Here is a 142,121-nt window from a genome sequence, read left to right on the forward strand (position 1 = left end):
TGGCTGCAGATGGAGTTATTTTTGTTTGCAGCAAAAGAACAGGGATAATAAACAATCACCACTTGGTTAATTAATGTTACCATGACTTACCTTGCTCTGAACCTTTTCCCCAAGGATGCTGAGCCCTGAAGTCCAATGCACAGGGAATTAAAGTGTAAACATTCACATATTTAATAGTACCATCAAAATAACCATCATCATCACTACATTAAAAACTTCCAAAATGCATTTGCGTATGCTCCTAATATAAATTAAATATAGGAACTAAAAGTAAATAAATTTAACATTAGGTAATGCTATAAATAAAGGTAAATGCGTTTAGTGTACCTTTGAGTCATAAAAATGCCTTAAAAAACAGGATAAGTTTACAGCTCATCACCAATACTCTGGATACCACTGCCATGATTTTTTTTTTTTTTTTTCAAACATTGAGAAGTCTACATTTGACAATTCAGAATGATTTTTTGGCCACTGAACACTTTGATGGAGGAAGAGGTGTGTGGGATGTCCAGGATGAAGTCCAAGTTTTATTTCACAATAAAACTTCTTTGATTCCCAGCGCTGATAACAAGGCTCTTTTTCTTTTCAAAACCTTAATTTTTTAAGTGCTTTTTTTTTTTTTTTTTTGGTTTTTAACTCGTTTAGATTTCCATTTTGCGAAGGCTCATCCTGCTGAAGGAGTCTCTGAGGGAGAGAAAATACAATGATGAGCTCAGATTTTCCATGGTGAAATAAGAAGCCTCAGCAGATGAATGACTCTGAATTGATTTCCAGTATCTCCTAGAGCTGATTACTACAAAAACTAAGTCCACTGGCATTAAAACTCATTGTTTTACCAATGAATTGGGTTTGGGTTTGTATCTGGGATCATCCAACTGCCCAGAAAACTGACAGAAGTACACAGAGAAGCAGCACAAACCATCTGCACAACTGAAACCTTATTTAAATCTGAATTTCAAATACATCCTTAAAGTGGATTTTGCCAGGAATACTTGGAGTTGGACTCAATGATCCTTGTGGGCCCCTTCCAGCTCAGGATATTCTATGATTTTCAGGATATTTTATGTCATACCTGTATTAGGCTGCCTGCACAGGCTGATTTTCACAAGATTAGGTAAGAATTACCACACCAAAGGCACTGGTGGGGAGGGAAGTACTGCTACTCCCACCATCCCAGCCAGGAAAAGCTGCCAGGGAACATCTGGGACACAGTACATGACCTGGGGAGAGCTCAGACCATCCCAATGCTGGGCAGGGAAGGAAGGGCACCTTCCTGCAGCACTCACAGCCACAAACCACCTCAGGTCAGCTCCACAGACATCCAGCCTTGTCCTGCTGCCAGGGAACTCCACAGGGGTGCCCAGGTCACAGATTCCATGGAGGGTTCCTGCAGGGAACCACCCCTGTTCCTGTTCTGGGAGCCACAGCCTGGCTGGAAAGTGGCTGTACCCAAATTCCACCTGCTCATCCACAACCTGCCCAGGGAGGTTTTGGTCTCCCCATCCCTGGAATTTTTCCAGACCAGGTTGGAGCACCCAGCTCTGGTGGAAGGTGTCCCTGCCCATGGCAGGGAGTGGGACTGGACGATGTTTAAAGTCTTTCCAACCCAAACCCTTCTGTGATCCTGTGATCCCCACTGGGGTTTTTACACAAAACCCAGTCTCCAGCTTCCCGGTCTTTCAGCACAGAAGACACCAACAATTTTTCCCCCTGGAGTGTCTGATCCCAGTTTCACTGGGAATAAAGTCCTGCCACACTGAGGGTGGTTTTGCGCCTAAAAAGAATGGGATGCAGGATGGAAACAAATAAAAAAACCAACTGTCACAGCTGAGGAACAAAAGGAACGTTGCAAACACCAGCTACCACAGCTGCTGGGAAGGGAATGTGCTCTCAGGAGGGACAGAAGGGAAAAGGGATGGGCTCAGCCAAAAGAGCCAGGACTGAACACAAACGGATGGCGCAGGATCCTGAGAAGTTCAGACCCCACAGTTTCACACCCTCCTTCTCTGTGCCCCGAGAGGAACCCCAAATATGCACCTGTGGCACGTGACGGGCAGCACTGCCTTGTAGAGCTGCGGGATCTTCCTGTTGATCAGGGGCTGCAGAGCCTCCTTGAGCCGGTGGTAGTTGCGCTCCAGCTCCCGCTGATATTCCTTCTGGTCCGGCCCGATCAGGCTCTTGTTCTTCCTCAGGGCATCCTCACACCTGCAAAACAAAAACCCTGTGAGAGCTGGGCACACAGAAACACCCCCTTGCTCCAGGTTTGTTAATCCAATAGTACAAGAACATCCATGCTGGCCCTCTGGGATCACAGGGAATATCCTTTATCATGTCTTTTGGTAATCAAGGCTCAGCTGAACCACCTGGTGTCCAGGCGCAAGGAGAGGGAGTCACATCTCCAACTTCCAGTTCACTCCCAGAGTGACAACTCCTTTGTTATTGTCATTTACTGTCCAGTTACATTTATCCTCTCTGAAGAGAAATGAAAAGCCCATCTCCACAGAGCCGCTTCCAGTCCCAGTGGATTTAAAGATGGATGGAATCAGGAGAGATTAAGAAATAGCAGCCTGGGATGTTCGTCAGGAACTCTTCTGCTTGCAAAGATGCAATTTAAATAAAGGGTATGAAAACAACTGTATCAGCAAAGCCATTTATTTCATAGGGGAAAACTATGCTGCCACTGGATCTATTTGCTTACAACATTTTAATTTCAATTGTTTTGGTGTTTTTTTAATTTCTTGGTGCTCGTAAAAGATGCTGGACTGAGCCTGCAGTTTGCATGACTCCAGGAAAATAGAGCAGCCAGCACATTTCTCTGGGGAATTGTGCCAGCACCTCTCCACTCTGCTTGGAGAAATTCACTTCAGAAGGAAATTTCATCTCCTGGACAGTCCAGCAGATCCTCCTGACCCTGCCAGGCTGGGAGTTCACTGTGCCAGCATTGCCTGTTGTGATTCCTGGGACACTTCACAACTGAGCTGGAAGCACCAATTCCTTCCTGATAAACAGCAAAGCCCCTGCAGCCACGGAGCAGCAGCACCAACAGGGAAGGGCTGGGCAGGTGAGGAATGAGCTGCACATGGAACCTGGGCAGGTGGGGGACACCAGGACAGCCCAGTGTCACTGCACGTGCCCCTGCCTGGGGTGGCAGCTGGGAGGCGCCTTGGGGACCCTTTCCATACCTTTTTGTGAAGTCCTTGAAACAGAGCCGGAGTTTGTTGTGGTGTCTGAAGAGCTTTGGGTCGTTGGGGATTTCAGACAAGAAAACTTGTGCAACTTCTAACGGTCCCTTTAGGAGAAGAAGGGGCAAAGTGAGTTTCTGGAAACTGTCTGTCATATCCAATCGCTGGAGAAAGTTCAGCCACATAGAAAACATCCACAAAACACATTTCCTTACAAAAAACATCCTGAAGAGCTGCAGCTGGGAAATCTGATGTAAATCACCAACCTCAGTGACAACTGAGTCTCTTTCAGGCCTTGCTTTGTTTTATTTAAAACTCTGCTTTTGGAAAACAGTGTGAGAAACTGCAGATTCTCCATTTGTTTGCCTTTATAAGGACTCCTGACAACGTTTGCTCAACTCACTTCTACGGCAAAGTTTAAACAATGCAGATGGAAGCCAGGGAGTGTTTGCCAGCACTGCAAACTTAACCCAGCACTCAGAACTCCAGCTGATTTTTTTCCAGCTTGTGCACTGCGCTTTACTCAGGCTCCTTCAGCTTTTCCTCAGTTTTTCTCCACTGCTTTCCATTTTGTTGGAAACCCACAGCAGGACACAATCCTGCAGAGCCTGGCTAACAAAGGGAAAGCAATGAAACCTGGAGGGAAGAGGAGCAGGCAGAAATAATTGCAAGTGCCAGGAAGGAGCAGTAACTGAGGGAGGGAGGTTTCTTCCCAGCCACTTTTCACATTTTCAGGACTCATACAGCAAAATCACTGAGAACAGCTGGCCTGGACCTACCAGTGACCTTAAACATCCCACAGACTCAACAGGGAAAAAATTCCAAGGGAATTAAGAAACAGGGCCTGAGGCTGTGCGCTCCCAGGGAGTCCAGCTGGGACAGTGATCCTCACCTGATTCACTGTGGTACCTACTGATCCCTGCAGCACCATCTGCAGCATCTTGGGGTCTGCAGGGTCTTGGTGGGTGGCAAAAGCCAATTCCTGTGTTTTCTTCTGCATGTCCTCGATGGCGACTTCAATGGGGGTCAAAATGATCTAAGCAAGAAGCCGGAACAAGATTTTTATTATGGCTGAGCTTGGCAACCTGGCACAGATCTTCAGGAACACCCAGGTGCCAGTGGGGTGGCACCACAAAGAGGTGGAGGACACCAACAGGACTGACAGGACTTCAGAAATGCATCATCTTCGTTCAGTGGCATCAAGAAAAGGTTTGATTTTTAAAAGTGTTTCTGGGCACTCCAGAGCTATCTGAGATTTTTCTGAGTGGCACACGTGTCCCTTGGGTCACTGCAGGGTTCCAGCACTGCCAGACCCTGAGCACCGTTCACAGTGTCCCAGTGACCACATCCGACCTTGCCCACCCTTGGGAAATGAACACAACCTCCATTATCACAGAATCATGGAATGGTTGGGTTGGAAGGGACGTTAAAGCTCCCCCCATTCCACCCTCATCACAGGCAGGACACCTTCCCTAGACCAGGCTGCTCCAAGCCCAATCCAACCCAGCCTGCAGAGCTCTCCAAGAACCCTGCATGTACCAGGTCTGGAGGTGGTGGGGCAGATGCATCCTTAGATCAGTCTGGGCTTAGTTTGGGTTGAACAGGAACAGCGGGAAGTTCCTAGGAACTCCTAAGCTCCTAGGGCACACTTGAACTGGAGCTGAAGGAGCCTCCTGCACCGTGCAGCGCTGGGCACTGCTCCCCCCCAGGCTCTGGCCTCACCTCCTCTTTGTGGATGACGTTGATCCTGGTTTTGATGTAGGGGAAGGCGTGGGAGGTGGTGAGGATGGTCTTGCGCTTGAACTGCTCGTGCAGGTCGCCGTGGGCGCGGCCGTCCAGCGTGAAGGGCGTGCAGTACATGAAGCGCCGCAGGTTGTAGTTCTTGTCGAAGTAGGTGATCCTGTCCTTCATCTCGTACGTGTCGAAGTAGGGCTCCACGTACGTGATCTGGATGTAGGCCTGCAGGGACAGCAGGGAAGGTGCTCCTCAGCTGCACCGTCCCCGCTGGATCTGTGTCCTCCCAACGCCACCACTGGACAAACCAGCGAGGGCTGGGGTTTGCCTTTAAGGACCCCACTGACACTGGAGGGAGCGCGGTGCTGGGAACGCTCACTTTGTGGGCTGGGTAAAGCACAGCTCGCTGTCCTTCCCCTTGCCTGCCCTTCACATCATGGAATGCTTTGGGTTGAGAAGGGACCTTAAAGCCCATCCAGTCCACCCCCACCACGGGCAGGGACACCTTCCACTATCCCAGGTTGCTCCAACCTGGCCTGGGACACTTCCAGGGATGGGGCAGCCACAGCTTCTTTGGGCAACCTGTGCCAGGGCCTCGCCACCTCACAATGAAGAATTTCTTGCCAATACCCAATCTAAACCCTTCCCTGCCCCGAGCCACAGTCCTGTTTCCCAGGCCTGCTCCTGCTCTTCCTACTACACATAAAGCACGTGGCACAAGGGTGACAAAATGCTGGAGCTGCACAAAAGCCAGGGAATGGCACAGCCCCTCCTTCCTTGCACCCAGCAGAGAAAGGCCAACACAGCCCAGGCCTCTGTCCTTCAACCTCCTCCCTTCCCACCCACCACTACCAGGGCAGGGAAGGGAGTGGCCAATTCTCCATCCCTGTGCTGGATCTTCCCAAACTCTCCTCCCAAGCAGCCACAAGATGCTCAGCACATGGATTTTGTTGCCCACGTGGTGAAATTCAAGGGAGATTTTGTCCCACTACATTTTCACCCATTCAGGACTTGTTCTACACCTGCACTTGTGCCATTACCTTGTTGGGATCAAGTTTACATTTGTCCACAGGGTTGGAGTCCTTGATCACTTCCAGAACATCTTCCCCAAACCGTTCTCCATAAAATCCCTACAATCAAGAAGAAAGCAACTGAAAGCAAACATCAAATGCAGCCCTGATGGGGGCTGGGGGACAAAGGCACATTCAGGGGAGGTGAAGCTCCACATGCCTTTCACAGAATGTGATCTGCTGAACCCAGGAGAATTCTAACAGTCACATTCCAGGGGCAACGGGAGAAAACAAGTCCTGGAAAGCAGGAGAGCTTTCCAACAGTGCCTGGTTCTGAACAAGGCATTTGGGTTTGTTTTGTGTCTGTGAGCAACTAAAATGGGTCAGTTTGGCATCGACTGGTGCTGGAAATGATAGAACTTTGTAATCATTTTAGTTAATGGTTTTAATTAACTTTGAAATGAATTGGTTTAAGCATAACATACATATATATATTAATTATAAATAGTGTGTTATTCTTAAATTACTCTTAGCCAGCATTTTGCAAAGATGTCATAACCTACTTCTGTGGGAGCACAGCCTGGGAAAATTAATGAAGCTTTAAGTTTTCATAAACTAACTCTGCTATGCTTCAATGAACAAGCCTGGGAGAGAGAGGGATTGTTGAGGTTGGACATCTGGAATGTAGAATTTATGGACCACAAGGACATTTTGGAGAAACCAGAAGATAAAGAAGAGACTAACACAGACTCAGCTTATGCCTTGGAAAGACCCTACTGGATGAAGAAGATACTGGAAACACCACAAATTCTCAAGAAGAACCTCTCCCTGATCAGGGAATTCCTCTCCTCCCGCAAGGTGGCACCAGCAGGAGGACAGGAGATACTAGCCCCAGTTCTGGGACACCCAAACTGCTTTTCCAAGGGGCTGCTCCTGTGAAACAACTGATGGAAACCAGTTAAACTTCCAATTAAACCCTCTCACCTCCAGCCGATGGGAGATTTCAGCTAACTTGGTTATTGCAGGCTCCTTGTAAACAAACTCTTGTTCATCCAGGTCTCCAAACTTAGTTCCATAAAAACCAACTCGGAAGTAGGTGCCAAACATCCTCTTTCCATCCTAGGGATGGAGAAACAAGAGGTTATTTCAGGGTGGGGACATGCACACCCCCAAGCACAGCTGCAGGCAGGCTCCTGAATTTATGCAAAATGAAAAGAAATTAAAAAACAAGGGAAAAAAATCAGAAAGAAAGAAGAGAAAGAAAAAAAACACACCTGGAACTCAGCATGGATGCATTTAGCAGCAAACACCACAACGGAATTATAAACTAACATGGAATTACATGGATCAGTTACGACCATTAGCCCAACCCTGCAATGACTTCTCCCAACCCAGGAGGAGCCTGGAGGTGCCATCATGGAATTATGGAAAGGTTTGGGTTGGGAGGGACCTTAAAGCCCATCCAGTGCCACCCCTGCCATGGGCAGGGACACCTTCCACTGTCCCAGGCTGCTCCCAGCCCCAATGTCCAGCCTGGCCTTGGGCACTGCCAGGGATCCAGGGGCAGCCCCAGCTGCTCTGGGAACCTGAGACTCACCACCCTCACAGGGAAGAATTCCTTCCCAATATCCCATCTAAATCTATTCTCTTTCAGTTTAAGAAGCATCAGATGTCTCTGAGAGGCAGCCAAAGGTAAATCCCTGTTGGGATCATTATTTGAGGCTCTCCAAAGCCTGTGCAGAGACCCTGCAGGGGGGGTCAGACACCCCTGGAATCACCCAGCATCGATTCCCCCCAAATCCACCCTCCAGGAATTGCAGGGTTGGGCCCAAGTCAATGACCAGTTCACTCACACACACACACAAGTGCTTTTTAACCAGCATTTCAGCTGGGAGGTGTTACACTCTCTAGGAACTGTCTAGGAGAGAGGGCCAAAGTCACTCCTGGTGAAAGCAGATGCAATCCTGTGCCATGTACCTGCTTCCAGGGGAGCCAGTGGTGAATTTGGCCCCGAAACGCAACAAAAGTAGAGAAACAAGAAAGATTTTTTGCTGGAAAGGCAACGGAGAAAATCTGATTAAGAGAGAGAAAGAGAGAGAAGAAAAATGCTTTAAAAATTAAACACACCTTGCTTTTGTTAAAGAACTCACGCTGCATGCACAAACCAGGGATGCCTTTCAGCAAGAAACTCCAAAATGTTCACCTTTACTCTCGTGACAAAGTGGGATGCAGTTTAGGACACTCAGTGTCCCTGAGCTGGGTTAGATTTTGGCTTCAAACAGCCCTTACAGGTGTCCTGGCTGCCAGGTTTTATTTTAGTATTTTGCTATGGCAAAACTGATCTCTTGTGGTGATGGTGAACACGATCTATGGAAGGCAAAGAGGATAAATAAGCCAAACTAAAATTAAAAAAAACCCTTCAGGCAAACTCCAGACTGAAAAAAGCACAGGCATGGCCAGCCACTGCCTTGGCCTGGCTGGAGGAAATTCTGGAGCATCCCACTGGATGTGCCTGAGGTCCAAAAACTTCCACTTCACAGCTGAGCTCTGCCCTCCTGAAGGCACCTGGGGTGAGTAGCAGCCCTCATCCCAAAAAAGCAACACTTGGCTGTGTCCAGGCTCCCCGGCCCCTGCTCTAGCCTGTCCCTCTGGGAATCCTCTTCCAGAGAGGGGCTCTTCTCCAGCCCCACTGCCAGGGGTTTCATCTCAGCACAGGATCCCAGGAGCCCCTCCCAGGGTGGGAACTCCAGCTGCAGAGCTATTGCTGTTTTACTGGATGTGGCCATTTCCCTGGATTCCCTGTCTTTGCCCAGTGCCCCTCCCTCTGGATCCATGCAGGATTGAGCTACTGAACCCTTTTTCCTCATCACTACCTTTTCAAAGCCACAAGCCTGGATAACATCACCCACACTAAAATCCCTCAATGTCCAGCATTTCCAGCTTCCATCTCACTGTCACAGGCCAAAGGCTCTGACTCCAGGGCTCCTTTCTCAAAGTCCTTCCCAAGGCAGCACCTGGTGGAAGGTGGGGTTGGAACCTGATGCTCTTTAAGATCCTTTCCAACCCAAACCATTCCATGACTCCCTGTCTGCCTGGGGGGAACTGCCACATGGATCAGCTCCCCAGACCCAGCACAAGGTTTGGGCATGCTCCATGGGGAAGTCTGTGGGATCCTGCCCCAACCCTGGCACAGGGTGGTGGAGGACACACTGATTTCTAATTAATGAGCTTTTTCCTTCTTCCTTGGCCAGGGGTTTTCAGGGTGTGAAGCATCTGCAGAACCAGATCTTGAGTTTTTGCCATGGACACCTGCCCAGGCAGCTCCTTGTTACAGGCAGGGTAGAAATAACAGGGGAGGAAGAGGATGCTGCCTGTTGATCAGGATAAATCACTAAGGAGTTCTGCTGGCATTTACTAAATCCATAAAATAATAGTTTTGGGGCATTGGGGAGCCCCAGGAGTGGCAGAGCTGCAGGGAAGCCCTGTGAGATTCCCTGTCCCTGTGTGAGGGCAGCTCCCAGCTCATTCCCATGCAGACCCTGGCTTTCCCTGGTAAATCCAGATGCTGAACCCCAGTTAAAGGGACCCCAGGGAGAAGAGCCAGCAGTGAGGAGCACTGTCAGCCCCTGATGTGACTCATGCTGGGAATCTGTGCCTGGAAGCAAGGGAATGGAAGCAAATCCATTTGGGAGAAACACCTCCAGAGCACTCCATGCCTCCCAGGGACACTCAGGAGCCGCCAGTTCCCTGGGATGAGCAGAGCTCAGCTCCATGCCTGGCATTAGGGATAGGGGATGGCTCCATACTGGGATCTCTGAAACTCAGCCAACACCAAACCACTTCCCAACCACAGCAGTGGAAACTGAACAAGTAACTTAATGCTCCATGGTCTTGTTTCTGGCAAGAGCTAAAAATGCAGGTATGAGGGAGGAATTATTAAAAGCATCGTATCTCCTATTATTTTATCAAAAATAATAGGACTTTGGGAGGAGAAGAGAATGAAGGTGAACACTGAATAGCCATCACACAACTGGCAGAGCAGGTAACAGCCACCATGACTTATGAAGGTTCATGATTTGTTATTATGCATGGTAAATACCTTTCCAAATTGCTGGGAATAAAGTTTTGGGGTTATTTCTTGCACGCACACAAAAAGCTTTGCCAACAAGATTTGGGGAAAAAAAAAAATAAATCAGATGCAAGAGGGATCATCTGCTTCCTTCACCAAGACAGCAGCAGCTGCCTGAAGGGTGTAGGAATAAAAGCAACACCTTCCAAATGCAGAATCCAACCATCTTTACCAAACTCAGCACTGTTGTTTTCCTGCTCAATTTTAACCCAAGGTCCTTTACAGTGCTGCCAACTACTACAAGTCTTCCAATATTGATTTTTTCTGGGAAAGGATCAGCTCCTGGAGTCCTGTTATTCACTGGCAACCTCCCCCTGCACAGCTTAAAAAGCATTTTTAAATACTGATGGTGCAGCATGAAAAGATTTTTTTCTTAACTTTCCTAACTGGAAAGCAAACCAACAGAATGAATTTAATATTTATTCCATGAATAAACACACAAAGCCTTTCACTTGGTGTGTTTAAGGAGAGCTCAGGAATGCTTTGGTGTCAGACTCAGGACACTGCAATGCTTGTAGTTGGCAACACCACACTTCTTGTGCCATGAGGGGGGTGTTGCTGTTGGCATAGCTCTTTGTTAAAATGAAATTGGGGGTTCCACAGTGTAAAACAAACAAAAAAAACAAAAAGGGGAGGTGGGGGGAAAAGGGGCAGAGAAAGGGAAAAAAAATTCCACAAGTAGGAACTTACCACAACAGACAATAGTAAGAGTGGGGAGGAGGGTCAGCAACCAGGGCGATAGAGGAGAAAACAGAAAGTATTTAATTAGGGAAATTCCATAAAACAAACAAGCAGCAAATTGGCAGCAAATAAATTTTAAAATTAAAAAAAAAAGGGTGAGCATCCATTAAAATATTTCAAATAAGGGAGAAAAAAAGGGCAAAACATGCAACAAACCTGAAAGCTACAAAGCACAAAGGTCAGAAAAAGTGTGGCAATGAAGGAGCACGATGACAGACGAGAGCTGAACCCACGGTGTCTTTTACCATGCAGTAAAACATGACCAAGTGGTGTTAGAATCATAACCAATGGCAGGAGTCTCTCCAGGGGTCGATTTAGGGGCAGAATAATAAAATAGATGCTCACAGGCCTTGTTGGCTTGAACACATTTACATCATTTCCACACCTAGGACAGGTTCTCTGCTGTGCTGCTGTGTCTGCCTGGACCTTCCGTGGGGACAAGGGGACGAGTTCCAGGGCCAGCCCTGAAGTGTCAGGGTTTATTTTAAGCTGCTCCATTTCCTTTTTTTGCTAGGCTGGAATTAAAACTGACATGCAGACATCACCAGCCCAAATTATGTCCCACAACACCAAAGGTGTTTGGTTGCAGCCTCAGTTCAGTCAGTGTGTGGTAGAAACCTGGAGGGAGGTGGCCCAAAATGAGCTGCCTGATCCACAGAAAGCAGAGAGAAACTGGAAAGATGAAGCCTAAACAAATAACATCATATTCACAGAGCTTTTTAGTGCTTTCTGAGACTTCTCCATGTTCATGCACCCACTGTGCCAACTGGACTAGGGCTGGAGTCAAACTGGCCCTGCAGATTAATCAATTGCTTTGTCCATTTTTAACCCAAAAGCGTGGTTCTCGTGGTGTGTGTTACAGAACTGTGAGCAGACAGCCTCCTCAAAAACCCAGGCAGAAAAACTGGCCCCAGTTAACACAACTGAGCCCTTTTCCTGCCAGATAAACCCCTACATAAATTGACTGAGAACAGAAGGAAGCAGTTTCTCCTCTGAGATCAAAGGTGCACCTGCAGCAAACCAGGTTTGTGTTTGGTACCTCTGAGCATTGGTGCTTAAATCGACCCCTGTGGGTGGGGTGAAAATATGGTATGGAGGGATGATTTTCTGTGTCAATGCTGATGGAAAGAAATATAAACAAATTGTAAAAACAAACTAGTGATGATACAGTGGCTCATTCACCAAAGAACCTCATTAGTGGAACACGTCAGCATCCATGCACTACCTACAGCTGCTTATGAAGAAATTCCTACTACAACCATGGTTTATTGGTATTTCTTTGGTTAATGAATTGTTTTAAACAGCAGACAGCAACAGAAATACCCACAACTAGCACATGTGGGCAAGCGTTGGCGTGAGTCATCTGGAAACTCAATTAGTGTTCTTTGCTAACTAAGATGGAGTTACCTACCTCCCAGCCAGTACTCTGTGTGATAAAAAGTAAAAAGGGCATGTCACAGAAACCAAAAAAAGAGTTTCAAAGGTCAAAACATGACCAGCAATAACCCTGCAATGGTTTCAATGGTTCTAAGTCATCATGCATCCAAAGCAGCCTCCTCTGGCCCAGCACAGCCAGGCTCTCACCAGCCCTTAGAAGCTGGTGGCTTTTGCACCATCCACGTTTGGAAAGCTTCCTTCAATTATTTAACCACCACATGAACAAACAAATAAACCCCCCCAGCATTTCTGGATGTTACCTACCAGGCTAAAGGCAAGGTACAGTGGGTTTTCCCAGCATGCAAAACACAGTTTAAAAGAACATCTGAAAGGATAAACTGGAATTTTTAACTCTTGGGCAGTTGTGAAGTTACAACAAAACTTGGTATGTGATGTTCTCTCGTGTTACATTCCAGAGGGATAAAACCTCCTGTTAACGATCCCTGTATTTACTGTGGATCATCATTTGACAATTCTCCTGGAATCATTTTCCTTGCACTGAGCATTTGAAGTCCCTTCACAATTCACCCTGCAGCTGAAAATTCAAGCCATTACCTGGTGAACAATCTTGCTGAATGCTTCCTGCAGTTTACCATGAATTGTAGACAACTTCTTGGCATCTCTGTTGGCTTCATGAATAGGAATAAGGACTTTGTAAACCTCATTAACTGCTTCATACATGCCAGCCTACAAAAATAAGGCCCATCAGATTGCTCCATCAATTCAACAGCCAGAATTACACACACAGCATTTAAATGATCAAACTGCAAAATGAAAAGGTGGCTGAGACACCACTGTGGGGCAGTCACATCTTTTCTTAAAATGTACCCAGAGATAAATGGAATAAAATCCTCAGTTACCCCTGAGACCAAGAGCCTGCTGTGTTATACCTTGCTATTAGTCATTAGGATCATTAACACAACCAGTCCTGGGATATTTTGGATGGATACAGGCACATATGCACAACAAGCTAAACAGGATCCTAACCAAATCTATGGGAATTAAATATGGAAAAGATTAAGTGCACAGCACAGCTTTTTCTGTGCAGGACATCTCCAGCCTGTGTGACTTCTGCATCCACTTCTGGCACTCCAGGAGAGATGGACTTTGGAAAATCCTTAGGATCTCTCTCACGGAGTGGGTCCAGCCCACTGTGGGCAGTGACTGTATAGAGTGGCTTAGCAGGAATTCCAGGCTTTTGTCCTGGAATTATTGCTGCTTGCACTTAAGCCCACTGAATGACACTTCATACTGTGTAGTGGGAATTAATTCACTTCTTTTCCTTGGCCTCTGATGGATGCACTGGTGGCAGTGCATCCACCCTGGTCACACAAAGCTCTCATCCCACTCTTTTTGAAGAGAGGGAAAACCACCATGGTCTTTTTTCCCCACTGTGAACTCCCAAACGTGCAGTGAGGAGGTGAAAGCCACTGGGAACACACCAAGGCCTCTTGCTCCCAGATCTCACCCTTGGCACAGTTTACTCCAGAGGCCTTAATTAGAACTCCAAGTTAAATTAAACATTTACAATACAACTACACACTCAGAGAAAAAAACATTTTCCTTCCTACTGCCCAGCAGTGTGAGGTTGCTGGAGAAGGGAGGTAAAGAAATTAAAGTCTTCTACCATGGAGAAAGATGCTGCAGCCTGTTCCAGCAATCCCACCAGACCAGCTTCTGTAAAATACTTCCCAGAACAGATTCCTTCTTCGTCTGGGGACACAACATCATCAGAAACTGCTGACTCTTCCAAAACATTGGAAGATATGTTCTGAGGAGATAGAATAGATTAAAATACACTTACTCAATTTAAACAACACTCAACACTTTCAGTACTTTGAAAGCCAGCTGATTTGCAGTCAAATCCTGGAACTTCTACCAAGGCAGCCTTCTATTTTCATGAAGTATATATATATATAAAATACAGCTTTCTATTTTTGTAGAGTATATATGTAAAATATAGCTTTCTATTTCTGTTTTTCTATTTCTATTTCTATTTTTGTAGAGCATATAAATAAAATACACATTTCTGTTCTCACAGAGCAGCATTTCATTCATACAACAGAGTGAGCACGGTTTCAGGATGTAAGCACAGGGACACCCAGCACATGGAGACACTTTGTACCTCAGCAGCAAACCCCAAAAATCCCTTGGAGAGGATAATCCCCACCTGAAATGTAACACAGCCCACAGGGAGGTATTTCCTGTCCTCCAGCATGCTCAGGTACTCGGCCACCAGGGCTGCAGAGTGCACCAGGCACTGGGCGGACTCGGCGTGGTTGCTCCTCTCAGAGTGCTTCCCTGCCATGTTCTGCAGCCACGTCAGCCGCAGGTCGGGGGAATTCTGGTAGCCCTTGGCAATCCTGAAGGAAGAGAAACCCTCTGTGACTTCATTCCCTTTCCTTCTGAACCAGCACAGCCCTTCAGCATGGTTTTTTCACACCACATTTGGTCCCCTCTGCTTAAACACCAACCCCCCTCGGTGCTGTCTCTTCCTGAGACAAGAAGCTCTACAGATGGGAAGTCACCCTAAATCACAGATTTTTGAGCCAGTTAGTGGTGGGGGAGCAGTGGGGGATGCTGAAGCTCTTGACCAAAGCCCATGTCTCACCTGAGACTGGTAGCAATCCAAAGGTGTGGGACAGTCAGAGCACACCTGGCTGGCTCCCTACGACAAAACCTCTGCTGACTTCTAAGAAGCCTTTCAGAGCCATTTGTGCAGAAATTTGGCACTTGGGAGCTTAACATGGCTCTGGAATATCTTTTGCATAGGGAGACCATTGAATGTACCACCAGAACGCCTTTTGGGCAAGCAGGTGCTGGAAGATCCCCAAGTTTTCCCTGAAGCAAGCAAGGAGAGTTCTCTCTACTCAGGTGCAGGAGGAGATTTCCAGGGATGGCCGGGGAATGAAACTACTTTTATCCAAGGTAAGCTGCCTAGATGCCAAACAAAACCTATTAACACCACATTCAAACACAACAGATAGGCACATACAGGTCTGTGAGCAGTGAGACCCAAAACTGCTCCAAAATCAAGTCCTTCAAGTGCCCAAATGTGCAGCATCTGAGCCCAAATCTAAACAGCCAGTAGCTGTGCTGTTTTCAGGTGACACGGGGTCATGGCAAGCAGTTTAAAACAGGAATAAGTTCAAAGTAAAATAATTGCTAATGAAAAACAAGCAATCAAAGCTCACAGCAACACAAGACCTCCAGGAGTGCAGGAGGCACCAAGCCTTGCTGAAGCAAATGGAACACTGACATCTCCTCTGCCTACAGTGCCAACTCTACCTGTACATCAAGTCAATCAGCATTTCTGGATCTTCCTGGTGCTCCTTCATTTTAACTGTGTCTGACAGGATCATATGGAGGTTGAACACTAAATCCTGGACCTGTGAAAAACAAGCTGTTGTGAAGAACTGGTAATGGGAATTGAGCTACACATTGGTATGTGAGGAACGTGGTCACTGAATCTTTGAGTGTTTGTATCTTGTCAGAAGTAATCAATTTTTTTTGATGTGACTAGAAGATTAAAAAAACCAAAAAACAAACTCTTTTCAAGGAATGCATGCAAATTCCAGTTCTAGATGGAGGTTTAGGCACAGCCTGTTAATGAACCACATATTACTTGTCTTGTGGTTTATGTCTTTTACCTGGTCAGGAAATGTTGTCTCCCTAAGTTCCAGATCTTCTTCAGCATATGTCAGAATAGTCTTAAGGGAACGTCGCAGAAATTCTTCATTGAAGTTCTGGGATGTCCCCACCAGGGATGAGAGGGACATGGTCACCTGCATCTTCACTCTGGCAAAGTTCTGCAACAGAGATGTTGTTATGGTATTTCAGCAGCCTGGAGACAGTGCAGTATCAGTGCTTTGGTCATGGCACCCTCCTCCTGACCTGACAGAAAAAAGAAAACTGAAGTTTTGCTAGAAAGGCTGTCTCAGAGCAGTGATTAGAATAAACCTGGTGCTGCCAAACTTCATAACCTGATGATTATTTAGTTCCAGGTAAAGGTTCTCCTGCAAATACGTTAGTGTTGTCTCCTTCCACATGGTCTCCTCTCACACACCCTGGACAGGATGATGCTCTCATGATACAGCCTTGATCCCAGACAGCTGCTTTTGGTTTGGTCAAGCCTAAAAACTGGATTCCCGTTATCTTTGGTGCTGTCAATCCCCCCACAGTCCCTGGGCCCAGAACCAAGGTGTCTCCCAGTTCTGTGAGGGACAGTACCCAAAGCCAGCAGCCCTCAACCCCATTATCTGCAACAACCCAGTGAAGAGCAGCAGGACTCACATTCCCAATCTCGAAGTTCTGCCTCATGAGGAGGTACAGGGATGCACTGGCGTGTGACCTGATGGTGCTGATGCTGCTGCTGCAGTGCCTCAGGAGCCTCAGGCACAGGTCTGCACATTGCTCTGTCTCCTCCTCAAACAGCAGCTCAGGGAACTGGAAAACAGCACAGGAGGAAATCAGTGCTTGGACAGGCAGGAATGAACACTCGGACAAACAGGCAGCAGTGGGGGTACACTGGAATGAGAGGGAGCCCAATCTCTCTGTTTGGGAGGAGTGATGTTCCTGTGAATCATTCTACAGTGAGGCAAAACTGGCAGCACTGGAAGGCAACACATTTTACCTCCCCCCACAACTTGCTCCTACATCTACACCCTCACACTGATTTACATCACTCCCAAAAACTCAAGCTTAAAACTTAGAGCTTCTCCCAGCACACCTACAGAAACTGGGAAACAAATCCATTTGAAGTGAGATTTGTCCAGCTTAAACCCCACCTGTACCTTGTGCTCTCCACTGACCAGGTGCCTCTTCCCACTCAGCACCAGCCAGCAGGAACCCACACCCCACCCCAGGTTTTGAGAGCTGCCCTTTTTGGTGCAGCTAACCCCAAAATGCAGAAATGCAGGTACTGCCCATGAAAACCCAGCCAGGCTACACTGCCTGAAAATTGATACTGCCCAAAATAACAACAGCTTAGGGAGGGGAGCCCATACAAAAGAATAAACAGTGCCTTCCTCCCTCAGGGTGGATTTCAGCCCCCACAGGGGATTCACCTTTGAGACCAAAGCTCTCTGTGTGGCAAAGCAGTGCTGGAGGTAAAGGGCACTTTGGTTGCAGGCCATGCTGTGCAGCAGCACTTTGAGCACCCCGCCGAGGATGCTCTCCTTGGACTCCGTCACAGACACGGTCTGCAAAGGGAAACCAAGATTCCATGAGAAAAATGAACCTCCTGTGTGTGTGGGAGAGAGCAAACAGCTCTGACCCCCTTTGCACAGGGGAATTACCCACTCAGCTGGGCCTGCGAAACAGCCCCATTCTGAGCCAACCCCCAGGTGAGCTACACCTGATTCGTGGATAAAGCAGGTGGAATGGGGATTCTCTGTTCCCAGTGAGGCTCTGACCTTTGGGGACATTGTTCTACTAGAGGACAAGCCCATAGCTGGGCTCTAGCTGGGTTGTTCAGGCACAAAGTACAATCCTTGTGATTCCTGGGTCTCTCTGCAGCTCAGAAGTGGATTTGGGAAGTATGCCCCTGCCTGCTCCCAGCCCATGCCCAGGAAATCAGGGGACAAAGTGAGCTGAGCACAGACCCAAGAGGCTGAGCTGGAACCCAATGATCTGAGGCAGGTTTGGGAACCCCCCTTCCTGCTGCAGCTGAACAGCTCTCTCAGCACTCAGGCAGCGAGGAGCAGCAGGGAGGTTTTGTTTAACAAAGTGCTGCCTGGCCAGGTGACTGTAATGCCATTACATCTCCATTTTCTTATCAACCTCACCTGTACAACTATCTCTAGAGTATCCAAAATGATCAGGTTGGCTTCTGTTGCAAGATTCCCATCGATGAGAGCCTCATGTTCTATCTCTGCCCTTGACCTAATCAGAGAAAACAAAGCAGTAAAATTACTTCCTGATTAAGAAACAGACCTCTGTATTTTCCAGTCAAAAATGTTCTCTCACTAGCAGGAAACTCCCAGTTACTGTTCGTATATTTATCACTGGACAACACTACAAGGGTATTTCAATGCACCCACTGAGAAGACAGGAAGGAAAACTCAGTTTTTTACAAGTACAGACTTACAGAGGCTTCACGTTCATCATGCTAGGAGAGTTCACACTGCTCTCTGACGCTTCATTACTCTCCCAGGAACACAGCAACAGTTTAGACCCCAAGTCCCACTCCAAAGTGGCTCAGCAGCATCATTAGGCATGCGACAGCACAACCAGGAACAGGACATGTGGCTTTATGCTGCAGGCTGTGGACACACGGTGGTGCTACACGAGCTGGGAACCTGCACTCACGCTGGGAGCAGCCCAGTGCAGCCTGCCAGGGTGCAACCTTCTCTCTCCAAGCTACACTGCATTTAATCCTCAAAGCATAACTTCCTCTCTGAGGACAAGGTCTCGGTTTTGCTGTTCCATGCCAGGCACTCGCTTTCCTGGAAAACTTTGCAAAGTCCAGACACCCACTCACACCTGTGGCTCCAGGAATTCAGCAGAAGCCAGCCCTTTCCAGTGGCACCAGCTGCACTGGGCAGAGATCCAGTGCTGTACTGAAAGAGCCCAACCCTGGCCTGCCCTGCCACAGGTGCCATCTCTGACAGACTCGTACCAGGCCAAATCCCAGCAGAAGGGTGACCAAAATCCCAGAAAAATACACAGAAAGAGAGAGGAACTATTTGGTTCTTGGAGCTGTATTGCAGCAGCCCTTCCTGCCACACTTCACATCCTCTGGGAGCTGGGTCACACACCCAACATCTCCAGGATAGGAAGTTTTGGGACCTGGCCCCACATAAAATAATTCCATCTGCATAAAATGACAGCAGCTGCAAGCTGTGCACAGTTCTTGGGGTGAAAAGTCTTGTTTATGGGGTTTCAAAGGGCCAAGCTCTACCTACACACACAGGACACAGCAGACCCAGTCACAGCAAGCAGGGGTTAGAAAGCAGCTCTGGAGAGTTTTATCTAAGCAGCTCATTTTGTGAGATGAGACACCATCCTTTGACCATCAAGGAATTCCACAGCTGTTAAATGTGTCCGTGAGGTCCTTCAGGGAAGGGGAGGGCTCAGACCCAGTGCTGGCAGTGAACTGATGAGTCCTTCAGGCCAAATTTTAAACTGACATGACTCTGGAATTTGTATCTACACCATTTCATCAGCAGGTTGAAATCCCCTGGTCTTTCCCAATGACTCAACAGGACTGGAGCCTTGGACAAAAAGCCACTACTTGTCATAAGGAGAAATTACATTTTTGTGTGGGGCAAAGCAACTAAAAGCTGTGAAGAATTGCTTTCTACTCCAGGGAGAGTCAGTGTCTGCAAGAGTAAAATTTGGCCTGATCTCCATCTGGGCTCTGAGGATCCCATTCCTCAGTTTCTTCAGAGCTTCACTTGGGCTGAGATTGCTTTCCTAGGATAAGGAACAATTCTTTTGCTGGGAGGACGGAGACTGCAGGTTGCAATTTGAGAAGACAGAAAACGTGCACAGCAAAGCTCAAACACAACTCCTGAGCCCTCCAGATTAAACCACACCAAGAGAGGGAATTTTCAAGGAAATGGGTGTAATAAGCCAAAAGAGCTCATTCCAGTCAGTTGCACACACACACTGAGAAGTTCTGCCAAGCATCACAAACAACGCTGTGATGATTGAGTCTGCAGATGTACAAAATGGCAATTTATAAGAACTGCACACCAATGCTACAGTACCTGGCTGGTTTGTGGCTTCTAAAAGCACAGCACATGTGGAAAAACAATCAAAGTGATGGATTAGGACAGGAAAGGAAAGCGAGCTTTGTGAACTCCAGAATGCTCTTATGGAATAAAGGAAATATGACATGAGATATATATGCTATCTGTGGAAACTGTTAATGGATCTTCCCTCTAAATTACGGCTTAGGGCAGGGTTTTAAGAAAGGAATGGATTGCATAAATCTCTTTAAATCTCATTTGAAAGTCTAAGGAAGCAAGGGACAGTGGAAAGGCAAAGAGTTGGGAGGGCAGTGTCGGAGTAAAAGCTCTTTGCTTTTTTTTCTCCACAATGCCAGCCCTGTCCAACCCAGTGGCACAAGGGCTGAGTGACTGCTGGCAGTGACCTTCTGTGGGGAGGGGGGCCCTGCTCTCACAGGCCCTGGCCTATGGGTAGAGCAGAAGGATAAGGCAGAGTTACTTGTCAAGCTTCTCTGTGTTCTGCCGCCAGTGAGTCATATCCTTTCTCCACCTCAGATTCTCTTGACTTCCAAAGGCGCTCCCAGAAGGGCTCCTCTCTGCAGGAGAACAGCAAAACAACAGCAGTCAGCTGATGCTCATTTCTGCTGCACGAGCAGCAGCTCCAGATCTGCTCACAAGTGGCAGGTGGCAGCAAAGATGACCTGCTAGAGCCTGAGGCTGTGGCACTCACCCAGGATGTTTACATGGCCCTAATTCTATCCCTGCTGAGTGGCATGAGACACAGAGAGGCAGCTGAGACCCTCACTGGTAAGAGGAGTCCCTTCCTTGGACTGCACCAGAAGCCTGAGTGTGCCAATCCTCATCATTCCAACACTGCTTTCCTCAGCTGGCACCCAGAAATGTTCTAAGAGTGTTCCAAGGCCCCTGTTTCCCACCTCACAATCTTTTGTTCTCATTGCTGGGAGGGCAGGGGAATTTCAAGTAATACAGACAATCTGTCCCCATTAAGAAAAAAATAAATGCTCTCATCTCTCTGAAGTGATTCCTTAATTATGACTCTAAACTACCTATCCATCTTAGCCCACAGTGACAGGCTCGTGTATGGCAGAGCAGGAGACAAAACCACAGATCTGATTCTTGTCCTAACCCCTGGGCCACCCTTTGAATTTGAGTGTTCATAAAAATTACTGGGTTTTACAAACAGTAAAAATCATCAGAAGTGCCTGTTAGCCCAACTACAGTTATTTCACATCTCCTCAAGTCAGCAGAAACATCCAGGCCTTTTCAGAACTATCAAAGCAAGATCAGGCAGCTTGTTTTCCTCTCTGATCCTTAAACAGGACACTCTAGAAGATGCTACACTGGAAAAAATTAAGGCAAGAACATCCCATAAATGTGATCTCACTTAAAAAGGCAGCCAAGTAATAAATAAATTGTCTCAATTTAGGAAAAGTGCAGAGATTTAGCAGACCCAGGGAAAGATGCTGCAAACAGCTTTCCTAGGGGCCTCTTCACCTGTATCCCACACCACAGATGGGTGAAAATAATTGTTAGGGATGGGAGGAGAAGTTTTTGGAAAAAATGGGATGGCACAGAGGACTCCTTTACTTACCCAGCTGTCCTCTACTTCTTCGGACCATTTCCTGCCTTGCCCCTATGCTGCCCAAAATTGCTTCTTCAAGTTTGGCTCTCATGTCTTTCGACTTCTTAAACGTCAGACTGTTCATTCTTTCAAACACTTTCTTGCCCTGCAAGTTCCAAAAAAAACCATGAGGGAAGATTCTTTCAAATTGGGATATTTTCTGAGAATTATCAACTGAAAATATGTTTCCTGTTAAAAACATGCAGCAAGAAAGGAATACAGATTAAGTTGGTAGGCAGATAAATCACTCAGATTCCAGCATTGCTACAGAAAATTCTCTTTTCAAAGTGATACTGCAGCAGCTCCCAGATGAGGGGCAAGCAGCACAAACTGCTTGAGGAGTGGAACAAGGCAGAGACATTCACATGGCTGAGAAGTAAACACGGGAAAAGCCTGGCCTTGGGATTGTGAATACAGGAAATACTTTGGAGAGAGCAGGAAATGCCTTTCTGCAGTCGTGTAAAGGATGGGAGTGTAAAGGTCCACAGCAGGGCCCAGGAGGGACTGCAGGAGGTTTCAGCTTGGCAGTACCTTGTACTCAAAGCAGGACACACAGAGATAGAGCAGGTCCAGCAGGCGGTTGAGCTGCAGCACTGACAGGTCTGTGAACCACTTCTGCAGGACGCTCTCGTCTGCGTTCTTCAGCACCCACAGCAGGCAGATGAGGAGGCTGCGGCTGGACTCTGTTGAGAAGGTGGAGTGCTGCCTGCCACTCTGAAACACAGGTCAGGACAGAGTGCTTCACACCCACACATTCCCATCACCACCATGTATGAGTTTCTTCCCTTGAGATGTCTCTAAAAACCTCCAGCAGCTTAGGAGTTAAGCAGAGGGGCTCCACTCATTATCTCATGCACCTGTCAGTGTCTCACTAAGAGTGCACCTAAATCCCAGCAAAATGGGGTCATGGTCCTGGAGTAAAGGCAAGAGAAGGCAGAAACGGAAGGGTCTGCCTGCTGCCAGAATCAGGATTCCCTCTCTGTGCAGAGAACAGGGAAAATGGCCCTCTGTGTCTTCCACTAGGTGGGATTTAGCTGGGGTAGAATTTGTGCTTAGGGCTTAAAGCTCACAGTGACTATTGCACCTCACAAAGCTTTTATAAGACTGTTTCAGAACAAGGGAATCTTTATCAGGAAAGACAATTCTTCCATTTTCTGAGGTTTGCTGATTTTTATCCGTCCTTGGCATTTTCTCATGCCCCTCTGAGACACACAGCAATGTGCAAACAGTGCTTTGTCCCCCTTGTTGCCCCTCTGCAACACCCAGCTGCAAACTGATGTGGGTCCCCACAGAAGCTGCTGAATATTTGCTGGTTGGCACAGACTGAGGGTCAGAAAAGGGAGAGGGATGGATTTGTACCGAGGAAGGGAGTAGAAAACTGCTGGGCCTGGTGAGCTGGGGGACAGATGTCCCTGCAATGGCCATGGCCACTGTCTGGCTGATCATGCTGCCACCCTCGCTCTCGTAATCGTCCACGGCGACACAGCTCGGCCTCCCCCGCTGGTTGTGACTCTCTGCAGAGAAATACAGGAGTATAGTCAAGCCCCAAGTCCAAGGCTTCGCCCCCCAGACTCCCTCCACAGTGCTGGTCTCACTGAACTGGGAATGCAAACTAAAAATCATCCCACTCGAGGCATCCTACAAAGAACAGGACAATGATTTGAGGGAATGAAAGTAAAGAAAGCAATTCCCAAATGCAACCTACACAACCTCAGTACCTAAAACCCTTCTAATACCAGACCTTTTGTCCCTTTGAATACTCCAAATCCTTTCTCAAAGCTTTATTGTGTCATTAAACTCAAAGGATGTAGAAGATAACTCTAAATTCCAAACTATTCCTGATTGGACTCCCTGCCCTGATTTGAAATAACCTCTGCTGCTCTTTGGGAGACATTGCAAAGAACCCCCGAAGATTAACTGCTGATGGAACACATGACAGGAGGAAGGAGAGGAACTCTGCTTATCCTTTGGAATTAGGAACTCTAGTACAGTATGAGGGGTGACTTTTAAGTAGGTCAGAGACATGAAGGGAAGCTGCCTGTGCATCTACAGCATCCAGTGGGACATAAACTAAAATGCACTGCTGATTTTTCACTTCAGGCCAAGTGGGCAAACACAACTTTTGAGTGTTAGCAGGCATTGAAGGCATATTTTGCAAGCAAAAATAAACATGAAAAAATGTCAAAGTCACAATTCAAAAACAACCTCGTCTGACACCAAAGGCGTTCATAACTCAATTTTAGAACCCAAACACCCAAGTCTGGGGAGCAGATGAGCAGATAGCCAAGGCAGAGAATATCAAATACCTGTGAAGTCATAGAGCTGAGGCACAGTTTCCATGATCACGCCAATCAGAGGTAGATACAGCATTGCCACCCGGGCCTTTACCTGGGGGTCAGCGTACCGCGGGTCCGAGTCGTGGCTGGACAGCAGGTTGTGTACCATGTTGATGACCTTCTTATGCAATCCAAATAAACTGTTAAAAGACAGTTGGGTCACGCACATTAGTTAATATCTTCAAAGCAAACTCTTTTTTGTAACTAAGGGGCTTCAAAAAGGAAAAAAATCCCGTTTTTTATTTTTAACTTCACACGAACTGCCACTGCATGTGTTTTTTTGATCTCCCATGGATTTTACAGATGGCTGGTTTTTCACTGTGCCTTGTAAAAAGGGCAAAAGTATCTTGTGGAACGTACACCCAGTATAATGTGGACACTCATATTTTCCATTACACACCCCCAAAGTCCCAGCTACTGCTGTGCTGAAGCATTGAGCCTACTAAAAACTATTAGAAAAACTTACGGAATATGGAAAACAGGGAGAGAAACTTGACCCAGTGGGTTTAGTAAAACTATTTGTTGCATTCTTTTTTTTGTTTCTATTTAGCACCATTTACAGAGAGACAAACCCTCCTAAGCCAGAACATTGCTTTAATCAAATGATCAGGAAGTTTCTGCTTCAGCTGCCCACCCTACCCCATGCAATTACTGAACTAAAACAGGAGACTACAGACCCATAACTCTGAATAAAAAGTGGCAAAGACATGAAGGGATAGAAGGAAAAATAGCCAAAATGGCCTCTCTCATTATTTAGATGCAAACACTGGCAGAGCCCTTCTATAGGGCACCAGGTGTGACCCTCCTGAAAAACACAAAAACTTCCATGAATCTCTCAAAGACTCTGCTTCTTTCAATCCCCTCAGCCACCACGCAGAGGCAAAACTCTCCCAGAGCAAATAGCAGGTTCTCTCTGCAGCTATTTGCTTCTGAAGGCAAACCAGCCAAGAAGACACTTTACCCCATGCATGAAGCAGCCAAGGAAGCTCAGACATTAGGCAGTAGCAAAACATAAGCTGCAATGTTCAGACCTGAGGTATTAAAACAAGTGCTGAATTTCAGGCAGTATCCACTTTATCTGAAAAGTAGAGGTGAGTTCTGGTTAAAAAAAGAGGCTTTGACTGGATTTTTGGGGGTTTGAAGTGACTAAAAGGCAGCAGTACAGCTTGGGAGGACATTAGCTATTGGAGCTGCACGTCCTCCCTGTGGCTTTTAATCAAGCCATAATGAGATCCTACAATTGCTTGTTTGTGTAATTAGTGAGAGCCTTAACAACTAGGAAGGAAACACTTATTTAAGTGACTGGTTCCTTCAGATTAAGGATAAAGAAAAGTTTTTGTATTATTTTGAAGGAATTATTTTGAAACCTAAATCATGTTTTTAAAAATTCAAGGGAAACTATCCTGCAGGCCATAAAACCGCAGATAGGGAAAACATCCAAGCAACACAGTGTAATTCCAACCTAGGGATCCATGGATTTCTTTGTCACTTTTCCAGAGCTGAGTGGCCACTGTGGTGGATCGATCCATAGTGGAGAGGAGGAAATGCAGCCCCCTGCTCTTCCTGCTTGATAAGGCAGCGAATTGATCTCACCGCCCTCCCACCGTCCCCTTCGTTATCTCAGTCCTGGCCTGGATCTCTGTCAACACCCACCCACACTTCCAAAAAACTGACTCTGGCACTGAACTCTGAGGGCTGAATTCTGATTTTCGCACTTCTGGCCTGCACCATCAGCCAAGATGGGCAGTGTGGGCACTGTGTGTGATGGCCAAAGCACGCTGCAGTGTTTGCAGAGACAACTGTGCAGGGTCCAGCTGCTTGGACCGTCACATTCAGCTGGATCCCTTCCCCTGCATGCTTTGTTTGTCCTGTTTTTCAGGCTGCAGGTGCTCTGCAGGGCTGCACCGTGCCCTGGCACACGGTACCCTGGCACACTGAGGGATGTATCCAACACACACCTCCAGGCACCAGGGAACTGACGCCTTTTCTGTCCAATTCAATCCAAAGAGTTCTTATAAAATGAGCTAAAATTGAACATACCTTGTTACTGGAGCAAAAAGAGCAAGGACAGAACACATTTAAGGCTCTGGATCACCTACCAAGGCCTAAAGCAGGTCTCTAACAATAAGGAACTAGATGAATATCCCTCTCTACTTCTGCTACAGGATAATGAACTGGGAACGATTCTGAGCTTTTTCCATTTTTCCAATATTTTATGGAAGGCAAGTCTGAACTCTCTGCTGGTGATACTGTATGACTGTTAAAAGTCTTCACAGCAAGGGAAGAGCAGAGCTGGACAAACTTGGTTTACTTTATCTGATAGATCTACCAGGGCAAATGCAGAGGGTTTGAGCTTGAGAAGTCAACAAACCTGAAACTGCAAGTTATTCTGGAAAACAATAAAAAAATAAACGTTTTACAGGTATATATCTCCCCCAAATTCAGGAGCTTTGATCAAAATGCATCTCCAGAGCTGAGAAGCTATCAGGAGGCTTTCTCTGGCTAGACAAGGTTTGAGAGAGGAGCTGTCTCCCCAGCAGGCACCCGCAAGCTCCTTTGTGCAGAGATTACCATCCCAGGCCAGGCTTAAGGGCTTGGTAGGCAGGTAGAGCACAGAAAGTTTGTGAAGAACAAGGGCAGATACAGTCAGAGACAGGGCCTGATTTCTAACCAGTGAACAGGATGCTCCTCTGGCACAAAAAGGATTTCTGCAGACAGCACATATGGGTAAAGATTTGCTGCTTTTTCCATTTCAGGCCAAACAAATGGGACTGCAGTGTGTTATGTATATATACAGGAAAATATTCCAGTTTATGGCATCACTTTCTTCTCCAAGAGGAAACAGAATTAATGTTTACCTCCAGAGACCTTTGGCAAAGGGGCAGAATTAGCCATGAATCATCAGCATTTGTCGACTCGGCTGATATTTCTGAGTCCACCTTGAGAAAAATGCCTGTGAGGGAACTGAGGACTGTGGAAGCAATCAATAATTTCCATTGCAACCCATTTTAAAGAGGCAAGGCAGAAAACAGCCCTAAATAACACAAGGAACAGACTGGATGTCAGGACTACAGGAGAAAATTATTTGCTGCACAAGCCAGGCAAGTCACTGACAAACTCTGCATGCTTGACTCTATTTGTCTATTTATGTAACCCACAGAGGCCTCATCAATGCATAATTTACTGTTAAAAAGAATTGGGAGAACCACAGGCAAAATACACTGTAACATTTAAAACCACCAGCAAGAGAGGCTTCCTAAATGCTGGAAACTATTTTCTTGTTACAATTGAGAAAAGCTATTTTCCTTTCAGAGCTCCAGCAGTGCCCCTGGGGCACCTGGGGGCTCCAGCAGGAACCTCCTTCCTTCTTCTCAGCTGGAAAAACAGGACTGAAATCAGGTTTACAGAGTCTGGGATGAGGAAGAAACACAAGGGGCAAGAAGAAAGAAGATTCTTCAACAGCTGTTTTCTTATCATAGCTTCCAAATTTAACTAACTTCTGGCCATGCCAGGACTTTCTTTGCATCCACCATTTGCTTGAAATCACAGAAAACTCTTGAAAAACAAAACTTTGTAAAGATTTACCCTTCTGCATCAGGATCTAGAATGACAGCCAGTTCCGTGAGCACCAGCCCAGCCAGGTAATGCTGCTGGCGGAAAGGCACAGACAACTCAAACATGTTTGCAATCTTCTGGTCTTGGACATTTGTGGAGAACCCAGAACTCTGAAAAAATCAAGTTTCAGAAGCTGCATCATGAAAAGAGACAAAGCTTAGGAAATACATCAGAAGCAGTTTTCAGAATTAAAGACAACCTCACACCTTTTCCCATTTTTTGTTTGGATCTAGGCACATCTACACTTAAATTCCAGCCCAGCTCAGTAACCCTTTCATTAATTCTGTTCGTTGTTACTGTCTTCCCCTGTAAGGAAAGTTAAACCAAATAACCTTTTGAAGTGGATTAGTTAAACTTTTAACTCAAGGATGCTCTTATTCAGGCTGAAGAAGGCTTTAATTTGATTTAGTTTATGTGACTTTGCAACTAATTAATCCACTTGAATGACACACTAATTCAAATTACTCCTTCTGAGCAGGCCAGGACTAAGCTGCAGTGAGCTCAGAAGTCCCTTGTGTTGCCAGAAAAGGGTAAAGTGTTTTCTTTGATGGCTCATTTGTGTTTGTCCAACATAAGGGGGGACCAGGTCCCTAAGGACAGTGTGTGGTCACTACCAGGAGAAGGATATGGCCACTTTTTTTCCAATAATAAAAGATCAAAAGAAATCAGAACCTACATGGCAGGAAAAGCTGACTTCTAGCTAAACTCTTCCAAAAATATTAGCAAGAGGGTCTGAAGGTACAGTGATACAACTGCCTCATAGGACTTAAATCTCAGCACCGAGCTCAACTTGTATTCCCAGAGGATCCTGGTCACAGGATCCTTCTCAGTACCTGGGAGGTGGCTGAAGACACAGATGGTGATGGAGATGCAGGCGGTGTGAGCAAGCTGCAGGGTAAATTCAGGGTGACATAGTGTTCATGGCTGCAAATGATGCGCAGGAAGTCCAGCCTCAGAGACGCCAGGTTGCTTGGATTTGTTAAGGAATACAGCTTTGAAGACACCTGCAAAGTCCAGCCCATTGCATTGCAGTCAGCACCAAAAGAGAGTGTAACTGCAGGGTGAGCCCCCCTGTCCCACCACTGCTCCCCAAACTCACTCCCAAAGCAGGAACTGGAGAGCTTGGTATCATTAAATGGTCACACCCATGTCCACATCACTTCTTTGTGCCAGAGATTAAATTCCTGACGTGCAGGAGCCATACACATCCCAGACATATCTCTCAACACAAGATCCATAAACCAGTCATATTTAAATAATCAAATGAAGAACTGTGGATTTCACATATTGGGGGGGTTGGAACAAGATGATTTTTAAGGTCCTTTCCAACCTAAACCATTCTTTGATTCTGTAATTCCCACATCCTATTGATTTCAGCAGGGAGTTGTGAGTACCACAGTGTGATGCATTAACAGCTCCAAGATACTGTTTTATACAGTATCTTTTATGTATAAAAAATATAATTAATGACACATAATGTATGTAATCTACAGCAGGCAACTTAAAATCTTAAATGCTCTTGCTATTCTTTCGCCCCTTATAGAGAATGTTTCAGACTCTGCAGGGAAAGTGAGTCTAAGCTTAGTCTCACTGATCCCTCGTTATCTCTTCTGTACACAGTGTCAGAATGGATGTTTGTACTCAAACAAAACCTGGTGGTTCAGGGTGATTTCCCTGTCACACTGCAAATGGGGGAAGACATCCTGCATCCCCCAAAGGATGGAAGAGGAGCTCAGTGATCAGTATGATCATCCAGGGTCACTGTGTCCTTGAGAGACCACAACAGTCTGAGCTCCCTCACAGAACCTCCCACTCATTTTTGATTCAATTACTCTGAACGTGGTGAGGAGAGGAAATAATTCTCTCTTCCTGCTGCATGTCCATTCACTCCAGGGAGTGACTCCTAATTCACAGTTAACAGTGTAATCAGAGAGGCGTAAACCCTAAATCACCTCTGAGAATGCCCTGCTCTAAGAAGACCTGAACAGTGGAATTCTGTGTCCATATTTTAACATCTGTCCAGAGAAATTTAACAGTAATAGGCTCTGCCATGGTTCAGTTAAGCCACAATGTTTATCTGCATTTACCTGCTTGTAGCAGGTCTTAATAAGAGCAAAAACAAATCCTCTGTCCATGATGGACAAGAGATCATTGAGGAAAAACGCGAGACTGGTGTTGAGCCGCTCGACCATTTCCGTGTCCTGGAGAGAAGGAAGAGAAAAACAGAAAGCAGATGAAGAACCCTGTGTGTTTTCAAGCAAACAAGAGGCAGGAGGGCTGGTGCCCAAGCTGGGCTCAGTGTAATTGTTTGCCATCACCTTCTGGAAGCGGGAGACTATATCACCAGCGATTGTGCTGACCAGCGCAGTCACGTCATCCATGAAGCGCTCCGGGAAACGATTCTTCCTCGGCGCATCCAGTTTGTCAGCAAAATACAGATGATGCACCATGCTCTTCACCTATGGGGATATAAATTACAGCACAGCCACTTGCAGTTGCTGCTGTTTCTGTTTGAAAGCAGGGGCTGGGAGACATCAGGGAGGTGTTTGGGGTTTGCTCACCATCAGCTCGAAGAAGAACCAAGCCTGCTGCAGGGCCGCCTCGCGCACGCTCCCGCTGCACACAACCCACTGCAGGGCCAGCTCCTCGTGGAAAAGCTGCACAGAGTCAAAGCCAGAGTCAGCCCGAGCCTCCAGAGCAGCTCCCAACACAGCCCCCATGAGAAATGTCAGCACGGTCCATGGCAAGTATGGCAAACAATGAGTTAAGCAAACTAAATAACTGAGGACATGACAGCAGTGGTGGCATCCCATAAAGAAATCCCCAGCTAACAATGAGGGATGAGGTTATGACATGTGATGTGAGAAACATTTCACAGCATCTCGCTCCAGGATTGAATCTCAAGTGTCAAAAGAATTTTCCGCCCACCCCCAAGAAATAATAATTAAAAAAAAAAGTTTGGTGCTCAAATTAGTTTAATTTAAAAAGTCTACCTTTCTGCCTGGTCTGATTTTCGCAGGAAAAAGGAGTAAAAAGTGGACATATAAAGTGATTTGTACAAAGATGTATATTTACTGTGAGAAAGGACTTAAAACAGTAAGAAAGAAACACGGGGCTCAAACAGCTCTTGGATTTCTTTTCTCAGGATGACCAACCCACAGACTGACGGTGGCAGTGGCCACATTTTCATTACACAAAAATTCAGGCATTTTGCCTTTCTGACATAGCATAGGAGGATCTCCTCTCCTCTCCTCTAAGGGAGTTCACTTTCAAGGTGACTCCCATTCCCTTTCTGGAGTCTCTTTGCATTAACTCCTGGATAACTGTGCTCAGCACACTGAGCCATCCAACACATTTTCATTTTGCACACAAAATGTATCATTTACGTGTCTAGACAGTGCTATTCATATTTTTTGAAAGCCAGTAAAAAACTGGCCCCAAACACTACCATTAAATCAGACAAGCTACTCCTGATCATTTAATTCTTCCCAATTCAACTCCAAATACTTCACATTCCCTGCAGCCTGGATATTCAGAGGTGTTAAGCACCAGCAGTTCCTAATGACCTCGGGCGGGGGGGAAAAAAAAAAATCAGACTATAAATAAAAGAATAAATTGCATCATGTTTTCAGAATGACTTGACCTCCCTGCCCCACAATATCAATTGTCTCCACTGAAATCTACCTTTTTGGTTGGTAATCGTCCTGTTAATGTTTGTAAGAAACTTGACGTCTCAGTGTGCGAAGACATACGATTACAACTTCGATCCGTAGCCTACGGAGTGGAGATGAATGAATGATGACAGGACATTAAAGTTTGCCGTGGATGGGTTTTGCAGCTCAAGGACAACGAACGTTTACAAAAATACTCTTCCAACTGTAGGTTTTTACAGCTTTTTAAGCATTCTCAAACTCTTAGCCGTTTACAGATTGGGTCTAAACAAAACGACAGCAATTTTGATTGGTTTTAAGACAAACAGGTTATTTAAAGAACTGCATGTTCTGATGCACAAAGACAATGCTGCAAAGCATGAAACTTTTCCATCGTTGCATTTTATCAACATGCACAGGTAATACTTGAAATTTCAGCCCATACCTCTCAATCTACCAGAGGCCAAGCACAGGGGGATGTACCCACAGCCACGCTGCTGCTGCCACAGGCAAGGAGAAAATCACTCAAGTTCTGCTTCTGATGGAAATAATTTGCCATGAGAGCAAGTGAACTTGGACTAAAGATTTTGGGAAGGCTGATAAACTGGGAAGGAGGAGAAGTTGAGAGGTACGTTCAAGGCAACCATGCAGTGGAGAGCAGCAGGCAATGGGGGCTAAATAAACTCTTTCTGACTGAAGCTGCTGTAAAGTTTTCATACTTTGCAACACAGAACAATACAATTGGCCCTGGCAAATCACTGCCTCCAGCACTCAAATTGACACGTTTTAAGAGAGAATTCCACATGTGGCAATCAATTTGGGTTCACAGTATTCCACTCAAACAAGTCATGAAGGATTACTGGACAATGAGTACTAAATGCTTGATGAAAATGGCAAAATGGTTCACGACATCGAAAGGAATGGCAAACATGAACAAAACTATGAAGCTGTGATTAATGTTCCCACTTAGAAATGTGCTCCACCTGAAGCTGAAACTAGTGTGAGAGAGAGAGAAAAAAAAGAAAACAAAAGCAGTCACAGCATTTACATTTCACAGACCAGCAACCACTGAAATGAAAGGAGGGGACACGTTCACGCGATCGGAGGTTTTTCATGCAGTGTGGTGGGGTGGTGAGGGAAAAGATGAAAATTTATAAAATCAAACTCAAAAGTTTTCAAATAAATAAATAATCATTTAAAAAAAAAAAAAAGAAAAAGAAACCACCAAACTGGAATATGCACTGAAAGGAAGATATTCTACAGGGAAACATCAGGGAAAACAAAGGCAGAAAAACCTCTACCGAAGACACCACCTGTGTTGACTCTGCACTTGGGCTGGGGTTGGATCCCCATGGGGCTGCTTTTGGACCACCAGTGTTTACCCAGGAATTGGAGCGGTCTAAGCCCTGGGCATGTAATAGAAAGCAGTTGGGAAAGGAAAGAAATATTACATGTTGCATGCCATACAGTAGTCAAAGTTCAGTCCTTACAAGCAATCAAAGTGGGTACACTGCAAACACATCATCACTGAGAACTGTTGGGGCAGCCTGAATTCTCAGGTGCCTGTCGAGACATTGACTCCAGAGGATTGTTTTATATCTCATGTACATACAGCACAATAATCCTGTCCACAGCTCTGGTGTGGCCTGTGCTATCTGGAATGCCTGACATTCAAAAACTCTCCTCCTCCTGAAAAATCTCACTTATCCTTTGCTCAGTTTAAACCCATTCCTGCGGAGCCAGGTGAGATTTACACTGTGGTAGAGGAAAATTGGTGCTCAGATGGGAGAATGCTCGCTGAGGTTTCCAGCACTTTCAGGGCAGTCCAGAATTCATAAGCTCTACAACTCTTACAGAAATGCTGACAAACTGAAGAGGCTGCCTGTCAACCCTCACAGGTTTCCTGTCTATGGAATAAAAATCCAGCCCTGCTGGCAGAATAACCCTGTGGACAGGATTTCACATGGACACTCAGGCATTTCCTCTGGGCACTGTGGCAAAGAGAGGAAAGAGCACATACCTTTTCTGGAACCAGCCTGCTTTGCCAAGCAAAATATTTGAAAAATCAGCCTGCTTTTCAAAAGCTTAATCTAGCTTGTACTCCAGATTCTACTGCAATGGATCATTTTGGCAAAATTACTGTGGATCTCTGCTCTCTTCTTCTTGAGACACTCAGAAAGGAGAAATTTAAACTTGTGTAGTCACCCAGGCTGCTCCCAAGTCAGGAGTATTCAGGGGGATGCAGTAGGCTTCCCTGGCTCCCAGGAAGCAGCTCTGACTGAGACAACTCCTTATAAATGCCACACATTGATTTTGACAACCCTCACCTGAGCAAGAGCTTTCATCCTCATTTCTGTGCCAACTTAGGGCTTTTTCCCAATACATAAAGCAAAGGTGCAGCCCATTTCATCCCAGTGATCAGCATCAGCTGCAAAGTCCACCAAGCCCAATCATCTGTTTCTCTCAGCAAACTAAAATCCACCTCAAGGTTGTACCTGGCGTGAGAGCTGTAACCTGGGATTCAAACCATTAATCCACCGAGCTCCTCTAGGCAGAGCTCAGCAGTGCTGTAATTTTGCTTAAGATGTCCAATAAAAAAAAATACTGAACACATAAGGAGAGTGTTTTAATCTCAATTACTTTTTGGCAGGAATAAATCAAAGCCCTGTGCCCTGCTCAGCCCCATAAACATGTTTTATTTTGCTCACAGTGATTTAAAGTCGAAAGGACTTTGCAGAATGCTGAACTAAGCTCGTGTTTTGTAAAATCAGGCGTAATTTTGAAGATGCCTTTATCCCCCTCACATTTCTCTCTCAGGTTTCCTAATCTTGTCACTCTGGTTCTGAGGATAACAACTAAACACATACTGTGTTTGCAGAAGCAAAAGTCATTTTGCAAAAATCTGGAAAGGGAAGGATTCTTTCCTCTTCAGAAAACAAAAGAGTACGAGAGCTTCTCATTGCTTGGCACAGTCCCTCCAAAGTTCACAAAGCTGCTGTTAAATTCTGGTCTGCCCCTGGGGCTCAACCTGCAGCTGGGTCTGTGCAGGAACATAACCCACACCTGTGAAAATCCACTGGCAGAGCAATGAAACTCCACAATGTTTTCTGGGTTTTTCCCAGCACATCTCCAACATTTCAGGATCATCTTAAACATGTCTTTTTAGACATTTCATAGATTTTCTTTAGTAGGGAATAAAACTTACATGGTTTCAATTCACAAATGACAGCTAAACGAGTGACAGACCTAAAACCTCCTCTGCTGTGACAATAAACAGAAATCTTCCAAATCCTGTAAAGGGTTTTCAAAATGAAGTAAGAAGGTGGTAAGGGAGACTTAAAGCACTTGTACCACACCTCTAAATATCTTACATTAGAATAAAAAATAACACAAGACTGGACTTTGAACACTTCCCTCAAACAACAAAACCTCCACTATTTGAGTTGTTTTAAAGCAGAAAACCTCCTGTGATAGGGAGCCTGCATTTCAGATTAGAATCTAGCTGGGAATATTCCTTAAACCATTACTTGGAAAAACAATAGGAATTTTTGCACCCTTTGATTCATGTCAGCATCTCAAGAAGTGTCTCATTTTTGTCTACTGATACTAAGAAGTAAAAATAATTATAATCAACTGAAAGTCTGTATAGCCAGACTGAGGTTAATTCCTGATGCTCAGACTACCCTAAAGGAAACTCTTCCCTCAACAATTATCCATGGAACAGATTTTCCTTTAAAGCCTGGAGTACACCTCTGGAAGAAAATCTCTCTTCATTTTGTATTGTGACATTATTCACCAAGCCAGCACACGTTAAACTTCTGATAGCCTGGGTAAATTCCATATGCACATCAGTGCCTGTGGCATTTCACAAAAGGTCAGGCTTGTTTAATTAGCAAGATACTGAAGTGGTCTTTAAAATATTTTAAGACTTCTAAGTCCAGACTTTGATGTAAGAAATAATCATTTGCCTACCCACAATTCTTCAGCCTCTTATTTGGTCAGCAAATGATGTTGTTATTCATTTAAAATTGGTAACCTCTTCCACAAACTGTGTTTTTCTTGCTCTTATAAAACCCAGCACCAGCCACGTCAAGCCTGTCTGGTCAGGGTGGTGGCTTTGGTAACAATCTTGCTCCTTAAACTTCCACAGGAATTTAACAGCTCCCTGAAAGGGCTCAGGAATTCACCTGTGCTGGAAGAGTGAAAGGTCATGGTGGGAAAGAGTCTCACCTTGGTGAAGTGATCAAAGTTTGAAGAATACAAAAAAAAAAAAAAGAAAAAAAAGAGAGAGAACCCCAAAGCAGCTCAGGCACCCCTCTGAGGGGAGGAAATTACCAACACTGCCTTGTCCTGGCTCATCCCACCTATTTTAGGCGCAAAATGAAGGGCTCAGATTGGGACTGTGGTGGTTCTGTGTACTCAGAAGCCACCAGCAGGAGAAGATGGTTTTACTGATGCCTCAAGAGCCAGAGTATAACCATGCTGGATGCTCTGCATCCACACCGCAATGTCACTTCTTGGTGTGGGAGTCAGCCCCCCTGTGCCTCAGCTGGCCAGACTGTGCCTCTCACCAACCATCCCAAATCCTCTCTGGGCCACACAGGGACCAGGAATATTCCTGCTGTGTGCGAGATACCTGCTCTAGACACAAGCAGTAGAGAAATCTGAGCAGCTGAATGCAGAGGAGAGGAGAGCTTGGGACTGGGAAGGAAGAGTAGGGTCAGAGGGTTCAAGGTTTGGGGAGACACAATAGAGCTGGGCACAGGATTTGGCTGCTGGCCATGCAAAAAGTGAGGGGGAGACAAATCCAGAAGGACTCCTGCCCTCAGCCCCCACTCTTGTGGAACCAGCACTCCAGGATGGCTCCAACAAACCAGAAAGAACCATTTCCAAGAAGTGGCATTCCTGCGGTGCCAACAACAACTGCTGGGAAAGGGCTGAGGAGGGGCTGGGACAGCCCCCAAGCCCTTCCCTGGCATTTAGGAAGGACTGGCCAGGGCTCAGAGGGCTCCCTGGCAGGACACACGTACCTTGGTGCCGATGATGGAGCGCACCTCGTCATCGGGCGACGTGGGGGTGCCGGAGATGTCGGGGTTGCTGTTGCTGAGGCTGCGCGAGCGGTTCAGGTTGAGGCTGGCGGGGCGCACGGCCGACCTGGCCATGGTGGCGTAGTGCACTGACCCCCCCAGGCCGCCGGGACCTGTGGGGACGTCTGGTCAGTCCGGCCATCCCTCACCCAGACCCCCTCAGGACACCCAGGCCTCCCCTGCCTGGTCACTCCGGCCATCATTCACCCAGACCCCGTCAGGACACCCAGGCCTCCCCTGCCTGCTCACTCCGGCCATCCCTCACCCAGATGCCCTCAGGACACCCAGACCCCCTCAGAACACCCTGTCCCCCCCAGGCCTTCCCTGACCACTCAGTCTGGCCATCCCTCACCCAGACCCCCTCAGGACACCCAGACCCCCTCAGGACACTCAGCCCGGCTCTCCAGGATGGGAATAAAAAGCTATTTTGTCCACTGGGAAGCAGGAGGCTCCCTGTGGGTTTGTCTTTAGCTAACAGGATGTTTTCCAGACCTCACACTCACAACCCACCAGCGGTGAGCACAGTTTTAGGTACAAAGTCTTCCCAACACCTCCCAGAGCTTTTTCCCACTCCATGCAAGAACATTCCTTCCAAAGCCTGGTCTTCCATGGCTGTCACTCACACCACCTCTTTCCCATCCCTTGTTCTCAGCAGGGCTGGGATTAATTTGTTTCCCTCCTGTACCCAGACATGTGTTTTCTAGTACTTGACACTCCTGCTTTAAATCTATAGTGTCTATATTTTTTGATATACACATAGAAATAAGAATATGTCATGTTTTTATATATATATTTCTATGCATATATATCTATAGATATACATACATACATAAAATATGTAAAACACTATATAAATAATAAATTTAATTAATTTAGGTTCTATTTCTGGAATCAGCACAACTTTGGTCATCAATTGCAATGGTAAAAAGACGAAGTCTTAGTTTAATTGATGGATAATACCCTTTGGATGTGCATTACATCCAGCCAGTGTTTAAACTTTTGCTGGAACTGGATAAAAGTATAAAAGTTCTTGTGAAGGAGACTGGGAAACATGACAGGCCAAGAGGGCACCACATCTGTCTCACAGAAAAAACCCTAAAACACAGTATTTTGCCATAATCATGGTCCTTCAGCAGTGACACTGTTATTTAAAATCATCAGATAATTAAGTCTCTGACATGACTACCAGTAATTAAAGTCATCTTTTCAGTGGCTACACTGGCAAATTAATAACAGGGCCCTGCAGGGAAGCAGCCACACAGGTGGAGCTCAGGAGCACCTGCCAGCAAGTGGCTTCTGCCTTCTTTTAACAAACCTGAAATAAAAAGAAAACAAAAAGAGCTACCTGGCGATGGTGAGTTGGGATAGGTGTTGGGTAGGCGAAAAACATAATAAATATAGGAAGCAAGAAGGCTGTTCCTGCCATGCTGGTCCTGGTTCCCATCCAAGTTCTTGTGAAGTCTGTTTATGATCGATGCCATCGCTTCAAAAGATGCTTGGCCCAGGTTAACTGAAAGCAAAAAGTGAGGAGTTTGTTTTAGACTGCAGCAGGAGTCCAGGGGAAATCCTAAATATGCTGTTCGTCCACCTCCTCAAGGGTAAATGGTGGAGCCTGTTAGAGCCTAGCATGCATTTCTTACCCCAAAGTGAGCCTGGTGTTTGAACCAGGTCTAACAATCAGCCTGACAGCAGGACAACTGTTCCAGTGATCAGCTGCCACTTTTATTAATAATAAATTTAATGAATTTAGGCTCCATTTCTGGAACCAGCCCAACTTTGGTCATCAACTGCAATGGTAACAAGATCAAGTCTTTGTTTAATTGATGGATAATATCCTTTGAATATTTATCATGCTTTTCTCACTTAATTATTTCCTCTATTTAAGCTTTAGCCAAAATACAAACTGTATTAAAAAGTACAATTTCATTTCGTTTGGAGAAAAAAGCTGTTCTGAAAATGAGCACAAAAATCTACACACAGACTGAGACAGATATTCTAGACAAATTAAAGATGAAGTAAACAGTAGCTAGAGAAGAAAAATTTATTTTAAAAAAAACCCAGTCACTAACGTCCTCAGTGTTCCATCCAAACCACCTGAACCAGTACAGAACACTGAAAGAGTGAAAGAACTTTAAAATATAAAATCAAAATGCAAGTAAATTCTTTCCCAGAAAGATTAAATAAATAAATAAATAAATAAATGCTAGAGCTAAGAAAATATTTTTTACAAGTATTTTTAACACAGTCTTAGATACTTATATTCCACCATATCCAAAGTCAGATTTCCTAAAAAAAAATCAGCATAAAACTACTATTTTAAATACTGAAGATCTAATCCTGACTTAAACTTGAGATTTTTTGGACTGCCAGAGCACAGCCCTTCACAGGGGGCAAAAGGAGGGATTATTCATGCTGACAGCATCAGATCCACAACAGGAACATGCAGCATCTGTACTTTCCTACTTTACCTACTTCCAGATTTTCCAAGGTGACTAATAAGGTTGAAATCTCTACTTTCTGTCAGGATGGAGACACCTTAAAAAGCTGCAGTGCTAAAAACATGCTGAGCATCCAGGAAAATCAGGCTCCTTTCTGGTGCCTCAACTTGGACATCAAATTACCAGTCCTTCTTGGAAGCTTTACATTAAATATTAAATATTGCTCCTGTGTATATCACCCCAGATCTGGATGCCAGCATGTTTTATTTGGGAGACACATGGTATATTAGTGGCACTAAAATAAAGCATAAAAATGCACTTCTTTATTTCTACATAAATATGACAAAATTGGAAGTGTCAAACTTTCAGCTATGTAATTCTCTATAAAACTTAAATAAAATACCTATTTGGCCTGCAATGACAGGAGGTCTTACTACCAGAAGGATCAGTTTGTCAAGCAGGAGATGAAGAAATCGCACTACCGGCTCCAGTTGAGAGGAATTTAAAGCTGAAATGCTGCTCTTCAGTTCATTTTCCAAGTTGTTTTCCATGATTCTCATGTCTCCTATTCGCACAGGGAACATGTGCTCATCCAGAGCATGGACAAGTGCAAAGAACTTGTCAAGGTAAGGGTCCTACAACAAGCAAAAATCCAATAATCAGCAAGAATCTCCAAAATATCTCAATTTTCTGTGGATTTGTGCCTCATGGATGGGTTCTTGCCCTCATTTTTCTGTCTGGCTGCTTAATCTCACAAAATTAGCAGAAATTCAACATCTTTGAGAGATCTGCCCATATATCTGATTCAATTTCATACTAATTCTAGTTTAGAAGTTATCAGGGCAAAACTTGAGACGGTGTATTCTTAGAAAACCAGACAAAAATGCACTAAAAATCACATTACTATTTACAGCACAAATAAAAATACACAAACCCCATCAGCACGACACAGTGGGAATTAATAAAACAAAAGCTGAAACGATTAAACAAAGTGACTGTCATCTTTCTCTTCAGATCAAAGACAGAGGGAAAATACAGGGAGAAACAAAAGAGGAGGAGGGAAAAGGGAAAAACAAGAAAACAAGAACAAGAAAACATCATTTGCCTGGGCTGTGTTAGAGCTGTTGTATCAAACACAACAGTCTGAGGTCTGAAAACACTGGTGGCCATTCACCCTCCTGTGAATAAAGGCCAAGCCACTCATATTTTTAAGCAGAATTTCTCAAATATACTCACGGCACAATGTGGAAAAACAGGTGTGCTGGCTCAGAACTGAAAATGAGATTGTAATTTCACTACAGGGGATTGTTACACCCCTCACAACATCAACTCTGACAGTGTTTCAACTGTCAGAAAATTATTACAGTGACTGCTCTTGACATCTACCTGAGTGTGGAGGGATGACACAGCAACAACTTCCACGTTGAAAACCCCTTTGTGGTTATCCACCCACTTCATCCCGGGAAGAGGAACCTGCAGGTTGAGAGAAGAATGAGAGAGGACGTGGCAGAGAGCAGAGCTAAGGCTCTGCTAATTCCATTTACCATTTGTTTTCAGTTATTTTGGTCAGATCACACACACATACACACACACAAACACTAAAATTCTGTCTAAATTTAACGGTATTTAAGAAATAAATAAATGCACACACACAGATATGTACACATCCATCCTCTCACTTTTTCTCACATATATTCTGGTTTTCAGCATGCAGAACTCAGCTCACCTCTGGAGAAAGCACTGAATAAGCCTGTGGTGGCTTTTCCAATGAGACAGGAAGACAGAACTGACCCGTCTTTAGCCGGCCATTCTGAAGCATTGGGATCCACTGGAATGAGAGGGAAACAATAAAAACACACACTTAAGGCTTTCTTTGAGCATTTGCCAGTTTCTCAAGCTCTCCAATGGGATATGAGCTGACAGGGATGCTAAACAAAGTGCCAGCAAGCATTTGAATGCATCCTGTGCTGAAAAATGTAAGGATGGAAAGGCACTCACAGTGTAGCCGACTGGAGTCTCCAGGGGTGTGTTTTGTTTTTGTTGGCAACTGACGTGGTAGAAAGTAAAAAGCAGGTGGTGGTGGTCTGTCAAAGTGGCTGGAAGCTTAATCTTGATTTCCTCGTGAAAATCAGGTGATCTGTGCAGAGAGCAGAGCCTCAGCTGAGTCACCCACAGTAGTTTGCTACTTTGTGCTTGAGACTGAACCCTGTGAGTTAAAGGATCTGCAGGGAAGGGAGTATATGGACGATCCCAAGGGATTAAAGTTCACTTTCTCATCACCAAGGACTGGAAAAACTTTTCTAATCCACAAAAAATGGGCAGCAGCCCCCTCTTCACACAGGCATTCTGAACCACATGAGCAATAAACTCTGCTCTCAATGTGGACACTGCCACAACCCCGACCTGCAGGACAGGAATCTCCCCTGGAACATCTCTCCTTGGAACAGCTGCAAAGCCATGAAAATGCTCCTGCTGAATTCAGCACTCCTCACCCTGGCTGCAATGGAATTATTTTCAAGACCAAGTAGTTCCAATTTGTAACTAAAGTCTAAAACACTCCAACAAAACAATGGGGCACCTGCTACGGTGAGTTTGGAACATAAACCCTCATGACTACTGACTGGAAGTTGTACTTGGAGCATCTGCTGAGCTGGGCTACGTGCTCAGGATCACACAAGCTGATTTGTACCACAGCAAACAAAGCTGATTTGTACCACAGCAAACAAACAGGGAAACTCTGTCTCCCAGTTATCACAAAACTCTAAGGACAGCATCAACTGGCACTGCTGTCACTGTGAGTGCTGTCCAGACGCTGATTGTTAAATGATTAACACCAGGTGCTGGCAAGTAACTCCACTTCCACACTGTGTTTTACCTGTTGTGATACACCACAGCTGTGTAAGCTTCTTTGGAAAACTCAGGACAGCTGGATTTGCCAAAGATGACCTGCAAAAAGAGAAAAAAACACAGACACCCTCTATAAAACTGTGCCAAGAATTTGTTCCATAACCCTGCAGAGGTATTTACAGCTCCATTTACTGTGCACCTGTAGTTACACCTGCTTGTTCCCTGCACTTTACTCAGTCACTGAGAAGGCACAGTTTTAACAACCCCAGTGACACATGGACACAGACATGGCAGAAGAACTGATGGATGTAACCACTCCTACACAAATCCTCTCTGAGTGAGGTCACTGCTGGCCCTGAACACAAGGCTGTCACCTTTAATTCTTCTGGCATGGAAGCAAAGCTTCTGTTCCCACCACAAGCAGTGTCCACTGCAACCACAGAATCCCAGAATGGGTTGAGTTGAAAGGGACCTTAAATCCCATCCCATTCCACTCCCTGCAAGAGCAGGGACACCTTCCACTATCCCAGGTTGCTCCAAGACCCATCCAACCTGGCCTTGGACACTTCCAGGGATGGAGAATCCACCTTTCTGGGCAACCTCTGCCAGGGCCTCACCACCTTTATATTAAATAATCTCATGTTCAAAATTCCAGCTGCTCCACTGTTACCTTGCAAACTCTACCCAAATACACCCTTTGAGCTGAAGTATAATTTTATATTCCTCTGAACTTGTTATTTTGAAATGCATTTCACTGAGGTTTTAACGCAGGGGTTTCCTGACTGCAAGGAGTGCTCTGCCCTTCCCAAGGAGCACAAAGCACTTCCCTCACCGGCATGGCATTGCTGGGATCCTCTCCATACATGAACTGCACTTTCACTGTGATATTCCTGGCAGATCCCTGGCGGTTGGCAAAGTTAAGGCTCTGTGGATACACATAAAGGAGATTCCTGCAAGAGACAAAGGTGATGAGAGGGGTCACACCTCCATTAATGCTGTTATTTAAACCTCTGTGGAAACACTCAAAGTGAAGGGTTTGGCATTTTCCATTCTCTCCAATGCAGTGCACACCCAGACAAACAATTTGATAATGACCCCTTCTTGCAGACATAAAAAGACATCATTCTTAAACCCTCATCATATTTAGAAACAGCTCCTGTTTAGAAGGGTACTTGAAAAATCCTTCTAAAACTTTCCCAGCGATTCTACAAACTGAGTTCAGGTGGAAAGAAAACATATGAATACAGCAGCTTTATTTACTCCTACTTTACATACTTTATTTCCTCAAAACAGAGCAACTGGTTTCTGTTAAATACCTTCCTTCTTGTGGCCTGTCCTTTGTTTTTTTCTTTTCTTTTCTTTTTAAAATCTCCTGACATCAGGATGACTTCAGGTTAATTTCTCCTCTGAGAATGGATTAAACAAAATGGATATGTGTAGCTTCAGGTAATGACAACGCTCCCAGGTATCTAAAGAACTCTTCAAAGACGGATGTAATAAAGTGCTCATCACATCCACAGGGAAGGTGGCAGGATGTAATGGGAGGAAAATAGGCACAGGAGATTTAGGTTAGGCACAAGAGAAAGGAGAGTTAAAGCAGTAGAACAAATTGTCTTGGATGGTGTGAAATCTCCATTTTCTGGTGGTTTCTGAGGACAGGTGAGGCAGACACCCTCCAGACGGGTTTAAAGACAACCTCAACCTTCGCTGGGCAGGGGGCACATTCTGGAAACCCCTTCCAGCCCCATTTCTCCAAGTCTGTGATTACTTTAACAGCCATGAGATGCAAAATTCTGCAGTATTTTCTGTCCTCTGAGCCCTGCTGGGCCCTTTGCCAACAAGGTGAAAGTTGGATTCCCACTTCATCAGCAGAACTATCCACTACAAACCCCTACTTGTCCTTTGTGCAAGTAATTTAGACCTACACAAAGTCCCTTGATGTTCTTTTAGAGACAAAAAAATTGCAACATCCCCCCCAGACTTTTCCCCTCAACACTCAGTTATTCAAAGGAAATGAACATTGTTTTGCTGCCAAACAAGTGACAATGTATGAATTGTTATCCATCTTTAAAAAACCAGCCTGGAAATCCCCAGTCCATCTCCCACACAGCCCTGCCCACCACACCAGCATCATTCCTCCTTGGACAGCCTGGCTCCTGCAGCTCCCACCAGAGGATCCAGGAGGGATGCTCACATGGAAGCTCAGTGAGAGCTTCAAGTGCTGCCTCCAGCTCCCAGGGATAAAGGAGTGGCACACTGCATTCTGCCCAAACACTGCAGAACCAGCCCTGTAACACCCCTGGCTTGTGAGGCAAGAGGAAAAAGAGGTTCTCTTCCCTCTGGGAACTATTCAGTGGGTCTGAACACAATTTTTAAGTAGTTTCCAACTGTTCCTTGTCCCAGAGAGACAACAGACACCAGATGGGCTCAGAAAAGTGAAGTGAGGAGCACAGCAGGACAACATTTAAGGCATAATAAAGCAGCTGCTGTCGAGTGCTGGCAGCAGGAGGCTGATAACAAAAAGACTCTTTTTTGGATCCTCAGGAGGGCAGTAACTCAAGGAAGGTACCTGGTGCCTTTTAGCTGCCAGGAGATTCCAAAACACCTGCACTGGTGGGACACACTCCTGGAGCAGCAGCTGCAAAGGGGGGGGCTGCCCTTGGCTGCCCGAAATGGAACTGATGTCAATATTTTGGCCAATGAATCCCACCCAAGGACTTGGTTCTGAAGGCAATTCCATTTGCTCCCCCAAATAGTCCCATTTCTAGACACAGCTAACACTGTTCCTAAGGAATTCCCTATGAGCAGCCCAGCTCCAGGGATATTTGGGGCAGCCTTGTGAATCAGGCTCTGCTTTATCCCTGCAGGCAGAGAAATAAGCTTAGCTGGCAAGTGGGAATTTCTTCCCTCTCAAGTCCTTCATGGTGAATTAAGTTTTTGAATCCCATCCCCACTGGTCACTTTGCCAAATCAGCGCTCTCCTACTATTTCAGAGGGGGCCTGGGCCATTTTTGTGACTCTCCTAAATTACTTTGTTCTGCCATGAATACATTTGCTGCTTGATGTTCTTTTTAAAATGAAAATGGATATGAAAATTTACTCTAAAATGTACCTTGCTCATAAAACTTTTATTAAGTATTATTAGCGCTTAAGAGAAGGATTTAAGGTATTTGTGAAGCCAGGCTACAGGAACCCTATATTAAAGGCAGTCTTATGCATAGGACTGATTTATGCTGAGGAAAGGGACAGGTTGTTTCCCTCTCCACTGCTTTTCGAGCCCTCATTAAGGGCATTTCACTGGGAAGCAGCTCTGGTTGCTTATGGGATTTCAGATGCACAGCTCCCACTGTAATAGGGGACAGGGGGCTGTTCCCCCTTGTTCAGGAAGCCTCTCTCCAGAGGGTTTCCTATTACAGGCATCTGCCCTTTGTGGAAAACTTACATAGAAAGAGGGGGGAAAATGCCCAGCTTGCAAATCAGAATGTGACCCCAAATCAGAATGTGACCCTGCTTTACCTTACTGCAGAATCCCAGACTGGTTTGGGTCGGAAGGGATGTTAAAGATCACCTCATTCCACCCCTGCCACGGGCAGGGACACCTTCCACCATCCCAGGTTGCTCCAAGCCCCGTCCAACCTGGCCTTGGACACTTCCAGGAATCCAGGGGCAGCCACAGCTTCTCTGGACAAGCTGTGCCTGGGCCTCCCCACCCACACAGAATTTATTCCCAGAATCTAACCTAATGTAAACCTACTGTCTTTCAGGTTAAAACCATCACCTCTTGTCCTGTCACTCCAGGCCATTGTCACCAGTCCCTCTCCAGCTCTCTTGGAGCCCCTTTAGGCACTGGAAGGGGCTCTGAGCTCTCCCCAGAGCTTTCTCTTCTCCATCCCCAGCTCTCCCAGCCTCCCTTGTACCCTACATAACTAAAAACCTCAGCTCTTCCTGTCTAAACACAGTTACAGGAGCCATGGAAAGGGTCTGATGGCTGAAAAACTGACAGGAACATTATAAATGTATTGATTTCTATCAATAAAAGTTTCAGGCAGGAGCTTTAAACCCAAGGGCTTGTGTTTGGAGCTTTTATTAAAATGCTACGCCAAATATATGCAAAGCTTATCCTATTATCTCAAATACATCTCAAAAGTACTTTTACTTCCATAAAACAAATTGCTAAAGTGCAAAGGCTTCCCAAGCCATGGAAATAATGGCACCAGGCACTCCTCTAAATATTTATGTAATATGATTGGAGCCATTTTGCAAAATCCTTCACCAAGGTATTAAAACATTAAGAGCTGCTCCTAACTCTTAGAGGGAATTTCTAACTCTTATGAAAATTTCCCTTTTCAGTAAAACCCAGAGACCTTTTTCTTTGCTTTATTCCTACTATAAAAATCATTTAAAGCCCATATAATCAGGGTCACCCAGGTGCACAAAAGATCTTCAGGATCATGTTTCCTATATACATCTTTTCCTGACTAGGCTGACAACTCTCAGAGGCAGGATTCCCTTTTAGGGTTTCCAGAGCTCCTGAATTTTATGATTTAATCATGCCAGAAGCTTTTCTCCTCTCTGCTTTCCTGTTTCTCACTTTTCTTCTGGACTCTGGGACTGTTGTGACATCTAGGGGTGTTTTGTAATGAGTTTAGCACTGCCTGACTTCACTGGCCTTGGCATTAATATGGTAGCATGCTTGGCAGCTATTTGTGCTTTATTAGGATTTGCCAGCAGGGCCTTTTGGCTGCTGTTTCCCTTTGGAAAACAAATCTTTTCCATAGGTGGTGTCATGTCTGAGCAGCACCAGCAGCACATGGGACATAAGCAGCAGAAACCTGGTAAAGTGCCTGATGCCCAGTTGCTTGGTCATTGCTATTTCTTGAGTAACTTCCTATAATTTTCTAAAGACTAAGAAGCCAAGAATAAAGATTTTGGGGAGTGATGGGGTTAGGAAGAATTCGAAACAAACCAGAAGGATTTCTTGCATGAAACAGTTAAAACAGAAAATGATTCATAAAACCAAAGTCACTTAAGTTCTGTGAAGTGGACTGAAGAAAGTCTATACACTTGTTTTGGTTTGGTTTTTTTTTTTCATTTTATAACCAGTTCTTCAAGTTTTGCAGCCCAAAATCCCTGTCAGATGCCAGAGAAACAATTTAGAATTTTCTTTGAAGGAATGCCCATTCTGCCCAGAGCTGGGCTTGATCATCTCCCTGCTCCTGCTGTTTTTCCATACTTCGGATACTCCAGTAAGTCTCATCCCAATCATACTGGCACAAAATATTCCCCAGCAATTAATTTGATATCTAAAATACTTTCACAGTATTTAATTGTGAGTGGGGAGGTTACTTGCATATTACCAAGCCTTGAACACACAAAAAGTTCAACATAAGAGGTAACAACTTCATTTTTTAAATGTTTTTTTCCTACGGATGCTTAATTTCATAGGTGCATGTGCACCTGAACAACACAACAAAAAGTCCAGGGGAAGAATTCCTAAGCAGACAAGAATTTAGCAAAAACCTGAACACTCTCCAAAGTACATTATGCAATGCTTGAATTTGATTTCTTGGATTGCTATGAATGAATCCAGAAAGAGAAATACCTTTCACTCACACTGCAATACTACCCAAAAAAAATCCATGTTTCTATGCAGGGGCCCACTGCAGAACTGGGCATTTATTTCAGAGCACTTGCAGCCTTTCTTTATGTAGTGTGAATCTCAAACAGCAAAAAGAATGGTAAGGTGAGAAATGCAAGCGAGGTATTATTTATCTCACCCCCCTCTGGAAAGCAGCTCTTAAAAAATAAGTTTTATATGGTGTAAATTACTGCACAAACCTTAACACAGTAGAATCACATCCAGGCAATCTCTGGACCTAATTCCCTCTTTCTCACTTAATCTGGGCTACATGACAAGTAAATCCACTGCAGCACAATGAGTTACATCAGGAAACAGCCCAAGATGAAAATCAAGTTGTGTGAATCATCTGGGAATATTCTGCCCTTCCACAGCTTATCAAGGAGCTTCACAACCTGAATGTCCAGTGTGAAATCCTTTCCCACTCCTGAGGCAATAAAGGGAACCAAACAACACAAACAAGGAGCAGTTTAAGCCCTTACCAAGATTATGACCCCAAATTAATCTATTAAAAAGATTGGTGTGAAAAACACTGTGTCATCAATAACATTTTACACCAGAAGGTCTGGCAGATGGAAAAGTTCAGAACCCGTTTAATCAGCAACGTGGCCATCTCTCAATTTTATATTCCCAGGTATTAACCTACATTCAGGAGGGGTTACACTCGTTCAAACACACACAGTTTAATGATCAACCCACTGCTCTGCCTCTCCTAAAATGAAGAGGGGTATAAATAGACCAAGTTCTGCAACCCACAAAAGCCACGCAGCAAAAATTATCACTGGGAAAAGTCTCTGCATCCTGAGCAAAGAGAACCAGGAGCAGGAAACATGAAGCTCATTCCAGTTTTACTAATCCTGGCCTCCCTGGCTCTCCCAGCTGGAGCTGACAAGGAGTTTTTCTCTGTTGGTTCTGCCGGATCTCCTGAAACAAAATCAAGATTTGCAATGTTGGATGATGTCCGAATTTTGGCCAATGGACTTCTCCAGCTGGGGCACGGCCTCAAAGACTTTGTCCACAAGACTAAGGGGCAGATGAATGACATCTTTCAGAAACTCTACATTTTTGACAGGTCCTTTTACGAGCTCTCCCTGCAAACCACTGAAATCAAGGAGGAAGAAGAACAGCTCCGGCAAACCACGGCCAGGCTGCAAATCAACAACGAGGAGATAAAGAATCTCTCACAGGAGATGAACCTGAAGATTGAAGGCCTCATACAAAACAAAATCCAGCTGCAGGAGAAAGTGTGGGGACTGGAGGACAAGGTCACCAAACTGGCCATTATCCAGCCTTCGACTGCAACGCAAGAGACAAGAGAAATTTCTTCACTCAAAGTAAGTGACTTGTGAAAGGCCCTGACACACTGAGCCAAAACACACTGCAAAGCCATTATCAGTAATTATGCAACAGAAGCTCATGCTTTCCCTTGCTCCTCACTGGGCTACTAGTGTGCATTTTGAGAAATAAATCACTGTAATAATCTTTAAAAAAAAAAAAAAATCACTGTCTTACTCTGACACGGTGTTAATTTTGCAGCAGAATTCCCCAGCGAAATCAGTGAGAAATAGGGAAATCATAAAGCTCTGTATCATCAGTAATTTTTTGCAAGCCAATTTTAAGAAATTTTGTAATCACAATGATAAAAAAGTTTTGCAATTGGGAAAATGATGAGATTCACAAGCCCATGGGTTTGTACGTCGTCAGCTCATCCCAAATCAATGCAGTGGGAACTGCCTGCTCAGTGCAGAAACAGGGAGCTTAAACCTTTAGAGAGGGGCATTTGCAGCACCTGTAGGACCTCCAAAACCAAAGAACCTTACAAGTCTTAACAAAATTAATATGTTAATCATGCAAGTAGTTAGGTGGGTATAAGGTTTTCTATGGAAAAGGAAATATTAACTGTATCTTGCAGAAGCATAGAAAGGCCAAGCAATTTGTATCAGAAAATACTGGATGTTTGTGTCGAAGCAGAAAGATGAATCCTGATCTCTCAAACCCCAAGCTAATACCCTAAATGCTGGGAATTTTTCCCTTTTTTGATCAGTGCCATATATCCAGTTTGAAGCAAGGGCCAATTCCACAGAACGTAATTGTTCTTGATGTGAAAATGGAAGGGAAATAGCAATTAGAAAGAAGTCTACAAAGCTGCCAGTAGTTTGTCTCAAAAAAATGGGTGTTCACTCCAGAAGCAAAGAAATTTTTCAACTTAGAGGCAAAGCAAGCAGACCTTGATGATCCTTGTGGGTCCCTTCCAGCTAAGGATATTCTAGGATTCTCTGGAAAAGAAAGGGCAATGTTCAATGGTTCGTGCCTCTTAAAACTGGCCCCAGGACAAGAGTTACAGAGGCAGCACCACTGTGAAGGTCTTTTGCTGCTCCTAACCTTCCTCCATCCTTCCCTCCCTGTCCTCAGGCTTTCGTGGAGCAGCAGGACAATGACATCAAGCAGCTCCTCAAAATCGTGGAGGACCAGCACCTGCAGCTGGACAGGCAGCACAACCAGATCATGGAGCTGGAGGACAAGGTACAGGAACAACCTCTGCTTCTCCTTCCATCTCTCCTGACACTGAGGGAGTCGAGGGTCCAACCACCCCTTGGGGTATCCCTTGATCAGTTTGGGGTGGTGAGGAGGGTGGGGACCATTTTGAGGTACCTGTTTGGGGGAGAGGCCGCTGTGCTGCCAGGCAGGAGCTTTAGCCAACAACAGCTTTGAGATCTTGTCCCTCAACACCAGGCTGCTGCATTTTCTGACTGCTAATTTTGGGGTTTTTCTCTTATTACCTATCATATTATTGTTCTTCCATTGGTCTGGAAGTCTCATTGTTTTCTACCTCTTCCTTCATTTCCAACATCTACTCCCAGAGTGGAAGTCTAACATGTGTCACTGTAATACAGTACAACCAACATGCTCATATTTAATTTATTCTGAGAGGAAAATGCATTTCAGCTCCTTAGCTGCTGGCATTATTTGTCCAAGTGATGTCACCTGAGGAAGTAAGTTAAATCTGTTTGCCCATTAAGGTGCACCACACGAGAATGGGTCATTTCCTCCCCTCATGAATCCTACCCTGTCTGAGCAGTGGCAGTGTTGGCATTCTCATACCTAAAATCCACCAGCGTGGAGCTGAAGTTATTTTTATGTGGTAAATTGGGTATTCTACAGGATTACACTCACAAGAAAAATTATTCTCTGCATGACACGGTTCGGCTTGATCCATGAATCTCATCATTCCAGAGCCTTGGGAAATTAACAGTGTAATTACGGCTCTTGCAGCTAAACCACATAGAGCTCCAGAAACTCCTGGAGAATTCCTTCACGGAGGAGTACCAGGAACCAGAGACCATCCCCTCTGCTGTGCACAGGCCCACTGCTGGGACATACAGAGCTGATGGTGAGACCCCATCCCTGAGATGTGACCACAGCACACGCTGCATTCCCAGTACCCTCTGGGAAAGCCTTGGATTGGTTTTTAGGCGTCAAAGAGTAAAAGTAGAAGATTTTTATGTTATACACTGGGCTGTGGGAAGGAGCTAGATTTCCTTCTTTGGCAAAATGTCATTATCTATTTAGCCCCACTCCAGCTGTACTTGTCCCTGGGGTGACACACAGGACCAATGTCCAAAAACGCAGTAATGGGATCCATTCCTCCCGTGTAAATATGCTGTGACCATCCTTTTATTGATGCCTGCTTTGTAGAGCCTGAAGAGAGAACTAATTTACTTCACACTGGCTAATTATAAGATTTAGAAGACCTTTCTTTGAGGTTGAAAGGCATTGGTGAAGTGCAGCAGTGGGAATGGTATTTACTGGGAACTTTAAAAAGGTAGGAAAGCCCATTTGCCAGAGTCTAGTCTTAGGCCTTGGAAACTTTCCAAAATCCTCCAAACTGAAACCCTGCCTAACTTAAACTATGTTTTTTTAAGGCAGTCCAACCTATGTACACCTTGGCAGCTGTACTATTAAGCTCAAAGCAGTCTGCCCATTCTATGACATTTATTGTAAAATAAAATTACCAATATGGTCATTCTCCTTTTTTTTCTTTGGCTCTCAGCTCAGCACACCCCAGGCAGGATTTCTAACAGGCTGTCTGCTCTCCCAGGTGCTGCTGCTGACTGCACTGCTCTCTACCACACCGGGGTGCAGGCCAGTGGGGTCTACACTATTAAGCCCAATGGCTCAGAAGCTTTCAATGTCTACTGTGAAATGAAATTTGGTAAGAGCCGTGCCAACAATAGTCTAATTTTCACAGAAATATCTTCCTCTAAGCCAAACAACTTTGTCTCATCCCAAAGTACACAAAAACTTATGATTTATGTAGCATCCTCTTGACTTCTCTTACTGGCCTGTCTGCCCTGAACTCAGGTTTCCCATACCCTGAAATCTCCTTATCACCACTCTCATTCTTTACTCCCCTCTTGTTTATACTGAGGAAAGGACATTCAATCACGTGACATTAATTATACCCAAACCCAAAGCCCCTTTAGCTGTAGGTAATGAAAATGGTCATTATAAAAGCCATCACAGGGCAACCATGAACAGATTTCCCAAAGAAAAGCAAACAGTAAATACCTTAGTAAAATTTTGTTCTATTAACAGGGGTTGCTTTAGACTTAGCTGTGCCAAACTAACCCAGAGAAGTGAGTGCTGGGGACAGGATTCCCGTGCCATGTTTGGGTGGCTCAGCAGCAAGGCATCATCCAGGCACACAACTGTCACGTCACCCACCCGAGCTCCACCTTGCCAAGGAATCCACGTCTGTTCCTTTTGCCACCAAGACTGCACACAGCTTGGCCAGTTCCCTCATTCCCTGACTTCTCTGCATGCCCCAGAGCTGCTCTGTGCCTGTCCTGCCTGGCTTCCCTGCCCAGCCCCTTTCCCACTGCCTCCGGAGTGCCGGGGAACACGCGGGGCCAGCTCACATGTTTGGATGTGCTAACAGAACTCATGGGGCTGCCCTCTGCAAAAAGCTCCTCTGCTTACGTTTGGTGGAGCTGGTGAAGTGAGGGTGTCATGACCTGGGCTCAGCAGAAAGACCTCCCTGGAGTTCCAGCGTGGACACGGCCCCAGCACCTCATCCCTGCCCCAGAGCTGTGCCAGCAGCCAGGCACTATCAGCAGAGAGTCTGACCCTCTCATCCAATGTCTGGGGCTTTTCATATCTATTCTTTATCAATTTCTCAGTCTCTCAGCCCTCATAAACAAATCAAACCCAGTCAAGGCAGCCTAACAAAACAATTCTGTGAGTGGAATCACCCCGAGTGTGGCTAAGGACACTCGAACAGCCCCAGGTTCTCTCCAGTTGGGCTCATTTCAATTCCCTTCACAAAGATTTTAATTAACTCATTCTGCCTCAAAATGGGAGCACCCCAGAGCACACTCAGGAACAGATAATGAGACCAAGGCCAAGTTGTGACTTATTTCCCCTTTTCACAGGCACATCCTGGACTGTAATCCAGAAGAGAGTGGATGGATCGCTGGATTTCAACCAAACTTGGGATGCCTACACAAATGGTTTTGGTGACCTCAATGGTAAATAGGCCTTTTTTGTGTGTCTCTTGGTAAAAATTGATTTGAGAAGCTGAATCTTCTTATGGAAAGGTGTTCCCATAAGAGCAGACTAAACCTGCAAGTAACAGCTGACTGATTTATTGGAGTACCAGAAAGTACTTCCTAGAACACGTAACTCATAAAATTCTCAAAGACATCCCTTCAAATGTCTATTTAGAAACTGAACCAAGACCAAAATGCTTTAAACACTATTTTATCAAGATTTTACTATTTATAAAAGCACCTCCCAAAGCCTTTCAAACATACACAAAGGCAAAACCTCATGAAGTTGCTGTCACTACTTTCTCTCAGCCTTCCTGCAATCCTGTTTCCCTTAAAACCACCACACCAATTTTTCTTCAAGAGAGCCCAAGGCTGCGTGTGCTCCCCTGAGCAACCACCTCAGGCTTCCCCAGAGCGGCCAATCCCCTCCATGGCTGGATAGGGTGAGGAAACACCCACATTCCCCTGTTAAACATCAACTCCAAAGAATTTGTAGCACCAAGTGCTGCCCAACAGCTTTCTCGTCCAGAACATTTTCCTTGTTTTTCTCATACAATGAGATGAGTCTCCTCTTGTTTAGGAAACATTTTGACTTTCTAGGCATAGCACAGACCTAAACCTCACCATGGTGGGCAGCAACATGGACTTATTCCCACATCTTTTACAATGAAGGGCTGCTGTATCTCAATCTTTCCCTCCTTTTTGGGACAGGAGCTCACAGCTGAGGTAGACTTCCACCTGTAAAGTTTGTCTGATCCTGCTGGATGCTTTACTGGCTCCTTGATTAGTCTCCAACTCCCAAATACTGCACCAAGGTGCAGCCACATGTTTTCAGTGCTGGGTTTTGCAGAGAATCTCACTGCTCTCAGCTATGTCCTATCCAGTGTTCTGCTGCGTCTTCTGAGGTGATAAAATGAACCAGGTTACAGCTCCTAACCTGGAAATCAGGGAGTATTTTCCTCAATCTTCTTGTCTTCTACGGCTTTAAATGCCAGCTGTGTGCGTGGCACTCACATTCAGCCCCGCTTTCTACATGTGGTAATTACCTGCACTGATAATAAGCTACTTAATGAATATATGAAACCAATTAAACTAATTATCAGAAATTCCAGCAAAAGAAAAATTCCCTTTGTACAGGAGGGTGTAGAAGCCCCAGTTCAGTTCTGCAGCTCTTCCCCCACAAAATGCAACAATTGCCATTAGGTTTTATGTATGTCACTCGCTTCATTTGTCACACGCTTCCAATTGCACACCTTTTAAATGTCTCCAGCTCCCTCTCAGAGTTTCACCCGAGGTGGGAAACTTAAAGGGAGAAGCTCCAGTTCATTTAGATCTCTTGCTTTTATTGATCATCAGAGTGTAATTAAACGGAGGTAAACAAAAAGAATGTAGCAGCAGACCTCTGCAAAGATCAACAGTCCCCAAGACTCAAATCACTGATTTAATTAAAGCAATTAATAAAGCCTTTTAAATACTGTATTTTCACACACACTACCTGCAGGTTATCCCTAAAAGCAAATTCAGCATCTCTTCCCTCCAACTTTGCAGAGGAATTCTGGCTGGGCCTGAAGAAGATCTACTCCATCGCCAACCAAGGGAATTACATCCTGCGGATTGAGCTGCAGGACTGGAGGGGGAACAGGCGGCACATCGAGTACACCTTCAGCCTGGGGGGCCCCAGCACCAAATACAGCCTGCAGCTCTCCAGGATGTCCGGGAGCATTCCCAACGCGCTCCCGGAGCACACGGAGCTGCGCTTCTCCACCGCAGACCGCGCCGAGGACACGGCCAGCGACTTCAACTGCCCAGAGAACCACCTAGGTACGCTGGGAATGGGGGCATGGCCACTCCTCTGCTCCACCAATTACAGCATCAGGGAATCACGGGATGGTTTGGGTTGGGAGGGAGCTTAAAGCTCATCCTGTTCCACCCCTGACACCTTCCACTATCCCAGGCTGCTCCAAGCCCCGTCCATCCCTCCCAGGGATGGGGAATCCACAGTCTCTCCAGACAACCTGAGTCAGGGCCTCAGCACCCTCACAGGGAAGAATTTCTTCCCAATATCCCATCTAACCCTGCCCTCCTGTGCAAACAACCAACACCAGAAACAGAATGAGCAGCACAGGTTGAAATAACCCTCAGGATCAGATTCTGAGCTCTGAAGCAAAGGGCTGTCCCTCCTCTGATGCCTGGTCTGGTGTGGCAGCCCCAGGTTGGATTGTTTGATCCCTTTTCGGAAAAAACCCAAAGACAAACTGACTCCTAACTCCATTTAGGCTACAACCTGAAAGTTAAGAATGACAGTGAGTTTCCACTCAAAGGCAGATTTTAGCTGTTTGTCAAATACACCCAACAGAATCACTCTCAAAAGAGCAGGAGATGTAAGGCTGAGGCCATTTCTCCTTGGAGACAATTGGGTTAAAAGGTTCTTAACACTTTGATTTTTTAAAGCTTTTACGTTTGCCAGTTTATAGCAGAAAGCAAACAAGTGAAAAAGCAGTTAAATGACTAAACCACAGAATAACAGAATTGCCCTCCAGCCACCTGCTTCATGCAACAAACACTTTGTACATCATCCTTGGCTTGAATTTGTGAATGCCTGAAACAATGCCAAGAGTGTCATCTCGTGTCCAGGGAAGGACCCCTCAGGACAAGGACATTAAGGGGCTGGAGTGGGACCAGGGCAGGGAACAGGCCTGGGGAAGGGGTCTGGAACACCAGGGGAGGCTGAGGGAGCTGGGAAGGGGCTGGAGCCCCAGGAGAGGCTGAGGGAGCTGGGAAGGGGCTCAGCCTGGAGCAAAGGAGGCTCAGGGGGGACCCTGTGGCTCTGCACAAGTCCCTGACAGGAGGGGGCAGCCAGGGGGGTCGGGCTCTGCTCGCAGGGAACAGGGACAGGAGGAGAGGGAACAGCCCAAAGTCATATCAGAGGAGACTTAAATTGATATGAGGGAGAATTTCTTCATGGAAAGGCCTGTCCAGCCCTGGCACTCCTGCCCAGGGCAGGGGTGAGTCCCCATCCCTGGAGGGATTTAAAAGCTGTGTGCATGTGGCACTTGGGGACACGGGGCAGTGGTGGCCTGGGCAGTGCATGCAGTGCCTTTGAAGGACCTTCCCAACCCAAACGATTCAGTGATTTGGGAATCCTGGGTAAATGCCAATTTAGCTGGAATTCAGGGTCTAAAGCAGATTTCTGTTGCAAAGAGGAGCTGTTTGCTCTGCCATAGAGCACAGTGTGTTAGAACACAACCAAGAGTGCCTGACATTCCCACATTGCTCCTCAGGAGGCTGGTGGCACAGCGAGTGTGAGGAAACCAACCTGAACGGCAAATACGTCACACCAAGGTCCAGGGGAAGGCTGGACAGAGGAAAAGGCTTATACTGGAAGCCTAAGAAAGGAAGATACTACCTGCTCAAGTCCACCAAAATAATGATCCAGCCAACAGATCTAAAAAGCTTTGACTGAGTGCTGCATTTTAACTCAGAACAAACACTGAACTTTACCACACCAAAGGCCTTGATGCTGTGTTTGCCAACAGATGCATGTCCCAATCCATGCCCTGCATGGAATTTCTCCAAAACATAAACCTGAGGCATCTGAGATGGTCTTACAAAATGTTTGGTGAGTATTGCCATTCCCTCAAGCCTCAGTGTCAACGTGCTGCAACTTTTCATGGAGCTTTTCCTTCCCCAGGATGAAATTCTAATGCCTAGGAGCCAACCTGTCATATATTGGTAATACTGTTTGGGGGAATGGGTTTTCAGGCTGTGCATTCCTCTCTGGGTTGTGTAGTAGGGAAAACAAAAAGTGTTTTCTGGGAACAAAGGGCTGGCAAAACCCGACGGAAAACATTTAGGGAAAGAGAAAAATTTTGTTTCTTGAAGTAACTAAGTGGATGTTTGGTTCATGTTTTTGTTGTGGAATGTTTCTAGGAGCAAATGAAAGGTGGGTAATTCCTCATTTTAGGGCTCTGGGTATTTCCAGACAATTTTCCAGGAGTGCAGCTGAGGCCAATCCATCCCCTTTGGAGCACTGTCCTCACACTGCTGCAGGTGTGAGCACACACAGGGAGTCAGAGCAGTCCTGGTCCCCTGGATCCCACACTCTGCAGAGTAAGTGCACAACTCTGGCTGCTCACTGAAAGTTAAGAGCCAAACCTCAAACTCAGTGAAACGAGGAAGAGATCTGCTCTCCTCACCTGAAATGAATCAGAGCCAAGCCTTTGTGACCTTTCAGTCCAACCAACTAAGGAATTAAAGAAACAATTAAGTGAGCACACAACAGAACACCTTCCACTTAGGGAACAGCTGCTCCAATGAGGTCAAGGGTGCCAACCCACAAACCCAGTAGGCACAACCCATGGGACAGTGTTGGTCCAGCTCCTGGGGTCACCCACGTGTTGAACTTCAGCTGCAGAACACTGAGTGACAGCCTTGGGCTGGCCCTGGAAGGGCTGACTGACAAAGCCCCCAACCCTGCAGTTCCACTGAGTCATATTGACTTGTTTATTTTACCCAACCCTTTTTTATCTGTGGATTTTTTATCTCAACACTTGCAGTCGCACAGGAAATGGTTTTGGTTGTAATTTGTCAGAGTGAAACCCAGTGAAGAGAATGTGTTAATTACAGAAACACTGAAAAAAAAATCCTTTTACTTCTCATGGGTTTATAGCAGAGATGAGATCATGCAGTGTTGCTTATTTGTACTGGTTTACTGTAATGTTAAATTACCTGTCCAATAAACAAATAGACAAAGAAATAAATGGCTAAAACTTTCCAAAATACAGGATACGAAATTTGACTAAACCCTTCTTGTAAGCTTTGATTTATAAAAACCTGGTTTGTATCTAAAGTTCCAACAAGAAGTAAAGGATTTGGTAAGTTGGTGAAATTACTCAGCTGGTGAAGACAATTCCACTCAGGCAAGTAATGTCTTCAAAGATACTGTGAAAAGCTTTAAATTAGTAACAGTACATAATGAAAAGAAATCTGGTCCCAGCCTAAGTGTTGTTACAGAAAGGTTAGTGTTTCCCAAGATATTTAGAAAAATTTCCTATTTTTCAGGGCTTCAGAAGATTTTTTCCAAGAATTTCAAACAAAGAAATTGCTTTGAAATCAAAATGGAAATATGAACGAAGGGATTATGCATTTTCTCTATTTCTATCCCTCACTTTAAAGAAAAAAGTGTCACTGAAAGTGATATAAAATAATAAAACCAGTAGGAGAATGGTGAAAAACCCTACATAAAACTGAAAATAATTCAACCAAATTCCACCACGAATTCTGGGAGAAATTTCTCCTGTGTTCTTATTCACAGCCAAGTTTGATGCAAACCTGTTTGTCCCTCCCCAGCTGAGCCTTTTCTGCTGTGTCAGCCTGAACCCTTCCCATGCCTCTGGCACAGCACATCTGCCCATGCACCAAATTTTGCAACAACCCCACTGATAAGGGAGGAATTTCTACACTTGCCAGGCTCAGGCCCTGAAAAGTGAAATGTATTTCAAAACTCTGACCTGTATGTGGTGTTTGGGACGTAGACATCCCTGGCAGGGAACTCCAGGATTTCTCTTGTAGGCCTGACTCTGCTGTCTGGGTAAAGCTTGACTTGCAGCAGCTCTGGGGTTAGGCAGTAGTGGGGGTTCTCTGGAGCTGGAGATATGTCTATCTTCAACTGAGCTGCAAGAAGAAAGGGATTTTACTAATTAATAAATAGAATTGATTAACAAATACAAATTCATTTTTTAAAGCATAATCATGCTTTGTTTCTTCAGGTTAACATCCTATATATTCATTAATATCCTACATATGAATTTAATAAATCAACAAATGATAAATTACAGCCAAAGTGGATTTGTTAACAAGTATCAGTGGATCAAGCTGGTATCTAAGGCAACTGGGGGACCAGATAATAAGAACCAACAGAAAATATGCATCTTAGCATGTCACAGATGCTTTTTTCATAGGAAAACTGGGGAAATACAGACCAGATAATGCTCCTGTGAGGCCTAATTATAGTTACAAACAAAACTCCATCAGAAGAAGGGTTGAAAAACCCTGAGATTGGTCAGGCTACAAAATAGAAGTGAAATGAGTGAACCACTGACAATACTCAAGTGCTTGGAAGGTTGAGGTCACTGCCTGAGGTTGTGGCACACCAGATTCAGATTAATTTGCAAGGAAGGTAATTTTGCAAAGTTTCCTTAACACCTAACGTGGCTGCAAAGCCAGCTGAGTGCTGGGCAGATGATCCAAGAAAGAGGCAGGATTGCTGTCCCTGGAAAGTTTTAAGAGCAGGTTAAGCAAATATTGTCAGGAATAGCACAGGTCAGGGTTTCTATTCCCCTTTCTCAAACAGAGGTGGAGTCTGTTCCTATTAACCAGGAGTGGGAGCCAGCAGAGAGATCTCCTTTGGGACAGAAAGTGGGAAACAGAGGTTCCTGGTTTTTGGGCTTTGGGGTTTGCATCTTCTCCTCACAGACACCACCCTCAGTGTGCCAGTAACAAACCTGCCCTGTAACACCTTCAGTGCTCCTGCTGCCCAGGGGTTGCTGTGGAGGACTTCTTTGGGGTGCCTGGGTGAGGAACTAACCAAATACCTGAACTTTTGAGCCCAAAGGGGCTGGCTAGATACCTGTGATGGGTCTGAGCCTGCGCAGCACCGACGAGGGACGCCTCATGTCAGCCAGGAACTTGTACAGGTCCTCATCGCTCAGGCGATCCCCCTCCTGCTCAGGGTGCAAGAATTTGGTTACCCAAACCACCCTCCAGGGCTGCCAGAGAGTGAACAAACCCTCTCATCCCACAGGCTCTTCCCTCTGACATCAAAATATCCCTTCCCAGAGCAAGGTGTTAACATTATCGTGTTAAATTACACTTCATTTCTCCATCCTTTCCCCTTCCTTCATCCCTCATGAATCATCCTGACAGCTGCAGGAACTTTTAATTGAAAGCCTTTTCTCTCCCCATCAATATTATCTTTTTCCAAACTGGAAAAGGCTGCTAGAAGATTTCCCAAAAATACCCATTTTTTAGCAAGTGTAATAGTTTGAAAAAGTATCTGTCATTCAGCAGGTGATCCTCATTCCTTCTCCTCTGCCTTTCCTTTGGGATGAGCCCAGAAGAGCTTTATCAGGAAAAGTAGGAAGTACAAGGAGTCTGCAGTCAGTTTTCCTTGTGCCACATTCTAGTAGCTCGGAGCTTTGCTAATTTTGGAAACATTACAGAAAATGTGACTCTGCCACCCCAAAAGCAGAAGGTATCTGATTTTAAAGGTAAGAAATCACAACACTGGGAAAAAAAAAAGCAGATGGAAGGAGAAAAACACTGGGTAGTGTTCAACTGATCATACTTAACAGGATAAACTTAACAGGAGAAAAGGAAGATAAAAAAATAAAGGATCAAAAATTTTAAATCTTAAATTAATGTTTGGCAGTTTTCAAAGGACAAATTAAATGCAATGAGCTGCTTCCAAGTAAAAATAACCTCAACAAAGTAAGCAAATACATGCTTTTGTGAATCATTACTAACTTAGTGACTAGTTTTTCCTTAACTAGATGTGGCCATTAAGCAAATATTAGGAAATAGTTTCAGCTCATTACTTTTTGCTAAGCTTAACTAAAAATTTTGTTCCCTTTAATCATGTTTTCCACTTCTCAGGAAAATCCCAAGCTCTGGCTAAGAGGAGCTGCCACTCAGCAAAGCAGCTTCAGAAGCAGAATGCTTTGTTTTGCTCAGGGATCCCTGGATGTGCCCAGGGAACTGATGTCAACCTCAAATCACTCAGAGGAACTGGATTCACTACTGCCAGAATTAATATATGATGTAAAATAATGTAACATATCACTGAAAGAGAAGAGGTTTAGATTGGATATTAGGGAGAAATTGTTCCCTGGGAGGGTGGGCAGGCCCTGGCACAGGGTGCCCAGAGCAGCTGTGGCTGCCCCTGGATCCCTGGCAGTGCCCAAGGCCAGGCTGGAGCACCCTGGGATAGTGGAAGGTGTCCCTGCCCATGGCAGGGACGGCACTGGATGAGCTTTAAGCTCCCTTCCAACCCAACCCACTCTGCTATTCCATGACAATTGATATGTAACACAATAAACCCACTGAATGCTGTTCAAAGATTCCCTGTGATCAGGGAACAGACATGAAACGCAAACTAATCACTCAGTGATCTCACACAATCCAACCCTTCTGTCCAAGGAACAACTCCTTAGTGAGACCTTTTCATGCCATACCTGTTTGAAGAAGTTTGTCACTGTCAGGGTGGCTGGTCTGAAGCTGGTCAGGTTGCAGGCCTCATCCCCACTCGTGGTTCTCTCCAAGGAACGCCTCCCCACGATGCTGGAATTCCGCCTCTCCGACCACGACCCTTTACGTTCTGCAAAAAACATCAGTGAGAAGGGGAAGGAATTAGAAAATAAAGAAGAAAAACTACAGTCCAAGAGCCTACTTTTGTTCCAAGCAGGATTTCTATACAGAAGGAGAGGGAATGATGCCATGAGGTGACAGAAGAGGTGGTTATGCTCAGGCAATCCCATTCCAGAGGCATCGGGAGGCTGTGGAGCACAGCTGACTCCTGCTCCCCTCACAGCCACCTCACCCCAGTGCCTTCCTGCTGTTATAAAAGTCTTTATCATGCTGAGATTGATGTATTCCCCTTGCTCTGAAAGATGATGAAGTTGGCAGGTTTGGGGATGCTGAAGAGCAGTTTCAGATGAGCTATGTGGCTCGCAAAGATTAATCCACTCCTTTGGAAAATGTTCATCAGCCTGTAACACTCCCTCAGTCTCACAAGCCTGGTTTTAAATAATATAACAGATGGTTTGCTTGTAAAATCCTTGAAAGATAAATCTATTTGTTATCATGGACTTCTCTGTTTTAGTTCAACCACGACCCCAGACTATCAGGGCAGGGGGAGGGAAGCGATAAAAGGAGCAACAGCAGCTCCAGGATATGAATCAAAACCTCTGGATTTGCCCCACGTTCCCTCATGCAGATGCCAAGTCCTGTACCTCCTGTGCCAACTTCAACTTCTGTGGAATCTCTTTCCAAGCTGCCAGCACTGCTCACAATGTTCATGAGGTGAATGGCTGTCCAGGCAAAAGGCATCCGGTACTTCCCGAGTCTTTGGCAAAACTGTTCTGCCTGGCCTTTCAGTTTTTCCAACTTTTCCTTATTCTGTGAAGAAAATATTCAGTCCAAGAGGTTAAAAGGAGAGGAACAAGATCAGAGGTTCATTTAGCACAAGCAGTTAGGAATGATGGTGTCTTTTCTAACTCCCAATGATCGTGTGTTTCAGTAGCACCTTCCAGAGGAGAATCACCAAGTGTTGGGAAAATGCAACTTCTGCTTCCCAAAACAGGCCACCAGAGGACAGTCAGAACAGTCTTTTACATTTTTAACCCTCCTGAACAGCCTGAAAAATCTCAGTGAGCTCATCTGCCCACTGGTCCTTCAAGAAAATCTAAATTTTCCCCTGTGAAGTCTGGAATGGCCTTTCCTAATGTGGTTTTATGCAGCAGGTGCCCAGATCATCTGAAGTTGTGTGGGAAACTCAAAGCACTCCTCAAATAAGTAGTATCATGCTCATTTTGTTGAGGAAAAAAAGGGAATAAAAGAGGATTTTTCCATAACTCTGCATATTAAAGAGCAATTTTTAGAGCTTTGGGGAGGAAATATTTTATTAAGAGGTTGATTAAAACTAACAAACCATCCAAGCTCCTTTGAGAAAGCCTAATGGAGAGGCTGGGATCACAAGAAGGGCTGGAACCACTGCTTTGCCCTTCACCCAGCCCTCAGTATTACTCTTTGATCTCCACTTGGCTCAACCCAACTGCACATGAAATTAGGAACCATTTTTGAGACTCTTCTAGAATCAGGCAGAAGGGATGGGGTTAAGCTGCAGAAGCAGTGGAAAAGTTACAATTTTTACTGCAAATTCCCATCAAAAGCTGCCTTCCCTTGACCCAGCTGATCCTTTGGGACAGGGAATCACAGATGACTGAGCTTGATGGGAACCACAAATCTCCCCTGACAGCCACAAAAACTGGTGACCTTTAACTACTCTACCCCAAAAAGGCATCAAGACTCAAAGGTCTTTGGCTCTTTTTTGGCCTTTAGAATGGGATTAGATTCTTAATTAAAAATGGATCCTTTTAAAGACAGGAACAGTATCAACAGTCCAAAGTAGAAGAAAATACGTTTAATTTTTTAACAAAACACCAAAAAAAATTCTTACCTTTGCTGCATCAGATTCTTTAAAAATCATATAAGGCTCTGCACACTCCCCAATATCTCCCTGCTGTAGTACTTTTTCCAGCTGAGAAGGGAAAATGAACCATTATAAGGACATGTATCCAGCAAGGACTGATAAATTGAACAAACACAAGGAAGCAAAAAAGAGCAAAAGCCTGGTGAGTCCTTGTGTGAGAAGCATTTCCTGCAGAACATGCATACTGCCTGTGAACTGAAAATACGTCTTGAACTCCCCCTTTTGACCACAGGATGATTTTTATCCAGAGTTAAAATCCTGGCTGAAACACCCACCTGAACGAGCAACATTTGTGCACTCATTGAATCAAAGGACAGAAGAGAGAATAACTTTTATCTTTGTGTACTTTATCCCAGGAGTGACCAATGTTGCATTTTATTTCAGTTATGGATCTCACTCTCTTAGCAACTTCAGCCCTTAAATACATCTGAAAATCTGGCTGAGGGGTGTATCCTTTTTGAAATGAGATTCAGATCAACAGGTATTTTTAAATCACTGACTTATTTGTCATTTTAAGGAGTCAGCACATTGGTTTATAGGAAAACCAAGGTCAAGCCCCAGAAAACTGATTTATATCATCAAGCAAACCTTTGTGCTCTTTCCACTTCCAATGCATTGAACTGGTTCTGTTTAAAAAGGAACTTAAGTGAGACTATCTGAAATAAAGCAGCACTGTTTACACTTTTGAGAACAGAATTTCTATTTTATTTTAAATAAAAACCAAGAGACCACAATAATTTCCACTTCCCTGGCATTTCTTACCTTTATTACCAGAAAGACATCTTGAGAGGGGTAGGTGATAGAAAAGATGGCAGATCTGGCCAGGGTGGAAATAGCAGCAGGGGGGACATGAGGCCGGAGCATTCCCTTCATTTGTTCAGAGTTTAAATCAAAGTAGAAATTCTCTGAAATCTAAGGAAGAAATTGGGTAGTTTCAAGCATTAGTTATATCTCTTTTTTTGCAACTTCTTCATGAATGCAGTTTTAAAAGACGTGTAAAAACCTCCTCATTTCAAATCATGTAGAAAAAGGAAAAAAAAAGCCTTTTTGATTAAGAAATCAAGACAGGACAGTGAGAGAGAAAATGGAGGAAACAACACAAACCACCTATAAAATTTTCTCAGCTCCTCTAAGGTGTGTAGCTCCATCACAGGATTAGGAATTACCATTGTTAGCTGAACTGAAAATACTAACATATCAAAATAGAAACAGAGAAAGAAAGAAAAAAACACCACCTCTTGAAAGACAGACACTGAGTTTTCTACCCTGAAACACCAAATCTTTGACTGCAAAGCTTCAGAGCCAAAAAGGATGTGAGCAGGTTACCAACACCAGAGGTCACTAAAGAACTTACTACGTTACAGCCAAAAAAAAAGGAGTAATGAGATGATAAAATTGGCTTATGAAATGTGATTTAAATATTAAACAAAGTTCACATAATATTCCACATACTCTCATCTACATAACTTAAATCTCAATGCATTAAATTCAAGCCTTAAAGAGATAAATGTCAAAATGCATATTTTTAACATTTTTCTCTCCACTACTGCTAATATCTTGAATAAGGAAAACTAAGGGACTCTTTAAATATTAAATACAGAACATAAATAGGCGAATAAATGTATTTTGCATTCCCTATAACTTAGATCTTGAAACGACTCCTCAGTTTTGTTTTGATTTTAGCACTTTTAGCCTGTGTGACTTTCTTGTGCATTATTGAAGTGTTGCTTGGACCCATGCCACACTGAATCACCAAAAAGAGATTAAGAAAGTCATAAAAACCTAATCTAAATAAAAGGTTTCAGTTACCTAAGATCTCTCTGGGGAAGAGACTTTTGAAAGCCAAAATTGGCCTATACATATATATATATATATTCCGATTTCAGGCAGTCACATATTAGATGGTATTTTTAGAAGAGTGGTTATACCTCAACTGCTTTACCAAGCAGAAGAACACACAAGATGGTCCATGAAATGAAATCATTCTTCCAACCTCTATGTCACTGTCTTCTTAAAGCTTTGCCACCACAATTAATTCCTCCATTTTTGTTTTTAAACACAGCTTCAGTGGAAATGTCACACTCAAGTAATTAAAAACCTACCTTCTTCTTTTCTTTAACATCATACAAAGCCAAACTCGCAAAAATGGGCTCAATTTCTATTTCAAATCTTGAAAGAAAGAAACAGAAAATCAGTTGACTTGAATTTTGTCAGAAGGAATAACCAGCCCTGTCCCCAGATCCTCCCTGGCTGATGGGGACCGAGATGTCAGGAACAGCTGAGCCAGCCTAAGGGCTGCCTCCTGCTCCAAAGGGATCTTGTTTCCCAATTTCCACCCCACTCCTGTCCTGGTCCCTCCCACCAGGACCATACCAGTGCTCCCTGGACCTTCTAAAAGCCATTTGAACCCACTGACTCATTGAAAGCCCAGCAAAGCAGCCCAAGAGCTTCCTCAAAGTGAGAGGAGTTCTTAACTGGGATAACTGGGATAACTGGAGCACTCAGCTCCCCTGGCTCCCTGGCTCGGCTCATTTCCTGTGCTCTATGGGTGAATGGCCAACTGCTCCTCTCAGCATTACTGACCAGAGGGCTCCTGCCTCTGGACACTCAGGGACAGCTATTTTGGCAATTTCCAACAGTTAACTGTTGTCAGAAAATGCCAACAGCTCAAAGATTTCCTCAGAAATTGACACAGAAAAGTGTCAGCTTTTTGCAGCAAGTGTTATCCAGTGTTTATGCAAGTTCCAACACTCCCAACAAGAACACTGACCCACCAAACAGAGCTGAACTTATTGTTAGAGCACCTGGAGACTTAAAGGAATTTAAAAACATTCAAAACCTGCCCCTGCACCAAAGCAAGCAGGGGTTCAAATGACATTCTCTTTTCTGCACAGCCTGCCCACAAAATTCATGCCTCATCCACGCTGGGATCCCCTTCACACCCAGCCCTTGCACAGAGCTCTCAGTTTCTGAGCCTGGAACTCCTTCTTTCAACAGGGAGAACACCCCCAAACAAGGTGTTTTCTCCAGTTTTGCAACAAAGCTGAGATTAACCTGGAAATGACCCCGCTTAGGTCATCTGAGCCTTCTCCCCGGGGAAAATGTCTTTCTTTTGTGCCACTGGGATGGCACAATCTTGGATTACAACCCTGAGCACAGGCTCAGAGATTCCCAGGTACACAAGCAAACATGTAGCTGGGCAGATTTGCTATAAATTTGCAGTCAGCAAGAGATGCTTAAAGAGCAGAAAACATTAATTTCCAGCATCTAACTTATTTATGCTAAAGACACCCTCCTTTGGAGAGAAAGCTGCACTGCTACTGCATATTATGTTGTTCCAGTTCATAAAAGGCTGCAAAATCAGTTCATCTCTACGGCTATATTAGGTCCTGGAGTACTCTACGAGCAGGAGATATGTCCCACACATATATCTCAGTTATGAGCAGCAACTGGAGCTCTCTAATAAGAAGGGTTGACCTAACTGAGGACACAGAAGATGAATACAGCAGTGTGGAAAATCAGTTTTGTACTTTATTTCTCCAAGGGAATAACAGTAAAATTTTACCTTGTGTTATTAGAGAAGAGTTATAGGCAATGAACCAGCTGCAGGTAACCCTATATTCAGGAGCTCCACTTCATTAAACTTGTTTAACAGGTTTCTATTCCTCCAGTTAATGCTTACTAAGTATATAAAGTCTTCACTCTTAAAGGGACACAGTCAAGGTTGTTGAGCCTAAACTTTGGCAAATCTTTGGTTGTCTTCGTGTTTTTAAGGCTCAAGCATTTTTAATCTTTAAATTTATCTTAAATTTCCTCATCAGGGAGGGGAACACCAGTGACTGGCCAACTTCAGAGCCCTGGAGGAGCGTGGAGAAGCCTCATGTCACGTGCCAGTGGCATGGAACAGGTAGAGCTGGAAAGCAGCAGGGAGAAAAGCCAAGGGAGGTGGATATTTCCTGCCACACCAATCTGCAGGAAGTCTTGAAGATACAACTGTGTAACTCAACCTTTATAAAATTAACCTGGGAGCCTATGACCAAACAATGCAATGACCCTTCCAGGGCAATAAGCAAGGCAGTGGAGTTATTCCAGGTGCAGGTGGGTACAGCAGCAGATTTAAATGCTGAATTTCTGCAGTGCAGCTGTCTGTTGGAGTGGTACTCACTTCAGGGACAAACACTTCACCAGGAGTCTTTGGCCAAAGTGTTCTTTGGGTACTTCAGGGACACTGAGTCTCTCTATGGGCTCCTCCTGGAATTAGAGACACAACCCCTGTACAAACCACCAGCAGAATTAAGAGACAAACACATGTATCACTTTCTTCTTCTAAGACACAGCACCAATTTAATCCAAGGCTTGCCAGCATGGTGCATTCATCAGCAGCTCTAAATATGCTAAATTAAAGCCCTTTAATGTTTCTACATTACTGGGGATTGCATAAAGTAAGGGAAACCCAATCTTCAGAAAGGAATATCTATGGGCAAGACAAAATGCTGAAAACCACAAAATTGCTCCAGTTCTCATGGATGTTAAACACAGGTGACCTTAAATCCTTTAAATCCGTGGCAGACTGACAGCCTTCACATTCCCTACACCCTTCACTTTTTTAGTCTCACCCACACGTATATAAAAATACCTCATCTGGTGCTGGGTGTAGTGCAAAAAGCTCCTTATGCCTACTGGACTTCCTCTGGTCCTCGTTGTGGTGGTCAATCTCCTCGTTTGGGGTTCTGTCTAGAAGGTTTGGGAGAAGGGCATCAGGCAGGGAGTTCTTCAGATCGAAGATGCTGCAGGCCCAGCTGCCCCGGGGAGTGTCGTCGATCGACATTGAGCGTCGCTTAAGGTCATCCTGAGAGCCAACAAATTAAAAGCAACTTATAATGGGAAAAGGACTGCACTTTTAAAGCAGGACTATAAATTAGGTTTTATGTAGCGAGGTTTTAAAGGCACATTACTTGTTCATCCTGGTAGCTGTTGCCATCGGGAGCTTCGTCAGACTCGAAGATCTGTTTGGGGAGCCCTTTTTGCCTCTCCTTCTGTTTGTCCAAGGTGTTGGGATTGAACCCAGTTCCCAGCTTGTGGTATCTGCAAACAGAGTATTTCAAATGCGTTCTTAGCAGCCCTTTTGACCCCGAGCCCAGAGGCAGCACCCCGGAACAAACACAGCATTATCAGCGTGGGCCCTCCCGAGGCAGGAGCTGCTCTCTGCAAACACAATTTCCAGTCAGCTCCACTGGAGCTGAGGCATAATCCAGCAGCCACTATTCCAGCACTACAATGTCACTCTGTTCACCTATAAAGCCACTCTGAGTGATGTCAAAAGGAGGATTATCAAGGGCCAATTAAAGTCATTGTAAAACGTGCCATTGTGATGCCAAGCTAAAAACAGGCCGGGAACACGAGGGCTGAAGGCCAGTGGTTCTGCTGGAGCACGAACTGACTTGCAGCAGATAAAATGATTAACTGGAAAACCAAAACAGCAACTCAGCAAAGTCCTGAGCACCTCTGGAGAACAACTTTCCAACTCTGACTAAACCAGCATCTTCCCATAGCATCTTTGTAGGGAAAGTGGGTCCTCCAGAGCTTTCCAGGGTGTAAGAGCTCTTGCAAGTGAACAGTCTGCCTGCTGTGCTGACAGGAGCAGATCTCTTTGACTAACAAATTTTTGGGTGCCATATGTCACCACGTCTGTATTTACACATACATGGACAGAGCCACAGCCTCCTTACAATACTTACTCTAAGTCAGTTCCTGGGCTCACATCTAGCATTAATTGTTTTTACCATGCCCTGGTACTAAAGTTACCACAGAGGGATGCTCCAGACATGGGAAAACCATGGATATGCTAACACTGAGTACAGGAAGGGAAATGAAAAAGGAGGAATGCATTTTCCTTGCTAGGCTGTAATTCCTGAGAGCTGAACAATAGGATCTGTAGAATCCTCACCTGCATGTCTGCATTTCCATCACAGCTGCACCAACAAGTGTAAATCCATTTTAATTCACACCTGACCTCCTCAGTCTGGCACACAGAAATTATGCCATAAGCTTGAAATCAGGACATGCTAGTGGGCTTTTTTCAAGAGAACTTACTCACCTTCTCCAGTATCATTGGAGGAATTACTGAATGGTGGATTTCCCTGCCCCAAAAACATTTTGGTTACAAAGAACTGCATGCAGAGATGGGCATGAAGATTATTTCCCCTGCAGTGGGGAAGAGAAGGATGGAATGGCCCAAGTTAATGTTCTTCTAATCCATAAGAGCTGGGGTTTGTACCCCTGGAGCTAGCCAGAGCACTTGGAACCATCCAATGGGATGGTTTAAGAGGAAATTGTTGGCATCCTTACTTGAAAAACAATTCAGTCCTTCCCAAGTGAGCTTTTGGATTCTTCCCCTGCTCCAGCAGTAACTCTTTTTATTTCTACCCAGTCCACTGCCATGATTTTATCCAAGCAAAAAGTGCTACGACTCTCAGAGGACAAAAGCCCACCAAATAAACCTCATCAGAGCAGGAATCACAGCCAGGACTTCCAGGTACTAATGAAAGCCACTGAGAAGCCAAGAGTGGGTGGCTGGGTGGGTCACACTGTCCAGGTCTGTGGTGCTTCCAAGACTCTGCTGCAAAGGCTGGGAGTTAATAAAGCATCTCCTCCCTCTTGGGTTCCTTTCTGGGTGGGTTGGTTTTTTTTTTGGTGTGAGATTACAAAACACTTTTTTATTAGGTCACGTTAGCAGTGCCAAGCATATCCTGAGCATCCCCTGAAGTGGCTCTCAGGACAACATTAAACCAGTGAATTGTAGCAACTGCCACAAGGGCAGAGCTGGAGCTGCAGTGGAGTCATTTGTAGGTGATACACATCACATGGATCACTTACTCCTTGACAGCAGCTCTTGAAGTCATCAGACTTCCAATCATCCGAGAGAGCCTATGCTCCAACTAAAGCCTCTCAGAAACCTTCCTGCTAATTTGCATGGAATAATCAATGCATGCCCATCCTCTGAACTGTTAACTCATTAGGTAAATGTTGTGATGGTTCAAATATTAACAATTATTTGTTTGAATGATGTACTTTCCCCAACTCTCTTTGGGAACCAGTGGAAGCTGCAGAGGGCACCTTGTCTATCAGATGGTTGTGACTGCACATAAATCTTACATCATTGCAAAATTAATGCAACTTCTCTCTAAAAAGAACTAAAAACAGATGGAACAAAGAAAGAAACAAATGCTGAAAGTAATTTTACTTGTCCACATTCCCTCATCGCTCTACCATGGTAAAGGAGCAACTGGGGACTGAAATGGCCTAGATTTTCCAAAATGCCCCAAGGGGTTTTGACATCCAAGATCCAATTTTCCAAACACAAAGCATCAGTTCAGTTGAACCAGGCAATGAAAAGCCAGAGCACATGTAATCAGCAGTCAGGATGATATTTTTGAGCCTCCTTACAGCACTAAGCCACAACTTAAATATGAACTGAAGGTGACGAACACCACAGGGGAACTCACTTCCTGTTCACGATCGCCCAGTCCTCCGTGTAACTCCTGACACAGTCCCTCACGTGGGGGTCCATCTCGCTGTGAAAACAAGAAAAAACAAGAATCACAGAGATCATGATGATTTCCTAAACACATATTTAATTCCCTGGAGCATCACCATGTCACCTCCTATCCCACCTCTCCTCGGGCACAGCCGACACGAGCGTCCGGCACTCCCGCGGGGTGTAAACCACCTCGATGTCATCGGGGGGAAACTCCAGCAGGTCCCGCAGGGGCCCCGACTCCACGGCCAGAGGGTGGGTGATGAGATAGTCCTCCAGGTCCACGGGGTCCACAGCTTCTGTGAGAGGCACCTGGGAACACACAAACCACCACAGGATCTTAAACCGAGGTGAAAGAATAAAGAAAAATCACACGCGCATCTTCTGCTCTCTTTTTTAAACCCGTTCCTCTGCCTCGTTGAGGAATTTGATGCAACATCAGGTGATTAACCCCAGTGGTGTTAACCTCAGCTAACACACATCACAGAGCTGGTTTTCATGTCTTATCTTTTATCTGATATTCCTCTGCATATTTCTGTGGTGTGTACCATCACCACCTAAAAAATACAACTTGAGCCACAAAAGGCTACATCTATTTTCATGAAATTCAACAAAAGAAAACTTAGTACTTTATTTCCCATGTATCTGACCCTGGATTTGTTTTTACCAGGCTCTGATCACAAAGGGAACCTTGACCCTGATCCAAGATGCAGGAACCCCTCCTCCCTCAGGCACGGCCCCCAGCCAGGAATCCAGAGCAAGGCCTGATTTACCAGGAACTCAGGCAGCCACACCACCCTGAACACTAACATTATTTTGAATTAAACCACCTCTCTGAGGAACACAAAACAGAACGTTCACCTACGGCAGGTACAAGTTTAACCACCTCTTCTCCCTGATATTAGAGCCTTTAGTGCCACGATGACTCTGCCCATGCCAGGAAGGGACTCTGCCCTCAATAAAATGGATGCTTAAAAATCATCTTTACTGGGCACAAAGCCCTTACCTGAAGCACAAGGAATGACTGAACACGTGCAGGAAAACAGTAGATTTCACTGGCAGTGCTGATCTCACCATCCTGAGCTTTTTTTAGATACATGAAAGGAAAATTTGCATAAACTGGATACATACTCACATTGCATAACTTGTATTTTTACATATTACATTATATAAATACATATAAATATTCTGATATGAGATCATTATGCTATGAGGCTATACATAAACATAGACATTAAGAAAATGAAACACTAAAAACAAGTTTGGAGGAAGCTGTCTCTACAGCAACTGACAGATTTCCTAGAATTCCCTGGCACATGCCAGCAAGGCTGAGTGTTTTAACAAGAGTCACAAAAACACATCCAAATTCAGCAGTTTTCTCTACTAACTTCCCCTTTCCTGTCATCCAGATGATTTCTATGGGACAGGGAACTACCCTGTAGCTTGTGTTGGAGATGACTTTAAAAAGAACACTTAGTACTTCAGTTTTAAAAGTGCTTCCCGAAAATATTGCGATACAAATCCCAAATTCCAGTTTTAAAACTATTGCCAATGAGTTCTGAAATGAATCAACTTTATATTCAAGGAAAAAGACTTGGCTAACATAGAGGGTACTGAAAGAATCTCCCCACCACAACCAACCTCAATGAATACTGCAATTTTGTTAGAAGGCAAATCCCTCTAGCAGGAAACCAGCGTGACTCCAAGGAAGACAGGGGAGTTGGACCAGATGACTTTTTGCCAGATAAGAATCTGGTTCACCAAAAAACATGTGATGTCTAGAAACTTGGTATTTGGTTCTGCAATTTAGGTAAAATAAACAAACTAATTTCGGCATAAAGAAGTATCAAAAGAGTCATTAGAAAGGTTGGAAGGGACCTTAAAGACCAGCAAGTTCCAAACCTCTGCCATGGGCATTCTCACTAGAAAATGACCATTATGTATTTAACTCTGACCCATAATCTTTTCTCCCCCTTCTAATCCTGAACTCTTGAAATGGACTCGAAGTATGTGATTTTGGAGAACTTTTGAAAATACAAACCAAATACTTTTCCCTGTTTTCATCGCTGCAACGCTCACGATGAGCAGAACTTGTCACTGCTCCTTCCCACATCACAGCTGACACATCACCACCTCACCCAGTTCCTTCCAAACAGACAGACCAGCTCCATTTGGCACGAGATCCCTGACAAATGTACAGCACTGAGGGGTGACAGCTTTTCCTTAAGGAATCGCTACAAGTGCCTGTTTGTTCACAACTGCTGCAAACTTCCACTGCCGCTCTGCGTCACGTCGCCCCTTCCACTGACAAACCTCAGAACTAAAGAGGAGGAACCACCCAGGAATGGACACTCCTTGCAAATGAAGATAAAAGTAACAAAATCACTGGGCAAAAGCCCCAGAGGCAGTGGATGTCCAGAAGTGCTGGGAAAAGCACCCCCTTCGCATCCTCCCGTGGCCAGTCCAGAGCTCCATCCATGCAGCAATGCCATGCTGGACACTGGCAGCACCTCCCAGAAGGGTAAGGAAGCCTCAGAGGGTGATTTAAAGCTGCTTAGCTGACCCTATTTTTAAGCCCTAACATTTTAAGACTTACTTTTATTCTTCCTTCTGACCTCCCTTCCACACTGGCAGCTCCAAAGCTGAGGGATCTTCCAAAAGTGAGCTGCCCATGCAAGTGCTGTGTTTTAATCTGCACAAACTCATTTACCTGTGATTCTCTAACACACAGGAACCTTTCCCTCCTCCCTTCCAATCTTTCCACTCCACTCATCCTGATCAACAGAATTACAAAAAGATGAGGAAAAACCCCTGTATTAAAGCAGAGCTGAGGGAGACGTGCAGGACCGAGGGCATGAGACTGTCACAGCCCAAAACACGCTATGTCTCCTCATGCCTGACATGTCACATCTCAAATTCCCTTTGTCCAACAGGAGCATTGTAATGTTTTGGCCAGGAGATGAATGAACTGGCTATGCCAGTTGAAAATCACCCAATCCAGACAGGCAGGCAGTGCTTAGGGGCTCTCCATGCGCTCCGGGGGTTTCTGAGCCCTTCACACACCTCAGGATTAGGCCCAAGGTTGCACTTCACAATTTTCCAGTTTGTCTCTTCGGGTAACTATTGTACCATGAAGATGTAAACAAACATAAAAGTCAAACCCAGAGGCCTGTGTTAGACTCACCATCTGTGCAGCCAGAAATACTGTCTAGCACCTGAGTAAACAGGCCAAACATAAATTCATGGGTATGGAGAGGAACTACTTGGTGTCAGACTATTGGCAGATAAAAGGCAAGCACATTATTTTAGGCTTCAGATATTTGTGGGGGAAGAAGTGATGGAAGAGGAGGAGGAAGAAAGAAGGATGAATAAATGCACCAGAAGGAAAATTAACCTAAAAGATGTCCCCATGTGTGAGCAGAACCACAAGAGTTCCTCTCACAGCTCTGTCAATGGTTTAACCTTTCCCCTGCCCTGTTTCATGCTCCAGCATCACTCCAAAGGTGTGGATGGGGACAAGGACACACAAAATACCAAGGGCTATTCCTGTGTCACCTGGCCAAAGCATCAGTCACCTGAAATTGCCACACAAACCCATCAGGTGAAACGTGCACGCTGGAGGAGTTGGACAAGCCCAGATAAACACCAGGTTACCCAATCTCATCATCCCAACCTCACTGCTGCTGGAGAGGCAGAACCTGCTCTGTCATCTCACCTCCAGCCCAGCTGACCTCCTGTGGCACCAGGAAAAACAGGGAGGCACCCAACAGCTGTTTCCCCTGGCCTGCAGGGTGGTGACACTTTGGGACAGCTGATCTCAACTATCAAAGAATTGCCAGTCCCAGCAGCTGCACGTGAAAAGGTTTGAAACGTGCTGCAGCAGGAAGGGGGAACAGCTGAGCAGGAGAAAGCTGTGCTCTCCCACAGCCCTGCATGCTGGCAGCCTGCAGACACAGCCATCTTCAGTGCATCTTCATCCTGCTCCCAGGAAAAGCCTTCTCCATTCCTCCTGACAGCTCTGGGGAAGTAACAGTAGGTGTCTCCTCCACAAAACACAGCCAGTTCTTCTTCACTGGACTTTCAGAGGCAGAAGAACAATTCCAGTCAAGTATTTGCAAACATGCAGTCCACCAACCAACTGGCTAATCACAGAATCCCAGAGTGGTTTGTGCTGCAAGGGACAAACCCTGACACCTTCCACTATCCCAGGTTGCTCCAGGCCCTGTTTCAACCCTGACACCTTCCACTATCCCAGGTTGCTCCAGGCCCCATCCAACCTGGCTTTGGACACTTCCAGAGATCCAGGGGCAGCCACAGCTTCTCTTGGCACCCTGTGCCAGGGCCTCACCACTCTCAGAGTTAGGAATTTCTTCTTAGTATCTCATTTGAATTTCTCCTCTCTTAGTTTGAAACCATCCTCCCTATCACTGTCTGCCTGTGTAAAAAGTCACTCTCCTTGTTTTTTTGTAAGTCCCTTTAAGTACTGAGAGGCCTCAGTGTGGTCTCCCCTAATAAACCTAAAAGGGAATTCTGGAGTGTTACTGCAAGAAATCCTTGCCAGGGGGTCCATTTCTGTTGGGTTTATTAAGACCCTCCAGAAACCAAACTCTGCGAGAGCCCTGAGCATTTTCCCCACTAGGACTAGAGAATAATGTAAATTAATGGCAAACACATGCTAAAAATATGTAAAGGAAACCTGCTCCCAGAATTGCTGCTCTTTTAAAAAAATACGCTTTGATTTTGTGCAGGCTGTAATTACAGATGAAATTTTGGACAACCTTTCAGACAATTCCCTAACACGGTTTTTACCCAGTGTTTATCCCAGGATCAGGCACTGCAGCCTCACTCATGGCAAGCACTGTCCTGGTGCTATTTAAGTCTACAGGAGGACTACATGGGGGGAAAGGGCAGCTCAGGATGAGTAAGAGGGGCATAACCTGCTCCCTGCCAACATAAACACTGTGTTTATCACAGTACTGATACACTGAAAGTACGGAAGAAATCAAACAGGACTCCCTCTCTCAGACTTACAATTACCCAAATCAAACCCCTCACCTGGAAATAACAATTCTGCATGTCCTTAACATGACCACAGACATGTTCAATCAGTTAACTCAGGCACCAGCCTGTTTGATTTGGCTTCTCTAACCCATTGAACAGGCAGTTTCTAGAGGTGCACCTGTGTTGCTGCAGTTCTGGCTCTCAGCACCTGCAGGACAAACCCTTATTTCAAAGGTTTACAGCTCTCATACAACAGGGACACTCAAGCTTTCTTCTTTAAGGTTGTGTTATTCTTCACTGTTACATCCCCTTAAAAGCTGGAAAATAAAACTGTGTTCCCTATTGACTTTGCCCTTCTCCAGACAGCAAACATTGTATTTTTGTGGAGTTTTAGTGCACATGTCTCTCTCCTATTTATTTCCTTCTTTTGAGCACCTACCTGGATCATCATCATCACTTACAAAAGCACCTGCACAAATCTGCAGGAGCCTCAGTGGGGGGATGTGGCATCACTCCATGGAGGGTAACACAAACTTGCACTCACTTCAGCCAAGCATCCCAAGGACTCGGGAACAAAGGGATAACTTGCAGGGAAAGCTACACCTAGGGCACCACGCTGCAAAGCTCACACAAGGAAACAAAAAATACAATGCAGAGGTCAGGTTTGTACAAGAGCTGCTCTGTTGTGGCATTCCTGGGAACAGCCTGGACAGCCTGCCCCTTGTTCCCTGCCTCCCTGAGCCATTTACACCTGTGCAGGTACCTGAAGATTCAAGATCTGCTCTCCTGGGCACTGCACAGCAGCTCAGTACTGGAGCTCAGTAACAACTAGGGCAGAAAAAGGGACAATTATTATCTCCATCTCACAGGGACTGAGTGAAGCACAGTTCCCTGACATCCACAGGCATTCCCAGTTTTGCCTGGAGGACTTTAGCCCATCCCTTCCCTAAACAAACAGCTGGGCACAGGGGATATTTGCCCAGCTCACAAGTGCTGTCCTGAGCACCATGAGGAGTCTCATGGGACACTCTGGAAGCAACACACTCAAATGCCAGCTGTGATTCTGCAGACTTTTCCAGCCTGTGTATGACAGCACAGCCATGGAAAACAACATTCCCTCACATTTCCTTCTCCCTGCCTCACCTCTGCCCTCCCAAGATGCCCAATCTCACAGGGAGCCCCAACAGCACTGAGAGGTTATGATGGGACAGCTTGGCAGGGTGCATCTGGCACAACAAGGATTTGAACCCAAGCTGCTGTGGCCCAATCCAAGCCCAATTTTCCTTTTATCTCAAATGAGATGCATAATTCCCAAGGGCAGAGACCCAGCCCCTGTGAGGATCACAGCACAACTGAGGGCTCTGTAAAAATGACAATGGCAAAGTGTGGAAGGTTGTACCTCCTTCCTCCTGTGCGGGAGTAAAACTCCCTGTGAGGATCCGATAAGGGACCTTGAAAAATTAACCTTGTAGAGAGCTCCTCATCACAGGGAGGATCCTGACTGCTATTTTTACTTGGCAGCTAAAGCACTTCTTCAAAATCAGGGTGATATTTCTTGCCAATTTTGAAATCAGGACAAAGTTCCATCTTAACTTCAATACCTCCTTAAATATTAAGCAATTTATAATGTGCTAAAACTGCAACAGATTGTGCCAAAGCTCCAAATTCTAAATTAATACCGACTTCCCACCCACCACCTTCCCTGGGCAAAATCTTGGAAGGCCAGAAGCAGCAGATTAACATTTCAAAGCTGAGCCCCAGCCTTCTCTCAGCTATCTCTGGGTCTCCAGGGCAAACAGTCACTTCCCTTGCTGAGCAGTCAGGAATGCAGATGGCCTCTTCTTGCTGTGGCAAAACCCTGTCACCCTTAAAGGGATACTGGTATCTCAGGGAACAGGAGTCAAATCTGATGTACTGAAAGGACTCAGAATAAATCTGAGAATGAAGGAAATGTAATATGCTAAAAAAAAAAAAAATCACAATTTGCAGGCAGGTTAAAGAAGGTAACAGTTTAAAGAAATAAGCTTGCTAATCAGAGGCACTCGATTTATTTTTAAGTGTGAACTACAGGCAAGTCACTCTAAGAGGTTTTGAAACATGAGCATTGTAATATTAACCACTGACAACACTCAAGTCATGAAAAAACATGTTTTACTTGCAAGAATGACATTTTCTTTCAACTAAGCACTCCAAAAATAATCCAAATGGATCCAAATTCAAAGACTCACATATCTGTCTACTGCCATCTCTGCATTTCAGAAAACCCATACTCCTGATTTCCTTAGCCTGATGACTGGTGAGCCCAGAGAACTCCTGCCTTTCATTTCTTGGCTGCATTTATAATACATGGAAATATTCAAATGAACCAAGGAGATTCCTAGGCAATCTCTGCTTTCCATCAACCACATACAGCTCCCAAGCTTCACCAAGGATGACACCTCCCCAGCCACAAGTGCAGTCATTACCACCCCACTGCCTCTGGAATGTAGTTCCCTATCTCCTGCTTTGCTCTGGCTCTTACTCCTTCTTTTGCATCATGTTCTGTGAGATGCCATTACCATAGAGAGCAGCTGATTAAAGTCCTTTATTTCAAATTGCAATTGTGCCCCAAAAATTGCTGTAAGCACTCTCTGTGTCTGAAACCTCCATCTTTAGCATGTGAGAATATTCAGTATTAAGTTCTGGATTCTGTGAGATCTGCAGTGTGTGTCAAGTTCTACCACAATGCTTGAGTTAGAAAAAGCCTCTAATGAAAGGAAATGGATTCCCCATCCCTGGAAGCGTCTGAGGCCAAGCTGGATGGGGCTTGGAGCAACCTGGGATAGGGGAAGGTATCCCTGCCCATGGCAGGGAGTGGAATAGGATGAGCTTCAAGGTCCTTCCAACCCAAACCAGTGTGGGATTCTGTGAAATGATTACAAATACACCTTCCTAAAGAAGGATCCTACATGGAACAAGTAACAGCCAGTCCCAAAACCAGTGAGATGCTTTATGTACAAATACTGCCAGGTTATTTGCTATGATAACTGGTTGCTAATGTAGGAAGCCATATGGGTATAGAAATATTAATATTAATCAGAGATTAATTAGTTATCTGGGAATACTAAAGCAATTTCTTACCAAACCTAGAAAGACACGAGTTATGCCTCCAAGGACGGGTAAGAAGACAAGATCCTTGATGACTAAGAATTGAGCAATTTCACCAGGAGTTATTTGGAGAACACAAAGACTGATATAGAAAATGCAGGTGCTGAGACTCATCTCAAAGAGTTTCCCTCTGATAAACTGTGACAAAACTGAAAGCAAAAACTGAGACAGCAACAGAGAAATGAAAAAGCCAAACAGTTTGACCAGAGATTGCAGAAAAATCAAACTTCTCACTTTTGGCAGAAATGTCACATCAGCTCAGTGCAGATGGACCCCTCCGGACCCTCGGCGCTCACACAGGCAGGCCCTGGTGGCTCTGAGCCCTGGTGGCTCTGAGCCCTGGCAACCACGGACACGCTCTCCTGAGTGGGAAACACTTGGCACAGCCACCTCTCAATTCCCAGGGGACAATTTATCCCCTGCATGGATGGATTCACCAAGAGACACGCGAGGAGCCGGCGCTGGCGTCACGCAGAGCTGCCCGGGCTGCTCAGTGCCCTTGGACACTCCCAGGGATGGGGCAGCCTCAGGGCAGCCTGTGCCAGGGCCTCATCACCTTCTGAGGGGAGAAATTCTCCTAACATCCAACCTCTGGCACTGGGAAGCCATTCCCTGTGTCCTGTCCCTCCATGCCTTGTCCCCAGTCCCTCTGCAGCTCTCCTGGAGCCCCTTCAGGCCCTGCCAGGGGCTCTGAGCTCTCCCTGGAGCCTTCTCCTCTCCAGGTGAGTACCCCCAGCTCTCCCAGCCTGTGTATTAACAATTACTTGGTATAATATCATTGAGTCAAGAGTATTTACCTCTGCTAGCATGTGAACTGTTTAAGTTCTGATACTGTGAACCGATTCTAGTGGACACCAGACTCACCAGAAAAGATAAAACACTCCTGACCTTTGCAACAGGGCTCACTGCTGACTTCAGCAATAGAATGGGAGCAGTTTTAATGTCCTACAGAAAGTGCCTGCACCACAGCAGAGCTAACTGTGAGCAGTCCCCAAGGGGAGGAGGCAGGGAAGAGGATGTGGATGCCTCTCCCATCCTCCCCTGTCTGATGAGGATAGACCATTGAGCCAGGCAGGGCAAAACCTCCAGGAAACCCATATAATGGGAGGCACTCTTCAGCCTTCATCAGCCCTGAGACAGAAGAAAGACTTGGCTCATTTTCCTTTTCAATTTTTGGTGATAAAATTACTTGGCTCTGAATGCTCCAAAACGCCCTTTTCTGTGCCACATAGGACATTGTCATGTTTTCCCTTGCTGTGCTTCCCATTCATTTGCACAAATCACCTTTTCTTCTTCTCCTAAATTACGTTAAAATAAACAATGGAAATATACAAAGGAACCTATATTCTCTTATTGAATAATTAGATGCTATCTTTGAATACATGGCCAAAGTCTGACATCCAATAAATCCAAGACAAAGCCTCAATTAGCCCAGATAATGCCCATAAAGCCAGCAGTGCTTTACAAAGATATGTAAATGTCAGCACCTTCATTTTACAGGGAGAAAATGGAGTGCTGAGAGCAGACATGGTCAGATCACATCACATCCAAGAATCCAGATCCCTTTATTCCCAGACTAATTAGTATCTCTTATAACAGTGTTTCTTTAAATACTAACAATCCTCTCTGCTGTAACATACATCAACAGACAGGAAATATTACCCCAATCCCTTGGAAAAAGCTGTGATTTTTCTATAAAACAACTGAATGTACATTCATTCTGCTTATCTGCAAGTTTTGTAAAAAGCTGCTCTTCTAATTAAATCACAGAATCATTAAGGTTGGAAATGTCCTCCAAGATCAAGTTCAAACTTTGACTGAACACCACCTGGTCAACCAGACCATTGCACTGAGTGCCACGTCCACCTGTTAAAATATACCTCTAAAGATGTAAAGAAATAGAAAAAAGAGACCTGTAAAGACTTTTTAAAAATTAAGAGAACTTTTTCTTGGGGGGAAAAAAAAAAAAAATCAAGCTTTGGACAACAGCCAAAAACATTTCAACAATTATCCTTGGCAGTCAAAAGTGAAAAAAAAGTCCAAGATTTTATAAGTCTTTATCTACTTTTAGCAGACAGAGTTAACTGGCACAAGGAGCTGCTCCACAGAAAAAACAAACTCGGGAAGAAAAGAAAGTGGTTAGTCACGAGGGATCATAATGGCCCATAGTAAACAGTCCAGTTCATCAAACAAACAGAGCAAATTCCCCATCCTGCAAGATGCTGGGGAATTCTCCCAGAAGAAGTGCAGGCTCTCTGCTTTCACCCAGTGGGGCTGGTGGTGAGAAGCACCAGCTCCCAGCAGGGAATACTGAACTCTGGAGGAACCCAGGATGAGCAGAGCACATGGCTTCCAACCCAGAGCACACCCAGCAAGGTGCAAATGCACACTCCATTCACCAGTGGGCTTAGAGAGACTTGCAAAAATCACTTCAAAAAAAATCAACCCTCCTTCATGGAACTCTCTGAGCTCACAGCTCCTACTCCCCAACAGCAAACTGTCAGTGCCTTCTGTTGTGGGTTGCAAAAATAAAAGCTCAGAGCTGCAGGGACTGCATCCTGCCAGAAGTCCCAGCCTGGCACGTTGGGTTACATAGGAAAAGCCTCTGAGGGCCTTGGACCTGTGTCTGGGGTTTGAGGAATGTGCAATTAAAATCAGCTGCTCCTGAAGTGGCAGAAGGGTGGAGGCTGACAATAATAAACTCATTTGAAAGCAGTGTCTTCTCCCCAGCTCTACCAGTTACCAAATTAGAAACAGTTCTGGCAGCATTTTGTCTGCTGCTTGTGAGGCAAAAAGGAAGAGACTTGCTAAAATTCAGCTGACAGGTTTTTGCATTTATCCCAGGTTCAACCACGGGCAAATCTGTGGAGTGAGGAACATCCCAGCACTGGCTTCAGCTGACAAGAAACAAAAGGCCCAAGCAAGCACAGAGCTGAGGACTCTTCATTCACAAAAACCTCCATTTTTCCATAAAAATATCTCCACTGATAAGACTCTCAGACAAACTATCATAAGCAGCTGCTGTTGGCAACTGTCAGAGAATCAGTGCTGACCTTGTCTGGACCAGAACTACCTCACCACAACGAGCAAGATGGGCATGAGAGACCACATCTGCACAATCACTTCAGTTGTAGAACCATGGAATATCCTGAGCTGGAAGAGATTCACAAGGATCATCCAATCCAACTCCTGGCCCTGCACAGGACAACCCCAACAATCCCACCCTGTGCCTGAGAGCGTTGGCCAAATATTTCTTGAACTCTGGCAGGCTGGAGCCCCCCCAGTCCCAAGGTGCTGCCATTGTGGAGATACTGAAACTCAATCACACAACATTTTAGCAGGAATTTCCTATTCACTCCCATACTACATGCCCTACTTCAGGCTTTTAAACCAGTGTGGCTACACAGAACTGAACTCTTCCAGAGCAAACACAGCTTCACACAGCAATGCTTTCCCTCTGCATAATGCTGATTATCAAACCAGGCCAGGCAGGCACAGCAGATCCTGATGGATGCCTCGGGGAGAGAAATTAACCCAAAATTCAGACAAGCAAACCTCTGTCATATTCTGCAGCCTCAGGATACAGACTCATGACTTAACTAAATAGACTTTTCCTACAGACTATCTCCTACAAACCATCACCCCGTGTTAATCAGGCCTCTGCAGAGCATCTCTGCTCAACACCGAATTTCATGTGACAAACTGGGAGCTTATCACAGCAGCCATCACACAATGCAGTTTGATAGGAAAAGCTCAGAGCCTGCTTCCAGCCAGCATGACCTTTTCCAGCTTTTTTATAGATTCTTGCATATATTTACTAGCAAACAGCACGGCAAGAGGATAATGAGAGCTGCTGACAATACCATGACCAACAAGTGTGATGCTGTATCAAAAATTGCATGTGAAGATCAACAGGACTGAAGCTTTGAGCATGAATTTGGTTGACGGCAGAATGGAAAAACCTTAAAAACAGGAGGAAAAAGTGGAAGAGTGTAGTGGTCTCTTTGTCATAGGTTAGCAATTCAGAATGAAAGGAGGTGACACGAGGAAAAACTGATCAAAAACATGGCTGGGTGAGGAGCAGCCTGGAGAAGTTCAGAGAAGACATCTCACTTTATGGGAGTAGAAAGGCAATTCAGCCAACTCCTTCCAAGATGAAACCACAGGTGAGACAAGTGAGGCACAGCAGCTGCTGGGATGGACATCCCATGGGAGTGCAATCCTCAGCTGTGCAGTGCTGCAGGGAAGTGCAGTCAGTGACCCTGAGCGCTCCACACACCACTAATAGCAGGGGTCCCTCCCTATTCTAATGCTGGATTATGCAAAAGACCATCCAGAACTGCCAAGTCAGGGCTTTGCATTATCAGTGCACAGCCCAGCAGAGCCACTGAGATAAGGCATTAGCATTAGCAGCAGCTCTCATTAACCCTTTTATCATTAACCCTTCTCATTAATCCTCCTCCGTGCTCAGTCCCCACCACGCTGGGCACCAGCTGACAGATCAGCCTTCTGCTCTCCCTGTGCTCCTGGGAATGACAGGAATTCCAGCCCTCCTCCATCCCCAGTGCCTCTGGCACAGCCAGATGTCCTCAGAGATGAAGTTTGTGCCCACAGTGAAGTCACTTTTCTGAGCTAGAGGTCAGCCTGGAGATCCCTTTAGAGGTGACACTCAGCTCTGAGGATGCGTTTGTGCTCCACAGGAGGAAGCTTGAACAGGTTACACTGGACATGAAGCAGAGGGAATTCCCATGAACTCACTCCCACAATCTCAGGAACTGAGGAAACACTACAGGACCCTACTCCAAAGAGAAGAACTCTTGTAAACTCACAACACTTGCACAATCGAATTCAGGGCACATTTCCAGCCCTGCCTGACCTAACCACCCCTCTCTGAAGAAAACAAGATGCTCTAATATTTGTTTTCCAAGTTGACTGCTGCAAAAGGAACTGCTGTGACCTGAAGCAAGACCCCAAATCAAACATTTCCAGCCTGAAAAAGTTTGCTGCACTCTTGAAATGTTGACCACAATAAATCTGGAAGGTTACTGGTAGGCCATGCATGAAAGTCTGACTTCAGAAAGGGTGATTCTGACAATGCAGCTCTTCAAAGTGGGCTGTAAAATTGTAAGTAAATATACATTCCTGAGGAATAACCCCACTCAACTTGCACAATAATATTTAAAATACTTCAGAAGAGTAGAGGAGTCGCTTTGGTCCTGCTCTCAAGAGTGACAAGGACGGGAAAACAGCAACCTGAAGTGCAGGAGCTTGCAAAGAGCTCTCCATGCAGAGAACCACACACACATGGAATTTAATGCCCAATCCAGGCTGTTTGGGGATAAAACAACGAATACCTGCTCAAGAGAGCTCCTTGTCCTACAAAGATTCTGCAGAAACACAAACTCCCAGCCACACCAACTGATTCGCAACACAGAAATCCCCAAAATTAGTGGGTTTTGCACGGGATTTTTTCCTCTGTGTTATCAGGGCCGCTTACATCAACAACGTGTCAGCACTGAGTCTCTTCCCCAATGGTAACATGACTGTGGACAGCATCCTCAGCAATCCCTGCTCCAGGCATGACTTACAGTGGTGTGATGAGAGACGCTGCCTCCGATGTTGAGGTTCTTGAGGAGCTGAGGGGAGCCTCCATACTGCCCCGAGATCTGCTTCCTGACCTCGGCTGCCACGGTCCTGGAATGAGACATGGACAGAGTTATCTCTGAGAGGGACATGGGGATGGATCAGATCCACCTCCCTGTGCTGTGCTGAGACACTCACTCACTGGAATAAGGTGTCACCACCTGCTGGGAACAGATCCTGCATAATGGATTCCCAGGAATCACAAAGCTCTCACAAGGCTGCAGATACACATTTTTAACAGCAATTAATTGTTTTTTCTCCTGTTGTGAACTGCTCTTCTGTGCACATCTGTGGCAATAAAATGCACGTGACCCCAAGCACAAATTAACTTGTTCCCAGCAGGCTCTTCCAAGGAAAGCTCTTCTCCAGAGTTCTCCTCACCCTTCAGCAGTTCCTGGTCACACAGCTGCTCCTGTACTCTGCATTTTCATCCATCATTTTGGGGGTTTGCAATCCCAGTCAGACAAAGGACCAGGAAACAAACGACTGGGTCAGAACAAAAAGGTGCTTCCCTTTCCGTGTCGGAAAGGCAAAGGTGGGATGACAGTGACAAGCAGAGGAAACACTGGCACAATGCCATGTGTCTCTGCCAGAGAGAAATTCCACCACGGGGTAATTTTCTCACCAGGAATGGAAAACACAGAGCAGCCCTTCCATGCCTGGAGGGTGACAGCTGTGACCCTCCAGGGTTTTCTGTTTTGGCTAAAGAGCCACATTGTCACTGCTAAGGCTGAAATCACAACAGGTAGGTAAAGCCACCTGGAGGGGGAAGGAAGAGCATGGCAGAGAGGGAAATGCTGATGGCCAGGGACTGTCTAAACAAAGCCATGGGTCCAGCCCTAGCACAGCCATCCACAGCTCTCCATCCTGTATCCCAGCAGGAAGCTGCAGCTCCTCTCAGCAGGGATAGCCAAACTTCAGAGTAGGGTGGAAATGGTTTTGTTCCAAAGGCAAACCAAAAACCCAGATTCCTTCCACAAACAAACTGTTTTGCTGAAAAGCTGCTGTGTACCCCTGGCCTACAGGACCTCACCAACATCAATGCTCCCCTCTAGGAGTCAACACCCAATTTATTAGTGACAAACCCACCCCAAGTGTCATTCACCACATCACAGCACTGCTGGCAGCTCTGGCTCCCAGAGCCAATTCCCAGCTCCAAGGAGACACTAACCAGCCCCTAAGGTAGATGAAGAGGCTGCAAGGACAGGGGTGGCTTTTTTCTGCTCCATCAGTGATCTTTGAGCATCCTCATGGCTAAGAGACTCCTGATCTCACCATGGGACTGTGCTGTGTATCAGCACGAGCTGCTGGAATCCTGCCAAGGAGATGGTTAAACCTGCCCTGAGCTAAACCTGGACATCAGGATGGGCTCCTGGCTTTGGGACTGCTGGTGGGCAGGAATGAAGGCAGCTGGAGGCAACTGCTGTCAGTGGAAGAGAAGGGAACTCTAAGAGGGAACTGGCTGGGACAATTGAGGCTACCATGGAGAGCAGATGTTTCCTCAGGCCAGAGGATGGATGTAAGATTAGCTAGAGGAAGCATCATTTTGTCTTTTTTAAAAAGTAGACTGCAGGAGGAAAAAAAATAAAGTTTTATGTATTCTAGCTGCAAGAAGTTATTTCCTTCATGTTTGCCTTTATCCACGGGAGCTGATGTTTTCACTTCTGGAGGGTGGCTTCTGGAAGAAGACCAAGCAGCTCCTACTGGGGACAGGGAACATCCAGGAAAAGCCCTCTCCCTGTTCCCACCACGTGTGCACACAGACACACGTGAGAGCAAACCATGCATGCTGCCGGCTTTCATAAGGAAATTTGGAATGGATTAAAATGGCTGCTTGGCATGGAAAACACACCATGCATCTGTGGCTGAGGACTGAGAAGCTTGTCCCCAGGATGCAGACGGGCTCTGCTTTAAACCAGGCTCACTCTGTGTGTTTTTTGTCACTCCTGATGAGGCACAGAGCCCTGGCAGGAAAAATCAGAGCCCAGCACAACACAGGAAAGACTAAAAACCCTTCCCCATTTTCTAGAGGCATTGTTTCCAGATGGGAAGTACAGCCAGAGGAGGGACCCTGTCCTCAGCTGGGGAACCACAGCCGTGCCTGGCTCCTCCTGAATCCGTGGATCCTCAGGAACCAGAGGCACCTCCGTGGTCCAACAGGGGAAGAAGGGTGGTGCCACAAAAGGGTGGCACTGATCAGCCATGTTGCTGCTCCATTAATACCTCACTGGATATTGAAAATTCCCCAAAATTCCCCCAAAGCCCGACCACAGAAAGTCAGAACCTCCAATGGGTTTCACCAAGAAATCACCAGTACTCTCAAGGCTAAAGCACTCCTGCCTCTCCAGCTTTCACAAGCACTCATCAAAACTCTCCCCATGTGAAGTAAATACTGTCTGAACCTCAGAATTCAGTGGAGTCTGCAGGAGTTACTGCTATTCATTCCAAGCCTGCAGTCCAATCCACAGCTCAGGCCGATTCCTTCTTGTATCCCTGCTTTGCAGAGGTTTTGGACACCACTTCCCTACTGGAAAGCATCCTGCCTCTGACACTTAGAAACCATCTCCTAAGGTAACCTCATCTCCAAATGTATTTACAGGTGATCTATGCCCATCTGGGTTTGTGGCAGCAGGATCAGGCTCAAGAGCCCTCTCCCACTCCTTTCTACCTGCCAGGTATCCCCTCCCAGCCTTTGGGCTCCCTTGATCACCCAATGGCTTTTCTAGAGCTGCTCCAGTTGGGAATCCCATCTTTTAGCAGATGTGCTTCATCCCAATCACTCCCTCCAGAGAAGGAGTGGAACCTTTGGAGAACCCAGTGAGTATTTCCCCATTGAGATAACACCTCAGCTGACTACTTTTAGGGCTGCTTCCTCACTGTTTCCTCACAGAGGTTCCCAGTTTCCCTACAACAAATAAGACCTGGTCTAGTGGAAGTGTCCCTGCTCACAGGATGAGCTTTAAGGTCCCTTCCAACCCAAACCATTCCATCACTCTGTGAACACACTTGCCTTCTCCTCCTCCTGCATTCCCAAAGGCTGTTTGTCCATGACAAACTGTTCACGACCAGCAGTTCATGTTACACTATAACCCTGAACACCATTTCTAACCTAAAGCAATGCTGGGGTTACACCAAACCCCATCAGAAAAGAGAAATAAATATTCTCCAAATGTAAAAAAAAAAAAAAAATTAATTTGGTAGAGCTGAAGAGCCATTAAAGCTTTGATAATTAAAAGGACAAATAAAAAAACTGCCTCTTTAATACCTTATCTAACATTCAACACATAACCTGGGAACCTCAGACAAACATTCCAGTTAATTACAGCCCACAGCCTCATGAACGTCTGTGTTTAAAGTACATCTTCCCCAGTCACTTCCTTTCTGACCTTCTTCACTGGTTAATTATTGTGTGTGCATGTGGTTCACACAGAAAAAGGAAAAAAAAAAAAAAAACACACAAAGAAGAGGAAGAAAATTCCCCTTGGAACTGGCTCCTAAAGCAAAACAAAACTGGTCATTCTCAAAGTCCTCCAAGCTGCAAGTAACAAAATGAAACCATTTGTTTGCACTCCCAGGGTTCTTTACTACACAAAAAAATCATTCCTGTTTCTATGTGCCCTGCCTGGTCAAACCCAAAAACTGTTCCTTTTTTTTTTAACATTTTTTTTAGCTTAAGCAGCGAACTGGAAATATCAGTTCTTCTTTTTGCCTTCCCAAAAAAAGACTCCACAAGTCATGCCTGGTGATGCCAAGCAAGGTTAGGAACTCTCCCTTTTCCCAGCAAAGGTGGGTCAGGGACAGCCTCGGGGGATGTGAGGAAGCCTCTCTTTTCCACAGCCCTCTCCACTGGGAAAGGACAAGGTAAATTGCTTCTCCCCATCCTGCTAATTACGGAACTGTTCCTCCTGCCTGTTCTTCACCCTGGGTGTCACGTGCAGGGACTCTACACCCAGGGAGCCTCTGAGAAAGGCAGCCTGGCACAGTGAGGCATCTGCAGCCCCAGCAAAGCTGCCTGTTCTCCCTCGGAGAGAGAAAACTGCATTTACACATCATTTACTTCTTCAAGTGAAAGCATCACCCTCTGTTCAGCCAGCGCGGGCTGGAGGCATCCATCCCACTGACTCAGTGTGCTTGGATCTGAATTCCCAAAGCCCAGTGGCACTGGCTGTGTGTGCCACCTCTGCAGAGAGAGGGCCTGGCCCTCTGTGCCCACGTGCTCCAGCTGGGCTGTCCTGCCTGCAGCCCCATCCAGGTGTGAGTCACCACGCAGGGAAGCGTCCTGCTGGATGAGGGAACCTGCTCCAGACATCCAGGGAGAGCTCTGGCCTGGAGCCACTCTGCCAGTTCAGCCCTGCACCCAGCCTTCCTCCTAAACCCCAGGTCCTGTTTCCTTCTGAGTGAACTCCTTCCCCTGGGAGTGAAATGGGTTTGATTTACAGCTGAGGAAATGCCCAGCCTGATCCCAACCGCTGCAGGGTGCGTGTGGGTTCCTAAATTAACGCAGATGAGCAACAACATGTTCCCTTTTTCCTCACCATTGATTAAAAGAGAAAACATCACACAACGCTGCCTGTGGTGTTCTTCTGATAATATTTGATTATTGAGGCTGAAACTTCACCCCTGAGCTGCAGTGGAGGGAACGAGCTCCCAGGACACCTGACTGTGGAAATCACCACAGCACCGGATCCTGCAGGAGAGCAAAGTCACACCTCACACTAAAAACACCCAACCAAAGAACGAAGCCTTGGCCAGAGATGCAGCTCTGTAGCACAGCCCTGGAGATGAAGTGTTGTCCCTGCCTTCTCCCTTGCTTGAAGCAGTCAGGGATTTTCTTGGGCTTCCCAGAGCGCTGCCAACTCCCACACGAGACATCCACAGAGGCTGAACAGGGACAGCCAATGGGACTTTTGGAGAGGATGGGAAAGGGATGCTCTGAAATTCCTGTTAAAAATCCTTTCAGTTATCCATGACAGTGTTTTGACAATGCAAATGGCAGCTGGATGTGGGAAGAGAATAAACTGTGATGAATATTCTGCTGTGACCACGTTTCTGGCCCGATTTGGTGCTCCTGGGAGCCAGTGACAGCTCTGCTATTGATTTCAGTGGGTGCAGGTTTCACACCATCCCTCTTTACCCTAGGGCTGGGCACAGGAGGCTGTCAGCCCCCCCCAACACATCCTTCAGGCAATGTAAAAAACACAAATGCAAATTTAGCCTTCCCAAGTCCCCGTTTTACAGCACCCCATCGGTGTAAAGGGAGCCGCAGCAGAAATAAGATGCTCTGAATGTAGTGAACACAAGTGTTTTCCCCTCAATTCAAATCCATAAAGACAAGCTGTGATTACTCCAGGAATCCCATACAATGTAAGAGCCCTGGATGATGGGGAATTTCCAAGTCACTGAATGTCTGAAAGCAGGATCAGCCCCTGCTGAAGACCCCCCAGCCCTAGAGAGCAGCACCTCACGGGGTTCCTGCTCACATGGAAGCACCTGGGAAGGGGCTGGACCCACAAGGTGAAAACATTTTTCTCTGTACCCCATTGACAGCTGGGCACAGGAAAACTGAAAATTCTCAGCAAGAGAATGCAGAGCAGTGGTAAAAATGACACTGTGGGGTTTGTGTGAGGCTGATATGCACTGTAAAACAGAGGGCAAGGCAGGTGTGTTGTTCCAAGTCACAGGGAGCCTCTCTCACCATGGGAGCAGGAAAGGAAGATCAAAACTCTTTCCAAGCAAAGACACTTCCACAGAGATGGTCTGACCGAAGCAGCAGCTCTGAATTCCCCAGATAACCCAGCTTCAGGATAGTCCAAGAGCACTGACAAGGCCCTGAGTCAGGGGCTCACATGAAAGATTACATGGGTTTATCCCTGTAATGTTTTTGCTGTGTGAGGTTTAAAGGGGGAGTTTTTCTTTCCTTCTGAACTCTAAAAAGCCTGCACACCTTTTCCTCTGCCTGCCCCAGGAAACACTGCAGTGCTGGGATACAACATGCTCCAGTTGCTGGGGCATTCAGGAACTCAGAACTGACCTTTTGGGGGGGGCGGGGGAGGATTTCCACATCCTGCTTCTTTGCCAAGGAGCCCCATATCCAGAAAATGTACTGGGATAACACAACTGGGAACATGAATTGGACACAGGTGGCACTGGAGTTCCTCTGCTCTTACACTGAGATGGAAGCAACAGCCTCTGTGCCACTACAGAAGCATCATGATGCTGCAGAAGGATGTGATCCACTATAAAAAATTTCCTAACAATATATCTCCAATTAAAAATTAGCAGCAATATCAGGCAAGATCTTATGTATTATTAACGCATTATACTAAGTTCAACTCAGGAGTTTCTTCTGATGAAGTCAAGAAGAATTAGTAAGTACCTGTGGTGGCCAAATTCTTGTTTAAATCCATCCCACAAAAACGCAGCAGGACCTAATCATGGAGATACCTTGTAACATAGTCTTAAAAAGATATTTTGAAACTGCTGGGCAATTACTGATAGCCTCTGCCCAGCATTTAAAGACTTTGAGGAAATGACCAGGCAGCCATGGCACTGGCATTCTGCACATGCCCTTGAGGGGCACCACAGTGGCTGAAGAAAGCATAGCAGGTAAATCAAAACTGTGGAACCACATCCCTGGGCTTTCCAAGAAACAGCTCAGCCCATCTCATGTTTGTTTTTAGTTTAGTTTAGTTTAGAACCTTGCAGCTGGACTAAAGGAATTTGCCTCGGTGGATCTGAGTGACATCCATTTGAAGCACGGGCTCTCAGGCAAGGCAAGAGCAGCATGGCTATTTCATGTGAATAAGACAAATGCTATGGCTACCTCGATGAGTCAGCCAAACCGGAGGGCAGAGTGTGAAAATGTGAGGGATCTATTCTTCTTGAAACAATGGAACTGGGGAGGGCTTCCAGCAGCCACCAGCACAGCTCTGGGACTTCTGTGCACCGCTTGCTCCAATCTCTCATCCCCTGAAACAGCAACATTCCCAGCAGCATGTTCTGTGCCAGCAGGAGAAGGGCAACAGCCCAGGCTGGGCATCCCCAGGTGCAACATTCTGCCCACAAGCTTTTGCCATCATGTGCAGTGGATGTGCAGGCCACGAACCAGGAACATGAGATTTCTCAGAATATGACACTACAACATGGGAAACCCCAGAGAAAACACAATAATCTTCCAAGTGTAAAAGACAGCTGGAGATGCAACAGCCCTGACCTCACTGCAAAGCACCTGGGTCCTTCCATGGGCACAGATGAACCCGACCTGCTCAAAGACCACCTCTGCCCACACACACACACTGGGAAACACATGGAGAGGATCAGATTAGCCCAAAAAGGTGCATAGAGGTGGCACATCTGTGCTACAATCCAATGAACCCTCTGCACCAGGCAGGAGCACTGAGCACCACAGTGGTCACCCCAGGGCCATTTTAGTTAACTTCCTGCTAGGGCTGCACAACTCTGACACTCCGAGCCCTAGAGCTTGTCTCTCATGTGACTATTTCTATGACTACAATCAAGAAGCAGGAAAAACGGTCTGGCAGCAAATCCATCTCTCCCCGTTCCTTGATCTGTCACATTAACCCCTGGCTGGTGCACATCAAAATGTGCAGAGAACCTGAAGGGAAGAGCAGTGCTTTCGCCTGTTTCCAGATCATGAGTGGGGTGGGACTGATGTCACTCCTCTACCTCCTCTCCAGCCTTTTCCTTTGACCTCCTTTTTCTTTGTCCGTGACCCTTCTCCATCACAGTTTCTCTTAACTGCAACTATTTGTACCTACAGCTTTTCACTCAAAGGCATGAAAATGATACTCCTTTTGCTACTGTCCACAGCCTCCTGAACAGTTCTGGCAGAACTGATGGGTTCTCGCTTTCACTCCACTGCTGGTTACAGGTAGGAGAGGTACCACGGTCACCAAAGGTTACCTGGTCAGACCTGCAGACAGAAAAACTGTTCCTACCTGGAACCACACGCCTAACTCAGAATGTAAATCTGCAGAAACCTGCTACTGGCAGGTAAATTTCTATAAATGCTCCTCTTTAAAAAATAACAAAACTTTGAGAAATCCAAGGATGCTCAGCACCGCGAGCCTCACGTAGCTCTGCGCGTCCAAGGAGCGGTGCCCCCGCGAACCAGCCCTGCTCGCACACAAAAGGAAGGCGCTGGAAAGGAGCTCTCTCTCCATTTTCCAGCCAGGAGGAGGTGGGCGCTCCCCTCCCAGGTGCGGGGCCGGGGCAGCGCCGGGAGGCGGCCGGGGCAGGGCCGGCTCGGGCAGGAAAGCGCCGGGCCGCCCATTGTGCGGCGAGAGGGGCTGCACAAAGCGCCCGGCCGGCCTTTGTTCGCGGGAGCGGAATTCCACGGCTCTTTTCCTCCTCTTTCTCCCTCCCCCGCTTCCCCGCGGGAGCTCCCCCGGGGGAGCGGCCCCGCTCTCGGCGCCCGCCGCGCCCGCTCCGGGCCCTTTGTGGCGGGCAGGGGGGGCCGCGCAGCCCCGCGGCCGCGCTGGGCGGACCCTGCCCGGCGCCCCCGGAGGCCGGCAGGGCGCGGGCGCCCGCGGGCCGCGCCGGGCCCGCTCGCCCCCGGGGCGCGGCAGCGGCGGAGCCCCCGCGGCCGGGCCCGCCCGTCCCCACGCGCGGTGCCGGTGCCGCCGCCAGCCCGGCCGCCCCCGGTACCTGCTGATCTTCTGGGCGAAGGCGCGGCGCTCGGCCATGGCCGCGCTGCGGGCTCCGCGCTGCCGGCCCGGGCAGCGCTCGGCCGCCGTAATGCTCCGCCGAGCCGCGCACTTGAGCGGCGCAGCTCCCACCCCCGGCGCTCGCCGCGCCCGCCGCCTCCTCCCCCTTCCCGCCAGGGGGCCGCTCCTCGCAGATATACGGCGGGGCGGGCGGCCGGCGGGGCGTGACCGCGGCCGGCCCGGTCCTGTCCCCATCCCTGTCCCCATCCCTATCCCTGTCTCCATCCCCGTCCCCATCCCTGTCCCCATCCCTGTCTCTATCCCTGTCCCCATCCCTGTCCCTGTCTCTATCTCTGTCCCCATCCCTGTCCCCATCCCTGTCTCTATCTCTGTCCCCATCCCCGTCCCCATCCCTATCCCTGTCCCCATCCCTGTCCCCATCCCTATCCCTGTCTCCATCCCCGTCCCCATCCCTGTCCCTATCTCTGTCCCCATCCCTGTCCCCGTCCCCATCCCTGCCCCCATCCCCAGGGTCGTGACCCCCGCCGGCCTCGGTTTCCCACGCCGAGCGCGTCCCGTCCCCGCCGCGGTGCCGCTTTATTCCCATGTGAAAACAGAGCGGTTGGGGTTGTTCTTGGCACTGATGGGGATTCGCCGGTGGTTTGGGGAAAAGGCTCCTCAGCATCGCTCCCCGGCCCTCAGCCCAAAACTGCTGCCAAAGTCACGTGTGTGCCGACCCCTCGAGCACCAGAATCTCAGAATCACTGGGGTTGGAAAAGCCCTCCAAGACCATCAAATCCAACCTGTGCCCAGTCCTCCCCCCTGCCCCGCCACCAGCCCAGAGCACTGAGTGCCACCTCCAGTCCCTCCTTGGACACCTCCAGGGGTGGGGACCCCAAACAGCCCTGGGCAGCTCCTTCCAATGTCTAATCACCCTTTCTGTGAAGGAATTCTTCCTGATGTCCCTCCTAAAGACCTCACTGTCATGGGTCTCCATGGAATGGCCAGGTCCCTTGGCCACCTCGTCCCTCTCCAGCATGGCACTAGGACACACCACTGACCACCACAGCCCCACCTGCATGGACAAACTGGGCTCTCAGTCAATCCTGCCCCATATAATACCATCTTTTCCTTCAGAAAGGCTAAAAATTGTCCCTAACGATGATTCAGTGTCTTCAGAGGAAGACTGTACCATCCATCTTCCCATCCAAACATGCCATCACTACCAGTGTCTCCCACCACGTGATGGTTTTGGGGTTATCCTAATGGGAAGAGGAGGTAGAAGGTGGGGAGTTGAAAAAAAAATTACTGTTTTGCAACTTCAAAAAAAGACTGAGCCTAGGACACAAGCTAGCAGTAACTCCAAGTCCCCATTACCCGACATATGCTGTCCATTAATCCAAACCAGGGAACTATTAATAGTCATGCAGGAAGTGTCCAAAAGCAGGAGTGTTAATTCCCCCCACTCCATCTGTTTGCATTGTGTGAACGTTTCCCACACACTGAGGACACGAGTCCTTCCCCTCACAGGAGCCACTGATTTCCAGCTGCGTGGAATTCCTCTGCTTTGCTGTTTGCATGTGTTTACACAGGGAATGCCCCAAAATCTGCAAAGATCTCCGTGTGTGAGTGATCCCAGTGGATTTAATCAGGCTCTGTGCAGCCACCAAGTGAATCCCAGCACAAAGGTGCTGTCATGTGGCACACACATGCACACAGATGGAGATCCTGGGAAGCAAAGACCTATTGTAGGCACTGAGAAAGAGATGTTCTTCTCCAAGGGGGAGGGGAGGAAATATCCCACAAATGTCTGCCAAGACAAAAGACTTTTGCTCTGGAGTTGCTGTCTGCGTGTGGAATTGCACACCAGGGAAGTCCCTCACACAGTGTGGGTGGGATAAGCTCCTTACATCCATAGAAATTGTGGGTGCCCCACCTCTGGAAGTGTCCAAGGCCAGGTTGGACAGGGTTTGGAGCACCCTGGGATAGTGGAAGGTGTCCCTGCCCATGGCAGGGGTGGAACTGGATGAGGTTTAAGGTTCCTTCCAACCCAAACCAGTCTGGGATTCTATGAGCAAAGTCTCACATATGAGTGTACGTGCTCACAAGAACAGACCAAAGCATCATGGACCACCAGCAATGTTCCCTCTTTCCCCCTCTTTTTTCTTCCCAAAATGGCACCAATCTGGAATGCAGGAGGGCAAAATATTCCTGCCTAACTCAAACTCTGAGACCAAAACTGGGAATCCTGCAGTTCTGAAAGGGAAACTCTTTCTGCTGCCAGAGGGTGCAAAGAGCAGCCCAGCCCCAGCAGCCCTGACACAACAGAGCACGGAGTATCCAAGGTCCATCAGAGACCTCTTGCATTTTAGGTTTCATTTTCCCTTCCTGTCAGTCATTACCACAGAGAAAGGACCTAGGTTAGGTTCTGGGCACTACTTGCTGAGTTCTGATGGCACCTTTGCTTTTCCTTGACTTTTTCTGTAGCTGAGAGCTGGGCCAGAGGAGCTCCAGCCATCCTATCTGGATATAAAATGGATCTCTATCAAACACAGCATATATTATGTTCTCACATCAGGAGGGCATTGCTTTGCAGATAAATAGGTTTTCTCAGTATAGCTGGGTTAAATACGAGCAAAATCCCTCAATTAATAGTCAACACCCAATGAGTTTAAGAAAAACAGATTCCTCATCAGTTTTCAGATAGTGACAGCCCAGCAAAAGTCTACAAAGTCTGTGAGTTCAAACAGTAAGAGCTCACTGACATTGGCAGAAATGTACATGAGACCTTGTAAAAAAAACCCAGAAGCTTCCATAGATTGGCTCTAAATTTTGCAGTGCATGCAGCATTAACCAAGAGACGTCAAAGAAAAAGTGAAGAAATAAGAGGGGAAAAAATTGCAGGTTTTGACCATTATAAATTCAATAATACCAGACACTAAAAGTCACAGTAACAACATGGGGGGGGGGGGATGTGGTGGTGTTGTGGTGCTATTTTGGGTACTAAGGTGAGTGCAGCCCCTGACAGGCACAGTCACAACCCTTCTGTCTCTTGTTTCCTCATCCTAGAAGTGAATTAACTGAAGGAAATGCTTGGTCTGAAGAAACAAACTCAAGCTTTGCAAAGAGGAGACTGTGACCAACCAGCTGGACAGAGAAACCTGTAACACAGAATTACAGTCTGCAAAAAAGATACTTTTTTAGGAACTAGCAGCGCTCCCTGATTCAGAAACAACTGTTGTGTGGCAAGTTTTTCCTGCAGCAGAAGATGGAACCATTTTCTTTTAATATAGGGTGAAATTGTATGTGACTCATGATGTACTTGGAGCGTTACACTGTTGTTGTTTGTGCCCATGTATTGTCCTCAAGGGTGCCTGGTATCCTAGAATGAGGGTGAAGACAAATCAGGAGTGGAGGGGCTGTGTACATGCAATTAATACCTCCAGACAGCCCAAATTAATTTAAATTAATGTTTGAATAGAGGCTACATATTCCTAGTAACCAATTTAAAACCTAGAACTTTACCAGCATTATGGGGATACTGAATAGTTACTCCTCTAACACACTGTAACTCTTCACCACGTTTTAGGAAGCAAAGAAGGAACCTGGCTTGTTCCACACTGGATTCCAACAGAACACATCAGCCTTGGAGATGCATCACTGCCTCCAAAAGGAGTCCATGGCCTGGACACGGGGCTGTCTCTTCCACTCTCACACTGAAAGGGGGGGACTGAAGGAGCATTTTAATCAATTCACCAGGGTACCTGCCCATGAACTACCTGCACCCTTTGAAACAAGTGGCTAAAATGCGCTTTTTTTTTAAATTGAGAATGACTTCTACTGGGCTATAATCAAATTTGGTAAATGCATCCTACAAACACAGATGGAACTCCTTGAGCCTGATAGATACAGCCTTAAAAGATTAGGTCCTGCACAAGAAAATTCCCTTTGGATCACAGCCAGAAAACATTTGGACGAAAGTGAACTGATCCTTGCCTTGCTTGTTAGCAGATTATTTACTCAGCCCAGGGCTTCCTCGTTCTTCTGACGTAAACTTCCTCGGGGCAAACGCGGGGAAAACATTTTCCACGGAAAACGCGTCCAGCTCATTCCATAAACAAAGTAGTAAATAGGGACTGCAAATGCAGAGAGCCATCTCCTGGCAGCTGCGGGGAACGAGGAGCACTCGGGAAGGGCCAAATCCCTGCCTGTCTCAGCAAATGTTGAAATACAAAGAACTCCACGTGTCACATAAACTGCACAAACACTGTGATTTTCTCTGGACCCCTCTGGCGAGAGAGAATGTGCTGCTGTTCTCAGTCTGGCCAGTGCCCAGATTCTGCTGGATTCATGAGAAACCAGGAGATTTAAGGATGAGTGAGGACTCTCTAAATGCTTGCAGCCTTCACTACATCCCTCACATCCCTGTTATTTCCTTTACAGACCCACAGAACTGTACCAGCCTTTCCAGAGCCTTCTTCCTACGGTGGTATTTGATGGCAGCTTCACTTCTGCTTTATTGTCTCCTGGCACATTTACTTTCAGATTTCTTCACTTCAAAAGGTGGGTTGCTGAAGTTAAATCTCCTCAGAGAAGGACTCAAAGTCTTCCCAACTGAGCTTCTGTGAATTCCTGCTCATAATTAATAATTTCTGTAGTTTATGTTTCTACCCCGAGCACAGCTCACAACCTCCCCCAGTTCAACACTCTATAAATGCCACTAATGTGTTTCATTTCCTCCTGCATAACTAAGATCTTACATTTAGGGTGGCTTGGGCACAGAGTCTTCCAAGTATCCTACTGAAGCCTCCTCTTCCTTACCCTAATCCTGGGATAGAGGAAGGAAATCTGGTTTTGGTGGAACTGAGTGGTACAAGCAGAAGTTTGCTGGTTAATTTGGGGGAGACAACCATGTCAGAGCAATCCAGCTCCTGCTGCCCCTTTCAGCCTCACTGCTGCCTGAAAGGATGCACAAATTCACACAGTCTGAATTCCCATGTTTCCCCCTTTTTCCTATTCTAGAGTCTCTTTTTACCTGAGCAGCTCCTCCCACAAAAACTGGAGGTATTTAACATCTCTGAGGCTCTGCAAACTTGAATGGCAGAGCAGATTCAAAACTTTCCAGAGGGAAACAGATCACAGATGGCTTACTTCCCTAGGAAATGAAACTAAAAATAAACGAGGAAAAATTCCCTTCTCTTGAGCTCCTTGACCCAAGGTCTGCTCTCTTCAGACAACAGCGTTTGGGAAAGCATATTTGGCCAAATGTTTAATGAGCTTTTCTAAATATATTGCAGATTACTGATGATGGAACAGTGGCAGCAACAGGAGCAGAAGCTTCATTCCTCACTGCCCAGTGTTCTCTTACCATTCTGCAGTGTTTGGTGGATAAATGTTGTGTATTTCCATAAATCAGAGAGTACCTCCTCTAATTTTTAGTCTTGCCACTGCCACTTGGTGTTTGCTACCCACCTGGTTCACCTATGCAAAAAAAGCAGAGACAAATGATATTTTCCATGAACACAGATTTTTAAAATCTCCTTACTACATTCAAATGGAGCTCAGAGATGGTTTCATGCCTTTAATATGTTGAAAGTGTGAACTCTGTGACATTTGTTATAAGTTTGTTGAACTCAGTTCTCTCCTGCTCCCTCTGCAAACCTTTCCTACAAAAATAGGAACTGGTGGATGTGAAGAAAACTCTCTCTTTACAGACTGTTATTTATGGTTGCCTGCGTGGTTATTTGGCAATCAAAGCTTTGTTTTGTGGGGGGAAAAAAGCAGAAAATAAGCATCTTCCTTCTCATAACCTGCCTGCCCAGGGGATTTACAGTGTATATCCAGATGGCACCTTGTGTGGCCTATCAATTCAGGGCATGGTTATTATATTTGAGAGCAGGAAGGTGAAGGCAACTAATTCCAGGCAGCAGAACAGCCATTTCCTTTGATCAGGTGGATAATTCTTTGTACAACATTTAGGATGATCCAAGCCCTGTCAGCTCCTCAGCTCTCCACCTTCGAGCCCCTACACAGACAGACAAGCACATCCATCTCTGTCTTGGGGAATAAAAGCAAAGATAAAACTTTAAACAACTATTATTCCTAAAACAGATCATGAGATTCTGGAGGCAGGAGGCCCCTTTCTTTCTGCACTGACAGATCACCCACAGTCGTGGGGTCACAGTTTCATGAGTTTATGCAAACAGCAACAGAGTTTTTATTTTTAAATCTCTTATCTTTATCTTGGAAGCAAAGGGCAAGCAGGGAGCTGAAAGGCAGGGAAGAATTAGAAGGGTGATCTGCTACATCCCCACTTCCAGCTAACAGCCAGACTTCTGGAACAAGATGTAGTCTGCACATTAAAACCTACAATCCTCTTTACTGATCAACCCTACTATGTGAAATATATCCATGAGGCTGCAGAAAAAAACCCTCCAGGAAATACACAAAGCATCTATTGTTGGCATTTGCACTGAAGCAAAATTTTAGATCATGTGCTGATTATAAAAAATTAAGCTCAGCCTGATCATCTCTGACCAGCAGAAGGCAGTAAAATCACAAAATGGAAACAAACCCCACATGACTTTGCTTCATGAACCCAACATTGGGCTGGTGAGTACCAGGGAAAGCAGGAATATCACCCTTCTTAGGATGTTGAGCAATAATGCCAGTTCCAGACAGCTGAGAAATTCAACTCAATCCTCTACAAATCCTGCACTTTTTTTTTAAGCCCTCGGCTCCTGATACAGCCAATGAGTATTTTTAAGCAGCTTAAGACAAACAGATCAATGAAGAACCTACTTTACACTTTTAGAAACCCCAAAAAATCCCTCAGGAGAGTGCGAGGAGATGCAGTGGTTTTGACAGGGCTTTCAGAGAGGAAATAAAGCAGAGTTGAATCGGAACACGCTCAGCTGGGTGTTTAGGCTGGAAATTGAAATCCTCTAGAGGTTGGAGATTTGGGAGGCATTTTACTGTGGAGAAGTCAAAAGACACAGAATTAAAAAATAAAACCAGAAACAAACAAACAAATAACGCCACAAAAAAAAAAAAAAAAAAGAAAAGAAAACAAAAAACAAAAACAGAAAAAAAGAACCGAAAAAAGCCAAAACCCCACCTAAACCAAAGAAAAACCACACACAAAAAACCACACACACAAAAAAAACCACCCCCAAACAAAACCACAAAAAAAAAAAAATCAAACAAAACCACACCCTCCCCCCCCCAAAAAAAACCCCAACAAAAAAAAAAAAAAAAAAAAAAAAAAAAACAAACCAAAAACAAAAAACCCAAACCCAAGCAAAGGGAGAAATGCTGTTAAAGGACAGCCGCAGACCCCGTGAAGGGACTGGGCTTTCTGCTCCCGCTCCTCTTCCCGGGATTTCGCTTCCAGCCGCAGCCCGGCCCCGCCGCCTCCCTCCATCCTCTTCCTCCCTCCTTCCCTCCTCTTCCTCCGCCCTCTTCCTCCCTCCCGCCTCCCCACCGCACTCCCACCGGACTACACTTCCCAGCGTGCCCCGCACGTGTCCGCAGCCCGTCCCTCCGCGCCCCAGCCGCGGCGCCCGCCGGGAGTTGTAGTTCGCGCGCCGCTGCGCCGCGGCCGGAGTAGCGCCGGGAGGCCGCGCGCTGCCCGGGTGGCCCCGGGCATGGCGGAGGCGGCTCCGTGAGGGGTGAGCGGCGGGCGGGAGCGCCGGGACGGGCCCTTCGCGGCGGCGGCTCGGGTGCCGCCGCGTCCTGTGGGGCCGGGAGCCGCCGAGCCCCTTCCCGCGGTGCGTGTGGGCTCCTGCTTGGTTGGGAGTCCTGCCTGGGCGAAGCGTTCCGTCCTTGCTGCAGGATTAAGGAATAATCTGGTTTTCTTTCCGAGCCGGCTTCAAAGTATCGTTTCTAATTGTCCTCGTATGTGTTTGCAGCTCCTTAAAAATGACCTCCGGCCACTGCTCGCCGTCGTTGTTCCGTGTGGGTTTCGCTGACTGTCGCCGCTGCCGCTCCGGGCTCCTTCAAGGTACAACTGAAAGCCAGGGAAGTCTTAGTTAATAAGAGATAATTTATCTTATAATTATCCCATTGAGGCTTCATTCATCTTTCCCGCTGAGGTCTCACCGGCAGCTCGCGTTGCTTTGATGCTGTTTATGAAAACAAATGCTGGTTTTGGGGGGTTTGGGGTGTTTTTCCATCCTTGTGAACAAACAGCCGCTTCCCGGCATTGATCCCCCTTGGGGTTTCAATTCCAGCCGTGTCCTGCTGCTCCCTGAGGGAACATCATCCTCGTGACGTGTATCTAAAGAACTTCATAAATGAGGCAACTTCGGGATAAAAACATTAGATTTAGATTTGATAATTTGATACTAAAGCCCATTGGGCTCGAATCTGTATTCCCTGGGACCTTCTCCTCGTGCTGTTACATTAATTTCCGTGGAGCTCTTACCGATGCTTTCTTGCATTGTTGGGAAGAACCTGCATTTTCCCACTGAAAAAAAAAATATACCTGGTTTGCCTTAGCATTCCTGGAAACCCCTTCTGCATCTTTAGCATAATATCAGAGAAGAAATGTATCTGGAGAAAAGATAAATGTGCTGTGGTGACCATTGTCTTTTAAAAGAAAATGAGCTCCTTTCTCATTTACATAATTTTGTCTTCGGGCCCTTTCAGAACTGTAGAGTTTCTTTCAGTTCTAATTTTAGTCAGAGGAAGCTTTTATAAGAATTAGTTTTTAAGGCAATCAGTGGGTGTCTGTTTAAATGGTTGTTGCTGATGGTTCATGTTAGGAAAGACAGGACCAAACACACCTCCTGAAGAAGTTCATCTTACCAGCTTTGCTGTCTAGAGCTGGTGATACAGTCAGACTTTCCTTTTTATCCTAAAGAAGAAAGAGGGGGGAAAAGACAGGAAGTTAAAAGCCAGCTTGAAATTCTCCTTTTCTTCCTTCCCCAGCTTGACACAAGGCTAATCATAGCAGGGATGTAGACACTTATTATTTTCACTAGAAAAAAGTCAGTCTTTCCTCATGTTTGTGAATTGGCATTGCTTCTTATTCTGTCAAGAAGCAGATTTTTATGAAATAATACTAGGGAATAGTGGGAAGATGTGCTAGGGGTGGTTTGGGCAGCAGATTGCAGATCTCCAAAAAGTAGATCTGTGTGAGTACCCTCAGGCTCAGATGATGCTGTCACCCTGACTTCTTCACCCTCTCCTTAATTACACTGTCACTGATTAGGTTTCCTTAAAATATGTTCCCAGTGGAGAGAAGTGACACGGTTTGTTTAGTCTTTGTCCTGATTTTGATCCCAATTCAGTGGAGAATAGCACATGGAAAGGTAAATACAGTTCTAGATTCTCCTTTTAAAGAAAGGAGGCTTTCTCCTGGCCCAAGTTTTTTAATTAAATGAAGAATTTCACTGTTGCTTACGTCATCAGCTGGTGCTATCAGAACTTAGCTAAAAATGCTCTGAAGGTTTCAGAGATGTCCCACAAGAGCTGCTGTTGAAGCAGGAGCTCTTAACCTTTCACCTGCCTGTGCAAGGGTTTGGGCCACCAAATACCATCAGGAAAACTTTCTGTGTCAAGTATTTCAAGGTGAACCACTGACAGAATACACGTGGTGGAGGAATAGCAAGCTTCCTGTTACAAATGGGGCAGCTGGACTATGGAGGGGGTTCTGTCCCATTTTCCCAGATTTCTTAGGAACAGGGATAAAGGTAGTAGATATTTGTGTTGTTACCAGTTCAGGTTGCTTTAAGGTGAAATCTGTCTTGCAGAACAGAAAAAGCCAGTAAAGATGCATTTCCTTGCAAAATTTATAAGGAGTTTTTACAAAATCAGCCTGCACTCTGGTGGATTTTAACACGAAAGGTGCTTTTTGTTTTCTCTTCAGCAGAAAAGAGCAGCATCTTTTTTATTTAGTGAGCTGCATCATAGCTCTCCACCTCACAGCTGATAAAACGAGTGTGCTCATGTGCCAGCACAGGTTTTGTGCTCTAGAGCAGTTTGTGGTGCGAGGCAGAGCTGCTGGAGAACATTATCTTTTATTGAGCTTTGTGTAGTGCTTTTATTGGTGTATATTTGGAATTAAATTATTTTATTACTTATTCATGGGACATGGGATTGCTTCTCAGTGCCTGGTAGTGGGGGGTTCTGTGAGTTTATTGCTGTTTCTGGCCATGTTGGGCTTAAGTGGGGATGCTGAGTGTTTATATTTTGGTTTTTGCAGCAGCAGAACTGAAAGCCTTACAAGACAGCGATGGCTTTTTCTCTAGAATTTGAATATGGAGGCCACAGGGACAGATGAAGTAGAAAAGATCAAATCAAAGTTTATGTCTGCATGGCACAACATGAAATACAGTAAGTGGAACAGAGTGTGATCTGTCTCATTAAAAGGATTGGAATGTTTCTGGTCGACATGAATGGAATCATAACTAATTAATACTAAAAATGCAATATGGCCCTTGCAACAATTTTTTCTTTGATATTATAAATTAGCCCCACTAAAAAAATTCTTTAGCTTTTCATTTTTCCAGATAAATCTTGCATAATTTCATTTTAAATTACTTCTTTTGGAAACAGTAAATATATTATGAAAATTACTCTAGATTTGCATAGGCTTTTAAACGGGGATAATATGGAATCATCTGCACAAAGATTTTTTTTGTTTATAAATGTATTTTTATGGAAAAAAATAGGATGGTGTGTGAGATACAAGTTCCACTGAAGAATCTACCCTTGAGTAAGATTTTTTCCACAGTTGAGCAGTAATTTGTTTATGAGCAGTCAGATTTTCACGTGTGCCCTTTACTAATCTGCCTTGATTTTTCTTCTTTCCTTTTAGGACTGAGGTTGCTCAGATTTACCTCCAGGTTTCTGATAAATGTTGTTAATTGTCATAACTGAGCTTTGGAGATGTCTGGAAAGATGAGAAGATACTTCCTTTTCTGCTTTCTTTAAGGCTATCACATGGTTGAAAGGAAATAGTAGCCATTGCACCCTATATAGGATTTTTTATGAGACCAAACCCCAGTTTTATTACTTTGTTTTTATTCCCCTTTCAAGAGTTACCTTTGGCTTAGCCAGATGCTGTTAGCATTTCCTTTTGGAATACTTCAGTCCCAGATTTGTATTTGTTCTGCATCTGTTCTAGGTTGGGTGTTGAAAACAAAAACTTACTTCAGTAGGAACTCTCCAGTCTTTCTCCTGGGAAAATGTTACCACTTCAAAACTGAGGGTGAGTACAGAGCACTTCACTCATTCCAGTTTTCCTCAGTTGGAGCTCTGGGGAGATATTTTTAATCTCCCAGAAAGAGTGGCATTAACAATTACCAAATGCAAAATGTAAATATGGAAAGGTTATAAAACATTCATGTAAATGTCCACCTCTGATGTAACCGATCCTGACCTGATCTTTTCAGATTTTACACCAAAACCATGTGCTTTCTGTAAATATTTGTTTTGTAATTTGCACTTCATTTACCATCAGCTGGAGATTTTCTTTCTAAAAGCTCCTGATGGAAATAATGGCAATACCTGATCACGGTCACTACACCAACACCTTCATTATCACGTTCCAGTGTGCAGTTCTTTAAGTCTCTCTCTCTATTTGACCATTCACAGTTGGGTGAATTAAGCACTTACTTGCAGGTCAGTGGTTCCACTGGCACAGTGATGTCTGCATTGCTCTTTTGATTTTTCCTTTTTTTTTTAATCTGACACATTTCTGTTATGTTTGTCTTCCATTTTTCCTTTGTTGTATTTGAGGCAATTGTTAGGTTTTGTAAATTTGCTCTGTTTTTCTGATAGATTGTGTGTTTGTTGCTTGCTTTCTAATAACAGAAGTGCCATAACAAATTAGAACTTCAACTGTGCTTTGCCTTGCAGAATCTGGGGAGCTCTCTACAGATGGGTCCAATTTTGATAAAATCAACACTGAGATTTCAGGGAACGTTGAGGAGTTCCGCAGAGATTTCATTTCTAGAATCTGGCTGACGTACAGAGAGGAATTCCCTCAGATCAAGGGCTCTGCTTTAACCACAGACTGTGGCTGGGGCTGCACGCTGAGAACGGGGCAGATGCTGCTGGCTCAGGGCCTGATGCTTCATTTCCTTGGGAGAGGTGAGTTACGAGAGGAGATCCCTGTGTTTGCATAAGCACAGGCATTCTGTAGAGACCAAAGTCTTTTTTATCCCAGATCTGAAGGGCCAGCTGGGTTTGGTTGTGGGCTTCTCATTACTGTTGGAATTGTCCCATTGCATCAGAGATTGAGCTGTCCTATCCTTCCATTTCTGAGAACCAAAGTGTGCCCAAGTGAACTTCTGAGGATTTTCCAGTATCCAAGTGTGATCCCTCTGCCTGGGTATTCTTACCCATGCACATGCCCAGTTCTCTTGAAATTTGATTGTTTCTTGAACTCAAGATGTAGAAGTGAGTTCCCCAGCCCATAGCTGTGGGCTATGGCAGAAGTGATGTTCTTTTATCAGTTTTAAAGTTGTCCATTATTGAATTTCTTCTGGTCTTAATATATTGAGTTCCTAGAAGGATTCTAATCTAACTTCAATACATCATGCTCTGTGTGGAAACATTCACTATGTCATTTCTTCCCTTCCCCCATGTACTTAGAGAGAAACTTCCCTTTTTTCCTTACCATTGTCTGTCTCAGAGTCCTCCCACAGCCACAGCCAGCTGAAGCTTTAGGAGCTGTGGGACACTCTGCTGTCACAGGCTAAGTGTCCACGTCCTGCAGAGAGGTATTTTAGGTTCTCAGAGTTAAACACCTTTTCTTTCCATCCCATTCCCAATCCCTTTCGTAACAATCATCCATTGCTTGGTGTCAGAATGACCCAAGGCACAGGCCTGAAGCCACCCGGGGGCGTTGAGAGAACACAGTGCATTGTTTCCTCAGCCATTTGTGGGATCCCAGGAATACTTCAGCAGAAGATCCTTCTGAAAGCCTGTTTTGATAACACTTTTCCCTTGCTGTGCAGCTCTGATGTAAGCTGGGAACAAAGTCCCAACCCAGCTGCACCACAAAGTCTCCATTCCCAGCAGCATCAGGACTGAACTGTGGGATTGGCTCACTGAATGTTCCTTTGGCTGTAGATATTTAAGTCATAAAACATTCATTACCCTTTTCAACTAACTGCAGATATCCAAAAGTGTGTAAATACTTCTGCTGAGAACACAAATCCCTTAAATATCACTTTTCTTATACATACATTTAAAAGAAATTCAAGACCTGCCCAGAAGACTCCCTGTGAGCAGGAGTGTGTAATGGCTCGTTTGGAAGTAACCCCAAACAAAATAGCCCCAGGTTTCTATCTTTAAAATCCATGGTTCCAAAGAATTCCTTGCATGTCCCCCTTGCATCCTAATTTGGAAAGTGATGGGGTGATTCCAGAGTGCTCTTGTTTCTGTGGCAATCCAAATCCACAGAAAGATGGAGTAGGGATGGTCTTTCTGGACTACTTTGCTCCTCACCTGGTCTTCTGACAGCTGGTGAATTATCTTTTGAAAAGCGCTTATGAGGTCTGGACAGCTTTGGAAACACATTTAGGTGTTTACAGGAAGTTTTTCATGGCTGTTTACTCTTTTCCCAGAGATGTTTTCATTCTGCTTTAATGGTGTTGTTTCTGTTAGGAAGCAAAACTTGCCTGAAGTTTCTAGGTGAGGTATTTACACTTCCACTGCCATGTGGAATGTTCCAGATATTGCTGAATGATGTTGTGAATGAGTTTCGATTTTAAATACGAAATTTTATTTTGAAATGCCTGTGCTTGAGACACTGACTGAAACGTGAAGCTGAGAGTCCAGAACAGCAAGGCCTGTGAGGATGTTACACTGAGCTGGGTCTGTGTTGGGAGTACTTGTTGGAATTGTGGGGGAATTCCAGGCATTGTCCCTGGACCTGCTGAACCCCATTCTGTAGGAGGAATGCTGTGTGGGATGCATCATCCATGGGTAAACATTCAGCTGGAAAAGCAGACTGAAGATATTGTGCTGAATGATATTTAAACAAGTTTGCCTTGTAATCTGAAAGAATTAATTACTTTAGTGAATAAAAAAATCCTGCCTGTTTCTTTGCTGATCTACTTTGCCATTTTGCCAGGGAGAAATGTTTGCTTTTACATCAGTAATTCCTCAGGTCTGCCTGTTTTTTTAATAACTGAAAAATAAGAAGAATTAAGAGCTTTTGAAACTCCTTGTTTGACACAGATAAAAGGCTTTAGGATAGTACTGAAGTAATGTTCATGTATTTAATATGTAAGGGAGCTCTAACCTGTGATCAGGTGTATCTTGTTTATTCAGCTGACTGGGATGGTCACCAGAAAATGAAAGCAAATCCTACTGTACTGGAATTCTTTGTTGACCTGTTAACAGTGACATGTAAAATACACAGTGTTGCTTTAAGGAGCGTGGGGCACAGAGGGAAGTGCTTTGCTTATTATGCCATAAAGTTAATTAATATTAAGGTTAAAATGGATTTTCCCCTTTCCTGCTGCAGCCTGGGTGTGGCCAGATGCATTGGACATGGACAGCTCTGACTTGGAGTCCTGGACCAGCAACACCGTGAGGAAGCTCACGGCCTCCTTCGAGGCATCGCTCACGGCCGAGAGGGACCCCAAGATCCTGCCCCAGCCCCAGCGCGGCCCAGCGAGGAGGAGCTGGGATGTCACCGAGATGAGGAATGAAGTTTATCACAGGAAAATCATCTCCTGGTTTGGTGACTCCCCAGTGGCAGCCTTTGGGCTGCACCAGCTGATAGAATACGGGAAGAAGTCCGGGAAGATCGCGGGGGATTGGTACGGGCCCGCCGTGGTCGCACACATCTTGAGGTAAAACACCTTCAATTCTCTGTTCCTTTCCTGCGTTACATCACAGAGAAGCATTTCTGAGTGTCCTGAGATTACTTCAGCCTAATTGAGCAGCAAACTGTTCATTGTTAGCTTTGTAAAACACCCATATCAGGAGCAATTCCAGAGCTTTTTCACAGGCAGGAAGGGAAATAGCAGCAGGTGCAGGAACCAAACGCTGAGCTTTTGTCAATCTTACTTCAGGAAAAAAGACAACATTCCTGTTTTCTTGTAGGATCCCAAGTATCTCTCCCAAACCTTTTCAGTAGAGCTGCATTTAATGAAATGTTCTAAAAACTAGCCACTCTTTCAACCTTGGAACATGCATAACATTAGAGATTTTTTTTTTAATACTGTAACCTGGGGGCTGTAATGTACTGATAGTGTAATGAAATGTCAGAGCTAAAATTGATGTTTTCAGCATTTCTTTGCACACATCAAATTCTTGTGAAACTGTAAATGTATGGGACTATTAATATTATAATTATATCCCAGTAAAAGTAAAGGGTCTGTGACATTCAGCATAGTTAAAATAAAAAGTCGAAAGTCAAATTTCCCCATGCTGTGAGCCTTGATATCCAATTCTTTGAATGTTTTTGGGGTCTTTTTGTAGTCTTATATGTTTATTTATTTAGTGGATTCCAGTTTACCTATAAACTGAATCACTAGTAAATCGTTTAGGCAGCAGAAGGCAAAGTTCATGCACTTATATTTTTATATATATATAAATAGAAGATTTTGATATTTAATGTAAATGTTACATTAATCTGAAGTGCAGCTGTACTGGAATAATCAGCTGTGCATCCATGCAGATGCAAACAGGGATGTAGGAGTTTAGTATTATTAACGTGGTTTATTCTACTTTTTTCTGATGGTGGAAGCTGTCAGAATTCTTTTTGCTTGCTTTAATAAATTCTCTATTAAATTATTTGTCTCCCTAATGGGAGCAGGGGGGATTTGGTGCAGAGTTACACTCCCCACACCCCCAGGGGTGATTTCCAGCCTGGCAGAGGTTTCCTTTCCTGGCTCTTTCTCTCTTACAGCAGCACTAACAATGTACAGCTCCCTCATAACTTGGGAATGACTGTATTAAACCATTCCTCAAAATATAGTGGGGAATAAAGGGATAGTGGCCCTTTAATGCAGGTGTGTGTTGAACTCAAAGGCAAATCCTCAATTTTGAACAGTTTCCTTTCTTTACAAATATTGCCCCTGGTTGATGACCATGGTTCTGACTATCAACATTTATTTTCTTTTTACTTTTAGGTCTGTTACTCTTAGTCTTTTGAGGAGAGTCTAATATTGTAATTATCTTTTTGAAAGTTTTGGTGAAACTTTGCAGCTTTTTATTTCCAGGTGCTAATTTGTGGCTTGTTATATGAACTAAGGTCAAATAAAGAGATCTGATGAGTTGAAAATAGTATTTTTGTCAGCAAACTTAGCCTTTATCTTCAATATACATGACAGAAAATCGTTAGAAAGAAGTAAAGGAGTCAATATGAATTTAATTGTAAGTTAATTTGGGATTTGGGGCCTTTTTGTGGTTTTCATTTTTTCTTCTAAATAGCCAGACATTGTCATTTTGGCTTGGGAAAAACATGGTGCCATACAGGCTGGATCTGAGTGTCCAGTGTTTAAAAACAAATGAAAAATCCCCACCCCACCACCTGCATTTACCAGGAAGGGAAGGTGTCTTGAATTAAACAAAATAACCCCTCCTCAGAAATCCCAAACAATTAAAATCAACCTGTTTGTTAAAAACCAAAATAATTTGTTTGTTTATTGTTCATTTTTTAAAGTGAAAGATAAGTTAAATAGTTTTGTGTTTGTACTTAGAAAAGCTGTTGAAGAAGCAAGAGACCCTGAGCTGCAAGGAGTAACAGTCTATGTTGCTCAGGATTGTACAGGTAACTGTGATTTTGTTGATTTTTGCAAACATTTTAGATGCTTTTTCTGCCTTTCAGTTAGCACTTGACAATAGAGCTTTAAAGGAAAAAAAGTCCCTCTGAAATGGATCCACAAAATTGAGAGTATGTAGACAAAGGGGTTCTTGATATGTGCAGATTGTGCCTTGCTTGCTTGGTATCTTACAGTGGAATTCCAAATCAGCAAATCAATTATTGCCTCTTCTCCTTTTACATGGAGATGTTTCTGTTAGTTGGAGGCTTTCAAGTTTTAATTATTCCTTTCAGAAATTTATTTGCAGCAATAAATATTTACTGGCTTTCTCCTAACCTACCCCTTCTGCATTTCCTTGGCACTGCGACTCAGCAGCAGCAATTCCCATCCCACAGAATGTTGCTGGGAGTGAGGAGGCAGAGCACTGGTTCTGAGTCACCTGGGTTGTGTTTTAGGAGGACAGCAAGGTTTGGAAGGGCTGCAGTTTCAGTTTGTCGCGCTGTGATGCCACGTTGGAGGTGTGTCTCCAAAAACTAGAGGTTATATTTGAAATTTTAATATTCCTGTGTCTCTCAGTCTACAGCTCAGATGTTATTGACAGACAGTGTTCTTTTATGGATTCTGGGAAAGCAGGCACAAAAGCTGTAATTATATTGGTTCCTGTGAGACTCGGTGGAGAGAGAACAAACACAGACTACTTGGAGTTTGTAAAGGTATGAAATGAGAGTTCAATCATTTTTCAAAGAGTAGCACAAGGGGATATGAAAAGCGACTTCACGAGGGTAATTCTCCCCATTAAACGTGTGGTGGGGATTTTACAGTTGAAGGTTGTAAAGTTTGACTTTACAGATTTTAAATTTCCCTATTACAAGATCAGACATAATTGCAGAGCACATGATGTCCCTTGGTAAAGCAGTGATAACTGTCCTGCTCCTTCAGCAGCCACCTGAAAAGACATTAATGCAGTGGCTCAAATTACAAATGGTAATTTAATATAGCAGGACTCTAATAGCATATGTAACTAAGGATCAGGCAGCATTTTAAAATACAAATACACCCCTTCCCTTACTCTGTTCCTTATTTTCTTAAATAAGAAAATGGTTCAAATGGTTTAAAGTTGTTGCTTGTCTGTTCTTCCCATTTTCTTTTGTCTCTTTGTTCCCATGCAATTATTTGATACCTTTAGTCATTACTTAATTGTTTTTTCCCTGTCTGGATGAATGTTTCTGAGGACAGTGATGCAGGAGTAGCAAGCAGTTACCCATATAAAAATGAGCTGGAAAAAAGGAAAACTCAAGGAGAAAGCAGAGGGGGGAAGGTCTGTGCTGTGGTTTTTTTCAGCAGAGGTTCTGCAGACACCTGAGGACGTGCTGTAATCCTGCCTCTCGCTCCTCTTAGGGAAGAGCTTGTTCTCTTAGCCCTGCTGCTTTTATTTCATTTTCCATGCTCCTCTTTATCTGTCTTTAAAGTTTGGGTTCATTTTTAGTTACCCCAGTGCAGTAGCATGAACCAAAGCTGAGAGTCTGTAACATGACTTATTTTTGTGGCTGTCTGTTCACTGCGACATTTCAGGAAAACATTTTGATTTTTACTGGCATGGGGAGACAGACTGGTGAAGGCTTTTAAGTGATGGACTTAAATTGTTGTTCTTCCCTGATTATTTTCCTTGTATTTTCAGACAGTTGGTTTGGGAAAGTTTTAGTTTTCAGCTGGCTCCACTGTGTGATTCCTGCTGCTCCCTTCCCAAGGCTATTCCTGCCCTTTGCAGCCTGATGGAGGCTGTGATAAGAGGGCTTTCAATTGCCTGAATCAGTCACTCCAGTGTCTGCCTGACTTCTCAAGAAGTGACCACATTTCTTGGAGTCTGGCTTTAAGTTAAAAATGCAGATTTTAGAATGTAGCACAAGAGGTAATTTCTACAAAGGATTTTATATTTATGGGTGAAAATTGATAAATTTTTTATAATTCACTTTTACAAGAAGCTTGCCATAGATTAAACAGTTATCCATTACTCTGAGGAGCTTTACTCCCTCTCTGTTCTGCCCTCCTTGGCTCTTGGAGCCTTTGCCTCTGATCTGCCTGAATGTTCTGTGGTGCTCAGAGCATTTTCTAAGGAAACCTTCTCGTTTGTATTCAAATTAAGTTTTCTAAGGAAACCTTCTCCTTCGTATTTTAAATGAGCATCGCTTCCTTAACCTGTATAAACCTTGCTGGATTTGACTTTGTGGCATCTCAGGGGAGGTTTTTGAGTGACTTTATCCTTGTCTAAGCAGGGAAAATTTTATCTTGAGGAGCCTTGGTATTAGTAGTATGACAATATCAATCTTTTTGTTGAGAGAAAAGTTCCCTACTTATACTTAGTAATGTCCCTTTCCCAGAAGTTCTGCCTCCAGATGGTTCTGGTTCCTCTGCCCTCCCAGGCAGCCTCCAGGGAGATTTATGGGGCCTGTCAGTTGTGTGTCTCTCCTCCCGGGATTTGGGGCAACTCTTTTTAGAGCTGGACCTTGTAATTGGTCATACTTCAACTGGCATTTCTCCCCAAGATGTAGAAGCTGACGCTCTGGCCAGACTTGTCCATTTGAGTGCAAAAAGAAGAGAGTCCCCAAGGGCACAGAATGTAAATGTGTGTGGAGGCTGGAAATCTCAATACTTTGGGATATTCGGACTGTGGAACTGGTGCTCAATTTGTGGCGTGATGTTTTGCCTCCTCCCCAAAAACATGTGTGGGTATCTCATGGGAAGGGAGGACTTTCTCTGGAATAGCTGCTGGTGTGGGTTCACTTTGGTCAAGCCCCAGGAAGTCATGGAGTCAGTCTTTAAAAAAAACCAAAACCATTTGCCTAAAAGAGCAAATATATTAATTCAGTTTAATACTTTGGTTAACGCTGTCCTAATGATTTCCTGTTCTTGTTTCAGGGAATTTTAAGCCTGGAGTACTGTGTTGGCATTATTGGTGGCAAACCCAAGCAGTCCTATTACTTTGCTGGATTCCAAGGTTAGTATTTTAATGTGTTATGTCTCCTCAGTATTTTTTTCCCTCAGAGTTAGGAAGTTAATATTGAAGCAGTGGGAAATAGCGTGATTAAAATAGCAAAATGAGTACCTTATTAATTCATCACATCTCCCCAAGTCCAGCCATTTGTCATTTACCCCACGGAGTAATTGGATTCTGTAAAATGTACATTTAATTTCCTTTGTTGCATAAACAAGGCATAATTTATCTGTTTCACCAAACTTGAGGAGCGTTTGCTGTTCCTGCCTGGCAGTTCTTATTTAGGTATTTACTCTCTCCTGCTTTAAGTGGTGTTAGTTGATGCCTAAATGACAAGCAATATATTCTTGCTGTCAGGATGAAGCAGGGCGATACATTTTTCATATGCAAACTCCAGAATATAATTGTGTGTTTGTAAAAGTAATTTTATCACCAAAAATTAAATGACAGTTTCATCACTTTATAAAAATTCTGCTTATACAAGCATATTTGATTATGCAAAAGTTAATCTGTCCTGCAAAAACCTGTGCTTCAGTCAATGAGTATCAGCCTGGCAAGCAGTTACTCACTGGCTTTTTTTCCAGCTGTTCTGCATAGAAATTGGATTGTAAGCAGTGTAATAATAAGGTGTTTTTTGAATTACTTGTCTTCTGTTTTGTCCTTGCAGATGACAGTTTGATTTACATGGATCCTCATTACTGCCAATCTTTTGTAGATGTCAGCATAAAGGATTTCCCTCTTGAGGTACTATGGATATAGACCTGGCACTGTTTTCTTCCCATATGAATCAAACACTAATTATTTAGAGATGTTCTAGCTAGCTGCAGCTTTATGGTTTTACAGTTACATGTTATTTATCAATGTTCTGCCCTTCTTTATAGGCCTATAATCAACAAAAATGACCAGAGGTTAAATTTCAATATGGGGGTTTAATTTTTACTTCATTAATCTTCATCTGTTTTCTTTTTAATGATCATAAAATCTCCAGAATAGATGATCACTTTATTTAAGTAATTTTCCATCAAAGAAAATAGATGATATTTGTAGATCTTAAACCTGTTTGGAATTGGGGTTGATAAGTTTGTCTTTTTGGTCATTTAATTTTTTTTTTTAAATTCAAATTGCAACCAACATCAGGGTGAGAATTCCTGTTGTATTCAATAGTAGGAGCCTGGAAATACGTGGAGCTAAAGGAGAATATATGGAGCTAAAGGAGCTGATTAGAGAACTCAGTTTACAGGTACCCTGGGAAAACATTATCAGCTGCAAGGAAGTGCTCAGTGGCCTCAGTACTCACAGTCACATCCTCAGGGCCACCCACAAAAACTCCTTGTCTTGTGCCCAACTTCCACAGGAACTTCCAGCAGCTCTTGGTTCAGTAGGAACAGCCTGGGGGTGCTTCAGGACAGAGCTGGAGCAAAACACCATCAAATAGTGTTTAGGAAAACTACTTATATAAATATATATATACACATATATCATCTCAAAGGACCTACACAGGGCTGATGTCAAGTCCTTCAAGCAAACCCTTCCTATTTTTCATTATTTAACAAAATGCTTGAATTAGCATGTTACATAATACAGAAGTGGAAGATTCTCTAGGAAATGAGAAGGTTCTGAATGAAGCAAAAGAACACAGCACCAAAATGTGTCAGCAAACATCCTACCCAGGCAGTTTGGTTGTATTTAGAGATGCCTTTAGGTTTGCCCCGTTGAGATATTTGAAAGAAGAGTTGGTGAGTGCCAGCTCTGCCTGGGATGATTACCCAGATCCTTCCCCTTTATCCTAATAACTGTGTTTTGCTCCAGTGCCTCTGCAGATTTTACAGTTTGGGAAAAACCAGACAAAAGGTGGGAAGAGCACAAAGCAGCAGAGCTGAAGTGACTTCCTGAAGGTCCTGCCGTGGTGCAGTGGCCAAGCTACAAAAAATACACCTGTTTTTGGGTTCTGTTCCTATGACTCAGCCTCCAAATTGTGCTGCAGACTGGCATTAATCTGAATTTCCAAATAATCCCAAGGTTTTAAGCTGTGTTTGGAAGGTATGCAAGCTGCCAGCTTGGCTTGATCACATCCTAATGCTTTCCTGCAGACGGAAAATAGATTGCAATTTAATGCTTGGTGCATTTAATAGTATTATATCTTTGTCCAGAAATGTCAAAAGTAAACAGAAATTGCTTTCTTAGTGTGGATAGTTGCTTGTTAGATTTATCTGTGGGGAGTATTTTCAAAATTGACAAATTGTCCAGAATAAGCTGGAAATCAATCCACTCTGTATTGGCTTCCAGCATCCATTTGTTTGGAGGAGTGGGAAAAAAAAAATCCTCCCCACTTCTCTCTCTTTGTTGTGCAGTGATTTGTGTAGCATTAAACCTCCTGCCCTGCCAGTGCAGCACGACTGGAGGGACAGGGTTGGTGCTGGAATGGGATGTGGAAGGCAGGGTTTGATTTATGCATTTGATGACTCAGGAATTAATATTAAAAGTACAATTGCTGTTTATGAAATAGGAACAGTGAGGGGAAAAAGCAGTGACTGAAATGAATCTTGCAGGAATAGCCCTAATCATCTTTGCAGATATTTTTTAGCAGAGGTTTTACAGAAATACCTCTCGGGTTTGTAATCACCAGGAAAGAACAATGTATTTTATTATGTAAAACTGCTGCAGGGATGGTTACACTCGGCTTTGGGAACCAGTGCTGTCTTCTGTGGGTTGATTTTTGTGATTGGCAAAAAAAGGGATTTAATAGAGGGAGGATGATGGGTCATCCTCTGCGTTAGAGGCAGAATAGAGGGGACTGGATCCCTTTGAGAGCAAGCGAGGAAATAATTGCACTTATTGGACAATGAGCTTCACCAAAACTGCAGTTCCTGTAATAAATAACCACAGAATCGGGGTAGATGGGATGTACTTATTTTTCCTCTGATAAACTGAGTGAGGAGCGTGGGGAGGGGGGTTTTGTGTTTGTTTTCTCTTACAGCAGGGCTGCTGAAAGTATCAGTTCACAGCACTGTTGGGGCATCATCTGTCAGGGAAAGAGATTTCACGTTAGGAAAAACCCATTTGTAAAGCAGGGCATGTTTGGTTTTCCCCTACTTGTGAATCATTGTAATATGGTTTTGCTTTTGTGTGTTTTGTGGGTTTTTGAACCCATTTCATTTACTAAAGGAAAATGCATGAGGTTGGTTTATTCCATTATGTCTCTTTTATAGAGGCTGGGGGAGGGAAGGGGCACTGGGCAGTGGTAGTAAAGCAGTAAGATAGTGCAAAAGCTGTTACAAATTCAATTTGCAGAAGAGCATTCACCTTCTCTGCCTTGGGAATATTCATAAAGTATTGCTGGGAGCAGCAGAGCTTTGACAGATTCCAAACTAACCTGGTGGTGTGGGGAAGTTTGGGGAATGCAGCCTCAACAGCAGGAGGTTTTACACGGCTGGGGAAGGGTAGAATCACTTGAATTTTTGAGGGAGTGGGAGAAATGCCTTCCAAAGTGTGTGCTGGGGTTTAATTCAGGTGATGCAGGGGATTGGATGTTTTAAAGCTGTTGGTGGGGACAGAAGTAAATGCGTGGATCTGTGCCATGCCCGACCGTAACCGTGTGTTTCATGTTTTTTAATCGGGAAACTCGCAGTCATTCCACTGCCCTTCTCCCAAAAAGATGTCATTCAAAAAAATGGATCCGAGCTGCACAATAGGATTTTACTGTAGGACTGTGCAGGACTTTGAGAAGGCTTCTGAAGAAATCACCAAGGTAGGTGCTGGAGTTCCCAAATCCCTCTGTCAGCCAGAACGGGGTGTGGGGAGAGGAAGAGAGTCAGCCTCGCCCTTCTAAGCAGACATAATCCTTTTTGTGGCATTTATGACTGCTTTTACCATTGTTAGAAATGCAGATTGTTGTTAATTCCATCCTTTTTTCCCCTGTGTAAGGCCGAGCCGGGCCTGGGCTGTGCTGCGGGAGGTGTCCGGCAGAGCGGGATGCGGGGCTGGCGCCGGGCGGGCCCACGAGGTGGCACTCGTGAAGTGGGAATGTCCCTGGCAGCCCGGCGAGCTGGGCTGCCCCGGCCCGGGGGGATGCTGGGGAGCAGCCCGGCCCTGGGCAGGGATTGGGGGTGGAAGGGAAGTGTTGGAGCAAACCCAAATTGTTCATTATTTCTCCTTAGCACAAGTGGCTTTTTCCGGTGGGAAGTGCAGGGCTCTGGTTTGAGCTCCGCGGAGCAGGTGCCACCCAGCAAATCTGTCTGACCCCAACCTTCCCCTGGAAAAACTCTGCTCTGCCTTCATTTAGGTCCAGTTGGAATCAAGTTTTGTTCTCCTTGGTTATTCCAGTATGTGAGGATATGAAATGCAGCATCATCAATGTGTCCTTTGAGCTGCTCTGTGTTTGGTGGGTTCAAAAAATACTCTGTGAAAAGGATGCAGCAGCAGCAGCAGATGGGCACAATGTAAATATTCCAACCATAGCAGTTACCACAGCAGCACAAGGAATTAATGTTTGTCCAGCATTTGGAATGTCCTGATAAGTGGTATTAGAACTACAGCCAAAAAAGCATTTTTTAGAACTTAATACCATTTATAATAAATAGATACAGATTGATGCTGAGGTTGTTTTTTTGATTCTTACCCAGAGAAGTGTAAAATAGATTTAAAGAAGTTCCTAAGCAGCAGATCCATGGAAAGTTTAAATAGTGAAGTTTCTGTTCTTCCCTGTTTTCTTGTTCTGTCACATAGAAGAAAGAATGTAATAACATAGTATAAAAAAATCTCATTACAAAATTGGTTCCTGTGGAAGTTTTCTTTTTCCTATTTCCTTATTTTTCTTCTTTCAAGTTTGGGATTAAGTGCAGTTTTTTCCTGAACACAATTTGTGAACATACTCTTGGCTGATCCAAGTCTTGGAGTTATTATCCTGGTATTTTAGATAGGAACTCTTTAATATTAGTGACATTATTTGATATAAATACAGTTCAGGCGGTGTCAGTTTGAAAGCAGAGGAAAGTTTGGATAGAGGTACAATGTCAGAAACATTCTGTCAATTGATCTTTCAATCTTTCCTTCACTTCCTTTGTGTTTTCCTCCTCTTCCATTATTTTTCCCTTTGTTTGCAATTCTAGTGTGGTAACTCTTGAACTATAAAGCTCAGTGTATTCCCAATGTCCCCTGTGGAGGCTGGACTAAAAAATCCAGGTTCTCATTGCTTTTTTGGGTAATAAGAGGTGAAAGAAAATATTTAGCTTACTTGAGGATAAACCTTATGGGCCTTATATGTTTAGAGATAGAGAAATCAGGGCATCAGAATTGACGCCCAAGTGGAGTGATGGGTGAAACTCCCTCCAAACCACAGTCAGGCTCCCCTCTGGGAATTGTTTCCCTATCCAAACCCATGCCAGAAAATAAATAATCCCTTGGGATTGTTATAGAGCTGCATTTGCCTGTTTGTGGCCCAAATGTAACAGAAATGAGAGAAGAACTGGAGCTGAGGAGAGGTTGAACATGGATTCAGTTCAGCACAAAGAATTCCTGTTGCAGTGACAGTCTAACATGGAAATACTGAAAATACTGACCTTTACCAATAAACTCCTTTAGCCATCACTGTCATGGTGTCTCGAGGAAACTTGCAAGTTGTTCAGAATTTCAGATGATCTGTGGTCACTGTTGGGGTGTGGCTTGGTGAGAGTTACACAAATCTGGACCAGGTTCCCCTGGACTTTTTTAAGGCATTTCCTTGCCCAGTTCCTGTGTTTACGGTTTCCTCACCTCCCTCAATGCATGGAAGGAGATGTTGTGGAGAAGGAAGTTTCAGTAAAGCTGAACACACACAAGGCAAGGGAATCCCAGGATTTTACTGGGATTGATTTTTTTTTTTTTTTTTTTTTTTTAATGCCCCCTCAATTCCTGACTGTCTTTTTTGAAATACTTCTTACTGTTTAAAGATCTGTTTAGGGCTTTTTTACTGTTTGAGACTGATTGTTCTCCTGAACTCGTGTTCAGTGATTTTTAGTTCTGCATGGTGTGTATCTCTAGCCTGATGTAGTTCTGCATGTCACTGCAACAGTGTGCTGTTTTTTTCCAAGCAAGTAAGAAAAAGTAAAACAAAATAAAAAATAGATCAGTGGAAAAAACACCCTGAAAGGTCTTTCAGTATTTGGTGGGGTTTTATCTGCTGTTAAAGGTGTTTTGCTGATCTGTTTCTGTATTTATCATTCCCCACCATCCTCTTTTTCTCATGCTCAGTTTTCTTATTGATAAATAGATTTATAAGTAGATTTTGGGCACCCTGGTTCCCTGTGACTGTCACCAATCTGGTTTGAGCCACGTGCTCCTGACTGCCTTGTTTACGTTGATGATTGTGTTTTAACTTGTAATAAAACACTGATTATTGCACGTGCTGATTCTGCAACAAAAATCCCTCCCCAGGATGCTCAGTTGCTGCAGAATTCGTACCTGTGCTTGAGGAGACCCTTATGGCCATTAATTATTTTGTAGAGGTTTTTATCTTCTGTCTTTTATCCTTTTGTCTTTGTTGCACTGAGTCTAACAGCACATACAGGTGATCTGAGTGGGACAGAAACAGAGATAGGCATGAAATTAGCAGCTACCTGAGAAAGGGAAGTAAGTATCTAAGAGGAGGAGGAGATGTTTGGATTGTGCAGTGCTTTGGTTTTAATGAGATAATAAAGATAAACAATGCACTTTTTACTTGGCAGTCATTATCAGGTGAATATATCAGTGCTTGCTGTATTTTTTCATTTCCAATTAATGTTTCATCTGATTTGTGTTTTACATTGTAGATGCTGAAATCTTCATCCAAAGAGAAATATCCCCTGTTTACTTTTGTCAAGGGTCATTCTAGAGACTATGATTTTGCTTCCAGTCCACTCCATGAAGAAAATGACCTTTTCTCCGAGGATGAAAAGAAAAGACTAAAGAGATTTAGTACAGAGGAGTTTGTCTTGCTTTGAGGACATTTTACACGAGAGCATCGGCAGCTGTCCAGGAGAACACTTGCCTTTTAAATATAAAAAATGTACCTGAATTCCTCCCCCAAAAGGCAAGCCTGTACTGAAATGGGTCTATTTTCATAAAGATGATAATGTTTTATATGTTAAAAGTCTTTAAGATGTCAGTTACTACTGTATGTACTAATTGGTTTTGCTCACTGCTGGCTGGAGGAGTGTCTGTGCCGTCGTGGTAGTGAAGGGAGCGGCTTTGCTCAGAGCCAGGTGTGCCTGCGGTGCCTGGCCAGTCCCTAAATCCCACCCTGTGCCCTCCTGTCCTGCCATTCCAGGCCACCTCCTGAGCAGGGCTGCCAGGGGTGGCTGGGTTTGTCAGGGATGCACATCCAGAGGTGTGGAGATCCCGTTTTTCCTGTCTGCAGCACAGCTGGAGTTGTTCGTGTGGGATGAGCACAAGTCTCAGCTGTGTGGCCCCAGCAGAAGTTCTGCTGCCATCCTGCCACACATCCTGAGCAGCTCCCTGCTGGAAGGGTGAGGTTGATGGATCAGGAGTCACTGTCACTTGCAATCCTGCCATAATTATATAGGCTGAATTGTGAGTTAAGGTACTCTTTAGCAGTATGACTTTCTAATGGTTTCTCATTAAGCTTGCTTTGGAGCCTTAATATGAGGAGTGAAGATAAAGTATTACCTTTCCCTACAATTTTTAAAGGTTATACTATTAATATTAACTGCAACCAATCAAAGCAGCTGGAGACAATTATTAGAAGAGAGCAGTGTTTGTTTCCTGTTTCAACTACCATAATGGTGAGGCTTCTCCTGCCAGAGCAGCTTTTAAATCAAAGCTAAGGGGGGTGAATGTGGAAAATTCTGGGCTGTGATGATTTTTTGTTTTGATACATGTTGTTACTGTACAAATGATTACTTGATGGTGTGTGTTCTCAGATTGCAAACAAATGTACAGAAATAGTTTCATGTTTTAACAAAGTAAATGCAATATTTAAAAAACCATATTAACGCTGCTTGGGAAATAAAAGAGGTGTGAAAACACAAAGTGCATGTGCCTTTTATATTAATATTAGATCCTCTAAGAGTGAATATAATCCTGCATCTAAAACAATATTGTAAGGTGTAAATACTCTGTTTATTTGCAATAAAGGCAGATTTTATTGTTGTGTTGTAAACCAAATGTTACCTGTTCTAAGTGCTGCTCAGGCACAGAGGCACAAGTGTTGCTGATCCAAATAATAAGCATCATGTTTGTTCATTAAAGCACCTTTTGCCTTTTATGAGCAAGAAGTGACTAATGGATAGATTTCAGGCAGAACTAGACCAGGTTTGTGTCTGTGTCAGGGTTGGAGAGTGCATTTGCATGTGTTTATTAATATTCTAAAAAGCTGAAATATTCATTTATTTTCAAGAAAAAAACCCACACGCATTATTTGTCTAAATTAGTAACCTGTGCACTGCTGCATCCTGCTAATATTGAGCATAATACGACTCTTTACTAACAGGTGTGTGAGGATGTTTGGCTTGATCTTCATATTTTTCATTAATAGCCCAGAAGAGGGAGTAAACAACGTATTTATGGAATTTAGATGTCAAAATGAGAATTGTGGGTGTCAGAGCTGGAAGAGAGAAGACTCCTGGTGAGTGAAGCACAAGGAAATGCAGCTTTAGCAAAGATGAGGCAGAGCCTCAGAGTGGTTCCTTTGGGTGACAGTGGACAGGAAATGAGACACGAAGTTGTGCTTTGCTTTCACATTTAAAAGAAGCAAAGCAATCAGCTGCTGCATCATTAACAGCTTCTGTCACAGAGCAGGGGGGTGTAATTGGTCTAATCTGGTTCCACTGGTGCTCTCCTCTCTGCTTCCCTTTCCACCAGGAAGGCATTAAGTGCTCAGAAGAACAGGGAGAAGCATCAGGAGCCTGCAGGGATGGATTTAGGGAAGATTTACCTTGGAGCTCGGTGGCTTTGTTACAGTGCAGCTGGAGAGGGAGGGAAGCTCTGCAGGACACAAAAGTGCAATGGATGTGCACTGGGAAGGGGGAGAAGAGCTGAGGGAATATTCCATGTCCAGGAGCCTTTGTGCCTCCTTGTGTGCTGCAGATTCCATCATGGACCACCCATCCACTGCAGGGCAGGAGCTGTAGCTGAGATGGGAACTGAAGGATGAATTTTCCTTCTTCCACAGCTCCACCACCTGAATTCAGGTACCTTCAAAAAATCCCGTGTACACAGACCCACCTAAGCCAGCTGTGTCTGCAGAAAGGAGCTGCTCTTCAAAGGCCTTTGGCTCAGAATTCTTGGGATGGAAATGCTCACATGGAATTACAAGAGCTGTAGCGCAGAAATGTTAAAAAGGAAAATGTAGCTCTGCCATTCCAACAGCAGTCTTCCCTGGAAGGGTGAAATGGTTTCACTTCTCCCAGTCTTTTTCCAACTGGCTAAAAATGTAGTGGTTGAAACACCTCTGAACTTGTTAAATATTGACATTTTTTCCCCCTTTCTAAGGGAAAAAAAAGTATCAATGCTAGAACAGCATCTGGGTTGTGCTCCTTTAATTTGTAGCAAATCCTTTAGTTCACCACAGTGGGGTTTTCTTTAAAGCCTGCTACGAATAATTGTTAAAAATGCATGGCTATTTTCAGGGGTTTTCATCGTGTTTTTTGTACAAGGTTTAAGCACAGACAAGCCCACAGAATGCCCTGGTGCACTTGTATACAGGGGTGACACAAGTTAAATTACCAAGTTGCTAGAAATTAATGTTTTTGGGTAACTACAGGGGACTTTAATTGGAAACTATGTTAATCGTGTAGTAATTCTCTTTACCTCGTCTGCATTAGCTGCTGAAAACCAGGCAATTAATTCGTGTCATTCGTGTTGCTGCTGCTGCCTTCAAACACAAACCCAAGGAGCATTAGTTACTCACACACCCAGCAGTGGCCGAGTCTCTTAAAGGACTTCCACAAATCACTGGCTCCTCACCTGCCTGACGGAGCCAGGCACGAGCTGGCAAAACAGGAGCTCTGCAGCTCGGAGCTTTTTACCACCTCACGACCTTTTCTTTCACTCCTTTCTGCCATTTCCTTTCTCCTTACAAGGAACATTTCTTTCTGTGTTTATAATATCTGACATTAGCTTGACACAAGCCCAGGCCTCTCAATGACTACGTGGGACTCTGCCTTCCCTTTCCAGCAGGGATATTTGCCGTGTTTTCCAAACCTTGGCTCTCCCTAGCAGTGACCAAACCCCATCACACACCAGAACTCTGCAGGAGGTGCTGGTTCTGCCCTGGGAGCTCAGGGAGCCCAGGGGTGTAGGGTGAGGGATTTCTCAGTGTGACCTGGCTCTGCAGCTCCTCTGTGGGGAAAACCCCGCAGACACCACCTCCGCTTCCTCTGCAGCCTCTCCCGTCTCCAGCCGAACTCCCGACCTTTAAAAACACCCTCCAGGCACTCAGGAAAGGCAGCAGCTGATTTCTGACACGTTCCCAACACGGAGGCTTAGGCTGGGCTGGAGACTGGGGGAGAAGCCTCGGGCACTGCTCTGACTCCATGGGGCACAAGCCCCTCAGGGATGGCTCTTGGGAAGGGTGAGACCCGAAGGTTGAGCTTGCCCCGTATTTACTCCTGAAATGGGAATTCCTAGAATGGTCCTTTAGGAGAGGGAATTATTTACTAATGTTGGTAGAGACAGCTGAGAGAAACAGAGCCTGGAGAATTGGGGCGCAGCTTCCAGAAGGCCTGGAAATGGAAATGTACTCAAACCATTACTGAGTTTGTTTCATAGAATCCCAGAATCCCAGACTGGTCTGGGTTGGAAGGACCTTAAAGCCCATCCAGTGCCACCCCCTGCCATGGGCAGGGACACATTCCACTACCCAGGTGGCTCCAAGCCCCATCCAGGGGCTTTATGATGCCTCTAAAGACTTCTTTTCCCTCTCACCATTCCCTTGTGCTTCAGTAGAGCTGGAAAACTGAGGCCACCCTGATTTGTTACTGCATCTTGTGCTTTTTTTTTTTTGCTTTTTTTGCTTTTTCACTCTACACCCTGAAGCTTTGTTCAATGTGCAGCAATTGAGCAGTTCAGAGACAGGGAGGGGATTTCCAGTTCCCTGCTAATTCCAGTAGGAAAATGGACTTGCTCCAGAGACCTGATTTATTTCCAGCCTTATTGACAATCTCTTAAAGGGAATGATGGAGTGAAAAGCAACCATCAGTGAGTTATGAAAGGTCAATAATGCCACAGATGAACACAAACAGCAGGTTTGAAATCCAGCCCTCCCCACGTTCTGTTTCCACAACCATTTCATCCAAGGTCATTGGGCTTTTCCAGGGAGCCCACAGCAGCAGAAGAGGAGACCAGGTTACTTCATGGCCCTTTCCCACCTTGGGGTGATAATTCTGGGGTGCAATCCCCCAGCCCTGCATGGGAGGCTGTGCAGCACAGCCAGGTACAGCATCCAGCAGCATTTCAGCTCCTTACACGATCCCTGAGCCCGGAGCCTCTGGCAGAATATTCTGCAGCACAGAGGTGGGACAGCCTCCCACCAGCTGTGGTGATGTGCCAACATCATATAAAGGGATCTGAAAATGCTGGTAACTTATTTGCATTGACAAAAAGGTGCAAAGAGGTGTTGGAGGGGGTCAGGATCCAGCCCTGGGCACTCATGGTTTGACCCTGCAGTTTGGTGCCTTCACAAGATGCTTCTGCTGCCTAATTGGATGAACTGAGCTCCATAAACAGTTCCCTTCCCTGTTTGTAAGCAGTCCACGGGCAGCTGTAATTGTTTGAATCCACTGTGTGAATAGTAAAAAGAGCTTTACTTAATGACTGCAGCAGCCCTGCTCGAGTGAGAGCTCTCTGGTATTTATTCACACCAGAATTCACGAGGCTTTTGTTTGCCATGAACACTCTTGCAAATAAAAACTTGCTCACTCTAATGTTTATGAATAAATGTGCTCGTAAATGCCATCAAAGCAAATCAGCAGGGTTTTATTTATGCAAGAAGATGCACAAATAAATGTTTGCTGTTTTCACCCAGCTCTGGTGGGTGTTTAGGCGGGTGTTAAAGCTGAGGCTTTGTGAGCTCTGCTCGGCACCCACACGTTATTCCTACTCTCCATCTCCTCCTTTCCTACACTCTGATCCTGCCTGTGAATCCCTGTGCCCCAAGGGAACGTTGTTAAAGTCAATGTTTTAGGGATTATCCATGTCCAGCAGCTTGCTGGGTCAGTGGATAAGATCATGGAAGGGACTGGGATAATTTTTGGATGCCCAGGACTGGGAGGATGGGAGGGAAAAAGGTTTGTGATGACAGCCTTGTGATGCTTGCATGGCACACAGCAGATACCCAAACCTGCTTTTTTTGGCATGTGCTGGCTCCTGGAGCAAGGTGGGGGTTCTGTCTTACCCAGAAGTGTGGGAGGTTATTGCCATCCTGTCTCAATCAGTGCCCTAATTAAATATAGGAGAGGATTTTCTTTCTAAAATGTAAATGTCAAGCCTTGTTAAGGAAAATTAAAATGCACTGAAATGAATGTGGTAGGAGCTGTGGAGGTGCTTAAGTAGAGTATCTGTATTTATTAGAAAGGGAACTAAAAAGGAAGTATTTTTGGAGCTCAATCCTCAAACTGGGCCATAAGGATTTTATGCAAATTTCCCTTCCAAATCTGCAGTTAGGGACTGGTTCCAGGGATGAATTCTATGTCCCAGCCTCTAAAAACTGTAAAGGAATATAATCTGAAACTCACCTCTTTCCAGGATTTATCTGTACATATCCCTCCTCTTACCAAGACCACTTGGGATTCTGTGCTGGCCACACTTGCTGTGAGTTGGACTTGAAGATTCAGGTCATTCCTTCCATTCCCTGTTCCCTTGAGTCCAGCAGAGCACAACAGGACAGAATTTAAACCCCTCCATTCAGCAATGGGATTATCCCCATCTAAAAATAACCCTCTTTAAAGGCATTTTTCTACTTCAGCCCACAGTGAGCCTGGAGCAGGAGTGTCAATCAGAACCTACAACACTCAAACCCAAAGTCCTGGCCATGGATTAGGATGGGGAGTTCCAACAGAAAACTGAATTGTTCCAAAGGCTCAGAGAGCAGAACTTCAGCTGGTCACAGAGAGGCTGCAGCTCTGAACTGGGATCTCAACCTGACCAAGGTCAAAACTTAAGGTGTGTTCACATCTGGAGCAGGTGAGCTGTGCCTCTGTCTGGCAGTGAGGAAACACAAAATGCAGCATTTGTTCAATACAACAAGCTCATGCCTTTGCAAATATATGAAGTTTTTTGGCCTTCACAGTCCAACCATTGGTTTGTTGTTTTCATGCTAATACAAATTCTTGTATTAATAAGAGCATGGCCTTGGGTTCCTCCACCCGTATGGGAAAAAGTTACTTGTCTGATGGTAAACAAAGAACAGAAGAATTGATTCACTGTCCTCACTTTTAAAAAGATGGTATGAAGCCATAGTGAAGCAATTTTAATTGTGGCTGTGTAACACTTGCCATCAGTAAGATCACTTGTGTTCTGTTTTTAGGGATTGGGGTGCTCTGGAGCACATGGGGCATTAGAAATGCAAAACATGACCGCATGTTCTCAGGGCTCTGTCAGGGCCACATGAAAGAGCACTTGTGCTGGGATGCTCAGCTCTGAGGGTATTCTCTGTTCAGTGTGTATTTACAGAGATGTATGAATATTTGATTAATGAGTCATGGTCTCTGGAGAAATTTAATAACTGTACTGCTGTACAAAGCCAGCTCCTTCACTGTTAACACAGCTGCCAATAGTGTCACTGACACTGGAGCCCTTTCTGCATCTAATGTATGCTGTGGAGTAAATTCCTTCCTTAGAGGGAATCCATGGGACACATTATTCAGTTATCTGTTTTGAACTGTTGCAGGCTCAATTTACAGACTCTGATTTGTAAAGATTTTTCCAATGGAAACAAGCAGTGACACGTGAGCCAGGAAGCAGCAGCTTCACCAGGCTGTGGCGGTCCCAGAGTTCCTCGGAGGGTCAGTCCAAAAGGAGAGTTGCTTTAAAAATCCGTTTATAAAATGCAAAAGGAACAATGGATGAAAATATCCATGGAGAGCAGAGTGCTCCAGCAAATTCCTACTGCCTCAAAAGCTGTGTTCAGCAGGGTTTCTCCAGCAAGCAGAGGCTGTTCAGGGGGTGCACGACTCATCTTATGGGGCAGAGGTTCTCTCCCCCCGTGACACCAGACCAGAAGTGTTCTTCATTGTTGCTGAGCAGGTTCCCAAGGATTATTCACTGCTAATTTTATAATTTCCCCATTTTTATTCCTCATACCTGTAAAGAGATCCATTTTCACTTAGGAAGTTAGGTGTATATTTTAGTGGTGTTACTGAAGCTCAACTGCTTTAAATAATAGGGGCAAAAATGTCAAAAAAAGATAAATTTAGTGCAGAGGCTTTCACTAGGAGCTTTAACTGCAGGTTAGAATTATACATGCTATGCAGAATTTCCTGCAACACTTCTCCTTTGGGCCACAATGCATTACAGCAGACGTATAATGAAGCTGCTATAAAATCCGCGGTAATTAAGGGGGATTTGACAGTAATTGCAACAGTGAATCAACTTAATTATTACCTGCTTCAAAGAGAGCTAACCTGATGTTATAATCTAACCTTTCCTACTTCTAAAATGAGAGATTAACCAAGTATATGTAGCATTTAAGAATTAAATCTGTTGAGATAGAATTACATTAATATACTTTTCCTATGCATTTTCTGTACATGTGGGTACAAAGCAGCCAACGGAGCAGCACCAGAAGCTGACAAGCTGCAGACAGGCTGAGTGTGTGCATTCATAAAATAAACAGAGGTGAGCCAGCTCTTCTGCTGTCTGCTGAAAGCACAGGGACTGCAGCCAGAGCAGTGCTGGAAAATGCTACAGCACACACCAGCCCAGCTCCCTGAACAGCCTCATGCAGGAGTGCATTGTCTTTCCATGCTTAATTTTAAGCAAATTATTCTGAAATAACCCAATATAGCATTGGTCTCATCAATTCTGGCCTGATCAATGCAGCCCTTTCATCTCCTGAGCCCATAAATCCAAGCACTGCTTTTGCTTTGCTTTCAGAGCTTTTGGGATGTGTTACCTGAGAGCAGGGGGTGGTTTGGACTGATCCAAACCCTTCTCCAGACTCTTCCCCCGTGTTGTGCCTGGCTGGTGCCTGCAGCTCCGTGTCTGCAGCGGATGCATTTCTGCAGCAGTTCTGGAAGGTGAGAGGTGCAATAATAAAGCTTTAAAAGACCACAGAAAAGTGAGCATTAGCATCATCAGCATCACCAAAACTTGCCACAACAACTTTCACAAGAAGTTCATCAGCAAAACTGACAAAATTCAGTTCAGCTCTGCTCTGAGGAGGGGTTTGATCATCCAAGTGAGGCACTGACTCCTGCAAGCCCTTCAAATAAATCTGTCAATGTTTACATCTTGTTATGTTGTGAAACAATAAATTAGAAAGACTTCTTTGTTTTTTACGTGTTCTGGCCCATAACATGCTGCAACTAATACCTAATTTTTATTGCCCTAAGCCCCAGTTTTCAGGCAGTTATCAAGCTGACAATGGTGAATGGACACACAAGTTAAAGACGTCACTGCCACGGGTGTGTGATTTGAAACTGCCCTAAGCACAAACCATCTCATCTTTAGGACATACTTTTAGAAGGTTACAGCAGCTTAATCTGCCTTAAATAAAACCTGGAAGTCCACCAGGCTTTGAATAGTGTTGTACATTAAAAATGGTACAAAAAGCGAATTGAGCTTGGTGGTAATTTTAAAAATCTCATTCTACTGCTGATCATGTGACTGTAAATCAAGAACAAATATCTAACTTGCAGGGGAAATTAGGCTGTGGTTTCTCTTTCTGTGCAGGCAATGTAATCTCTCCATCAGGAATCACACCTGTAAACTGTGGAAGATTCAAGGTGCCTGGGAATTCACCCCACTTTGTGCCCAAAGCGCACCACACCTGTATTTCCTAACAAGGCTTTTACTTAGGATGCCTCCTCCTGAAGCCAGAGATCCTTTACCTCTCTTAGTAAAGACATTTCAGACTCCCAGAACCCAGGAAAAATTCCCCTGGGAATTAACACAGCGATTCTCCAGCCACTTGCTAAGTGACTCTGGGCAAACCATGATCCCTCCTGCAATCCCACATTGGGAGAAGACTGAGATTCCTGCGAGCTCTCCACAAACAGCTCCTCTCTGGAGCTCTGTAACTCTCCCAACACTCGTTCCCATCTGTGGGAATGGCCCGGGATGGGCCCTTTTGTGCTCTGCTACATTTGGAATGTGCCTGAAACGGGACAGGCTGCAGTGAGGTGCTCACCCCGGTTCCTGGGAGCTGCTGGAGCACAGGTTATGGGATTTCAGGTCCCCGCTCCTGGTGGCAGCATTGACTCTCTGCTCCTTGGAAGGGGAGGAAATGGCAGACTTTAAATAACAAATTTTCACTGATGCCTTTTGCTATTTTTACAACGCATTTTAGAATAAATGAGAGATTAACACAGAAAAAAGTACTTAAGGTGCATGCTCAGTAACTATTTTTTCATAACGTTTTAATGGATTCAGGGTTGAGCTCCACTAAAATCTGGATTTATTAGAAACACTCCATGCATTTCAATAGAGTTTTTCTCATGAATCTAGATATTTTACATTATTTCAATAGAGCTGACCCTCTGTTTCATTAGAAATGCTCCAATATAACCCATGGAGCATTTCTAATGATTCTGGTTTTACAGCAAATCCAAGGGTCAGCTGTACTGAAAACAATAGTGCTAACCTCTTGGTTTATTAGAAAAATGCTTTCTGTCTCAATGGAGCATTTCTAATAAATCAGATAAATAGGGATCTCCCACAAAAATGCTCTACTGGTGAAACAGATAAATGGGTTTGTTGTTATTGAGATTTTTTTTGAAAAACAAAGGTTGTTTAATAGACTTTTTTGTTGTTCGCTGTAGTGTGATCCCCTCCTATCCACAGTTTGAGTCTTCACCATGGAAAACTTCGTAAATATTCCTCACAATTCCCTCAGAAACAAGCATTGCCTCAAATTGTCAAGCATCTTTCATCTCACCCATGAAGACTTTACAGCAAGGCTGACTTCCAGGATGGATCTGTAGGTGCCAGGTTGGGATTTGGGAGTTTGGTGCTGTGCCACAGGGTGTGATGGATCCTTTCTCACTCTGCTACAGAGAGAGGGTGAGTGTTAAACAGCTCAGCACTGAGGACCACCACTGACCCACGAGACATTTAACTGCAGCAGGTGACAGATTTTTTTAGGCCTTTAAGCTCCCTATCTTTACAAAGTTGTTCTAATTCCATGTGCCATGTCAGGCAGAAGCTACAATTTGTGGGATGCAGCTGCAGAGACCCCTCCTCGTCCCTGGGATCATCCCCTGCTGCGTGTGCCTGGGCACAGGTGAGGGGCTGTAGGTACCAGTGCACATGGGTGGGTGGCACTGCAGTGGCAGCCTGGATGTGAAGCCTTCTCCAGCAGGGTTCCTTCTTGGCAAGAGGAGATCCTGCATCGTGGAGCCATCAGGAGCAGGAATCCTAGGCATGTTCTGATGAACTCATGCTGATCCAGTCCAGGAAGAGTAAATGCCAATGCTGTGAAATGCAAAAAAAAGCCTTGGTAAGCTGAGACAAAGCTTTCTGTTCAAGAGGAAAGGCCAATGAGATAATTTCAGTGACTCAAGATTTGGTTAGAACGTTCTGTATTTATGGAGTGTATTCTGTGCTCTCCAGATATTCCCCTGTGGTTCAAATGTCACCCAGTTCCTGCAAGTGCATTCCCTGTTCTCTCTGTGAGAATTACAAGCCCTCAGCTGCAGGCCAGTGAGTCTCAGTTGGAGCAGGATTCCCGTCCTCTTCCCCACACTCCCAACAACTTCAGGAAATCTGCTGACCAGTTTCTGTGCAAACCTGGAAATAAAACATGTTGCAGTGGTGACAAATCCACAAACCCAGAGACTCCACTTTAAAAATGATTGGTGTGTCTGAGTGCTCTCTTTGTTTTTTTCTTATCAAGTTGGTTGATTTTGCCCAGCAGTGAAAACAGAGAAATCCACAAAGGAGTCAAACAAAAGGGCTTTTACCTGTGGTGTTGTCTGCCCCTGTGCCTGGAATACAGGCCTGTGGGGGTGTGGGGAGATGCTGAACCTGTCTGCTCGAGGCACTGAGAGTCCTTGCTGAGGACCAGGAGCGTGTGAGCACCACTGATCTCCCTGGTCAGGGTTTCTCCCCGCGCAAGTTCATCCTGCAGGACCCGCGTCCTCTAAATGCTAAACAAGTCCTTTAGCCAAAAGCTGCAGGTCAGGGCAGGAGCTGCTTGGTCAGGGGGATTTTAGCAGCCCCAGCAATGGGATTTGAAGGCTTTTCCTGCCCCAGAGGCCCCGGCAGCAGCAGCACCAGGCAAACCCCCCTCGCTCTCAGATGAGCCTCAGCAGTTCATCATGTCAAGCCTCGCTGCTGAGTGCTGTGTCTGGGGCCTCTGGCTGTCAGAGGCAGGATTTCATCTCGGCCTCCCTAAGGCCATATAGAAAGCCTAAAATGTTCATTTATGTTTCTTATTGTCTGGCCAAATCTGTGTGTGCTTAAAAAATATGGGGAATTTTAAAGGCTGATCCCTGATTATGGTGGGTTGGAAATTTACTCAGTATTTTAAAAGAAGTTAAATACATTTATTATTACAAGCAGCAATGCTTTTGTCAACTCTTAGTTCTCCTACATAAAGTGTTTGTATATGAAATGTTTCCTTCTGTGGTGTTACTTCCTGAGATCAATCTCTCCCATTATATTTTTGCAAAGCAGCTCCATTAAGGATAAATATCACTGCAGTAGTCTTGTTCAGAGATATCTGTAAACGCTTTATATGTAGTGCATGAGTATTTATGGATGTGGGAATTTGTACCTTGGCTGATCAGAATTTCCATGTTTGTGCACAGAGCAGTATTCCTGGAATAATCAGTGTGGGCACATGTGTTTATACCATGTGTAGATTTATGTGCTTTCTACATTCAATGTACCTGCATAGCCATAACTTGATGTGCTGTTCAGAATTTATTTCAGCTTTCCACATGAGCTCTTTGCAACAATGCTAATTGTTTCAGAACCAAAATCATTGATGATAACTCTTTTAGGAATTGTCATGTTGTCTATAAATATTTAGCGACTGAATTGTGTTTGCCAATGTATCCCTGGATTACAGATGAAAAGGGAGCATCTGCCGAAATTAAAAGTGGCCACATTTTCGCTGTAGCTTAATTAAATGCCAAAATTTATCTACATTAACAACAAAGTGGTGAAATTTATTGATCAATTCACATGATATAAGTTGACAAATGGCCCGAGCAATTTCCATAATTTTCTACACGTGTTAAAATTTGTAATGAAAAAGGAATCCTCCATTAGCAGTGGCTGGGAAATGAAAGGGGGCTGGTGATGGAGCGGTGCCCCGGGGCAGTGAGTGTGCGCTCCGTGCCCTGTCCAGCCGAGCTGTGTACAGATGGGCCTTTGACAGTCCTACAGCTGTTCTCCTAATTGTCCATTAAGTGTTCTATTGATTCTCTGATTCAAAGTACATGTCTTTCAGCCCGAGCTTTCGTGTGAAGTGGCAGACACATTCCTGCCGGAATGACAGAGCTGCTTGAAACCTAAAAATGTGGGCTGCCACTTTCAATCGAGGAGCCCGCTTTCAAAGGAGAAGCCTTGGTTAAAGGAGCTTTGTGAGAGCGCCTCGGATTTTGGTTTCTAAACTTTTAGCATCAATCAATTAAAGCAGCGGCAGCACGAAAAGTTGTAATTCCTTGTTAAGCTCCCGGCTGATAAAGAGCTGCCTGAGGATGCCGGGTCGCCACAATAAGGATTAGATCTTGTTTAGCTGGATGCAGATTCTGCTCTCAGACCCCTCTGACACGTGTAATGATATTCTCATTTGACTTGCAAGTTCACTTTTAGCATTTTTTTAAAGGAAGATCATCTGCAATTCCAGATCGTGCCAGTCAGGAGCCTGTTTAAAATCATCTTCCTGTAATCTGAAGAGTGAAAGATAAGATGCGTATCTGTTGCAAGGACCATAAATCTTCAAAGAAACAAATAGCCATAGATAAAACTGTAAAAGTTATTTAGTTCTCTTCCGAAAGAGGTTTATTAATCTAAAATTTCCGGTCCATTGTGTCACGATTTGGTTATGGCACTGTATCTCATTTTGTGCAATTGTATAAGCCTTGTGTATCAAGCGAAGAGCTGAGAGCCTCGCAGCTGAAACTTGATCAGTTGTATTCAGATGTATCACCAGAGCCAGGGGAAAAAACTGAAATATAAAAAATAGCCACCTGAACAGAGATCTGGACTGTGAGAATTTTTGTTCTCCAGATTTCCTCTTATTTTACTGAGATGTTTATGAAGCGGGTTTATCACTAAGTTGCAACTGAATTTTAAATTCTTGTTTGTCTTTTTAAAAGCATAATTCCTGGTAGGCAGAATACAAAGTGTTTATAGACTCAATATTTGGGGACCATCATCGGTGGTGGTGCACAAAATGAGCTTTCCCCATATGCCACCAGCACTATTTGCCTCCATATTTTTCTTTTTTAAAATCCTCATCATCTAAAAGAGATGTGAAACTGGTTTTGATAGAGCTTAAAATAAGGAAAATTATTTCTCGTCGAGAAGATTTTTGTCCTCTATAGGTAATGAAAAACCACTCTGCTGTGAGTGTTTAACACCTGCTTATTGTATGATCACCCCTCCTTGCCCACATTGGTGTTTGCACCCCAGTTCCCCCTGGTTTGTGTCTGAAAACCTTCACCTCCAGTCCCTCTAGGTGGTGATTCCCAGTCCAATTCACCAGCGTGGGGCTAAGAGAGGACTTGGACCTATCAATCAAATTAGTTACAGCCTTTTAATTCAAACAAGAAGCTTGCTGATTTGAACAGAATTAGATTTTTTTTTTTTAACCTGAACCTATTTGTCTTTGGGACATCAAATTTACAAGCAAAGGCAATGTTTAAGCTAAGAAGTGAAAACTCAGATGGGGATTCCAAGAACACGAACAAAATTTCTGCTCATACATCAAAGGCAAACAAAGAAAAGAGAGGGGGAAAAGAAAGGAAATGAAAGGGAAAAAAAAGAAATTATATGTAAGAGGAAGCATTTGACATTTTATAGTCTGAGTTTCTTTCTCTATTCCATAGAAAAGAGTATGTGTCAAATTAAAGAAATAGTGGAGGAAGCTGTAGAAAATGTTACCAGGCACTTCTCATTTTAGGAGCGTAGGTTTGGGGTTTGAGGATGGGACAAACCTACCAAGGGGACAGTAACCATCCTTTCGTTTTCACCATCCAGAGAGGAAACTGAAGAGTCTCTCTGATATAATAAACCAGATATTGATACCTGCAAAACATTCTGTAAATCTCCTTCATCCCAGCGCTTTCAATTACACCGCCAGCCAGTTTTTTAAAAAGATTTTTAGAAGCTTTCAACTGTGGACTTTTGTCTTGTTGAATGAACTTCAGCTACACTAAATTTTAAGTAAATTTGTGATGACTGAGCAATATACATTGGCTGAGCTAGAATCCAATAACCCACAGGACAAATTAATTTTCAACAAAAAGGGCAGAAACCTCAAGTGCCATGAGTATATGGAATCTCAGTCTATCTCTCTGGAGCCATTTTTGCAAATCACTACAGCTATTCATAATCTAAATCAGTCTCCTTTAGCAGCAGAAAGATCTTTTTTCATGACAAAACAGAAGATGACATTCATTAGTGCCTAACTTGCATAAGCTACCTCAAATTTATTGGTGCTCTTATACTTATCTGGGTAAGAATTCCTTTGTCTACAGCTATAGGAAAATTCCGGATCTACTACTTAAAAATATAAATTGTCACTTTTATCAGAACTTTTGGCAGTTTACTTTATTTTAGAAGTAAAACTGGTGGTTAAGGTTTTAAGACTTCCAATGGGCGTTGTTTCAATCATGGTTAATATGCACCCAGGACAGCAATGCTCAGGGAAGTGAGCACTTGTACAAAAATCTGGAGAGCTGGGGCTGCCTGAAGCACCAGGTGCTAACTTTTCCCTGGGTTTAAGCACAACTTACAGCATTGCAAAAGAATCCTGTGACCTCCACGTGGATTCGGGGTGGAAAAGCCAAACCCTCGGCTGGTGGAGTTGAGGATCCCTATGGAATTTTCTGGGCAGTGTCTCCCTCTTCTCCGGTGATGGATTGTTTATCACATGGAAGGTCACAGAACTCTAGACTGCTCTGGGTTGGGAGGGACCTCAAAGCTCATCTCATCCCAGCCCCTGCCATGGGCAGGGACCTTCCACTATCCCAGGTTGCTCCAAGCCCTGCCCAACCTGGCCGTGAAGTTCTACCAGGCCGAAGCAATCCAGCTGCAAATATCCCATATCCTCCATGAGCTGCAGAGCCTGATTATGGTAAAAATGCACATTCAAGTCAGTATATAGGAAATAAAATATAAATGGATTTGCTTTAATGTGATGCAAGTGAATACTGGTCTTCATCCACCTGTTTTATAAACTCCATTTCCTGTCTCGGGTACAGACTGTTAATTCTTAAATGCCTTTAGCTTGATGTCTCCTACTTGGGATCCAACTGCAGGAAGCATTGTGACCTAAAGATTGACATACATGTCATTTGTGCAACTGTGCTTTATTTCTTTGTGCAGAAAAATAAGTGGAACAAGCATCTGTGGCAGCTTTTGTTACAGCCTGGATAAAGCTAAATGATCACAGAGTCGCTCTTGCCTCAAAACACATGAGCATGATTTCAATTATAATTTCTTTTATAGGGTGAGAGTGGACAGGGCTGTTGGAATGACAAATGAGAGAGATAAAATAATGAGGATGGTGCTGGCTCTGCCTGCTCTCTCTTTCTGGGTGGGATGCCTTCTTGTGGGGGGTCCCACACTGTCAACAGAAGGCGGTGAATCTGCAGCAGGAATTTAGGCTGGAGGAGATGAAGAGGAGATGAACCTACAGCAGGTTATTAAGGGAAGGTGAAGAGATGAATTTAGAGCAGGTATTTAGGCTCAGGGAGGTGAAGAGTTGATCTCAGTCACAACTGCTGTTATAAAGCTCTAACAAGTACATGTCAAGCTGCTGAGTTTTTCAAAATGTTTTCTGGATTCTGTTTCTCCTTCTCAATTTTCACTGCTGAGAACAACCCTGCAAAGTAACCACTGAGCTGCTCCCAGCCCGAGGCAAGAGAGGAAACAGCTCCCACAGTGCTGCAGAAGTTGCTCTGGTTCTTATTTCTACCAAGGAGTTTTGGTCCTAGCAAAGGGAAGAGGTAAATGAGGCTGATGCTCTGCTACAGAAAGCACATCAGAATTATCATTATCTGCGTGTGTTCAAATGCTTAGGAAATCAGGCTGAAAGAATAAAATAAAATTACCTATCACAGCCTCCTCCCAGGAATACAGCATCTCCTGCATTCATTCCTCAAGCACAGCTCCTGTCTGAGCTGCAGTGAGAGCGATCAGATCCAGGGCTGGGAAATGCAACAGAGACTTTGTGGTATAGTGGGAAAATACTTATGAATGCCTTTGCACATTTTTTCCCCCCAAATCTGAATAAAAGTTCAGGTGAGCTCTTATTTTGGGGCATCTTTCTTTGGAGGAAATGCAGCTGTGTAATTCTTGTTTTATGGCCTGCATGCTATTCCCGCCTGTGCCTGGGTGGATGACCTTGGCCAGTCATTTCCTTGCCATAAAGTGGCAATTGGGCTGTTTACTCCCTTCCCGCAGGTGCTTGGGAGCTTAATTAATATCTGCTTTGAGATGCTCAAAAGGTGCTGAAGTGTTGCTGTATACCAAAAACAATCTGTGTAGCTCTAAACATAGAGGAGGGAAGGGACTCTTAAGGATCTGTGGGTTTGGAAGGTGCTGTAGGAAGCAGGGAATGAGTGCCTGAGGTACTGCCTCATGTCCTGAGGGCACGGTGTCCCTTCCCTAGGATTCATCTCTGCAGAGTTTTCCCATCCAAGCTCCAAAGTCCACCAAATGCTTATCCTCCAGCCTGGTTTCTTCAGGAAACAGGGGAGCAACCCTTGGAACGTCGCTTTATGGGAAGGAACACGACTTGCCTCGGGAGAGCTGGACATGGAACAGAAATGCTGCTGCTCCTGTACACCTGGAATGAGGAATCTGCAGCTTTTTATCCACCCACTGATTTATGAATCACAGATGGTTGAGCACCACTGATGCCTCAGCACAGCCTGGCCACGCTCGGTGATTCCCTCACCTGAGGAATGGGGAGGACACTCATGGGCAGCCAAGAGAAGCTGCCAAGCAGCCTCTGACATCCAGGAGGGATTGCAGAGCACGGGACTTGTGAGAAGAGCAAAATCAAGTTCTCAGCATCCAGGCATTGCCCTGGATCTCAAACCAACCTTCAAATGAAGCTACTGCAGCAGGGTGAGAGCAGATCAAATCAGGCTGTAAATGTTTGCTTATTATTGTCAGGTTTTAAACTGCAACCTCTGCAATTTGTGCTTCCTTTGGAAGCTGATCGAGGGCAGAACAAAATGGCTCAACGTTACCATAGCTGGGTGTTCTTAAAAGGGACCAAACTTAATTGCAGCTCTGCCTGGTTCTGAGGAAGCCTCTGCTGTGATTTGGCATTCTCAGGGTGCTCCTGAGGTGGGGAGCAAGAAATAAGGAGGCAATTCCCTCCCACCAGGCTTCTGCGTCTGCAGCTCAAGCTGCGATATTGAAACGAAGGTGAGATTTGTTCAAATCTCTGCTGGAGTGAAACAGCCATTTCCAGCTGCTGCCATACCACAGCCCAGAGTGGCAGCAGTTGAGGTGCAGGAGGGATGAGATGATCCAAACAAAAATTCAGCAAGGCCTGGGGAACGGTGAGGTTCTCGGAACATGAAATCAGTGATTCAAACTGACCTCTTCAAAGTTTATAAAAGTTATATGCTTTAAAAAAAAGGGGGGGGAAATCTCTAAGACTGGAGAGGACACTCTGCAAAGTGTGGTGGCCACTGGGAATGCCAAGCACAGGCCCGATGGGTGGTTCGGGATCATTGTCCCTTTCCTGAGGGGAACAGGAAGGAGCTGCCACTACAAGTCCTGTGAGCACTCAGCAGTGTAGCCTCTAGCAGCCAAGATGTCCAGCGAGATTCCAGACAGGAAAACTCAAGGCTGTACAGCTGAGAGAGGAGCAAATAGGGAGCATGGAATGGTTGGAGAGCACCTGCTGCAATGGATGCCCAAAACACCTGGATTTTAGCCACCACATGTGCTTGCCACTAAATTGTTACAGCCTTCAGACAACCCACACTGCCCACCCATTCTCTTCTTCCACAAGATTTGGGGAAGTGACTCAAACATTAGTTAAAAATTTAATAAAAGCATTAATAAAAAAATTAAAAATTCATCAAAGCATTAATAAAAGAAAGTTGTATCATCTCCAACATTTATGTGAACCTACAACAGAGCTCAAGTGTTTCCCAAACATGAAATATTCCAAATACTGCAGGAAAAGAAGGATTTAGCTCATGAGTGTGTTTGGTAAACAGAGTTCTTGGAGTGCTGTTGGGTTCTGTCCTCTCTCTTTGGGCCTTTCCCTACCAAGGGTTTCTCTCATTCTCTCTGCTCCAGATGTTCAATTTCTCTCCCAGTTTTTCCTAGGACTTTTCAAACCCTTCAGAATCAAGGGACTGAGCATTAGGAATGAATTCAGAACAAACAAACCAGCACACACCCCGAAATCAAGCCCTGAAAATTCAGTGCCTGGGTTCCTTGGTGCTGCATTTCACCAGAATCACCCACGAGCAACTGTTTTGGGCTTGGCTGAATGTTGCTATCTTAAAATAAAAATAAAGCCATTATAAGAACAAATTTCCACTGGGTCACTTTCCTAAGTAACATGGAGAGAAAAATACAAAGCCTGGAGTAAACATAAAAAGAATAAAATACCAGAGTATACTAAGATACACACAGAGAGAAAGATTTTGTCAAGAATTATTCTGTGTGTCCCAGTCTCTGCTGCCTTTGCCTACATTTTTTTTTTTTTTTTTTTTTTTTTTTTTTTTTTTTTTTTTACTCTGCCACATCAGAGCACCCAGGCCTTGCCTTCCGGTGTAAAACAAACCTTTGCAGAGAGGTGAGCTTCCACAAAAGGGTGAATAATTTGAATAATCCCTGTGACTCGTGCCCATGGTGAACATGCCCATTCCCTCGCACTTCACAAGTGGCGAATGAGAGCTCTGATTAAACATGATACAAAAAGAGCTTGCAAGTAGCACTGTTTACTAACATTTCAATTTCTATGCCTCATTTATTAGACTTAGAATAAAAAGGTTAGAGGGGTGTTTGGGATTGTCTTTAACCTTGATGATATTTCCACTGAAGCAGCATAATGGCTCTTAATTGCTTAAGTGAAGAGAACATGTTGACATGTCCTTCTTTGTGCTTAAAGCTCTGTGCCTAAACCATTATGCTAATTCAAGCATTATATACACCAAAGTATTTATGGGACTGACACAAGTGATGTTGCAGGTAAAGGGCTGTGAAATGGTCTGTAAACAGAGAGAATTGATTCCGGGCCCAGAGCAATGCTGTTAAAGTCACAGCCATTGAGCCGCCAGCCCCACGATTTCTCTGCAGATTGTCACACTGGGTCAGGCAGTGGCAGCGCCGCTGCCATCAGAGATCAGATGGGTGGCTTTAATAATATGGAAACCAACCACAGAAACCCAAATTAACCTGGAAGCAGTACGGACTTGACTGTGGTTTCTTCGGGGTTTTTTTTTTGGGGTTTTTTTTTTTGCCTTTTTGAGCACAGGATCCTCAGCTGTTTGTTAAAATATTTAGGTGCTTTAAAAAAAAAAAAAAAGGAAAAAAGGAGCGAAGAATATCAGCAGTGTGACTTGTTCCTGCATTTCTCCTGCTCTGGCAGTGCTGCCCTTTGAAGAGATCACAAAAAATATGGACATTGTGTGAATCTGTGTTCAAAAATAAATAGTCCCATTAGGGGTTTTGTTTGCTTATCCAACATGTGAACTGGGTGGATTATTAGTATTTTCCTCCTTGAGTCTAAGGGCGATATTTTACATTATATTGAAATAATTTGTTATTGTTTTTTTACTAATAACCCACAGTTTTTGGCACTGAACAGAATTCTGAATGTCTAATTTCCTTTAAACCCTGCATCTAATTTATTGTTTGCATTGCACTAAGTTTAGGCAGCTAAATGAGACTGATCAGCTCTGCCTTTATTTCTGCTTATTTTTATTTTTGGCTCTGGAATACTTGGACTGACACTTTTCTCTTTAGTTTTAAAATTATGCAGAACAATGTTTTACTCTGTATCTTTTTTATACACTCAGAGCAGATATTTCACTGATTTTCATTTTTTTAAATGCCACGAGAATGGTGTAATTCATCCAAGACTTCATATATGAAATGTAAACCTCAGAGGGAAGCCCTACATTCACAGTAGTCTGTAAAGCATTATCATAGTTTGGTGATTATTTAAATGGCAAAATAATTTAAATAACTGCAAAATAACAGATTGCATAACAACTCCTTTTACAACAAGAAAAATAGAAATGTTTACCTTGAATTCACTCGAGTGTCCTTTGAAGCTGATCCTTCAATGAAAAAGAAATTTGAGATTCAACAGACCTGAGTATAGATAAAAATCTAGAAAAATATGGAATAGTGGTGCCTATTTCCTCCTAGCAGAAGAGCTGTGTGTTTTCCAGCAAGGCACACCTTGGTCATGCATCCAGCATTTGCTCTCTTTTCCACCTTGGGATATTCTTGATTTAATGTCATTTTAGGGATTGCTGCATTGCTAAAAAAATTACACTGCAACAACATTACCTGACCACGCTACTCCAAAAGATTCTGGAATTCTGCATCTGAGATGAGCATGCCCCCATTGAGAGTCCCTGCATCCTGACATTTCTTGGATCAAATGTATAATATCCTAACAAAACATTTGATGAGTGTGAAGAGATGTATTTTTTAGTTTAGATGTTGGAACAGCAGAAGGTGCTGGGGCCATTTAACCCCAGGAATTCCCTTCAGTTGTGAAGTGAGTAATTCTGCAATATTCAGAAAAGTCAGACAGATGGATGAAGGACTGGCAATAACTGGAGGGAAGGGTTGTTACATTAAGAGGCTGGAATAGGATGCAGGACCCAAAGTGGTATCAAAGATTGCCTTTGTGAATTTGAGCGAGACACTTAATCTAAATCTCACTTTTCAATCTGTAAAATGGGACTGACAGGATTTCCTCTCCTATAGAGATCCCTGGACAGACAGGGATCATCCCAGCTCCTCATCCAGCAGGCCCTCCCTCCTCTTCCCACCATTGCAGCCCTCATGGCTGTTTGCCACCTCGCACAAATAGAAATGTATCCCCCCCAACAGCCTGCTTGGGAAATGGGTTTCCCAAATATGACAGAGGATATTTTTGTCTGTGTTTATCCTAAATGGCAGCACGTTCATCCCTTTGAAAATGCTGCTGGGCTATTTAAGATTTATACCTCGCTGAGTGGTCACTATCAGGGTGAAAAATGAGATGTATTATCTTCAAAAGCAAATTTTCTTGCCCGCTATGATCAACAGCCCTTGAACTGTGAGAATTCTACCAGACTAAAATATGTTGCAACATTTCTTTAAGTTACTTCCTTTCTGGTTTTCTCTCACCTTGGGAAATGAAAACAGAGTAGTCTGTCTCACATTCACTTCTCAACATTTTGAATTTCAAGGGATTTCAGCTTTTCTTGCCTGTGTAAGATGTCAAATGGGGAAATAAAGACTCCCATAAAGCAAAACAATGTAAAAGGAAGCAGAGCTTTAAAAAGATCAGTTGTTTGAAGGGATAACGTAATTTTATGATTGATAATAACACCCATTATGGCAACACGTAATGTGACAAATCAGTGAGGGCTTCAGTTTCCATTTTTAATTGTACTGTGGTTGAAGGTTACAGTCCTGTCGTGATACAAAACTCCCAGGTGCTGAGAATGACACTGAGCTGTGGGAGGCTCAGGTCTATCCTCTGTCCCACTGGATTTTATTTCCTAAATTAATCACTTTAAGGGAAACACTTTGGTGAAACACAGTTGATGGCTGAAGGGAAAATGAATGCTTGCAAAAGCCCCTTCAAACTGATGTTGGGATTCTCTTCCTTATAGGAGAACTTGGGAGAAGAGGGAAGACCATGAGCTTGGCCTCCAGCTGCCCTGACCCTGCCTTTGGTGAGGAGATGGCTGAGCTTCAATGAGGTGACACCAGGGTCCAGACAAAGCCAGGTATTCCCAGTATCCCCACCCCACACAGGTTCTTCCCAGCTCCCTGGCACTGACCTCCGAGGGCCCCCACACTCCAGCCATTAAATCAGTCTCCACAAACTGGTTTTTCCAACTCTCAAGAGAC

General features: G+C 44.8%; 3 protein-coding genes across 9 annotated transcripts; 2 read left to right on the forward strand and 1 right to left on the reverse strand.

The window, feature by feature from the left end:
* Positions 1-236: 236 nt before the first annotated feature.
* On the reverse strand, positions 237-93,100 carry DOCK7 (dedicator of cytokinesis 7). Of its 6 annotated transcripts, none has more exons than XM_082287648.1 (50): positions 92,971-93,100; positions 84,249-84,354; positions 70,649-70,824; positions 70,481-70,549; positions 67,931-68,060; positions 67,612-67,824; positions 67,141-67,226; positions 65,078-65,144; positions 63,738-63,887; positions 62,943-63,023; positions 61,717-61,882; positions 60,940-61,082; positions 59,337-59,430; positions 58,219-58,381; positions 42,354-42,471; positions 41,550-41,620; positions 40,673-40,811; positions 40,401-40,502; positions 40,061-40,147; positions 39,078-39,309; positions 37,582-37,746; positions 36,180-36,349; positions 31,184-31,273; positions 30,061-30,156; positions 29,818-29,958; positions 29,587-29,700; positions 28,333-28,503; positions 27,470-27,609; positions 23,855-24,024; positions 22,908-23,062; positions 22,080-22,262; positions 21,519-21,654; positions 20,406-20,502; positions 19,946-19,963; positions 18,020-18,116; positions 17,300-17,434; positions 16,527-16,679; positions 15,884-16,042; positions 15,522-15,622; positions 14,404-14,596; positions 13,861-14,004; positions 12,789-12,920; positions 12,208-12,222; positions 6,911-7,036; positions 5,957-6,046; positions 4,905-5,141; positions 4,075-4,218; positions 3,183-3,289; positions 2,038-2,205; positions 237-684 (listed from the first exon to the last, which is right to left on the reverse strand). In XM_082287648.1, the coding sequence occupies exons 1-50, from the start codon at positions 93,006-93,008 to the stop codon at positions 642-644; spliced, it is 6,321 nt and encodes a 2,106-aa protein (XP_082143774.1). In that variant the 5' UTR covers positions 93,009-93,100; the 3' UTR covers positions 237-641. The 6 variants fall into 6 exon arrangements, with proteins under 6 accessions (XP_082143774.1, XP_082143773.1, XP_082143777.1 ...); XM_082287647.1 differs by having other exon boundaries at positions 6,911-7,045; XM_082287651.1 differs by lacking the exon at positions 31,184-31,273 and having other exon boundaries at positions 6,911-7,045.
* ANGPTL3 (angiopoietin like 3) lies at positions 47,990-56,171 on the forward strand (the record flags this gene model as incomplete). The annotated part of the gene is made up of 7 exons (XM_082287653.1): positions 47,990-48,493; positions 49,572-49,682; positions 50,433-50,550; positions 51,259-51,372; positions 52,592-52,687; positions 54,257-54,529; positions 55,990-56,171. 7 exons carry the CDS (start codon positions 47,990-47,992, stop codon positions 56,169-56,171), a joined length of 1,398 nt encoding a protein of 465 aa, XP_082143779.1.
* A 7,445-nt stretch (positions 93,101-100,545) lies between the features above and the next one.
* ATG4C (autophagy related 4C cysteine peptidase) lies at positions 100,546-120,658 on the forward strand. Of its 2 annotated transcripts, none has more exons than XM_082287033.1 (12): positions 100,546-100,639; positions 100,880-100,971; positions 103,177-103,307; positions 104,101-104,184; positions 104,835-105,068; positions 107,455-107,785; positions 109,640-109,710; positions 110,279-110,415; positions 112,619-112,697; positions 113,362-113,438; positions 116,323-116,442; positions 119,480-120,658. In XM_082287033.1, the coding sequence occupies exons 3-12, from the start codon at positions 103,232-103,234 to the stop codon at positions 119,648-119,650; spliced, it is 1,380 nt and encodes a 459-aa protein (XP_082143159.1). In that variant the 5' UTR covers positions 100,546-100,639; positions 100,880-100,971; positions 103,177-103,231; the 3' UTR covers positions 119,651-120,658. The 2 variants fall into 2 exon arrangements, with proteins under 2 accessions (XP_082143159.1, XP_082143160.1); XM_082287034.1 differs by having other exon boundaries at positions 100,610-100,738.
* The last annotated feature ends 21,463 nt before the right edge of the window (positions 120,659-142,121 follow it).

Source organism: Coloeus monedula (genome assembly GCF_965178545.1).
Source record: "Coloeus monedula genome assembly, chromosome: 9".
NCBI lineage: Eukaryota > Metazoa > Chordata > Aves > Passeriformes > Corvidae > Coloeus > Coloeus monedula.

Excerpts from the sequence above, each read along its gene's own strand:
- DOCK7 (XM_082287647.1), bottom strand. The coding sequence starts at position 93,008 with ATGGCCGAGCGCCGCGCCTTCGCCCAGAAGATCAGCAG. Across the intron at positions 67,825-67,930 it reads ACAGCTACCAGGATGAACAA|GATGACCTTAAGCGACGCTC; the intron begins GTAATGTGCCTT and ends GTTGGCTCTCAG. Across the intron at positions 41,621-42,353 it reads ATCCCAGCAATGCCATGCCG|GTCATCTTTGGCAAATCCAG; the intron begins GTGAGGGAAGTG and ends CTCTTTTTGCAG.
- ATG4C (XM_082287033.1), top strand. The coding sequence starts at position 103,232 with ATGGAGGCCACAGGGACAGATGAAGTAGAAAAGATCAAATCAAAGTTT. Across the intron at positions 104,185-104,834 it reads TTACCACTTCAAAACTGAGG|AATCTGGGGAGCTCTCTACA; the intron begins GTGAGTACAGAG and ends TTTGCCTTGCAG. Across the intron at positions 105,069-107,454 it reads GCTTCATTTCCTTGGGAGAG|CCTGGGTGTGGCCAGATGCA; the intron begins GTGAGTTACGAG and ends TTCCTGCTGCAG.